Raw genomic sequence first — 144,179 nt, forward strand, 5'->3', positions numbered from 1 at the left:
ACCATACAGTGGTGCACATACAGATTGGTTACAAGATTAGAAGGCACAATGTTAGAGTCAAAAATTAAAGGAGAATGTTCTTCACACTGGGCAGTACACATTGCAATTGGGGGTACGGGTCAGCATATAAGGCAGTTAGCATTGTACAGTAGGGTCACGATTCATGAAAAGGGGGAATAGTACATCCGATAGGATCCCAGCATAGCATAGCACACAATGTACAGCATCAGTAAATAACGACAACCACCACCAGGCAGCAAGTATCCTAGGAAGGCACATGGCATCAGTGACATAGTGGACAGCAACAGCCCAGCATCCCTTCAGATTTCAGACGTCAGTAATCGTCACACATCCATCACGGCTTCATGGCGTAGACAAAGCGCACATTAACAGTGTATGCCATTCAATCACGGCAATGCAGATTAAGCAAAAAGGTCATCCCTCACAGCACGCCCCCCTGACCGTCACTATCCGAGTCCGCGCTTTGCGCAGCTTTGGGCAACCAGTAAACCTGCAGTGCTCCAAAAGTCTTTAGGCCTACACCGCACAGGCATCATGTCAGCATATATATTATATTGATCTTGACAATACATCATATCATCCAGCCAGTCCATAAATTATGGAGCCCTGCCTCTACCCCACCCACAGGCTATCCTTCTTTTCGCTAGTAATAAAGCCACATCTGCAAACCTGCGGTAAGGCACCGGTACTTCCTTCGTGTATCCCAACAGCAGAACCAGGGGATCTAACGTCACAGCCTCCTCAGTCATGATTTGGAGCGCATCGTGAACCTGGACCCAATAGTCATGTATCACACTGCACTCCCATGCCAAATGAAGAAAGCCAGCCCCCTCCGCCCGACAACAAGCACATCTATCATCCTCTGCCAGGCGAAATCTGAGTTTCCTAACTGGAGTTTAGTAAAACCTCTGTACAAATTTATAATGTATTATCTTTAGCCGGCAGCTAGATGATATATTGACAGTAGCACCACAACAATAGGCCCATTGCTCATCAGTGATATCGACGCCCAATTCAAGAGTCCACTGTTCACGCGCATGACTAGTTGGCACCTCTCGCTGCGTCCTAATGGTATTGTACAGCTTCGAGACCAGATGTCGACCATCAGACACCAGTAGAGCGTGTAATGGCAATGCTACCCCAGGTTCATCCGGGAACTGTGGCAGCAGAGCTCGGAGCCCCTGCCGAAGTCGCACGTAATAAAAAACATCTAAGGGGGAGGGGTTTTCCTCACGGAAGAATTGATCCCTCGCACGAAGAGTACCTTCAAGAAATAGGTCACCCCATGTGAATATCTTGTTCCGTTTGCACATGGTTTGAAACCCCACTTCCTGTAGCAGTGACAATTTAGGGTGATAAGCAAGTGGCAACGCCGGTGATTAAAGCAACATTAGTCCCAGAGCCTTCGCAATACGAGTCCATGCATCTATCGTGCACGTCACCGTGGTGGACTGTGTGTCCACATCACCGACTCTCCCCAGTACCATACCATCAAGTGGGAGGGGATGAACAATCCATTCCTCAGCTGCTATCTGCGGCATAAAGGGCGTGGGCCGCATCCAATGATAGGCATAGTGCGCCTGAGCGCTCAGATAATATACCTCGAAATCCGGGACATCAAAACCCCCTTTGTCATAAGGCAATGTTAAAGTGGACCACTTCAAACTCAGCTGCTTGCCCCCCCAGAACAATCGAAGGAGTTCCGACCTAAGGCGTCTAAAAAATTAGGCGCCGGGGTGGTATGGGACATTTTGGAACAGATACAAGAAGCGTGGGAGTACCACCATTTTCACCAATGAAGCTCTGCCCGCCATAGAAAGCGGCAAGGACATCCATCGCATGACATTGTCAGCCAGCTTAGTGATAGCAACTCCGTAATTGAGCCGAATCGTCTCTTCTCTATCAAGTGAGATCACAATACCTAAATAGCGAAGATCGGTGTCGCACCACTCTAGGGGGTAATCCAGCTGAAATCTCTCAATAGCCGCAGTAAGTGGGAAGAATTGTGATTTTTTTCCAGTTCATGTGTATACCAGATATCCCGCCAAAAACGAGAAGCTTCCGCAGTATCGGGTTGAGATTCACCTGCGGGTCCTTCACATATAAGGTGATGTCGTCCGCATAAAGTGACACCCCTATTTGGCGTTTGAAGCAATTAAACACACTGTGTTTATGCAATTGTCTGATTCGACACGCCAGCGGCTCTATGGCGATAGCAAATAAAAGTGGGGAAAGAGGACAGCCCTGTCTAGTACCTCTCGTTATAGGCAAGTGAGGGGAGAGAATTCTATTAACTATCACTCTGGCCACAGGTTGGGTGTACAATAATTTCACCCATGCAATAAATATTTCAGGAAAGCCCATTCTACACAATATATCGATGAGGTAATTCCATTCCACCGAATCGAATGCTTTCGTAGCATCCAGAAAAACTGCGGCGACAGGGAGTTCAGGAGCTATAGTCGGAAGTAAAGAGAAGAGAGTACGAAGATTATGGGTGGTCGCGCGTCCCGGCACGAAGCCGGACTGATCCGGAAGCACTATAGTGGGCAGAAGCAAAGACAGCCGCAACGCTAGTACTTTCGCTAAAATGTTGGCGTTGCAATTAAGCAGCGATAGGGGACGATAGGAATCTGTGTCCAGGGGGTCCTTGCCAGGTTTTAGTAGGGACATAATTGCCACTTCCCTCATCGATCCCGGCAGAATCCCCACCTCCAGGGACTCCTCAAAGACCTCCTTAAGCACCGGGGCCATAATATCAACATAACATATGTAGAACTCGGCAGGGAGTCCATCCAAACCCGTCGCCTTACCATTATTCAGAGACATTATGGCGTCCCTTATTTCCTCCACTTCCAGGGGCCCACCAAGAAATGCCCTATGGCCATCAGATAGCCAACACAATGCAAGATCGTCAAGAAAGCCCCCATATCTGACCTCCCCCGTCTGTTGTGTAGTGTATAGCTGTTCATAGTGGTGCATGAAGGCCTTCTGAATCCCCATCGCATCCTGACACCGGGTGCCGTCTTTCAGTGCTAGTTCTAGGACCCCAGTGCTAAAACATGGGTGTCTCGTGAGGGCAGCAAGTACCTTCCCCGGTCTTTCACCCTCGCAGTATTTCCTAGCAGTCCAATACTTCCCTCTATATTTCACTTCCCTAGCAGCCTCTTCTTCGAAGTCCGACAGTTTGCCCCTAAACATATGACTAAGCTCCCGGTCCGGATCAGTGATCATCCTGTTTTCTAGGTCTTTTAAGTCAGCTTCCAATTTCGTAATGGTCTTAACAATATCTCTGAGTATCCCACAGCTTTTAGAGATCGTAACCCCCCGAATCGTCACTTTAAATGCCTCCCAAATCATTTCCACACTGTCCACTGTCCCCTTATTCCTGGGAAAGAACGCCTCTATCTCCTCCCCAAGTTCTGCCTTGAAAATGGGATCTAACAGTACTGAGGGAAACAATCTCCAGGGGGGTCGCGGTCTATTGAGACCCGGCATCATCACAACAACCCCAACTGGGCAGTGATCTGAGTAAGTTCTGGAGAGATGCTCCACTTTGTGTATTCCCACACCAAGCCCCCGTGACAGAAAACAATAATCCAGTCCCGCCCAAGTGCGTGCATGTGTTGTGAAGTGCGTGCCCTCCCTGCTGTCTGGATGTGTAAACCTCCAACTATCCACCAACCCAGCTTCCTCTAGTATGCCCCGTAAAACATCCCTCGCTTGAGTGTTATATTGATTGCTCCCGTCAGACCTATCCTCCACAGGCCTCAGCGCTATGTTAAAATCACCACCCCATACAATATGTGTGGCGTCTATGGCAATGACGTGGCCCCAGAGGGTAATAAAGAAGTCAGGAGTGTCAACGTTAGGTGCATAGCAGTTCACAAGCACAACAGTATCTAAACCAAGTCTACCCCACAATATCACATATCGCCCATCAGGATCCAACCTTACCCCAAGCTCCTGGAAATTAAGCATTTTTTTAATCAACACAGCAGTCCCTCGAGCATAGGACGAATATGATGAAAATTTCCGAACAGTGGCCCAATGACTAGCAAATTTAGGGTCAAGCCTGGGGAGTAGATGTGTTTCTTGTAAGAAAGCGATCTGCACCTGATGTCTATCCAAGTACGCCAACACATTCCTACACTTTCTGGCATCGTTAAGACCCCGCACATTCCAGGACATAATCGATATTTTATCCAGCGTACCGTCAGCCATTATCCATGTAGCAGATCATTAACACAGACTCACTCATGCGCCAAGGTCGCCTCCCAGGCGAAGAACAGCGTAGCAAAGAAACAGTATGCACTCGCATCCGCACCCAATCTGCACCACAAACACCCCTCATAATCCCAACCAACACACACCAGCTACACACTTCCGCAGAGTACAAGGCCATAAACAATTACGGTGCAAATAATGCTAGGTACTTAGGGCAAGTACCCACAACACACCACCCAGCAGTCACCCAGCAGCATCCTACCACCCTCTGGTAGCAGGGTCGGGTTCGAGTGCAAGGCACAAGACCAGCCCACAGCATGTCATAACAAGAGAGGCCTACCATGGCACAAGTATGTCCGAACCCTCGGTCCAGAGATGCAGTCATTAGCATAGCAGTGTAGCAACCAGTAAAACAACAAAAAACAATCCCAAAGGACCATTGCACTTCAGTACAAGTGCATCCTCCCACCACCCACCTGAGCATCCCCAACCTGCCAGGACCCCATGTCCCTCCCTCCCACAGCAGAACCCACCCAACTCAACATTCGCATCAGAAACACCAAGTTCAATGGAGAATTCCCTTCAGGGTGTAATCTAGAGGCGCACATAACCACCCCCCACACCTCGCTTTGACCCTCACGCCACAAGTAGGCACGGCCCAGGTAGTGGGGGGAGGGTGCCTGGAGTACATTACCACCGTAGTCCAGCGCTCCTCCAGTGTCCTCTGGCAGTTTGCAAGAAAGCCATCTCGCAGTTCTCCGCAGCGGAATCAAACAACAAAAATGAGAGGAAAAAAGCGGGTATTACTGCGTAACCCCAGAAGTTCAATTTACAGACGCCGACCAGTCAGCATTCAGCATCATTCATCTTCATTGGCCGAGTGGAATCCGTCCTGCCCATGATCCCCATTTCGTCGATCCGCTGCACGCTCCCTCTTAAGTCGCTTCACAAAGTCCTCCGCCTGTTGCGGGTTTGTAAAGAAGTGCTGCTTCGCCTGATGCGTCACTCTTAACTTTGCAGGATACAATAGGGCATAGTCCACCTGCAGCTCCCTAAGCTTCTTCTTGACATCTAGGAACTTACGCCTCTATTCCTGTACCACAGGCGTGAAGTCCGGATAGATGGAAAAGTTGACCCCGTCATAAGAAAGTGTACGGGCGGTGCGAGCCGCACGAAGAGCCGTGTCTCGATCCCGATAGTTCAGGAGACGGGCGATAATCGGTTGCGGCGGGGTTCCGGTGGCAGGCCGTGGCCCAAGGGAGCGGTGCGCCCTTTCCAAGATAAATTGCTTAGAGAAGGCCTCCGAGCCAATCGCGCCAATCAGAATCTTTTCCACATAAGTCTCCATCCTACCCACATTGGTCCTCTCCGGCACACCTACCACGCGTATATTGTTGCGACGACTTCTGGCCTCCATCTCCTCATTCTTTGCAGCAATGACCCGGAGCACATTGTCCATACGCGCCAGTTGTGTTGTGTGGGTAGCCGTCGTGTCATCATGGTCAGAAATACGCTGCTCCGCCGCTGTAATGCGCACCTCATGAACGTCCATTTTTTGCACCACAGCATCCATCCGTGAAGACAGTTTATCCACCTTGTCTACTATAGTAGCAAACCCCTGTCTCATTTCCTGCATCATTTGCTGAAAGTCAGGGGCAACATGTTGGGGGACAGTGTCAGATACAGCAGGGGGGGGAGCGGGAGCCCCCCGCATCTTGCGAAATTCGCGACCCTCTCTTGGCCGCCAGTGAATCAAAGGACAGCTTCGGCTGTTTGTTGTCCGGCTTACCCATGTCCAATTGCCGGCAGCTGCCCACGGCAAACAGTGGGATATTGACAATGCACAAATCGGCCAGCAGTCACAGGGCAACACAGGCCAAAAAAGCCCCCCCTTCGTCTGATTAGTACTCACTGTCCGTAGGAGGCTTAAGAGACGTCGCAGCACGCATGTGGCATCGATATCATAGACGGAGCATCCAATCTCCAGCGCAGTCCAGGAGCATCAAAAAGGAGGGGGGTCGCAATCAGCAGCAGCAGTCTCCTCCATGCGCACACCCCCAACTTCAGAAGGAGACCACCAGCACAGTGGTCATACAGACGAACACCGGGCCAGCTAATCCCCCTCCGCAGCCCGCTCTACAGGCGGCAGGAATAGACATCCCAGAGTTATTGACTGTATAACATAAGCAACAGCATTTCATGCCTCAGGTCCAACAGGCGAGAAAGTGCCCGCATCACCCCCAGTCGAGCTGAGAGGAATCAAAAGTATAGCAGAATGCTCTCTCCACTATAAGCCGACAGCGTCCCCCGTTAGCTCCGGCAATTGAGGTCGAGGATGGCACCCCCCATGGTGAGCGTCCCCGGACCCACGCAGCCCACAAGGATAATTGCACCAAATTACAGCAGGCCCGCACCGGGAGTGCACACGAGCTCAGCTCCGCACAGAATGTCTAGGAAAGCAGGGCCGGCAGTCACGGGCCATCCAGCAAGTAGGGGGAGCGGCGAAAATCCACAGTAACAGGGGCACGAGCAGGTAGAATACCCCGACTCACCTGCCTCACGTAAAGGCCGCCGCTTCACACGGCAGCCGTATCCAAGAGCAGCGACGCGGCTCCACAGTCACCAATCACTTCAATGCGGCACAGCGGTTCACTAAGTGCCTAGAGAGAGTCCCAGTAAGCTGTCCCTCCGCTCCGGCGGAAATCGCTCAGGGCAGCACCGAACCGGGAGGCCACGCCGAGGGGTGCGCGTGAAGGGCCTCGTGGTGCGCCGCGGTCTCAATTAGAGCGGCAGTCCGGCCAGCAGCATCAGGCGTCCCCAGGGCACCGCACGGGCAGAATGTCTACCGACTGCAGCTTCGGCCAGGAACGCCGAAACCGGATGAAAGTCGAACCGAAGGTGTATTAGGCCAGCCTCAAGCAGGAGTCATGGACAAAGGAAGAGCAGGTGGTGATAAAGAAGGATTAATGACGGATAAGGTCTCCAGGCTGCAGGAGCCTCACATTAGTGCGGCCATGCTGCTAGTGCGCCCTCTAGCGCCCCCCCTCAGAAGCAATATTAGCAACTGTGGGGAAGGTGTCACCTTAACTCCAGTAAGCTGAAGTTCCTACCTTTTCTTCAGAAACAATGCAGACCTCTATGGTAATTCCTCTCACCCAAACAACAAGCAAAACCTTCCCTAGACCCAAGCAGAACAGCGACCATAACAAGGCAAGTATTCCATCCACTCTGACGCAAACAAAGGCTTTCACAGCTGGCAAGCCAACAAATGCCCCGATGCGGTCACCACGCACCATTTTCCATAGTATTCTGCTGTGGAGGATGTCCCTCTTCTACCCAGATAGGCAGAAATCACTCAACTAGTGAAGCATTAGCTTTGAAGACCTCACAATGTAGTAACAGCACTGCTTGACTTTAACTAATGATCGAGCCTGCCAATCAGACTGATTGGCCCATCAAGGTAGACTCTGTTAGTAAATGGCGACAAAAAGGGTTATGACACAAGACTCAGCTGTGCCTTGTCGGAGGCAACACTCTTTATTCTTGCGGCCTCCGTTGCACTCCCTGAACCAGGTCAGATATTCTGCTGTGCAGCCAATGCAAAGCCTACACGATCAGCTAACTGGAGAGTTTGCAAATTTGCTTCAAAGCTTCCTCTCAAGAAGGCTGAACAAGGAAAGGAAAAGAAGCTGGTGACCCCCATGCAGGAGGTTGATCTCCAGTGGATCCTTGGCTCAGTCCATGCTGTGTGACGTGTTGATCCCATCCTCAGCATGGCACGTGCTCCAGATGCTCTTAGTTCATTTCCAGGTAGTTGACATAGTCCTTCACCCACTGTATCTCGGGGTCACTGCAAATCTGTCGATTCTTCCTTGTGATAAAACTGTTGGGAACGAGAGAGAAAGAAAAAGGAGGTAGAGAATGAGTGTCTGTTGATGAAGGCCATCATCTTGTAGGATTTTATCATCATATGTTGCAATTCTAGATTACGCACACCCTTACTGGGGGTAAACCTCTGAGATACGGGGGAGCACATGCAGCTCTGGGGCAGGAATGCTCTGTGACTCCGAGACCCTCCCTCCCGCTAAGTAATGCAGACACCCTGCTCCTGGTGGAGGGGGACACTGGTCGGATGGATGACTTCAATAGCTCTAAATTGTTCAGACACAAAAAGGCCACAAGGGGGCAGGGTTGGAATACCCTGAACTCCTAGGCCTAGGGTCAAATACTCCCTCCCCCCAAAAAATATTGTTGGGAATTTGTGGCAAATAAATTTAAAAAAAATGAAGTGTGGTATCCCACTCGTTTTTTTAGCCCCCTGGGTGGGCCAGGTTCCGACGTGAACAGATGTTTATATATTTGGGGAGAAGGGGTGTGGGTGCCTCCCCTCCCCAGGCCAATTTTTGTCTCGGGGATCCCATCCATCGGGCCCAGCCCTATTTTTTGTGTGAAGGACAGACGCAGCAAAAATCAGCCCATCTCTGTGGGCCCAGCCGAGTGTGGAAAGGGGATGAGGCACGTAGCCCCACTGCCCAGGCAAATTTGAGGCCCAGGAGCCCTATTCTCCAGGGCCCGGCCACATGTTTTATAGGGAAGGGGATCCCATGGAGCCCACCCCTGGGTCTGGCTCAGCAGCTATGTCCCGTGGTTCCTACCTCAGGACATAGCAGTTTTCCTGCCCGCACTGGCGTGGACAGGGAAACCTGTGGCTGGTCTCATTTGGGGTTGGTTTCACTTTGGAGGAATATTTTCAAATTTTCTGCCAAGTGGGAGCACATACCAAGTCCCCTCTCAGTGGGTAGGAGCTTGACAAAGGCTCCCACCCACACAGCGAACTTGAGATCGGCTTCCCTGCCTGCAGTGAAGTAAGCAGGGAAACAGATCTAAAAACTACTCCTGCCCAGAGGGAGAAACATTATTGGCTGATTTCTCTGGGTGAGAGCAATGACAGCTCCAGCTGGATGTGGGTAGCGGGCTGGGTCATCAGGGGACGTATGGGCTTCCCCACCGGCCTGCAATGTTACTATGCTGGGCCCCGTGGATGAGGTCCCTGTGGTCCAAATGGCTATGGGATGGGGGCTGCATATCTTCCTCCAACTAATTTCAACCCAGGGGTTGGGGTACCCAGGGTTGAAATTGATCGACTGCAGGAGGGAGCTGTGTGCCCCCTCCTGATAATTTCAATACTGGGCACCTGAAGATAGGATCCCTGGTGCCAAAATCAGCTCGGAGAGGGGGGCCGCATGCCCTTGTCCCCCAAATTATAAAGTTGGGACCTGGGAGATGGGTCCCAAGACCAAAATCGGCCGGGGAGGGGGGCTGCGTGCCCCCTCCTCCTAATGATAAAGTCAAACCCGAAGGATGGAGTCCCTGTGGCCACAATTTGCAGGGGAAGGGGGGCCGTGTCCACCCCCCTTATAATCATGCTCAGTCCCGATGGGGGCATGGGGCCCCTGGGGAAGGGGGTTACAAGGCTCATTCCCCAACAATAACACCGCCCCTGGAGGATGGGGTCCCCGGGCCGAAACTGACCCCGGAGGCATGTCACATGCATACCTCCCCCTGAATTTGTCCCTGGGCCCCAGGGGATGGGGTCTCTGAGGCTGAAATCAGCCCATGGAGGGGAGTGCTTGCTCTCCTCCCCTGGGTCACCAGGGTCAAGGCTTGAGGCCAACCCCTCACAGTGCACGGCTGAAGGTTGTGTGCAGTGAGGGGTTGGCTGTCTGGGGGATGAAACTGTGCATATATATACATATATTACCTACTGGAAATAGTTATCATGGGAAAGTTTTTTTTTGACTTGGCTATAACTTTGGCCTTGTTTGACCAATCGTCATGAAATTTCCCCAAAAAGTGTCAAAGTGGGTTCTATTCTTATGGAAAGTGTGGGGATGATCCGTGCAGTGGGGACAGAGAATTTGGGTGCGAGATAAGGTTGCGTTTGTAATGTTAATCGCCATAGAAACCTTTCACCACACCTACAGCCTGAACAACTGAACGGACTTACACAAAATTGGGCAGGGAGGTAGATGTTGGTGCAAGGGAGTACCTTTTGTTTATTTGGTGTAAATCTGTTCTATAGTTGTTGAGAAATGTAAGTTTAAAATTATAGTGATATCTCTGGCCGTGGATATTTATCAGTGGTTTTGCGATGAATTGCAAATGCACATGCCAACAGGAATGCGCTGATTGGCTGGACACAACCTGAACAGAAAGTTGCGGCCACCATTTATCTATTGGGAACAATTCCAGGGACTGGAAAATTCTGAAAAAGCTAACATAAGGGGACAGAATAGAGATACTCTTACTCCATGTCTGAGAAATGGGGTGTTATTGACACAAGTTATGTGTCCAAAATAGATTTTTTTAATCGCGTGTGCTATTCACTGTGATGCCTCAACAGTCAATACGGCCCCCGTGTATCATCACAGGGCCATTGCGACTATCAACGTTATCGCAAATATTGGGGAAAATATAAAAAATATATAAGTGAATCATTAGTATACATTGTTATAGAGATATTGAGATTTCGATAAATGTTTTTATAGAGTTATTTATATAGTGAGTTATCTACTGTGATGGTTAGTATTAATGTGGTGATGGCTATTGAATTCCTGCTTTTGCTTTCTCATCGCAAAAAACGGAAAATAGGTTTTAGAGATGGTGTTTCTAGAAATACACTAGAAAAACATGAGTTTGAAGTGTAGTAATAAATCCCTATTGTGTAAAATACTGTAATATGTGTGCATATATGTGTTTTCACTTTATGGAATATGGTTAACGACGTCATCATGACGTCCCGAATAACCGCGATAACGGAAAATAGGTTTGCAAGATGGTATTTTAAAGAAACTAAGTACAAAAATATGAATTTAAACATGCTTTGAGAGAAGTATGTATATAGTAATATGTGTATGGCAATGTTCAGAATGAATTTATTTATACATTATTTTTAGATGTGTTGAATGTCTGCTTTTTTTTCCAATTCTCGCGAAGTATCAGTAGGGATCGCAATTACCGATGTCATTGCGGTCTCTGGAGTCAATGCGAAAAAGATAAAATAGGTTTTAGGGATGTTTTTATAGAAACTCTCTGCCAAAACAGGACTTTAGTGAATACTGTAAGAAACCCCTAGTGTGTAAAATACTGTAGTATGTGTGGATATATGTGTTTTACACTTTATGGAAAAGGCGCGATCGTGGCGGTTAACGATCGTGGCGGTTAACAAAGCCATTGCAACATCCCGAATAAAAGCAAAAATGGAAAATAGGTCTGATAGATGGATTTTAAAGAAACTTAGTACAACACCATGAGTTTAAACATGTTTTGAAGGTAGTATGTATATCGTAATATGTGTAGGGTAATGCTCAGATGGATTTTTTTTTACATATTGTAAGTAAGTAATTCTTTATTGTTTTAGGTTAATAAAAACCGTTACAAAAAGTGCAATAAAACAATCTCATAGAAAATGTAAAAGACCTTAAAAGCAGAAATTTATGGTTGATCGAATAATAAAGGTAAAAAACAGTAAAACCCCCGGGGGAAAAAAAAAAATTCAAGGCACTTGGTCCTGTCCCGGGTTTCCATTTAGCCAAGTCCCTGGGTTATTTGTTTCCGTTCCGCTAGTTTCAAAAATTTCACTAGCTTCCCGTTTAATGGCGGGAGACCAGGATCAAAACAAGCGAGGACAGCTTGTCTGCGTGAGCGAACTCCTAGTTCGTTAAAAGCTGTTTTCAACAGAGCTACTCTTTCTTCGTTCAGCCTCGGGCAAGTGCACAATAGGTGTTCCAAATCTTCGATTCCTGTTCCGCAGAGCCGGCATTTGGTCCCATAGTTCTGCCTCAACCATGGTGGTAGGTGAGGAATGGCTGGTAGAATCACCAGCCTGTGTTTGAAAAAGGCCTCTTTTGTTTTCCAGCCATACCCCATACCAAAATATGCTTGGAGCCCCGGTGTTCGGTATGTGCGCAAGGTCATCCAGGCATGGCGCCTATAAGAGAGCAAAGCTTTGTCCTCCACATGCGATTGTCTCTTTAGACTCTTGTTCACTATGCGCTTAAATTGCGCGTGTGATACAGGAGTCTCCCATAGGTCTTTCAGTCCTGTGATGGACAAGGACTCCTCTAGGTATTTTTTAGCCGGCATTCCCGTTGTGGTAGGTGGTGGGAATTAAACAAGGACCCCCTGGGTAGTAAGGTACGCAGACTCCTAGGGCAGGGTAAGAACCAATATGAGAAAAAATAACCTAGGCCGTCAGCAGGAGTTAGTGAACAATTGGTCTAAACTATACAGAGAGAGGAAAAATGAAATATGATTATATATTAAAAATATATTTAATTTGCATAGATAAAAATCATATAGTAACTTCAACACGTTGAAACTATATGATACAAAAAAAGAGACATAACACATTATAATCACCATTAATACACAAAATACTTAAATCATAATCATTACAGTTAAAATAGTTCATACACAAAATATAAAAATTGACAACAGAACTCGACGCGCGTTTCGGCTGAAAAAACGCCTTCCTCAGGAGTCACTGGATGAGAACTCTGAAAATACATTTTTGTAAGAAAGACATACATCAGTATTCTAGTGACCAATTAATGTATAAACAAAAAATATATTCTATACGTAAGTGTTACAAATACAATTGTAAAGATATAACAATTTTACATATCCTATTATTAAAATCAAAGTTCTTCTCAACCTGACAGTTCTAGACTTATGAATTTGGACACTAAAGTCATATGATAGACAGTTATTTTCTTGGAAATATTTTCTTAGTGCTCAGTAGGATAACATTCAAGATCTCTTAATGAAAAACAGATAAATGCCTTCTTCTTGATGATGGTATAATATCTACGTATTTAAATAGAGGTTGCAGATCATTCAAAACACAAGATGGCTAATATGAGTAATTCAAAAACAACTTACAGTAAAATAATTTTGTTCTTGCTTAGTATATCAGAAATTGAATTGCATCTTCTCATAATTTTGATTAAAAAACATCCAAATATATAAGGTATTAATTGAAAAGGAATCACTTTGAGCACACATGGTTGTATAGTGTACCAAACACCTTAACTAAGCTGTTAATAGCTGAGGGATAGAAACTCATTTCTCAACCAAAATATAACTGGAGTAGATGTTGAAACAAAGTACATATCTGATGTTGTTTCCCTTAATTTTATTTATATTAATTGGTACCTGATAGATTAGGGCCTATCTGTGGCACTATAGAAAAGATAAAGACAATGTTGCAGTTTCTAGTAAGTGAGCAGTTTAAGAGATGCTAAGTAGATTAGATTCTTGGTCGTTAAGTTCATAAAGGCATACAGCTGTGTGTTGTCTGATCTGTAATTACCAGAATGCAACAAATAACAATATAACTTGATCATACCAAAATATTTGTAGCTGCTTGGGTATAGGGAAGAATGATTGTAATTAGAGAAAACAGAGTGGGTATTTATTTTACCTGATAAATTATGTTGTAGTCCTTGTGGTGATCTTCTATATATATATATATAGGGAAAGGTTTGTCGAATTGCTCGAAACAGGTTATTTCAAGCAGATAAAAGTGTAGATAGACACCCTCTATGTTAACGTCAGATCTCACATCACTAAGGAACAGGTAAGAGTAAAAATGGATAAGAATTAGCTAGAATAGTTACATCTTGCGTTGGCTATGGCACCAGTTTGATGCCAGACATGCTACATATCATAGTAGCGTTATAATAATGTAACGCTATTTAAATACCTTTGATTCCTCGATTGACGTTTCAATCCAAAAGAGGTGGAGGAGAGGGGGCGCTTAAGAAGCTGATAACCCCATAGATCACTGGTTTAGTGTCAAATGCTTGATAGCTTGTTACTGCAGAGGGAAAAATGTATACACAATATGAAGATAAGGGGTTACTAGTGATAACTTGGCTACGGATGCTCTACCTACATAGAAATTAAATGAAGAACCTATACCAATGGATATACCTTTTTAAACGTAGCACAACGTCTTCTAGATCAAAAAACTTCGATTTCAACAAGGTGTTGGAGACGCCTCTTCACATTGGGTATTTGGGGGCTGTTGTAAACTAAAAAGTAAAAAAACCGGAGGGTATGAACTAGTAAAGATGTACCACGATAGCAAGTAGCAAAAAAGTAATTGCCGATCAAGAGAAATACGCTCCTCCGCTATGTCTTACCAAATAAAAGATCACCGCCGAGCGTGCAGCAAGATGGTGCTGTTCCGTGGTCGGGAGGGCTCTGCTTCACCGATAAAAGAAAATAAGTATTCTAACTCGGGATCGTATTTAAAGCCCATAGAAAGGCGCGAAAAATCCCAAACCGAGCATAGTAAGGAGCAGCGATAACGGACTAAGGTCTCTACTGACGATTGAAAGAGAAAACGGGCTATACAGCAGAAGGCAGTCCGTTTTAACTTGTGACCAATATGAGTTTAGTTAGCGATTAATGTTCAATCGGATAGCTATGCTACAAGGATAGAGATATAAACAAAATGATAAAAAGCTTCCTTCGTATTAATTTATGTTTGTTGTAATTCTGTCGGTATTAATAACAAACAAGGGCTAAATGCTACAAATTCTTGGTATGTAACCTAGTCAAAGATGGCGCACAAGTTGGAGCCACAGGGATGGTGAAGTATATATACGATCCAACATATGTTGTGTGCACGGATAAAATATAGATAAAGAAATTAAATTCATTAATTAATTCAGACAAACGGAGTCTAAGCTAATTAAAACTATATAGAAAAAACGGAAAAAGGATGAACTAAATAATAAAGGACACCTCTAAATAATTATTATTTAACTTATTTAAGAAATAATATTTACTTATATCTAAAGGTTAATATTTGATGCTATGTCAAAATAGACATGGGAAAATAGTGAAATGTTGTGGATAATTTCAAGAAAAAATTAAATAATTTCTTATAGTTCTTCATGCCGAATTGAAGACTAGGGTGCATTAATTGCACAGTCATGAGTGTATAATGCAACCCTAATAGAATACTAAAGGATTCATATAATGGCATTTTCCCAGGGGATCTCGGCATTCAAGCCTCTCTGAAAGGTACCCAAGGAAAAGATCCAGAAGACTTCCCTCTTCTTCCTGACTTTGTCGCCACCTTTACTGTTCGGGAGTCTTATCTTTTCCAAGATGCGCCTCTTAAAGTCATCTGGGCCATGTTGTTTTTCTACAAAGTGTTTAACAAGCGGAGCCACACTCTTATTCGTACGAATAGCTGACCTATGTTCTGTAAGTCTGGTCTGTATAGGTCTAGAGGTTTCTCCGACATAGCCCAGCTGACAAGGGCAAAGGATAAAATATATGCAATTGGCCGTTTTGCAGTTCCACATGTCACTCGCATTAATTTTACAACCATTGTGCTCAAAAGATTCACCAGTTAAGATATTATTGCAAGATTTGCAGGATGAGCATTTAACAGTGCCCCTGACTGGGAAGTTGTCATCAATTGATCTTTGAACAAATTCAGAGCGCGCATTATTGGTCGTAAATCGGGAATGGACAATAGGATCTTTGAGGTTTTTATTCCTTCTGTGCGCGAACATAGGCTTATCAAGTTTACAGGTAGTAGGGTTCGAATTTAATATATGCCAGTGGAATTCACAATATGTCGAACTGTATTGTCTAAAGTGGAGTGCTTTGTTATACAGACTAGTTGGTTGTTTTTTATCGGTAGCTTTGATGTAAGTAGCGAATCCCGATCATAAAACCTTGCTCGTTTATAGGAGTCTCTGATTAGCCTGTGGGGATATCCTCTGTCCAGGAATTTTTGTCGCATTATGGTTGCTTGGGTGTCAAAATCAGCTAAATTAGAACAGTTCCTTCTGACTCGAAGGAACTGGGAGAAAGGTATACTCTCTCGTTGGCATCTTGGATGAAAACTCTTAAAATGAAGGAGGGTATTCCTCGCTGTAGGTTTAATAAAAAGGTCAACAGCAAGTTTGCTATCTTGGTGTTTAATGATTATGTCTAGAAACTCTACTTGGGTACTGTTGTATTGGGCTGTAAATTTAAGGTTCGCATCTGCCAGGTTAATCCATTCCAAAAATTCAAGCAATGAATCCCTCCCATTGGTCCAGATAAAAAATAAAAAAAGATGTCATCGATGTATCTGGACCAATGGGAGATAGATTCAAAGAAAGGCGCCACTTCATTGTATATGACTTTTGATTCAAAGGATGCCATGTAGATGTTCGCGATGGAGGGGGCTACAGAGGCCCCCATACTTACACCTTTAGTTTGACGATACAGGGTATTACCGAATTCTATTATGTTCTCAGTTAACACAATCTGGAGAAGATTCAGTAGAAAATCCTTGGGGCATTTGATGTCAAAGGTGTCTATAAACCAACTTGTGGCTGTCATTGCTTCTTGCTGGGGTATATTGCTATACAAAGCTTCGATATCCATGGTTACTAGCAGATGTAAGTTGGGATCGAAGGGTAGATTTTCTATTTTAGCTATCATTGAACCTGTATCTTTAATGTATGAAGTTATTTTAGGAATGTGGGGACGTAAAAATGAATCTATAAATTGGAAAGGGGCTCAGTATTGGTGCCTATTGTGGACACAATGGGTCTGTAGGGGGGGTCCGTGGCGCTCTTATGAATCTTTGGTAGACCGTATATACAGGCTGTTTTGTGTTGGTGGTAATTTAAAAAATCAAATTCCTTTTGACTGATATCACCTGTATTAAGGGCTGAGGCTGTGAGATCACGTATATTCTTAGATATTTGAGCCAATGGATTGGTTCTCACTATTGAATAGGTAGTTGTATCCTCTAGGTATTTTTTAGCCGGCATTCCCGTTGTGGTAAACATGTCTTGCCAGAGCTGTCGGTTCAGGGTGTTTTCTTGAGAATTCTTTAATTTGTGCCAGCACTTGATGTATGAACCTCTTCGAGCAAGCGTTTGGCACGTCAGCCCGAATTCCAATCGAATCTGGGCCTGCGAAGTATAGGGTGGTAGACTAAAAAGAAATCTGTAGGCCTTTGAGATGGTTTTGTCCAGAAGTTTAGCATCAATTCCTCTTAGAGCCTCACTGCCATACGTGATTGATGACTCTATTTTGATTTTGGCTACTCGTACTAGAGGAAGTAGAGTCTCACCGATCAGATTGGTCTTTAGCTGTTTCAATGACACGGATATTAGCATGCCTTTCCTCTTGATGGCCTCTAATTGGTTTTGGTAGCGGCCACCTTTATCGACTTGGATCCCAAGATATTTGTATTCAGAGCACTTTGAGATTGCGTCCGAACCAAGCTTCCAAGTGTGCGACTTTTTGCTTCTAGTTATAGAAAGAACTTTTGTTTTACTAATGTTCACTTCTAGTAGGTTTTCGACGGCATAACCATGAAGCGTGTTGATAAGATTTTGAAGGCCAACTTTCGTGTGACTGACCAGGACCACGTCGACTGCGTAGGAGATGCTGGAGAGCCCTTTGCCTCCTAACCGCGGAGCATGCGAATTGCAGGCATCTAAGGCGGGTGGCAGGTCAGCTGTAAAAAGATTGAAAAGAGTTGGAGCTAACACGCACCCCTGTTTTAGGCCCTTTGTGGCCGAAATGCGCCTAGAGAGGTGCGAGCCGTTCCCAAGCTTTACCTGGACCCATGTGTTTGTGTGCAACTCAATCAAAAGGTTTAGTAGAGGCGAGGGAATCCCCCAGGAGGCCAGTTTTCGGAATAGGATTTCTCGGTTGACGTTGTCAAAGGCTGCTTTAAAGTCCACAAAGCAGAGGTGGAGAGCCTGCTTGGTCGCTCTTGCCTTGTCAATGAGCAACGAGATGGCGATCAAGTTGGTTGTTGTCCCCATGTCTTTTCAGAACCCCGTTTGGCTGGATGGTATTAATCTTTGGTTTGCAGCCCATTCTCGCAGATGGATCAATAGGAGTCCTGCAAAGTATTTGGCCTCAACGTCAAGGAGTGCAATCAGTCGGTAGTTTTTTGGAAGGAGTCTGTCCCCAGCCTTATAGATCGGTGAGATGATGGAGCCCCTCCATGAGGCGGGAAGACACCCAGAGTTGGTGACAGATGAATAGAGGGGGATCAATGTGTCGGCCCAGTAATCAGGTTCAAGTTTGAAGAGGGACGGGGGAATACCGTTTGGTCCAGCTGCCACATCTTTTCTACCTTTGGAGATTAATTTCCTGATTTGAGCCGCAGAGGATACTAGAATAACGTCTTCACTTGGTGAGCGAATTTGCGGTTGTCTGCCACCCAGGAGATTGAGAGGCCCCCTTGTATTCCTGTCCTGGTGATTAAAATGTTCATCAAGAAATAATTCCCAAGATGATTTCGATATGTGTGATGTTATACCACTGATTTTTGGATTTAGCAGTTTGTTTATGATCGACCAGAACTGGGCGCTGTTGTTGCCCATGGATGCATGATGAAGTTTGGCCCAGAAGTCAACGTCATTAGCCCTTTTGATTGCCCATTTCAGTTTTTTGATATCCGCTCGGTGCTTGCGGATCCGTGCTAGCAGCATTACATCCCCCGGGGTTTTCTTTAGCAATCTTAAAGCTTTATTAGCTCACGGAGACCCAGGGAGTAGCTCGCCTGGCCCTTGCTCTGATTGGAGGAGATCTGTGGATGGGGCGGGCCGGGCGAAGAGGATGACCCGATCACGCTCCTCTCCTGGAGCTGCAGACTCCTCTCGTGAGAGTCTGACGTCATCACCTATTGAAAACGCGCGCTGGCATCGCACTCTCTGCCACTGTGCGACGGGTGCCAGAGCAGAGCTGTAGAGTGACTTTCACCGCCAGGTAAGCTTGTTCTTTTCGCGCCTCTCCCACCCCCCCCCCCTGATTGTGCCGTTTTTCGTGCCTCACATCTGGTGCCCCTCTGGGCTCCAGCAGCCAGGCCCCCTCCCACTGACCCCCGCCCGCTGAATACGCTCGGGCTGCTCTCCTGCCTCGCTCCTTCTCTTCCCAGCAGCCAGGCCCCCTCCCTCTGACCCCCGCTCGGGCTGCTCTCCTGCCTCGCTCCCTCTCTTCCCAGCAGCCAGGCCCCCTCCCGCTGACCCCCACTTGGGCTGCTCTCCTGCCTCGCTCCCTCTCTTCCCAGCAGCCAGGCCCCCTCCCGCTGACCCCCTCTCGGGCTGCTTTCCTTCCTCGCTTCCCTCTCTTCCCAGCAGCCAGGCCCCCTCCCTCTGACCCCCGCTCGGGCTGCTCTCCTGCCTCGCTCCCTCTCTTCCCAGCAGCCAGGCACCCTCCCGCTGACCCCCGCTCGGGCTGCTCTCCCCCCTCGCTCCCTCTCTTCCCAGCAGCCAGGCCCCCTCCCGCTGACCCCCTCTCGGGCTGACCTCCTTCCTCGCTTCCCTCTCTTCTCAGCAGCCAAGCCCCCTCCCGCTGACCCCCGCTCGGGCTTCGCTCGGGCTGCTCTCCTGCCTCGCTCCCTCTCTTCCAAGTAGCCAAGCCCCCTCCCGCTGACCCCCGCTCGGGCTGCTCTCCTGGTTCGCTCCCTCTCTTCCCAGTAGCCAAGCCCCCTCCTGCTGACCCACCGCTCGGGCTGCTCTCCTGCCTCGCTCCCTCTCTTCCCAGCAGCCAGGACCCCTCCCGCTGACCCCCGCTCGGGCTGCTCTCCTAGGATTTGTTACAGGTGAGCGAAGAGGAGACAGCTAAGTCTCCTTCACCAATGTAATCAATACCCACCCCACCCCAGAGAGCAGTATTTGTGATGGAAATGGGAAGTGATCTCTATGGGGCTGGGGCAGGGTGCCGTGGTGATAAATAATCAGCCTGCACAGTAGAGTGAAATTTGGTCAAAGCAAAGACACTGGACAATTGCTGGATGGAGACGTTTAAAGTTATGGTTTCGATGTTACTGTTTGCTAGACTTCCGAACTCTACAATGAGACAATATTGCATGCGATCGCTGGAGCCATGTATAATTTTAGAATGATGATACTACTATTATGCTCATCGCTTGTAATCTATATTGCTCTGTATAACATGACCGGAAAAGTCTATTAAAAAGAATGTAGGAGAGAAGTAACCAAAGATATTTTGTACTCTGCACTAGTTAACAAACTAATTGTGAGAGCTGTCAATGAAAGTTTAAAAGAAGGCTTAAGATGCAGTCATCCACAATGGATAAGCAGGACGTCTGTAAGGGCCACTTCTTAGAACACTGTGCTCTCCTAGTATCATACCAGCTACTGATGGTAGAATTGTTACATCAGGACATCACTTTCTGAAGCTTAAAATTAGATTTCCTGTACACTAGTGTTGAGATTTATCTAGCTGCTTTCCTCCTTACACCCATATACCTACATGTGTAAATTGTGGTACTAATGCAGTTATACATGCTTTTAAACATCTTTAAAGCCTTAACATTCCTCCCGCTGACCCCCGCTCGGGCTGCTCTCCTGCCTCGCTCCCTCTCTTCCCAGCAGCCAGGCCCCCTCCCGCTGACCCCCGCTCTGGCTGAAACACAGAAATGAGTGGGATGCAGAGAAAGGAAGGTGGTCATTTTGTAACACAAGTAGACACTCGACTTGCTGGGACAAGCACTTAGTATTTCCTCATCCAGCCCAGTGAGTCTCATGGAAGCTCCCAGAAAAAGGAAGGTGTGACCAGGGGGGTGCTTGTGAGGTGGCACCGGGCGCAGTATGTCTGGCTTTGGGTTTTGTGTTTGTCACTATGTGAGTAAATCGAGTATTTCAACGTCTGCTTGCAGCTGCAGAAGCCTCTGTGCACTTTTTTGAGTACAGGTCTTTAAGCCTAAACAAATGTTCTTGAATCTTGCTTTATGTGTGTACTTGATAGTGTTTGAGTGTGTGTTTGTACCTGTGTTGGGGTGAAGTTGATGGATATAAGGATGTTGTTACAGATCCTGTCATAACACTTTCGCAAGTGCTTTACCAACCTTCCTGCTTCCTCAAATTTGTTTGAAACTCTATTTTTCAAAATTTTCTCGGGGGAGAACCCCCCCCCCCCTCAACTCTTATTGGTTGTTAGGGGTTGCTCACTCGCCTCAGTGCAATACCACGATCACTTACGCCTCATCACTTTCAAATGTCACCAGCCTCCCCTGATTACAGCATTATTAAAACTGTCCATGTGGTATTCTTGCCTTTTGTGGATTGGATGTGGACTTCATCAACATTTTTACTCTTGCTACAGCATCCACAACCAATGATTGGTGAAGAGCCAGGTCCCTCCAAAAGGCCGAAGACTTACAACTTTCATCAAGAGTGGGAGAACGAATTTTTATTTACACAAATCATAGACAACTGTGTGTGTTTAATCTGTGGAGCAAAAGTTGTAGTGGGGAAAACGGGCAATGTTGAGAGGCATTTTACAACAAAGCACATGCATTTTGAGAGGAAGTTCCCTAAGGGAAGCAGCCTGAGGTCACAAAAAGTAAATGAACTGAAATCTGCATTGCAGACACAGCAATCTTTTTTCACAAAGCCAACGAAGAAAGCCACTGCAGCAACTGAAGCATCCTTCGTAGTTACTCATCACTTGATCAAGCACAAAGCAACATTTTCAGATGGAGCGATTATGAAGGAAGCAATGCTTCTAATGGCCCACTCCTTATTCAAAGACTTTAAATTTAGCACTGAAGTTATGTCTGGCATTTCAGATGTGCAGTTGGGGTCAAACACTATGGTACGAAGGGTATCTGCATTATCGGTCAACATGACAGAGCAGTTGGAGCGGGATTTAAAGACATGTAAATATTTTTCTCTACAATGTGATGAATCTGTTGATGCAAGCGATATTGCACAGTTGGCTATCTTTGTTAGAATGGTTTTTGAAGATTTCACGTATAAAGAAGAATTTTTAACTCTGTTGCCTCTGAAAACCACAACCAGAGGATCTGACATCCACAATGAGGTGAAAAATTATTTTGTGAAACAAAATGTCCCATTGAAAAAGTTAGTGGCGATAACAACTGATGGTGCGCCCGCAATGATAGGGCGTCATTCTGGCTTCATTGCCAATTGTAAAGCAGATCCAGATTTCCCTCCGTTATTAAACTACCATTGCATTATACATCAACAGGCAATATGTGCGAAGGTAATGGGGTTTGATCATGTGATGACTCCTGTTGTTAAAATTATTAATTCAATTCGTGCAAAGGCCAAGCAGCACCGAACCTTCAAATTGTTCCTTGAAGAACTTTCAGCTGAGTATGGTGACCTTTTACTGCACACTCAGATCCGATGGCTTAGCAGAGGAAGAATACTGCGAAGATTCCTTTCCCTATTGCCAGAAGTCAAAGCTTTCATGGAGTCTAGAAATGAAGATACCACACTGCTGTCAAACACTGAATGGTTGCTCGATTTAGCTTTTTTGACAGATGTCACAGAGAAATTAAATTTATTGAACTACGAGTTGCAAGGCAAAAACAAGACAATAGCCAACATGATTAGTTCTGTGAAAACATTCAAAACAAAACTTAACCTTTTCATACAGCATGTACAGAAAAGAAAGTTGCAGCACTTTCCCTCTGTGCTCCAAATCCTGTCAGAAAACAACATTGAGGCTGAGATCCTTGACATACAAAAATACAGTAACCTCCTCGTGAGGCTTAATCAAGAGTTCAGTGACCGGTTTAGTGATTTTGAGCAACTGGAGCCCTGTGTGATGTTCACTTCAAACCCCTTCATGGAAGTGGATCTTAGTGACATTTCAGAGAAAATTAGTGTTCTTCTGAACCTTGACTCTGACACCATGGAAATGGAGATGGTCTCACTTCAAAATGACATTGAATTGAAATCAAGGCAATCTGACATTAATCTCTGGAGTCTTGTGGATGCAGAAAAGTTTAAGAACATCCACACAGCTGCATTGAAACTTTTTTCCCTGTTTGGCTCTACCTATCTTTGTGAATCTGCATTTTCCGATATGAACTTCATAAAATCTAAGTTTTGCACACGTCTGACTGATGAACATTTAAATGACTCCATAAGAGTTGCCCTCTCAAGCTACACCCCAGATTACAAGGCATTACTGGACATCATGCAGTGTCAAGTCTCTCACTGAAATTATTTGTATGTAGTCGTAATCAATACTTGTTCAGTCGCACTTCCTGGTGAAATCACAAATCTGTTTAATTATTAAAACCAAGATTAAAGTCGCTGCAGAGAAGAATCTTCAGCCTCCTGCAAAGCTTTTTAGTATTTGAACAAGAACAATGCAATGTGTACTGCAGGCCTGTATTACAAATACAATAAAACTTAGCTGGAGAGAAGAATCTTGAGCACGTTTCCAAATGATTATTTGCAGCATAAGAACGAATCAGTTCCACATTGAAGTTAAGATCGCTTTCCATGTATGTTTGTTAATTGAGCCGCATTACAATGATTATTTCAATGACCACTATTACTGGAAGGTCTTAATTTTGAACCTTAATTTTGGACTTATTAATTGAAATGACTTGAAGCATCACAAATTCAAAGTCATTCCTTTTGGTGTTCTAGGCCTGTCTTGGGTATTTTGTTCAAACCACAGTATGGGCTCTGATGAAATTAGGCTTAAAGTCAATGAAACGAGGCGTGGGGGGTCTCTCGGAAAAATGCACAAGTTGATTAGGGTTCAGTAGCTCACGACGATGTTCACTGGTCAGAAGTAGCTCTGACTACACAAAAGGTTTGAGACCCCTGCTCTAGATGAATAGGCTCTTCCAGCCATGTTTCCTGGAGAACAATTGACATATTGTAGGAAATCAGTATCCGCTGTTTTATTATAGAGCCCGTTGATGTTCCAAGAGCATAGGTCCATGTGCGGTGCCTCCATACGCGGATCTCTCTCTGTTCGATGACATTGTCATTGAGAATTTCCTTGTGATTGAAAATGTCCTTGTGAATTACTTATCCTGATGAGCCGGTGTTCAATTGTGTGATACGTGTTAGTAGGCCTTGAAATATTTTGCGTGGGTATCACCTGTGGTACTATAGTAGAGCGACCCAGTGCACCCCTCAGCACGGACCTGGTTGTTGAAATTGTGTCTGGTCGCTGCTGGGGCCGCTCAAGTAGGGGCAGCGGGTATCCAGTGTTGTAGTGGACCGCTGTGTCGATCCCCCATGCTTTAAGGATACCTTGCTCCTTGAAGATTTTGTTGACTATGTCTGGGGAAGACCATGTAGCTTTTGTCGCCTCCTTCCCATCCAACCTGCCTGACTTTATGAATTCAATAGACAAGAGGTCCACTGAAGACAAATCCTTAAGTGCTGGTATGGTGCTAAATACCCGCAGTAAGTTCCCTCTATTCAGAATATCAAATGGGCCCTTTGATTGATACTCTGGAGTAAAAAGGATGCTGGAAGAAAGATCCTTTAGATAGGGTTGCAGGGGAATTGGCTGGTTGTTCGGAGCTTGCGGATTTGAATTGCTGTGATCAGGGTGCGGCTGGATCCCAATAGGATTTTCACCAAAGGAGATGGTTGATAGAGCAGGCATAGAAAGATCCATGAGGGGGCTGGCTGTGATGGATGAGAATTTAATTTGAGGGCTCTGGAGCCTAGGTACCGCCAGCTCTTGGGGACGGAAACTTACGTTGCTTGAAGTGGTTGGTTCGTTCCGTACAGGATCCAAATTTTGGGTCGGCTCAACTGTTACCGGTTCAGATATCCGAGGTAGAAAAAGAGGAGGACTTACATCAGTCACTTTGCAGAGACTGTATTCTTCAGGCTTATGTTGGAATCCGTTGCTGTTATCGGATAAAACTCTGCAGTCCTCTAACGTGGAAGGGGTAAGACTAACTTTTGGTGGTACTCCATTAGGGGAGAGACCGGGGGCAGTGGAGGGTGGATCCCTTCTGACAGAGCTTACTGCGACAGGACTCCTGACCAGCTGTTCAGATTTTTTCCTTGATTGAAAGAGTGGTAAACTTCTGGCATACCTATTAAGGTTTGTTTGTTGCGGCCTTTCCTTTTTAGCTGGCGCCGACCTTTCGCGTTTAGGGGTGGCTTACAAGCATTTGGAGGCGAAGTGGAACTAGTTGCAGTGTGAGCCGGGGCCGGTGGCTGGCAACCCAACTGCGGCTCCGGTGAAACTCTGTCGGAGATGCCCGGTGCGAATGACCCTCCTATTGGAGCAGCGCGGTAGACTGGCCCGTCCGGATTGGTGCACTGAGGCCGACCATTTGTCCCTTTTGGCAGCCCTTCTAATAGACAAGATACAATTTCCGGAAGTGTTGCGAGTTTATCAATAATGGGACCGCAGCTGCATGACAGCTTTGCCTCCTGCTCTGGCCCTACTAATTAGTGAATTTAATTGGCCGAGTTTGTCGTCTATACGCCCAACAAAAACGGCCAGGCCATTTTGTCTGATTGAAAGTGGAGGGTATCAACGGTTCGTTGCATAGTGTTGAGCAGAATGTCCCACGTTTTTGACACTTCTGTTACTTGTGATCTTGTTGGTTGCCCCATATCAAGGTCCCTTTTGTTGGGGGTTGAAGACAATGAGGCGTTAAGCACGGAGGTTGAGTTTGAGAGAGGACCCACCAGGCTTGGTTCCTGTCTGAAAGCCTGAGTGTTATTTGTTGGTTCCACCTTTGGTGACGCTGGATCCGTGTGCGTAGGTTTATTGGGGGTCGAAGACAATGAGGCGTTAGGCACGGAGGATGAGTTTGAGAGAAGACCCTCCTGACTTGGTCCCTGTCTGAAAGCCTGAATGTTATTTGTTAGATCCACCTTTGGAGACGCTGGATCCGTGTGTGTGAGTGGAATGTATGTGGAAACTAGGTCGGCCCATTCTTGTGAGCCCAAATAAGTTGTATTGGCAAGTCTGTCGCTCCCTGGATTTGGTTTGTTGGCACAGTCCTCTTTGCTGTAATCTAGCTGAACTTTTGCTGCTCCTTCTGAGGGCTGTGAGAGGGATCTTGTACTAGCTGGTTGGGGCGGATGACTGCTATCTTCAATCGGTGAGTTGTTTGGGTGACCTATGTCATCTCTGCTTGGGGCTTCGTGCCATTGGTTGAGCTCCATACCGCTGCTGGAGGGAGAGTTATGCGTGAAACAGTTCTGTATCTGGATTGTTGTACATGAATTTAAGGCCGCTGGGTCCCCTGAAGAGTTTAGGTCCATGGCAAAAGGGGGAAGATGAAAAACAGACGTTGCCCCCCAGCTGCCTGCTAGGGGTGGTGACGGTCTACCAATAGCCTTGTTGGAGAACTTATGTTCGACCAGGGCCCCTGTTCCCCCTGGTGTCACTAGACTCAATTCTGGTTGACTGCCTAACGAGGAAGTGTGAAATGAGGTACAACTGGCTTGCTGCAAAAATTGAACAGGCCGCGAGTCCATCAGGGAAAGAGAAAGAAGTGAATCCTGAAGGTCCACAATTTTCCCGCTAGACGAGAAGATAGTGGAAAAAGGGTCTTTCATAAAATTACATTTTGAAGTAATTTTTGGTTGTCGCAAGTTGGGTCGAGGGATCACAACTGGAGAGTTTTGATCGCTTGACGCTCCAGGTTCTCCTTGATTCGCTGCCCAGCTCCCACTAACTTCTTTGGTTTTTCCTGTCTCGCTGGTACTTGATATGGGCTCCCCGTTTGCCTTTGACTGGAGTTTTGATTTAGCCTTTGGCTTCTTTTCCAGGTAGACCCTTTTCTTACCAGACCTCATGTTCAGTTAGCTAAACCCCCTGCGGTCCCCTACGGACTGTCAAGGGTAACCGCACACCTCTACCAAGAGTGAGGGGTCGGGGGGTCGAGGGTGGTGCTGGTCTCCCCTGTGAAGTGGAGCGTCGGTGAGACGGAGTGACCACAGTTGAGTGTTCCAGATATGCAAAGATGCAGGTACTCCCCCGCAATTACTCCCTGCAGGGGGTACGCGGTTGGTGCTAGAGGGCTCCCGGAGGTGATAAGGTGATATGTAATTGAGGGAACGCCTCAAGCTTTTTCCCCAGGCAGCTCGAGATAGTTCCAACAGGCTCAAGCAGACTCCCGGGGGGTGCTGGCAGTGGTGTTCCCCGGTAGCTGCTGGTGCCTTGATATGAAGGCAGTGCGGATAATGCGGGTCGGCCACGCTGCAGACCCCCTGCAAGGCACCGGTTGAAGTACACCACAGGCTGCAGCTGCGGGCAGTGGACAGAGAGGGTGTGTCAAGCCTTTCTTCTCAGTGCTCGAGCTAAGAGCACTCCGTGCAGTCCCTGTTTCGGCCGCCCCTGCTTTCCTCCACTTCTCAGGCTTTTCAGATTGTCAGGCTCGTCAGGCTGTCTAGGCGGGCCTGACCCCCACTGCTTCCCAGGTTCCTGGGCTCCCAATGGTTGGTTTTGTTCCCCACCGCTGGGTGCTACAGACTACGGCGGTGTTGTTATCATAGCGCTCCGCACTCCCAGCGCTCACACAAGCACGCAACCTGCTCCTCTGCTCCACTAGGACGGCTGCAAAAAACGGACTGGCTGCGAGGAGTAGGGTAACGTTTGCTTTGAGATGTGCTTATTCTATGCACATAGGGAATATTGGAATGGCAATGTCGATGACAATGACGGAGGGTGGTGAACGGGATGGAGAGTGAGGCGAGGCGGATCTGATCTGGGCTGGACTGTGGCGGTGGCCGTAGCAAAACTCTGTGGATACAGGCTCCTGGCCGCTCGCAGCCACTCCGTGCTCCACTGTCCACCACGAACCACCTCTGCACCTCTGCCCCCCCCTTGCCGCTCGGAGTCCTCACCTCTCCTCACCTCGTTGGTTGTTTTAGTCTGTGAGGCGAGGCGAGGCAAGCTGGGGCCGCTGGACGCCGCTGCTGCTCCTCGCTGCTTCCCCTCGTGCAGTTGAAAGTTGCGAGTTACGAGGACGACGGACGCCTCCGGTCAATGCTCACTGCCGGCTCCGCTCCACACCAGCACCAGCACCGGCACCGGCTCCAACTCAAACCGAAACACTGAAATTCCGGCACTGGTGCCTCTCGCAGCTCACAGCTCGCGGCTCTGATTCGGGCTCTGATTCACTCTGCACTGCCCGTGGCTCCTCTCCTCTACTCTCCGACTCCTGCTGCACTTTGCTGCTGCTCAATAGCGCCGCCACCAGTCAACCACCTATTACGCATTGCAGTGATCTTTTTTTACATATTATTTTTTGATGTGTTGGTGGACATTAAATGTCTGCTTTTGTATTCCGTTTTTGCGACGTCACCATGGGTATAGTGATGTCATGAATATAGAAAATGTAAATAAAAAAACAACGCTTATTAATCCACTGAAGAAAATACAGGCTTATAAAAATTCCTTTTATATAGCCGTTTTAGATAGAAAATACAATTTAAAAACCTTAAAAGTTCATTGAAAAAATCATAGGTTACATGGATGTTATAGTTGGGAAATAGAATTTGAAAAACCTTACAACTTTACTGTAAAAGCCAAAGGTTACAGGGGTGTTATAGTGAGCATTTAGCATTTAAAAAACCTTAAACATTCACTGATAAAAACAAAGGTTATAGGGAAAATATAGTAAGGAAATAGAATTTAAAAAAATCTTAGAAATTCAGTGAAAAAACCAAAGGTTACAGGGACGTTATAGTTAGGCTGGCATTTTACTCATACAAAACCAGAGAAATTCAGCAGTTATAGCCAGCTGAGTTAGCTATAACTCGCTCCCCCGGAATGCACTGCTTATGGCTTCACATATTACATCACTTATGACATGGTCAGTGACATCACTGACAACATCTCAAACAACATCACTGATGACATCATCCATAGAATCTCTGATGCATCCACTCACACCCCCATGTAACCTTTCATACACCCACTCCAACCTCCACACTACCATTCTTGAAACCATTGATACACCCATATCAGTACTTACACGCCCAGTTACTGATTCATAGGTCTACACTCGCTCACTAATTCCACCACTGATATATCCACTCATACAGCCACTCAGAAACTGTCAATCAATCATAGAGCTACTGACAGAACTACTCACTCACCTAGAAAGTCACTCACACAGCCATTTACTCACCTTTACAGTTATACACACTTGTGGCCCGATGTAGGTAACATTGATTTACCGATTTTCAATTACCGAATTTTACCGATTCGGTAATTGAAAATCGGTAAATCAATGTGGTTGACATGTAGGTATTTCCAGATGTGGAAATACCGAATCTGTCACATTCGGTATTTACCGATTCTGTAAATACAGAATCGGTATTTCCCATTGATTCCTATGGGCTTCAAAGCCCATAGGAATCAATGGGAAATACCGATTCTGTATTTACAGAATCGGTAAATACCGATTTTTGCAAGGGTGCAGGGGGTGTCACTTTGACACCCTCTGGCACCCCACAAATAGGCATGTGCGCCATGTGGCACACAGACATGCCCTAAGGGCATGTCTGTCTGTCACATGGCTAGGTGTGCATGCACACATGTGCATGCACACCTGAAATCGATATTTTACCACACAATAGGATTGTGTGGTAAAATACCGATTTTGTAGGGCCTTTGGGACTCAGAAGAGTCCCACCTACATCAGAGATTTACCGAATCGGTAAAAATACCGATTCGGTATTTTACAGAATCGGTAGCTTTACCGATTCGGTAAAGTTACCGATTCTGTAAAAATGTACCCCTACATGCCAAATCTTGTTTACCGGTCGGTAACGGCCGAAAATACCGATTTTCGGCCGTTACCGACCGACCTACATCTGGCCCTAAGTCACTTATTCATACAGATACTAACACATACTAACTCACCTATACAGTCAATGATGCAAGTGCACAATTACCCATACAGCCACTATCACAATCCCTCACTCACACATACAGTCACTCTTATACTCCAACACTCACCTATACTACCTTTCACATGTCCAGTTAATCCCCCATATACCACTGACACATTCAATCACTCACTGACACTCACACACTGAGTCACTTATACAGCCCCTCACTTACACACTCACTAACCCATACAGCCACGGACTCACCCACTCGCTCATCCATGCAAGCAGTCACACACCCTCTCACCCAACCACACAGACACTCATGCACCCATACAGGTACTCAGACACCCAGTCAATCGCCGATTAAGCCACTCACATACCCACTCAGCAACCCATACAGCCACTCAGACACCATCTGGCAGACTGATACAGACATTCTCAAAACCTAGTCACTCACCCATACATTCACTGAGACACCTAATCACTCACTTTTACAGTCAGTCATGCAACCACTGAATCATCCATAGAGGCACTCATACAGCCACTGATTCATCAATACACCTTGTTATATATATATTTAACACTCATAAACATTTTAAAAATACTCAGGTCACTGGATGATGTTATCAGTGATGTCATTTGAGATATCATCAGTGATGTCACTGACCATGTCATGAGTGACGTAATATATGACGTCAAAAGCAGTGCCTTGCGGGCGCAATTTATAGTTAGCTCAGCTAACATTAACTGCTAAACTTCTCTGGTTATATACGAGTGAAGTGTCAGCCTAACGATAACATCCCTGCAACCTTTGTATTTTTCACTGAAGGAAAAAAAAGAATATATATATATTATTTCGACGATTCCCCGGCTGGGGCGTCGACGACGGTGGACCAACAAACTGTTGCTCTACCAGTGAATTCCAGTGCACGTGATTTGTTTAAACGACTGGAGAAACTGATGCGCTCCGAGCAAGCGAAATGGTGGGAGCAGAGATCTCTTGCTTGGTATTTGGAAGTGGGCAGGGTTCCAAGGGGTTTGCGGATCACTCTGGATCACTCTGGCGCCCAGTTATGAGAACCCTGATCCCGAAATGTTGGAGGAATGGGCGGGTTGCAATTTGGACTCCTTGGCCAGACTGCTTCGCATCTTGGTAAAATATGCTGAAAGCGATAGGCTCAAATTGCAAGTCAAGATTGACAAATTAAACTTGGAAATTGCCAAAATGGAAGAAACTGACAGCATTATAAAAATGAGGAAAGACATGCTAGTAAAATTACAGAAAGATGAAGAGGTCATAAAAAAACGTAAGGCCTATAAATTTAATCGAGATAAATTGGATTATCAGAATGGAAATGTTTTTACCTTTGCTCGTAAATATGAGGGTATAAGAGCTAAGGCTAGTGTTACGAAACCAATAAACACTAGCACTTTGAGTGACACCACCATTGCTTCCAAATCAGGTTCCGATATCAGTACTGCCACCGAAGTGAAACCGATGGGGAAGGGAACCGGATACATCGAGGCGCAAAAACGGGGGCTTTAAAATTATCCCTGGCACAGGAGGTGGACTGCCTGTGCCAAGACAGGAGAGATACTCTGAGATTAAGGAATCGCCAACCCTCCCAAAAAACAAGCGGGCAAATGCAAAACGCAGCTCAAGGAGGAGGTGCCACAACAGGCGCAGGCACGAACAAGCCGCCAAAGAAAGCAATGAGAGGGAGGTGGAATCGGAAGTAGACCCCTCGATGATGTCCAATACTGTAATTAACCTATCTGATGTAATCCTCAACAAGGCAGAACTACAAATCCTTGCGCTAGGCTTATCTTTCAGTCCTGAAAGCAGTTTTAATTACTCTGAGAACAGGATGAGTCCAACTCCCCTCGAATGCGGCAACTCCCCTCAATCCAACACGCATGTTCCACATCAAGGACTCCACTTCTCTAAGAGTCCCGTGGCCTCCCATACAGGAGTAAAGAAAGGACTCAGTTTCCCAACATGCAACGTGTTGAGTCATATGACCCGCCCATCCAGGACACACGATATTGCTGCAATGGGGTTAATGAGTTACCATCATGCACTCTTTCTGACGGCCGCTGAGGAAGCTAATTGCGAAACGCGTCAGGCCAATCAGATGCTTTTAAAGACACAAATTCACGGAGCTCCCCATACCAGATAAAATGCTTTGGGGAAGGCACACGCACGTTCGAGAGCGGCTCGATCTTTGGACACCCCAAGAGCGTGATCTAATAAGCGGCCGTCCTGCCGCTGGGCCGCACCACCCCAGAAAAGAAAATGGGGGGCCACAGGAATCTGAGAGAAGTGGAGTCCTTGATGTGGAACATGGGTGATGGATCGAGGGGAGTGGCCGCATTCGGGACTAATGTGAGAGCCTTTTACTGAGCAAAAACCTTGGGTGCATCCATACAGGAGTAAAGAAAGGACTCAGTTTCCCAACATGCAACGTGTTGAGTCACATGACTCGCCCATCCAGGACGCACAATATTGCTGCAATGGGGTTAATGAGTTACCATCATGCACTCTTTCTGACGGCCACTGAGGAAGCTAATTGCGAAATGCGTCAGGCCAATCAGATGCTTTTAAAGACACAAATTCACGGAGCTCCCCGTACCAGATAAAATGCTTTGGGGAATGCACACGCACGTTCGAGAGCGGCTCGATCTTTGGACACCCCAAGAGCGTGATGTAATAAGCGGCGTCCTGCCTCTGGGCCGCACCACCCCGGAAAAGAAAATGGGGGGCCACGGGACTCTGAGAGAAGTGGAGTCCTTGATGTGGAACATGCGTGATGGATCGAGGGGAGTTGCCGCATTCGGGGCTCATGTGAGAGCCTTTTACTGAGCAAAAACATTGGGTGCATCTGATGGAGCAGATTTCATCTGCAGTCAGGCATTGTTTAATTTTTGTGCTTCAGACAGACTGCATTTGAATTGTCACGCACCTTTTGGTGCAAGTTAAAAACATGGCACATGAAAAATATGAAAGTGAGGCCTATTTACTCTCAAATGCTTTTGCTGAATTAACATGTATTTTTGCAATGTAGAGAAAAGTGGCCTTTTTAGCTTTGAAGATTAATAGAATATGTTTCTCTCTTCCCAGCTCATCCCTAAATCCACTATTTCTGTCTTAAAAGACTTTGACTTGTTGCATATTTTGATAAATATTTTCAGTTAATAACACCTCTTTTACTTTGTTGCACATTGCATATTTATTTTGCATGTTGTCATAAATAATAGAAAAACTGCTTTACACTAGTAGCTTGGCTAGGTAAACATTTATAAGGAGTATTAGTATGGAGTTGGGAAACATAATGGTCTGATTTACATGAAATTAACATTATCTTTGTGTTTATTTTATTTTTGGGGCCTACCATTAAATGGCTGCCTGTGAAACCATCAAAGCTATGGCTTGCTTTGAAAGAGAAGAGAGCATGTGCAGACTGTACCAGCTTTCCTAAAGGAGTCAAGGACATCTTGAACTGTACATTCTTGTGATTCTGCCAATGTTCCAGTGTTAGTTAAAAGTATCCATCTGACTGCTCTGTGGCAGGAAGGAAGGAACTGTAGAAACATTTTCCCTAGCAATTGTTGCAAACTTATAAAATGTCTTTATTATGTATGCTTCTTTTGTTAAAACTGATATAGTCAGGTTTTAGAATGAGTCAGGGTGATGAGAACTCATGCCATCATGACGGACCAATCACGTACAGGTTTTCCTGAAAGTAGAAACATTTTGTGTAGTCTGCCAAAATTTTGTGTATAAATACTACCTCTCCGGAGGAGGGGCTGGTTTTCTTAGCTCAGCTGGCTTCTTGCTCATTTTGGCTTAGGCTTTGCTTCATTCTATGGGTTAGGTACGAGAAACGTCCCGGGAGATTGCTGAAGGGAGGAGTGGTGTCCGAGGAGTGTCAGGGGGAGGTTTCTTGCTTCCACGTCATATTTTTGCACTGAGGCCACATTCCTTTGAGGTCTGGTGAAGGGCGGGCTGTCTCCCTCCCTGCTTGCTCTTTAGACACAGACAGACAGAGAGTGCAGCTGATTAAATAGAATTAGATGCTAAACTTCAAGTTTATGCTTTGACTAATTAATTAGGTCTGAAAAGATGTATTTGTCTTATGCATTTATTTCTCTTAATGGGAGATTTTTGCAAACTATTTGATTTTTGATTCGCCTTGCAAGACTATATTTTTCTTAGAAACTCTTTAAGAATTTTTTATGACATTTTGCGCCACAATTTATTTCCTATATGTAATGCTTATATGCAGACTGTAATATGTTCTGTAGTAATGCTATTTTTCCTGTTTTCCAAATTCTGTAACCTGATTGATATTTTACTAATGAATAAAGGGTCAGAGAAACATTAACTTTTGACTAGAAAATAAAACCCTTTAAATACTCAACAACTCTCTTTATTGGCTTTAAATAATAATTGCATTTTTGACTGTTCATCTTTATTTGAAGTCTCCTGAAGGTAATACATGGTGTGAAGGGCCCAACACCTTTTGAGCGGTAAATTAGAGGTAGCATGAAGGTTTTGCATTGAGAAATTACCAGAAGAAATTACCGCTCCATCAGTTTTTGGTAATCAGAGGATGGTCATTATTGATTAGTTTGGTGATTAATGATTATTGATTTCACCATCAACTACTCAACTAATGGACCATTGACCTTAAAAGGGAAATAAAATAATTGCCCAAGTTAGATAAATGTCCAAGTCCTGATTCCTGACTCCAATGCTCAGAACCTGAAGACTGGCAAAGCAGTACTGGAAGGTGATGCAAGAAGTGGTGTGAGTATCAATAGGGTTGTGAAATGTTGTTAATATGCTAGCATGTATTTTTGAAGTGTTGAAAATAGTAAGGATTTTTACTGTTGGTGACATTTTGCTCATTTTGAATTGATGGTGTTATTGATTATATTGGTAATTTCATAGGACATAATTTTTGGTTATTGATTACATGTTTTAACTCTTTATGTTAAGTTAGTGTCTTGTTCTATGATTGTCTGAACACGCAGGTATGCACACCTGTGGAATCCCGGGAAGGAATAGCGGGTGGTAAATGGAAGCCACACTGCACTGAGGTTACTCGTCTGTTGGAACAACACTGAGAAGCTGGGTAGGGCTGGCAGTGTTAAATTAGGGACTATTTTCTGTGTGAGTGATTGTAGCAAAGAGTTCGCTGGTGAAACTTTAGTCTGATATCACCTAGAAAGGGTCACACTAAAGGAGTAGCAGGTTCTTCTGAGCTTGATTGATAGCAAAAGGGTTCGCTGGTGAAACTTTGGCCTAAGATATATCCTGAAGGATAAGTTCAAAGGAGTAGCAGGTTCTTCTGAGCTTGAGTGAAAGGTAAGCGGAAGGGATTTACCTGTAGTGTTTGAAGAGGAAACGGAAGGTCGTACTTTGTGAAGGGTAAGCGGAATGTGTTACTCGCAGTGAATATAAATCTATCCTTTATTTAGCACAACAGACAGAGTAGCGAATGTATTTATGTTGTTACTAATAGAGTTATTGATTAAGAGAAATATTGCAGTAAGATTTTGTGGAGGGTCAGTAGTAGGAGTAAAACTGACTAAAATTGAGACTGACAGCTTTGGAAAAAAGAAATTGCATTTAACTATTGCAAAAATGAAATTGTTTGAAGGCTTAAAGAAGCTGTTAGGAGGTAAATTGAAAAATTAGTTTTTTATTGGTGATGCTCCTGAAGGAACACCTGTGCATTTTATGTCTACCAATTTGGGACAAAATACATGTATGTGGGTTCACCAATGGTGCAAGATTACTGAAAACGAGGGTGCTTTGAGCTTTCCAAAAGATGATACTTTTGAATTGCAAATTATTGACAAATTAAGGGACGTCTTATGTGAAATAAAGACACCATCTAAAACTGCACAATTTGAGGCCTTAAGCTTGTGGGAAAAGACAGCAAGAGAGAAAGCAAGTGAGGATAAAAAGGTAAAGCACCAAATGCAGGAGAAGAGAATTAATGATGATAAAGAGCTTCAAATAAATAATGATTCAGGGGATAAAATAATGGATGCATTGTTAACTGAGTGTCCACCATTTTATGTGGTTCCCGTTAAAAATACTGAAAATACTGTACCAGTAAGCACTACAGTGGCTACTGCTTCTGTTGAGCAGAGAAAAACACAGATTGAGAAAACTGTGCAGACATTTCAGATTGACCCATTACCTGTTGATTCAGCACTGACAGTGATACCTCCAGGTGTTACTGCTTCAAATGTGCCTGATTCAGTCCAAGAATTGCTAACTGCAGATGCACAGATAATGCATAGAAAAATTATGACTATCCCAATGAATATGGTCCCTACTGAAAAGGTTCAAAGAGCTGCAGAAGGAGTGATTATGGCAGGGTTTATTTCAGAAACTCAGAATTCACAGATTATTGAACAGAAATTACCCTAAGCACTGAAAGGTGAGGGAAAAAGGGTATTTACAACATCCGCAGCCCAGAATAAAATAATTGTAATTGAAAATTTGATTTTTCAAACCTGCTTAGAGGAAGCAGCAGTGATTAAAAAGATTGAAAACATGGGAGAACATATTAACACAGGCCCTGAAAAAGAGAAACAGCTTAGTGTTTTAAATTCAACACTTGAACATGGAGAAAATAACAGCCCATGCTGTTTAAATAATGAAAATGTGAACTAATGTCAGGAAAAAGAATTAATTTCCCTGAGTAAGGAAACAGTTGCATGCGCATTAACTACACATAATGGCCTGACAGATTTGGCTCAAAATTATGAAATTAATGTTTCAGGAAGTTTTCCATCTCAGAAAGGTTTTAGGGTACATATGGATGATGAAGCAAATGAGAAAACGTGTTCTTCAGGAATGCAATTGCACATTGCAGAAATAAAATATATTTTTAAATGCAATGGGTTTGATAAATTAGGAGACAAATGGGCAAGAAAACATGAGAAGAAAAAGAAACCACCAGACCTAGCAAGGAAACTGGATAAGGAAAAGAAGCCACCAGATTTAGTTGAGAAAAATAATAAGCAGAATGAGGGAGAAGCTTTTGCTTACTCATTGAGAGAAATAGTGGGAGAAGTGCATGTTCCTATGCCACAGAATAAAAGTGAACTTGCAGCATTTCTGAACACATTCCCACAATTGAGAGACATAATTATGCTGTGGTACCTACAAGTTGATGGATTTGATGACATTTTAAAAGAGTTGTGCATTAATTTGGAAATGTTCTTTTACATTGCCATGCAGACTAAATTGTGGTTTGAATCTAAAGTTGTTCAGAGGCCAGGTGAAGAGACAATGAAAAGGGTTTGCGTGAATGCACCATCATTTTCTGTTGGTATGGAGGAAAATATAGCAGTGATTATTTTCCTGAAGGGTGGAGTGCCAGAAAAGGATGTTGATTGGGTACAGATTAAAAGAACACAGGATGGAAGTAAATGTGGTTTGGTTTGTGCAAATTCAGGTATGGATGTTGTACTGCTGGAAAATGTGTCCTTTTGCCATCTTTATAGCAGATTTGAGCATTGGAAGAAGAAATATATATTTAAACGATGCACAAAAACATGGAGAAATGCAGATGCAAAATATACCAGCTAAGCAAATGCAAATGTCAGTTCTGAAACAGGTACCTATGGCAGGAATTTTCCAAGCAAAGATGGTCCCACAAAATATGGAAAAAGCTCAAACTAATTTAAATAAGATGTCCAGAGCAAATGTGAATTATTTCCAGAGACAAAATCAGAACCCAGTCCAACAGGTTGCTGTGTTTGAAAATGAGAGTTTTAACCCTGACAATTCTGAATTTACCAAGTCCATTGTGAAGGCAGTGGAAAGTTCAGATTTAAATGCAGGAGTTTTAAACAAAGAAATTACAAACCCAGTTTTAGAAAAATTTGCACCAAAATTAGGCCCATTTGAGAAAAATGACAATACTGTTGTCTGTGACTCAGGCCAAGCAGGAAAACAATTGTTTTGCAAATTAAGCAGCACAGATTTCTGTACACCAGATAATGTTAATTTTCAGATTCCTGATGAGGATGTACATTTTAAAATGGCCCAACAAGAAACAGCTGTAGCATTATTTTCAGAAAAAACAGTTGAAAAATTACCTTCTGCTTTGGACAAAATAATAAACAAAGAAATAAGAGAGTTCACAGAGAAGGATGCCAGATTAATAAAATGTGCAGAACATGTCTTATTAAAATTAGAACTAAATGACATGTATTCAGGAACACCATCAGTTGCAGAAATTTTACCAATAAAAGGATTTTTGATGGAATTGATTGGAAGTTTGTGTAACTTTCTGATCAAAGGTTCACAGAAAATAAATGAAAAGAACAGAATAGTGCAGGAGATTAAAAGCATATTTTTTCCATGTTGTCCTATGGTACCGAATCCAGCCAATATATTTTTTCACATTCCATGTGCTGAAGAATGGATTGCTTTTATTGATTTTTGAAAGTCCATGTAACAGTGCCATTGCATGAGAATAGTCAGGAGTACTGTCAAAAAGAAGATGAATACCTGGGACACAAAATTGGAAAGGGAGGTAGAAAGGTGTCACCAGAATGAGTGGAAATAATTTCCAGGATAAATCCACCTCAAATAAAGAATGAAGTCAGGACATTTTTGGGAATGGTTAGCTGCTGTAGAGAGGGTTACTTAATCTTACCCTAGTGGCTAAGCCTTTACTGAGGCTGACACATGAGGATGTGGCAGGGATCCAGAGCACACTATATGTATCTAAATGATATTCTCATGTTCAAGTATTCATTCTTTCGGGATAGATCAAACCAAACGTAAATTTTCAAAAGTTTTATTCATCAGCAGTGTTCACCTCTTGGGAATCACTGTACCTGTCACTCAAGCCTACACGTGTTTCATCACAGCATGTGGCTGTGACTCTTCAGGGCTAGAAAAAAATAATAAAATCAAAGCGATATCACAAAATTACGGAATTGCGTGTGAAGAAAGGACACCAGTGATGTGGAAACCAACACAGACAGGACGGGAGTATACATAAATTGTTGACTTTTTGTACTAGATCTGAATTAATATTTATTCTTAATCATTCATATCCTAATGTGAGATAGAGTAATGTGTCGTGACAGGCGGCGCAATTCAGGTCTTTGTAAACTTCCAGTATGTAAGTCATTTATTATTATCCATAAGTACAGGTGTGCTGTGAGGTGAATAATAATGTTTAACGGTCTTTCATCAAGTTAATTGGCTAAAAGTACAATTTTCCCTTTAAATGATACTCGAGTGTAGGCAACTTGGCTAATAAGACATTAACAGTACAAAGTCTGCTGGTTCAATGTAATTGAAAAAAGGTCGAAAAAGAAATTTAAACAAGTATTTGTTATAACCTCAGAATATGGTGGTTCTGCGTAATTGTAAATTAATAATCTAAAGAAATGTTAGGCATATGGCAAACAACAATCCTCTCTTATAATGTCATTTATACTGTAATTACGTGAAGTCCATCACTTAAATATGTAACATTTGGACCCATTGTCTCATGAGGGGTAGAAATTAATCATTCAATTGATAGCCTTTACATGCACAAACTCCTTGTTTAAGTGTTCCAGGATGTAGCCATTAAACCAACACCATAATTTCACCTTGTCTATGGAGCCAAGTCATTGTCAGTGCCAATCCTTAAAATATAACTGTGTTCACAAAAATCTCCCTTTGCTTGTAAGCCATAAAAAAGTACAGTTTCGCAGAAGCATAAAGAAAAATAGAGCAACATGCCGTGTCACTTAGTTAGACCAGTAATGGTTTTGTCTAGAACTCACCAGTCCAGCTTGTTTTACGCTACCATTACTGGTCTAACTAAGTGACACGGCATGTTGCTCTATTTTTCTTTATGCTTCTGAGAAACTGTACTTTTTTATGGCTTACAAGCAAAGGGAGATTTTTGTGAACACGGTTATATTTTAAGGATTGGCACTGACAATGACTTGGCTCCATAGACAAGGTGAAATTATGGTGTTGGTTTAATGGATACATCCTGGAACACTTAAACAAGGAGTTTGTGCATGTAAAGGCTATCAATTGAATGATTAATTTCTACCCCTCATGAGACAATGGGTCTAAATGTTACATATTTAAGTGATGGACTTCACGTAATTACAGTATAAATGACATTATAAGAGAGGATTGTTGTTTGCCATATGCCTAACATTTCTTTAGATTATTATTTACAATTACGCAGAACCACCATATTCTGAGGTTATAACAAATACTTGTTTAAAATTCTTTTTCGACCTTTTTTCAATTACATTGAACCAGCAGACTTTGTACTGTTAATGTCTTATTAGCCAAGTTGCCTACACTCGAGTATCATTTAAAGGGAAAATTGTACTTTTAGCCAATTAACTTGATGAAAGACCGTTAAACATTATTATTCACCTCACAGCACACCTGTACTTATGGATAATAATAAATGACTTACATACTGGAAGTTTACAAAGACCTGAATTGCGCCGCATGTCACGACACATTACTCTATCTCACATTAGGATATGAATGATTAAGAATAAATATTAATTCAGATCTAGTACAAAAAGTCAACAATTTATGTATACTCCCGTCCTGTCTGTGTTGGTTTCCACATCACTGGTGTCCTTTCTTCACACGCAATTCCGTAATTTTGTGATATTGCTTTGATTTTATTATTTTTTTCTAGCCCTGAAGAGTCACAGCCACATGCTGTGATGAAACACGTGTAGGCTTGAGTGACAGGTACAGTGATTCCCAAGAGGTGAACACTGCTGATGAATAAAACTTTTGAAAATTTACGTTTGGTTTGATCTATCCGGAAAGAATGAATACTTGAACATGAGAATATCATTTAGATACATATAGTATGTTCTGGATCCCTGCCCAATCAGAATAAGAGGGAGGTTTTTGTACCTCTTTTCTTTTCAGAGGTTAAGGTTTTCCTCTGGCCAAGAAGCACCTACCTTGATACCACGACAATCTAATACTTTACCGTGAGAAGTTGAGCGCCAAAATTTCTGAACACTTAAAAAACCTACTCATAGACTGTTCAAAAATCTTGACTCAGAAAGGCAGCCACTACGGTCTTCGATCTACCTACTACCAGGTTCAAAATGGATAGGGATAAGATCGCCTCCGAGATGTTTGAGAATCTTTCTAAAGGCACACATTCGTCTACTACCAATATAAGTGGAAATCAACAAAAAGGAACCAGCTTAAAAGAGAAATTTCTCAAATTAGAGAGGCTCAAAAAAACAGAAAACTCACGTTGGTGGGATGGCGCAACACTGAAGCAGTATTTAAGGGTGCAAAGAATACCGAGAGGTCTGCGGTCACAGACTTTTCCAACCTTTGATGATCTGGATGACGACCTCCTGAACAAATGGGAGGAATCAGTAACCATGAATTCCACCAACCTGAAGAGAATTTTATTAGAAAACGCGGACCGGAAAGTGACAAAATTACAGGCAGAAATTGTAGAACTAGAGAAGGAGATAGAAGCCCTCAATCTTAAAGATGCAACAGAAAAAAACTATAAAATCCTGGAAGATATCCTGATCAAACATCAAAACGACATCAAGGATCGCAAAGCAAGGCAAATACGCAGAGATGAAGCAGACTATCGTGAAGGCAGAGTATTCACCTTTGCCAAAAAATATGACCAACAATTCCAAAAACCAGCTAGCAACCAACAAACTGCCAGATCTGGTGCCTCCAATATCTCCTCAAGCAATACATCCCTAAGCAGTGTTCCTGAAACAGAGAGTGAAACAGAAGAAAACACAAACAGCAATCAAGATTCCAGAACCACACCAACGACCTCTGGAGCCAGCAATACTTTTTCTCGGGAAGTCAGGACAATGAAAATAACAAATCGCACAAGAGTAAACCAAACCTACACAAAACCCGCAGAGGTCAGAGAGCAGGACAAAGACGATTACAGAGAGAGATTGAGGTCCGGCAACAAGAAGTGAATGATACACCTGATCAGGATGTACAGGTGATTAACCTCTCATCCGCAAACCTGGACAGACATATGATTTCGTTGCTGAGCAAAGGTCTAAGTTTTAATCCTACGGAACAAGGGGATCCATGTAGGATGAAGATTGACCTGTTCAAATACATTAGAGGACTCAAATTAAAAAAGCACTTCTGGGGTACACCCACAGATAGTACCACTGGCACTGACGATCTAGTAGAGGTTTCTACCAACCCTATCAGCATCCAAGAGGTCCTGGCCTCACACCTGCTACTATCGATCACGGATTTTGATGATCCTCCAAATTCCTTCAATGACTTATTAACTGATTTGGAACTGAAGACAAACAGCACCATAGATAGTGGCCACAAAAGCAAATCAAAATGGACACCCACTTTGCCCAGTGGCAACACTATTGACACCTTTTATAAATTGGTGTTGGAAGATATCAACAAGTATGAGACTAAAGTTTCTAACCACAGACATATGAAAAGAGACAATCTAACCAGAGAAGAAAGAATAGCGTTAAAAACTCTGAGTGACAACCAGGACCTAGTTATCCGTGAAGCGGATGAAGGGGGAAATGTAGTTGTCATGAACAAAAAAGATTACAACGCAGAAATTCTTTCTCAACTTTGTGACAACTCCTGTTATGAAGCAATATCCAGCAATCCCATGGGTCCCTTAACAATACGGATCAATAACCATCTGAGAGACTGGAAGGATGCGGGCCTGATAAATGATGCGGAATATTTGTACTTAAAAGTGACACGTCCATCTTATCCTTGGCTATACACTCTCCCCAAAATCCACAAACCTGCTTCATTTCCACCAGGAAGACCAATTGTGTCCGGGATTGGGGGTCCGACAGAGAGACTCTCACAATACGTGGATAAGTTCCTGAATCCATTGGTAAAGAACATGCCATCCTACATACAGGATTCAAAACATATCTTGAGTATCCTAGCAGACATCACGTGGCAACCTGGATTGATAATGGCGACCCTTGATGTGGTATCCCTATATACCTCCATTGAGCCAGACCTAGGATTAGCAGCCGTAACCAGAGCATTAAATACCAGACCCATCACACTGCTTGAACACACCAAAATGCTGGTAACAATGATGGACATCATATTAAATCAAAATTTCTTTGTATTTGACAAAAGATGGTATAGACAAACCAGGGGAGTAGCCATGGGCTCAAGGTTTTCCCCCTCTTTTGCTAACATTTACATGGGTGCTCTCGAGGCTGATATGATCTGGAGCATCAGAGGCACCAAATGGATTGACTATATACTATACTGGGGCCGCTACATAGACGATTGCCTTCTAATATGGTCAGGAACTGAAACTACACTTATGGAGTTCTGTGCATATCTGAATGACAATGAGATGAACATGCGATTCACCACGCATATCAGTACTTCCAATGTTTCTTTTCTAGACATAGAACTATATGTCAAAAATGGGACTCTTCATAGCAGACTATTCCGCAAAAAAACAGCATGCAATTCAATTCTTCATAGTAACAGTTGTCATCCTATCCATCAGATAAACGGTATCCCTTATGGAGAATTTATGAGAGCCAGAAGGAACTGTAGCGAGGAACAAGAATTTGAAACCTGCATACAAGATCTGCAGTCCAGGTTTTCCAAGAGGGGTTATAAACCTCAGATCATTTCTAAAGCAGACAAAAAGATTAAAAAAATAAGCAGAGAGTCAACCTTAACACCCAAAAATCCTAGAATAGATAAAAATCACCAACCGGTGAGACTTATCACAGACTTCAACGAATTAAGTCCTGTGGTACGGAAGAGTTTTCATAAACACTGGGGGATCCATAGTGCTGACAGAACCCTAACCACTGCAATAGGAAGTCACCCACAAATAACCTTTCGCCGAGGAAGGAATTTAAAGAACAGACTAAGCCCAACTGTGCCCAAAGACACAAGGACTTGTGATTGGTTGACCCAGAAATCAAAAGGTTTTTTCAAATGCGGAATGTGGTCAATGTACAGATGGGCAAATCATGGAACCAAAACATTTTTGGATCACAGATCTAAACTATATACAATCAAAACAAACATCAACTGCGACACGAAATTCACAGTGTACATTATTGAATGTGCCTGTAAAAGCAGATATGTGGGGAGCTCAATCAGGGCACTCAGAGAACGCATAAGAGAGCACGCAAGAGCATATGCCACTAAGGATCCGAGATATCCTATGGCTATACATATGGCCTCTTATCCCTCACAAGGAAATATCAAATCCTTCACCTTCTATGGCATTGACGTTGTACAAGCTACAGTGAGAGGAGGAAACAGGGAACTACGCCTTAGAAGACAAGAGGCGCTATGGATCATGCGTCTGGATACGACCAGAACAGGCCAGAACACTGATGATGAACTGCATTTTTTCTTGGGGTCAGACACCTAGGATGATCCCCTATCAGACAGTCCATCCCAAGTATCTGTACCATATGTAGTAAGTGCACAACTGAATCTTCAAGAAGAATGATATCTTGTTACCGATGCATTTAACTCAATAGTTTCTTTCCAAAAAATATGTGTGATTACTAGGTTAAGTTCTACGTTTAAATCAATGTTAAGGGTATGACTATGCAGATCTATTTTTCCAAGAGGAATCAGAGCCACATTGGATATCATAGATTTTGGGGATCCTATATCCTTTTCCTCCCATTTTTTAGGGAGTTTGTTTTCAATTTCTGCCGATTTTCTGTTATACCAACTTTAACAGTCTCCAAATGTATCAATTTGGACCCATACAATTGTCTTTTTTCTCATTAAAATTTGAACTCACCCAACCACTATACCTATAGGCAGCTGCGAACTAATTAAAATATTCACATGACCTATTTCACTGATTTATACTCAAAACGCCGCCCCGGCAGTAGGTATTTAACTTCTTCTTTTGACAGACATAATTATTTAAAAGTAACTTTCTTTGACTAGCTCTCCGCAATAAGTGGCTGGTGAACCGTTTGGGATTTCTTGGAGGTAACACTTCCTTTTTACTGTCAACTGTTATCTACCTCGAGTATTCTAACGATATTAACATGAACTAATCCCCGTATTCATAATCCAAACGCCCCTTAGGTTGCAGTTATTTAATTTTCTCATTATAATATACGGAATTATTGGAAATCAACTTCCTGTTACTAGCTCACCGCAATAAGTGGCTGGTGAACCGCTTTTGGGCTTCCTTGGAAGTAACTCTTCCTTTTGTTGCCATTCATTATATACCTTGAGCAGTCTAGCGTTTTTTAAGACCATTTCTTTCAAAAGGGGCGGGCACAACAGCTTTCGTTGTTCCCGCACTTGGAGACCGACGCCTAACGAGGTGTAAATACGGGCTGAACACGGGTAAGAATCGGGGCGTATTCGCTGAGGGCACATCCCTTTGAGAATGTAATTATTCCATAGGAACCCCGCCACTAAGACACGTATTTCCCCCTTTTTATTTTTTTTAATTTCAGCCTGTGCTCTACTACAATTGTTCGTGTAAAACCGATACTCCATACAACCAATTTGTTTCCGGCAACCGGACCGACCAACTGGTGCCGCGATCTTGAAAATTAATAACCACCCGATAAGGACCGGGTTGGAATTATCACCGGTTCCCCGGTGAGTCTATGTATTTAAATAATTATGGACTACCCATAAATGTAACTGTATTGAGGCTACCTTGCGTCTCCATTGAATACGCCATTATAAACTTCTCCCTTATTTTTCCTTACTTACAGACCACGCGCCTTGATCATTAAGATCAGGTAATTACTTCCCCCTCTATTCCCCACTATTTAATCGGGTTTCTTTTCGCAGCTGTCATTTCAATTGTGGTTTTGTCTAGAACTCACCAGTCCAGCTTGTTTTACGCTACCATTACTGGTCTAACTAAGTGACACGGCATGTTGCTCTATTTTTCTTTATGCTTCTGAGAAACTGTACTTATTTATGGCTTACAAGCAAAGGGAGATTTTTGTGAACACGGTTATATTTTAAGGATTGGCACTGACAATGACTTGGCTCCATAGACAAGGTGAAATTATGGTGTTGGTTTAATGGCTACATCCTGGAACACTTAAACAAGGAGTTTGTGCATGTAAAGGCTATCAATTGAATGATTAATTTCTACCCCTCATGAGACAATGGGTCTAAATGTTACATATTTAAGTGATGGACTTCACGTAATTACAGTATAAATGACATTATAAGAGAGGATTGTTGTTTGCCATATGCCTAACATTTCTTTAGATTATTAATTTACAATTACGCAGAACCACCATATTCTGAGGTTATAACAAATACTTGTTTAAAATTCTTTTTCGACCTTTTTTCAATTACATTGAACTAGCAGACTTTTTACTGTTAATGTCTTATTAGCCAAGTTGCCTACACTCGAGTATCATTTAAAGGGAAAATTGTACTTTTAGCCAATTAACTTGATGAAAGACCGTTAAACATTATTATTCACCTCACAGCACACCTGTACTTATGGATAATAATAAATGACTTACATACTGGAAGTTTACAAAGACCTGAATTGCCCCGCATGTCACGACACATTACTCTATCTCACATTAGGATATGAATGATTAAGAATAAATATTAATTCAGATCTAGTACAAAAAGTCAACAATTTATGTATACTCCCGTCCTGTCTGTGTTGGTTTCCACATCACTGGTGTCCTTTCTTCACACGCAAATCCGTAATTTTGTGATATCGCTGTGATTTTATTATTTTTTTCTAGCCCTGAAGAGTCACAGCCACATGCTGTGATGAAACACGTGTAGGCTTGAGTGACAGGTACAGTGATTCCCAAGAGGTGAACACTGCTGATGAATAAAACTTTTGAAAATTTACGTTTGGTTTGATCTATCCCGAAAGAATGAATACTTGAACATGAGAATATCATTTAGATACATATAGTGTGCTCTGGATCCCTGCCCAATCAGAATAAGAGGGAGGTTTTTGTACCTCTTTTCTTTACAGAGGTTAAGGTTTTCCTCTGGCCAAGAAGCACCTACCTTGATACCACGACAAACTAATACTTTACCGTGAGAAGTTGAGCGCCAAAATTTCTGAACACTTAAAAAATCTACTCATAGACTGTTCAAAAATACATGAGGATGTGTCTGATCCGCTTCCATTGGACAACAATTGCGCAAAAGCATTCCTAGAGTTGAAAGAGAAAGAATGTTGCGCCCCAGCACTAGGAATGAAAGTTTATTTAAAAGAAAATATACCAATTTGCAGTGAGAGGGAGGGCTGCACTCTCTCATTGCCTATTCAAAAAGGTGAATGTTTTCAAGGGTCTGTGATGTATTGCCCAATGACCTTTGACCCTAACTTCACAGAAATGTCAGCAAATGATTTGGTTTGTGATGAGAATGAATATGAGTGTCTACATATCATGAAAATATGCATAAAGCCAAAATCAGACTTTAATGATGAATGTCTGAGTCAGCCCAACAATATCCATTTTGTAGATGGCCCATGTTTGAAAGGTGACACATTAAAAGCAGCACATGCTCTGCTCCTTATACATGATGTTGTCATAGCTCATGGCTTTCAGTAGTTGCCCCAGCCCAAAATTCGAAATTGATTGCCCTTACCATAACATGCAGTATATCTGCTCAAATGAGAGTCACGGTTGTCATGGGAGAGAGAAATGCTTATTCAGTTGCACACATTTGTGTTCCGTTAGCATGTACATTCTATGGAATATTCACAGGTGAATTAAAAGAGGCTCAAGAAAATGTTTTTGAAGCAGCACAACAGGGTTGTATCAGAACTGTTTTTGAGAAAAGTGACAACTGCATAGTGGCAAAAGTGTTACTGCAAAGACTGATGCCCAGGTATAGATTGTCAGTTTCTCTGAAATCAGATCATAATGTGGTCTCAATGATAATGAGTGCAGAACAACAGGTTGGACAAGGAATGGATTGCAGCTATCTGCCTGAAGTGCCAAGCACAATAAAGCAACACAATGGCAGCACAGAGTTACCTTTTGCAAAAGACGGTGTCTCACCAACACTAAAGTGGCTTGAAAATGCATATGCAAATGCACTTGTGGAAAACAATGATGTGAACACTAGCCATTGCTATGTAGGTCTGGTTGATGTACAGTGTGCAGTTTCTCACCAGACTGCAGCTGCTACACAGGATCTGCATAATGGATGGTGCAACGGCTTTGGTCTGAGAGATGCTGTGGTGAAACATCTGAATCTGATCAAAGTGAAAATAAGAGTGAAAGGCATTGGTTGAAAAAGTGCAAAGGATTGATGGTGCTCTGTCTGAGTTTCTCAGCACCTAAGTAGTCTAATTTGCATTGAAAAAGGTACAGAATGCCAATGAGCCATTTTGATGGCAAGCTGATGACAAAGAGCAAAGAAATGCTGAAACTGTCCTGTTGAATTCCTTTTTTTATTATTTTAGATACTTATTTTAAAAAAGACTAACTGTTCCAAGAAGCTACTTACAGAACTCTGCACTAAAACATTTGAGCGTGGCTATATATGATCTGATTACAGATAGACTTGTGTTTGCCTTAGAAATAGAAGTAAAATTGTTATATGCTCAGCTTTTGCAATTTAAAAAAAAAAAAGTCACTTTTGAAAATGAAATATGTGTGATGAATTATAAATCATCTTATTATGATTTGAATTATCAGAAGGGTGGATTGATGGAGCAGATTTCATCTGCAGTCAGGCATTGTTTAATTTTTGTGCTTCAGACAGACTGCATTTAAATTGCCACGCACCTTTTGGTGCAAGTTAAAAACATGGCACATGAAAAATATTAAAGTGAGGCCTATTTACTCTCAAATGCTTTTGCTGAATTAACATGTGTTCTTGCAATGTAGAGAAAAGTGGCCTTTTTAGCTTTGAAGATTAATAGAATATGTTTCTCTCTTCCCAGCTCATCCCTAAATCCACTATTTCTGTCTTAAGAGACTTTGACTTGTTGCATATTTTGATAAATATTTTCAGTTAATAACACCTCTTTTACTTTGTTGCACATTGCATATTTATTTTGCATGTTGTCATAAATAATAGAAAAGCTGCTTTACACTAGTAGCTTGGCTAGGTAAACATTTATAAGGAGTATTAGTATGGAGTTGGGAAACATAATGGTCTGATTTACATGAAATTAACATTATCTTTGTGTTTATTTTATTTTTGGGGCCTACCATTAAATGGCTGCGTGTGAAACCATCAAAGCTATGGCTTGCTTTGAAAGAGAAGAGAGCATGCGCAGACTGTACCAGCTTTCCTAAAGGAGTCAAGGACATCTTGAACTGTACATTCTTGTGATTCTGCCAATGTACCAGTGTTAGTTAAAAGTATCCATCTGACTGCTCTGTGGCAGGAAGGAAGGAACTATAGAAACATTTTCCCTAGCAATTGTTGCAAACTTATAAAATGTCTTTATTATGTATGCTTCTTTTGTTAAAACTGATATAGTCAGGTTTTTAGAATGAGTCAGGGTGATGAGAACTCATGCCATCATGACGGACCAATCACGTACAGGTTTTCCTGAAAGTAGAAACATTTTGTGTAGTCTGCCAAAATTTTGTGTATAAATACTACCTCTCCGGAGGAGGGGCTGGTTTTCTTAGCTCAGCTGGCTTCTTGCTCATTTTGGCTTAGGCTTTGCTTCATTCTATGGGTTAGGTACGAGAAACGTCCTGGGAGATTGGTGAAGGGAGGAGTGGCGTCCGAGGAGTGTCAGGGGGAGGTTTCTTGCTTCCACGTCATATTTTTGCACTGAGGCCACATTCCTTTGAGGTCTGGTGAAGGGCGGGCTGTCTCCCTCCCTGCTTGCTCTTTAGACACAGACAGACAGAGAGTGCAGCTGAATAAATAGAATTAGATGCTAAACTTCAAGTTTATGCTTTGACTAATTAATTAGGTCTGATGCATTTATTTCTCTTAATGGGAGATTTTTGCAAACTATTTGATTTTTGATTCGCCTTGCAAGACTATATTTGTCTTAGAAACTCTTTAAGAATTTTGAATGACATTTTGCGCCACAATTTATTTCCTATATGTAATGCTTATATGCAGACTGTAATAATTAGAGGTAGCATGAGGGTTTTGAATTGAGAAATTACCAGAAGAAATTACCGCTCCATCACATCCATAAAGAAAGGACTCAGTTTCTATATATCTTCGCCACTCCACTCCCACGAGCAAGATGCAAGCGCTCTCTCCTTTCGAAAAGAAACGTGGAGCACAGACCCAAGTAAGTATAAAATTTGCTGGTTTATTTAGCTGTTGTTCCGTCGGCCATTAAGCGTTTCGGTACTGACGTACCTTGATCACATACAAATATATATATATATATATATATATATATATATATCAGGTAACTCCAACACCTTTTCTCATACCACGAGAAAGAAAGAGCGCGGACCACAATAGCTTCTTTTAGCAATTTACTTTATTGCCGTGCGAGGTGCAGTAGAAGCCATGACGCGTTTCGTCCCTCCTGGGGGACTTGATCATATATTTATATAATGTATTTATTAGGTGTTTGCATTAGTGCAAACCTACTGAAAATGGAGAAGCGTGCTGTATAGGAATGATACTGTCAATAAGTGATTGGGGGGAAGTTGAGATCTGAGAGAGAAAGGAGACTGATGCATCTACATAAAATAGTGTTCTTAAACAGATCTGTCTTCAGCTCTTTTCTGAATTGGAGCAGGGTTGGGGCAAACCTGATAGATACAGGGATAGCGTTCCAGATGCTGGATGCAGAAATGGAGAAGGCATGTTGCCATGTTTGTTCTGTTGTTTTTTACTTCCTTAGCACTAATCCGATAGTGTTCTGGCTGCAGAGTGCTTCGAGCCAGACAGATAGGCGTGGGTACCAGTCGTGAAGGCTTTGTAGATGATGGAGCTGGTTTGGAAGATGGTGAGAGCTGAAAAGGGGAGTCAGTGGAGTTCCATTAGGGAGGGAGTGATGTGTTCATATTTTTTTCAGGCCCCTGATGAGGCCTGCTACGGCATGTAGAATGACGTTGTGCTGTGGCAAATGTGCTGTCTAAAAAGCTGTGAACCAGAGTGTGAGATGCAAGATTATTAGGGCGTAATCTGCACTAATTAAGTCACTTTCTGGGAGGATAGGTTTGACCTTCTTCAGTAGAGTAAGCTGGTAACAGGCTGTCATGGTTTTCTTGCTGATGTGTTCTTTGTGGGTGACATCAGAATCCAGGGTAAATCCAAGTGACTTGACACTGGTTGAAAGTTTGGTAAGAATATGCCCAGGTTCATGTTGTTGAGCCAGGTTTGGACTAGTTGTTGCTTATTGTTTTTGGCAAATGGTAGAAATCTTTTTCTTTGTAGCATAAACCCAAATTATGTGCTGGACGTACAGGTCTGGGTGAGGTGCAGACAGTGCTTGACGCTTTGAATGTTTGGTGCGAATGAGACATGCAATCTAAGTTTTGTGTAATCAGTGTGTTGGTTAATACTGATGCAGTTAACATCTAGTAGAGTCAATATGGACTCCATGTAAAGGTTGAAGACAATGGGATGGGTGTCAGAAATAGGGACATGACAGCTGTGCTTAATTTGAGCCAGTAGTTTCCGATGCTCAGCACTGGCACTTAATTGTCAACACTGGCATTTGTGACAGTCTGCCATAAGGTGGGCTGTCCGGATAATTAAGAAATGACACAACAACAGTTAATTATTGATTAAATATCCATTTAAAATGACTATTGCCTACCACCCAGGCTTTCTTATAGCTTTGGGGGCCTGTAATAACCCAAATTGTCACACCTGTAGGAGTGTGATGGTTAGAAGTTGTGTGGTTACTATAACTAGCAGCATGGCAGGGGCCATGTGCGGCGCAAGCTGCGGTGGCCTCCTGACGAGAGCCCTGGCACTTATTGTTTTTACAAATTAAGCACTGAAGCACAGTGCCGTGCACATGTAAGCTAACTTCCTCTGACGTGTGAAGAAGTCACGCTCAATTACGCTGTTATTGTAGAATAGTTTGAAAGTGGGCGCTGCTCACTATCTCTGAGGTATGCAGACACATGTTAACAAGGCTCTATTGCTGTGGATGAATTATTTGTGATACATTTGCTTCCTATCTGCTTGGCTTGAGTTTGTTTGAAGCACTCTCAATCTCTGGTGCTGGGATGGTTTCTTAGCGATAGATTCCTCTTGCCTCTGAGGCTTGCCGACCCTGAACTAGGTTTTATTTTGGGGTTTGGTTAGTAGTGACTCTCCCTGGCTCTGAGATGTGCTGTCACACTGCATTTGTTTGCATTTGGAGTGGGTGATAGTGGGAGGTGTACAGAAACACTGCAGTTGATTATGCTCTTGGATATGGTTTATCAGTGAAAGAAGCTTCCTCGCTCAGGGGGCACTGATGCTCTGTTGTGGTTTTTATGACTTTTTGTGTTTGAGGATCTTTGAGGGTAGCAGGAACACTACATTACACCCTGACCCTAGAGTGCTTTGTTGGTAGTATTGTGAGAGGTGCTCCTTTGCTCATAGGAGGGCAGACAGGCTGCATAAGGGGCACGATAGGAACTTTCTGACTCTCTGGTGTGGACATTCATCAGTAATGAGGACCATGGGGCACAATGAGGAATGCATGATTCAGATGAATGCAGACACACTGCAAAAGGACCTGGTCCTGGAAGTGATTAATCAAGGGGAGATAATCTCTGCCTCCAGATTGTGCAGAGAAATTGCATAGTTGTTTCTGGAAAGGGGGTTTTCTTTGAGAAAAGCTCCCTGTGTATAATAGAGAGTGACAAGCAATGTAGGGCTGAAGGGCTGAGAATGCAGTATGCACCTGACCTGCAACTTCAACAGCCGTTCTAGTGCTTGGTGATTCCATCACTCAGCAAATGTACCTCTACACTGACCTCAACTTTGGCCTCTGTTATTCCAGTGCTGGACCCACGTGACCTCTACCAGACGCATGCATCTCACCCAGTTCCACCTTGATATATAACCTCATGGTTCATTGTGCTAATGTTTTCACAATGTCTAGTGATCCAGATTCACTGCATGCATGCACTCATACAGCAAACTTTGGGGTAATGCATAGATACTGGTGCCAAGGGTGGTGAAATTGCACCCTTTCATTCCTGCATATTATGTACCCTTTCATTCCTGCATATTATGTACCCTTTCATTCCTGCATATTATGTACCCTTTCATTCCAGATGACATACCAGGGTTGACCACTTGTCCTGCCTTTAATTGCTTAAACGACTCATATTTTCTTCTGAGGGGACAGAAGAAGGTCAAGGGATGGACATGTATGAAAGTAAAGAATGCTTACTATCCTGCTGGTGCCTTCGTAACTCCAAGGCCTTGTGGTAGCACAGGCAGTGTCAATAGTACCAAAGTGCTAGCAAGTAATAGCAGCCTCTGCCCATGACTACCCCTTGCTACCCTTAAATGATGTCCATAGGTACAGGTGTTAACAGCTGTGCCCATGAGACACTCACCCAAACACTTGAGTGTAACGAGATACTTACACGATGGCAGGTTGGGAGCAGCGGCTGCTAGTGTAGAAGTAGTCTCTCACATGGGTCCGAGGAATCTGTTTCTTGCCATAGGAGAAGCAACATTGCGTTGTGTCGGATCCAACTGCAAGAAAAAAGGAGACAGCATCACTACCTGCAGGTGGCAGTGCTGAGCCCATCCCAGGTGCATGTAGGATGAGTCTACAGGGAACTCTCTCTAACCAAGTGATCAGACTTAGACCTGCAGACATCTCCATGCAGTAGAACCCTACTTATGAGATAAACGAGTGTTGCCTCTTTTTATGTCTGGGGCAGTCAAACACCTTATTGCATGCACAATAAACATGTAGAGCCTTTTGGTAAGCAAGGGCAGTCTTTGGTTGCTGTGGGTCAGCTCCCTTCAGCCATTGATTTAAGACAGTGTCATTCTGTTAAAAGGCGAGATGACACTGGACAGGTACGAGAAGATTCATTATTTCATCTCTCGACCACCACATGTTCCAGTCAGCTGAAGTGAGCTGGGGAATGTTAACCCTACAAAGACATGGTACATACCAACTGGGATAGGACAAGAGGGGCGATGGAATGTACCAATACATTAATTCTAACACACCTCCTTCAAATGGGATGATAATTAAGCAGTGAAGAAAAAGAGGAAGGGAAATAATGAAGAACAGAGAGGAAGGGGAGGGAGAAAAGGCAAATAGCAATAAGACTAATAAAATCCCATCACACTGAAAACCTATGCCACACAGGAGGAGAAATACTCTGGCACGAAAAACACTTTACGCTATAATCATTAAGCAACACTGGAGAGGATTTGTTTTTCTGAGATCTCCTCGGACACAAGGCATGGAGTCCACCAATATATTTTCTGGAACAGGGCGCACACTGGGAACACGAGCGGGCCTGTGTGAAAAAATGTTGTCCCTACCCTAGGTTTGACCATTTTAGAGATGAACAACGTTATATCTACCCTGGCTATTCTGCGGACCGATTCCCCTTCATGAAACAAAATGGGTTTCACATGCTTGGTCTAGTCATACCTGTTTTTGTATTTATCCTGGTGTTCAGAAACCCACCTGGAGATTTCACTTCGGTCAACCAAGCACACACTCCGTTTCATCAACCAAGAGGCAGACAATTTGGTCTTAGTAGCACTGCCCTTCAATGATGTGAAAGGAGAGATCCCCGTAACACAATTGGTGGTGGAGCGATATACCCACAAGGTATCTTGTAGGTAGTCACGGCAGCAGTACCCAGCGATCCCGCCCTTTGTAAACGCTCTTTAATCATATGATTCATTCTTTTCACTAAACCATTTGCATGAGGGCAATACAATGCAGTCTTGTGATGTACAATTTGAAGATCAGACAAAAACCCTTTCATAGATTCAGGTGTGAAATGTCCCCCTTTATCGGTCACCAAGATCTCAGGAATATCTTCTTCAAAAAATGCCCCTTCTAGGAACTGGATGAGAGTATTGGTATTGAGTTGATGTACACATTTGAAAACCACCCAACGAGTGTGATAATCCACTAATACCAGAGTGAAATGCTATTTCAACACTTTAAGATTGCGGGGGCCAAATACGAAAAGCTATCCTGTACCTCCACAGGTGTCAATGGAGACTTCCTGGTTTGGTGAGTTTTATCGATCATCCTGCACTCCATACACTCTCTCACCTTGGTCTCAACCATGGTGTCCATATCTGTCCACCAGTAAACTAGGCGTATTTTGCTTTTGGTGAGACTATGCCCTAAATGTCCCACATGTGTCAACTGTACTATATTCTCCTTTAATTTCTCAGGGGGAACTATTTTCTCTCCCCTACACACACTGTACCATCCTGTGTACTTAACTCCAACCACACATCCCAGTATTTAGAAATGAACGCTGGGACATCATTATTTGTATCTGGCCAATAATTTCTTATGTATTCCTTCAATGAAACCATTTCCATGTCAGAGGTTACACATTCATCCCATTATTCCTTATTCAAACTCATCAATTTAAGTCTGACATCTTTATCTTCCTCGATGTGGGTATCCACGCCAACTTTTGTAGGCAAGCGGGCCAAAAGACCTGCCATTCTTTGCTCCAGGTAAGTATTTTACCATGAAATTGTGCCCTTCAAGCCCCAAAATTCATCTCACAATCCAGGGTGTGCTTCTGTCAGAATCTTTTTTGGTGGAGGCATACATTAAGGGCTTGTGGTAAGTTTATACAGTAAATGGTATACCCCACAATACAAATTTTAATTGCCTTACTGCCCAGAAACAAGCAAGAGACTCCTTTTCAACAACATAATATTTCTTCTCAGCCCCTTTTAGTGCCCAAGAGGCAAAAGCAACAATTTGTTTATTACCATCCACCTATTGCCACCTAATCCCTTGTTGCTTGCATCTGTGCTCAAAACCGTGGGCTTAGTAGGGTTAAATCTATCCAGGGAAGGAGCTGCTACTATACTGATCTTCACGGACATAAGGACATAAAGACATCATGACACTCTTTACTCCAAATGAAAGGGACCTTGGATTTAGTAAATTCTGCAATGGTTCAAGAATGTTGGCATCATTCCGTACAAATTTAGAATAGTATTCTGACAGTCCCAAATGGATTTAAGGTCTTCAACACTGGTTGGGGTTGTCATATTTTTAATGGCTTCCACAAAATTCAACTTGGGTTTTATGCCGTCTTGTGATATGGTGTGTTCTAGGAATCTATGACAGAATTTCGACAGACAGAATTTCGACCTACACAAATATCGGCGTAATTATATCGATAGCAAAAATATCGACGCCCTATGTAGAACATGGTAAGTACCAAAATATCGCAAAAATAATATCGATGTCAAAAATATCGTTGTCAAATATATCGATTTTTTTTGGATTTAAAATAACATAAAAAATACTGTAAATAATACTTATTAATTACTTAAACATATTTAAATATATGTAATAATGGTAAAAAAAAAATAATAATACATATTTAATAAAAAAATAATATTTAAAAATCATATATAATATATACTTACTTAACAATAATTACTATTCCCACTCCAGTGGGTGCAACAGTAAGGAAAATTGGCCCTGAACCCTAAAAATACCCCTTTACCCAAAAACCTAAAACTGACCCTGAACCCTAAAAATACCCCTTTACCCAAAAACTGAAAACTGACTCTGAACCCAAAAAATACCCCTTTACCCAAAAACTGAAAACTGACCCTGAACCCTAAAAATACCCCTTTACCCAAAAACTGAAAACTGACCCTGAACCCTAAAAATACCCCTTTACCCAAAAACTGAAAACTGACCCTGAACCCTAAAAATACCCCTTTACCCAAAAACTGAAAACTGACCCTGAACCCTAAAAATACCCCTTTACCCAAAAACTGAAAACTGACCCTGAACCCTAAAAATACCCCTTTACCCAAAAACTGAAAACTGACCCTGAACCCTAAAAATACCCCTTTACCCAAAAACTGAAAACTGACCCTAAATCCTAAAAATACCCCTTTACCCCAAAAACCAAAACTGACCCGGAACCCTAAAAAAAAACCTTTACCCAAAAACCCAAAACTGACCCTGAACCCTAAAAATACTCCTTTACCCAAAATTAATTAATATTACAATTAAATTACTTCCCACCCTATTCCCCTATAAACCCACAACCCGCTCCAGTAGTAAAACATATAATTTAGTTAAAAATTTTCATAAATTATCAATTAATTATTCAATTAATCAATTAAAATAATTCATTGCCAATTAATATTTAATAGCAAAATAAATTAATCATTAAAAATAATGATTTAATTACAAATAAATTACTTCCCACCCTATTCCCCTATAAACCCACAACCCGCTCCAGTAGTAAAACATATAATTTACTTAAAAATATACATAAATTATCAATTAATTAATCAATTAATCAATTAAAATAATCCATTGCCAATTAATATTTAATTGCAAAATAAATTAATCAATAAAAAATAATTATTTAATTACAAATAAATTACTTCCCACCCTATTCCCCTAAAAACCCACAACCCGCTCTGGTAGTAAAACATATTATTTACTTTTATATATTTTTTATTTATAAAAACATATTAAACACATATTATAACAATTAATTTAAATACTTAACTAAAATCTCTAACACATATTAGTAAATCGAAATTACTTACATCGATATATATGCTATCGATATAAGTAATTTCGATATTACTTACCTTAGGGTCGATATTCTGGCCATCGATATTCTGGACATCGATATTCTGTCCCATCGATATTAGCAACTCGATATAAGTGTAAGTCGAAATTAAAAATTCGATATTTTGACTGTGTTCCGTGTTCTAGGTACTCTACAGACCCTAGCCCATTCCGAAACTTTTCCTTCTTCAAAGTGAGCCCTGCTTTCTCTAGATTATTCAACACCCTTCTAATTGTGCTCCTCTACATAAATGAGAATGCCATCCTGAAAACATAGTTTCACAGGAATGACTCGTAACACATGCTGCTTGATCCTCTGAAATATCAAAGAGAGATTGTCTACAAGGGATTTTACTTGAGAGACTTAAACAAAAAGATTTGTTAGCATTAGTCTGGAAAGTTAGTTGTATACAATCTAACAATGATGTATCCACAGGATAAAAGCAAAAACAACAGGTGATGGACAGAATGCAGAACAATGTCATACATTCACCCCAGTACAGAGATCTGGGCCTAAATCCATAGTTTTTTTGCTCACCGTGGCTTTCAGTTTGAACCCAGCTATATGCAAATCAGTCTTGACCCTGTGCCTCATGGGAACAGTCCAGCCCGAACTGCTAAGCCAGGTCCTCCCTGGACTGGAAACTAGCATCCTAGGACCGGTTTCGTGCTTTCAGCCCTCTTCAGCCTGATTTGCATATGGCCATGTCTGAACTGGGGTTCAGACATGTGGAGCATGGGACGTGAGTAGAACAGGTCAGGGGGACACCAGTCTACGGCTAGCAGGAATGTCATAAGCCAGCAGTTCAGAGACCCTTGGAGCATGGCAGTGGAGTAATGCAAAATGATGGGGCACCCCTGCAGAAGGTGATAAGGGCCCCCCAGCCTCTGCAATCTCACAAATATTCAGAATGCACTGAATGGGGGCTGCATGAAGGGTTGGGGGTCCCCCTGCCCCGCAGCCTCTACCTGTGCTTGTGTAACACCCCTGTGAAATGGGGTCCTGTGGAACAGATAAGAGCTGTGGGCAGAGGGATTCTGCAGAACAGGGGACAGCAGAGAGCTGCTTTCTGTTGGGCTGCTCTACAACAAGGGCACGTTTGTGGGGAAAGTGCGCCTGCAGTGCAGGGACCCTCAGAGTTATAAAAAGAGGGAATATGTCGGGCAGGGGGGGTCTGTGCGACAGAGAGCTCTTCTTCCACAGTCTACAGAGGTGTGGGGTGGGCAGTGTTATGGGACAGTGGGGCTGTGGGGCAGAGGGCTGTGAAAGACAAGGAGGCCACAAAACCCCCCATGTTTACTCGATTGTGTGCTTTACTCATGAAGGTGGTTTCCTATAAGGAATTAATGAAGGTCATTGTACTGACGGAGCCACCCGGCCCGTCCACACACGCATACACGCACGCACGCACCCCGAGGGCGGGCCCGCCCAAGGGTATAAATAAAGGGGCGCGAGACCGCTCTTGGTCTTCGGCCCAGATCAGTAGTCTGCCTCTGTGTGAATCTTTATAGTGTGATAAGGCCCCACTTTGCGGCATAGGTATTATCGACAAAGCCAACCTACACCAGGGCATGAAGGCCGTCGCCAATTGGATGGAGGCAAGCAGGCTCAAGCTGAATACGGAAAAGACGGAGATCCTCATCCTCGGGCCCAACCCCTCAGCGTGGGACGACTCCTGGTGGCCAGCATCACTAGGAACCCTCCCCCCCCCCCCCGGCACCAACCAACCACGAATGCAGCCTAGGAGTCATCCTCGACTCCAAGCTCAGCATGACCAACCAAGTTAATGCAGTCCCCTCCTCCTGCTTCCACACCCTCCCCATGCTCTACAGATGGGTCCCGATGGACACACGGAAAACCGTCACCCATGCTCTCGTCAGCAGCCGACTTGACTACGGAAACGCCTTCTACGCCGGAGCCCCGTCCAAGCTCATCAACAGACTCCAAACAATACAGAACGCCTCAGCACGCCTGATCCTTTACGTCCCGCGCAGGGACCACATCTCTCCGCACCTGAAAGACCTGCACTGGCTCCCCGTCGACAAAAGAATCACATTCAAACTCATGATCCACGCACACAAAGCACTCCACAAGACCGGCCCTGCCTATCTCAACAAAAGACTCGCCTTCCACGTACTCAACAGGAAACTCCGTTCCGCCGACCTGTCCCTGGCCGCCGTCCCGCTCCGGGGGCAGATCCTTCTCCCACTGCGCCGCCAAGTCCTAGAATGCCCTCCCCCTCCACCTACGACAGACCACAGACCTCCTGGCCTTCAGAAGACTGCTCAAGACCTGGCTCTTCGACCACTAGCTGCAGCTGCCCCCCTCTGCCCCAGCGCCTTGAGACCCTAGCGGCTAAGTAGTGCGCTTTACAAAATCCCTGATTGATTGATTGCCCCCTTTGTGTACCACATTGGCGACGAGGCGGGTCTACCCACGCCTCGCACCCGCGGACACGCACCGGCGCGCCTGCCCTATTTCCACGGTGCTCACGCCCTGTGCATTTGAGCCAGCACGGCCGCTTGACCGTCGTGGGTGCTCACCCCGCAGTCCAGTTGCTCCAGCCGGTGTCACCAGCCGCTACGGAGGCTGCCCTAGGCCCCCCTACCTCGGCGTTACCACCGCGCTTGACCCGGCGCCCAAGTGAGCCCTCCCACAGGGGAGGCGTCAGCCGCGTTTGCTTCTGGGTTTTCCCCGGCTTAGGCGCTGCTTCACACGCGACCTACAGGGCCCGCCCCTGCTTCCCGGCTGCACGTGTAAGTGCCTGCGCCCACATGCATGCTGCCTCGCTCGGGGGGACTGGATCGGCCCCACAAGACCTCCTTTGACTGTGTGCGGGTGCTTCAGTGGCTGCCTCCCCGCACCGCGCCAGTTGCCCTGCCAGTGCCCAGCGCCAACGCCTGCAGAAACACGATGCTGCTGCCCGAACTGCCACACCCTCACGCCCTCCTTCGACGGACGCACAGGCAACTTGAGACAGCGTCGGAGAGGAGGGGAGAGCACACCATGGCAAGGCCGCGCCCCGCGCTCGCATCCAGGCCTCCTGCAGCTCTGCGGAGTGTAGGACGTCCTTGCCCCGGCTCCACTCCAGGAATCTGCGCGCAATGTGTGCTCATGCCCGCCAGGCCCTGTCCACTGCCCCAGCATCGCGGAGCACCAGCCCAGCCTGCGCAGGCCTGTGGGAGGCAGAAAAGCAGTAACACAGAGGCGTCCAGGCTCCGAAGATCCAGGCAAGGCCACGTGTCCGGCCAACTCGCACGATGAACACGGCTGCCGCCACCGGAGGCGCCGCATCATCAACGGAACCAGCACAACAGCCAGCAGTGCTCCAGAATGCCGAGGCGAAACAGCCTGATGCCAACGCTCCTGGCCACGCCGCTATCAACGCGCCAGCTCCCCCTGGCCCACTCCCCCCATTCAGCGAACTCTCTGACCCTTCCACCGCAGCGGCACGATGGCGCTCATGGATCGGTCGCCTTGATCACTACTTTGTCGGCGTCCGGGAGATAGATGGAAGAGTGAGAAGGTCCCTACTAATGTGCTATGGCGGAGCTGAGCATTACGAGATCTTTGAGACACTACCGGACAGAGGTAATGATGCTGACTACACCGGTGCGGTCAATGCACTGAATCGTCACTTTGACCCGCAAATCAATCCGGACTATGAGTGGTTCAAGTTGCGTCAAGCGCGTAAAGGAGAGGCCGAAACCGTCAACGCCTACTATGCCCGGCTCCGGAAACTTGTGACGGCCTGTGAATTGCCTGATCAGAGAATAGAGATTCGTGCACAGCTCATCCAAGGCTGCAGGTCTGTACAACTCCGGCGCCTCATACTCAGACAACCACGTATATCGCTGGACGAGATCCTTGTCCTTGCCAGGTCTCACAAACTGTCCAATGCCCGCGCGGGCGAAATGGAGGCTGCCCTGAACCGTCCCGGAGCGGTGGCTTGCACACCAGCAATCAAGGAGGAGCGTCTTGACGTGATGCGCCAACGGCCACAGCCACCGAGAGGGGGCATGAAGGCCGCGCAGAACTCCACGTGCGGCAACTGCGGAATGGACCACCCGACCGGAGGAAAGTGTTATGCAAAAGGCAAGACGTGCTCGAACTGCGGCAAACTCAACCACTTCACAAAAGTCTGCAGCAGCAGCGGTGGTAATCGTCCCACCCTATAACCAACTTACACAAAGGAATGAAAGAAGTATCCGAGTGGATGAAACACAGCCGCCTAAAACTCAACTCAGACAAAACGGAGGTGCTCATCCCAGGATCTTCCCCCTCCGCCTGGGACGACTCTTGGTGGCCTTCGGCTCTGGGCACAGCACCCATACCCACAGACCACGCACGTAACCATGGCTTCATCCTAGACTCCTCACTCTGGATGTCCAGACAAGTCAACGCAGTCTCATCCTCCTGCTTCAACGTACTTTGTATTCTTAAAAAAATCTACCGCTGGATCCCCCACGAGACAAGAAAGACTGTCACCCACGCACTGGTCACGAGTCGACTGGACTATGGAAACACACTATACGCCGGAATCACAGCCAAATTACAGAAAAAACTCCAACGCATTCAAAACGCATCAGCGAGACTCATTTTGGACATCCCTCGCCAAGATCATATTACCAGACACCTAAAAGACCTCCACTGGCTTCCCGTCAACAAGACAATTACGTTCCGTCTCCTCACCCACGCACACAAGGCCCTCTACAAACTAGGACCCGAATGCCTCAACACTCGACTGTCCTTCTACACACCCACCCGCCATCTAAGATCCTCCAATCAAGCCCTCGCCGCAGTCCGGCGTATCCGAAAATCCACCATGGGTGGCAGATCCTTCTCCTTCCTGGCGGCCAAGACTTGGAACTCACTCCCCACTGTCCTCCGCCTTACACAGAACCACATCTCCTTCAGAAAAGAACTTAAAACTTGGCTATTCGACAAAAAATGAACCCCCCTCCCCAAGCGCCTTGTGACCCTCTGGGTGAGTAGTGCGCTATATAAATCCCTGAACTTGAACTTGGTGCCAGAGGAACTACACAGGGTGTGCGCCAGCTGACACTCGAACACCCAGGACCCTGCAGTGCCCTGTCGCGTTCGGCATTCAACCTGGAAGATGATGATGATGACGTATTTTTCGTGTCGTTCATCGGCAGGGAAGCCTCCAGGAGGCGACCACCACCCATGTGTGAAATAACCATCGCAGGCTCTCAGGTACAGGCCCTGATCGATACGGGGCTTCGGTCAACGTGATGGACAGGGTCCAGTATGATAAACTCTCTCCGCGCCCGCTTCTCTCGCCGTCCAAGGCCAAGGTCTACACCTACGACAGCGATGGCCCGCTCCCACTACGGGGGGTGATGGAGGTAGTGGTGGCCAGCAACGGCCGGGAGGTGAAGACGAAATTCAAAGTTACAGGTGGAAAACGAGGAACCCTGCTCAGCTGTCACTAGGCGGAGGATCTCCAGCTAGTTTTCTTCGCAAACCAAGTGCACAAGCTGCACACGGAGGAGATGCTGAAAGACGTTCCCGCGCTCTTCCAAGGCCTTGGCCGCCTCAAAGGAAAGACCTTCAAGTTGCACGTGGACCACACGGTCCGGCCGACGGCGCATGATTGCTCCTATGGCCAGACTGATACATGGAGACACACGCATAGGGAGAGATGCAATGGTCCGTGTTTTCAAACAGACATGGTACAATTCGAAGTTCAGGAACATTGCAGAGGCACTTTGCCAGAGGTGCTTAACATGTCAGCAGTTTAATCCTGGGAAGAAAACAGTGGTGTTGCCAAGTACAATTGGAAATGCAGAGGGCCCTTTTATCAGACTACAAGTTGACTTTATACAGTTACCCCATTGTAAAGGAATGAAGTACGTCCTTGTCATAGTCTGCCTATTCTCAAAATGGGTGGAAGCTTACCCAGCTAAGAAAAATGATGCTATTACTGTAGCCAAATTGTTACTAAGGGAACTGATACCTAGGTTCGGTTTTCCAGTCACAATTGAATCAGAGGTGGGCATTTTGCCAATGAAGTAATAACTCAGCTCTGTGAAGCATTCAAAATTACACAAAAACTGCACTGTGCATATCATCCAGAGGCTTCTGGAGTAGTAGAACAGCTGAATGGCACTATAAAGTCAAGACTGGGAAAAATGTGTAACTCTACTGGATTGAATTGGATAGACGCTTTACCCCTTGTCCTGATGGGACTGAGAAGTATTCCAGACTGAAAAACAGGCCTGAGTCCCCATGAGATACTAATGGGAAGAGTGATGCGGCAGGCATGGGTACCAGGACACAAACTTCTAAGTATTTCTGATGATTTGGTACTAGAGTACTGCAAGCAACTGGGTGACCAAGTGCGTTCTATCTCTCACCAGATTGGGGAAGACGCAGTCGCCAGGCCAACAACTCCAGTCCATAATCTGAAACCAGGTGATTGGGTTGTTCTAAAGAAACACACCCGGTCGAGTTGCCTTGCACCGCAGTGGGGGAAACCGAGACAAGTGATTCTTGTCACCACAACCGCGGTGAAGTGTGCAGGTGTGCCAAAGTGGATCCATGCCAGTCACACCAAGAGGGTGACAGAAGAAGAAGCAATTGAGGCTGAATGTTGTACAGCTGAAGGGTCTCCACACTTTGGTCCTGAAATAGCTGATGACGAACAACCGAGCACCAGTCAAGACGAGTGAGTCCCAGAAGACGATCTGACTCTCGATCCAATAAGAACCCGAAGATACACCTACTTAGATAGAGAGTGGGAGAATGAGGACGAGACAGAAATAGAAGGAGATAATCAGATAATCGAAATCCATGTCAAATCTGATGAGGAGGAAGGTCAGATAGGGACAGGGCAGGTTATCGACACACCTCCAAGAACTCCAGAGACTGAAAAGGGACAGTTAGAAATTAGGGCTGAAGTTCATGCGGAGGAAAATCAAGGGTTTGAAGTGCATGAACAGGATCAGATAGAGATAGACGAATGCGTTCAGGAAACAGAATTTGAAGCAAACAAAAGTCAAAATCAGCTTACACCTGAACAAGGCCAGCTTAGTAACCAGGCAGAAGAGACTGAAATAAGACCTGGAACTAGTCAGACAGGAAGGCAAGAAGATGGTGTTGAAACAAATGTGCCACAACTAAATGAAAATAAACGACCATTAGAAGAAAGTAAAACCACAGTGCCAGTTAAAAGACTCAAAAAGAAGAAGAGTGAACCAAGATTCATAAAAAGACTGAGACTAAGATTGAAAACTGTAGAGGAAAAGCTAAAAGACAGCAAAAGGGCCTCCAGTGAAAAAGAGAAAGCTGGAGCCAAGCCTAAAAGAAGAAGTAGCAGAATAAAAAGACAAAACGAAAAGTATCGGAGTCCCGAATGGGCTTACCTAGTGCTAGAGGAATTTGAAGACCTTGAGATAAGTGACGAGAGTGATGAAGAACTGATTACTGACCAAGTTTCCGAAGAAGAAGACCCAACCTGAAATGTTTCCCTGCGTAAGCCACCTGTGTAAAGTTACAAAGAGGGGTTGGAAAACTTCTTTTGAGTCACAATGTCTGATTCTAATGTGCATGGAAGACCTAGACAGAACTGTTGTAAAACATGCTGTAAAATGTTTGTGTAGTGTAGCAATAGTATTGATATTATGGATAGGACTAACAATTACAATACCATTCATGATAAGTAAAGACTCTAACCTGTATCCTACTAAACTAGTGACAAAAGACTCAGAAGTTCTGCCGACAGAAGAGACACCACGAAGTGTAGAAAGACGTGAGAAAACATTTAGTTTTAGACAGACAAAAATGGACGTAGATGCATCAGATGAGGGAAGACTACATGATCACAGAATCAAAAACAGAACACATTTAAATGTATTTGCAAACCTTTTAGTACACTATGTAGAAGCCGTGGAAATAGAAGACTGTTATGTCTGTATGAAGCTACCCACTTCTGTAGCTGAAGGTGTAACCTATCACCATTTACCCCTAACCTACGGAATTTCCTGTATTATTTTAGCAAGCTCATTTTATAGAGGAACTTTACAGTATTACTATTCTAACTCTGACGTAATTTTTTCTGAACTTCCTATTCGTGGAAACCTGAATATTGTACATACTAAGAGTGACGTGACACGTTATATGGGAGAATACTTTCTGACAATAGGTACTATAGATTTAGGTGAAGCACACAGAGATAACTTGACCTGTTCATTACATGAACAAGAGAAAATGTTTCTAAATATGGCAGAGAAAAGGGAAAGTTTCCAAAGAAAGGCCAATGATAAAAGACAGAAAACTCCTAAATGGGTAGAAAACATGGAAAGCACCTCAAATGGTGAAGCAAACCCTGCAATGTTACTGGATTTCGAAAGAAAAGGGAAACTTTGTCTTCATAGAGAAAAGACTAGTTATTATACTAATATATTCATTGGTTCCAGTGAATGCGAACACAATTACAAAGTAATTGGAGGTTGGGGTTTCAAAAATGGGTCAGAACCTGTGTTTCCTGGAATTTATTATATATGTGGAAACAAGGCTTATTTCAAATTGCCGGATCGCTGGTATGGAAGCTGCTATTTTGGAATTGTCTTCCCGAAAATACACCATGTGACTGACGCCGCTGGAAGCAATGAAAATACTAATGGTTTAGTGCGTAGTAGAAGAGAAAGTGTATGAGAAATTTTAGGTGATATATTTAGTGCATTGATACCTGGAGTGGGAGTGGTTCTGAATACACACCGAATTTGCAAATTGTCTACAGTGGTGGATCGGTTATCAACTGACACTGCTGCTGGTTTCCTACTGGTCAATACTGAAATGGTTGCGATCAGATCAATGGTTTTACAAAATAGACTTGCTCTTGATATCTTATTGGCAAAAGAGGGCAGAGTCTGTAGAATGTTGAAGGCGCAACATTGTTGCACTTACATTCCTGATAAGAGTGTTGAAATTAAGAAATATGTGAGAAACATAACCAATTTGGAAAAGGAACTCAAACCACTGGAGGTTGACAGTGCCTGGAAGAGACTAACTGATGGTCTCTCCTCTGTAGGTAGTTGGTTTTCTAACATAGGTAAAAGTCTCGTGAGTAAAATACTGATGCCAATAGCAGGAATAAGTTTAATTGTGCTAATAATAATAATTTGCTGTAAATGTCAAAAATGCAAAAAGAAGTATGCTGTGAATAAGAGAGGAGTGAAACGGAATGTTGATGAGCTTGAATTAGAAGAACTGAATAATCAGATTTACAAAAAATTTAAGAATTCCCATCCTAATAAGGATGCAGAAAAAAGGCTCAATAAGAAGTTTGTAGAAATTGAAATGGGTGAACTGTGAAAGAGAAGGTTGGAATCTGGTTCCATTAATAGTGATGATAGTAAATATCATCAAAGAAGGGATTGATGGAGCAAGGATTCGCACGTTACGCGACTTGCTCGTATTCATGAACCTCGAATAACGTTAACGTCATAACCAACACGTTTTGTGTTATTAATATTGCACTTTTACACTACACGGGGGTGTCCCAGTGATGCTTGCCTATGTGTCTACTAATCCTAACTACGCTTGCACCGAAAATGATCGCTGCTATTCGGGATTCTAGTCTGCGCATGCGTCGGTCATACCCATGTGATGTGACGCACTCGCAGTTCTGGAGGGAACTTGTCGCTCATGCGCAGTATAGCTAAAATGGCCGCTTTGTTTTTCACATGCTCTACGCTTGCACTGCTGCTTTTGCTCAAGCCGTTTCGTTCTGCTTAACTCCTAATGCTATAGTTATTATAAAGTAAAGGATGTAGTATAGCCAATCATGGTATACAGTGTATTCATTTTTTCTGTGTTTCTAAATTGTTTTCGCTTACTTTTCATGTATCGATCTTTGCGGGCCTGGGAGAGGTGTGCCACTCCATCTTTGAAGCCTGTGCGGTACTAATCATGTGATGAGGGTAAAGAGAGTCATGCAGCAGTGGAAATCAGCGAGCTGGCTGCTGAAGCTAAGATGCTCTAGGGAAAGTGACCCATGCCCAGCGAAAAGACATCAACTCGTACCTGCACTCGATACATTTTTGCGTTGATTTCTGTATGCTCTATTGTATACTGAATTTCTATGCCATGGGAACTGGAATGTAAGGTGTGGGTTCGAAAACTGAATATTTAGCATGGGAAAGTTAAAATTATAGGTGGTGTCATGACCTAACCACCTCTCTTGTCCAATCCGAAGTTGGGGATCCTTCCACTTGCAACATTGGTGGGTGGTACACTGACCCGAAAACAGTATAACTAGCCTATGTTTAGCTAGAGAAATTGTCCGACTTGTCCGAATAGCTGACCTGTCACTGACCCTACGAACTCTATAGGTGATTGATACAAGAGAGCTGCGGAGCACTCTGTCCGTAATTTCCACAAACTCAGTCTGGGGTGGAGAAACCTTAAGTGCTGGCGAAACACTTTTGCTGGGAGATTCGAGAACCCAATCGGGGTTATTGGCAGATTCCTTGCAGAGAGGGAGTAGCGCAGGCGTTGCATTCGAAGCTGCAGGTGTTGGTCGTACCCTTTGGTGAGCCCAGTCCTGATCCAAATCCTGGGGTGATCCTGTCCTGACTGTCCATGAGCTGTACCTGCTCACCTACTGGCATCCTAAGTCCTTGAGGGTCCCTTCCCGCCTTTCCCAACTGACCCGTGGCCAGGGTTAGTCTCCATACTGTCCTAGGTAAATATAATCTCTGTGTGGGTGTTTGTCTATCTAAATTTTTTCTCTCTCTCGTCTTAAATAAAGCAAACTTGCCTATGTAAATTTTCTCTGACATTTGACTCTCACGTAAATTATTTTTCTAGCATGTTCCATATCTTCTCCCTACCTTTAGTCAAACACTGAACTGTTTACATATCTAGTATGTTCCACTCTTACCCTCCCTATAGAAAATAAGTACATCTTGGAAAGTATCGTTTTTCTTCTAATTCGATTAGTATATTCAAATTCAGATTTGCCTAGTGTGTTCCCTTTTTCTTTACCCGCCTTTAGTAATGTTGTGAAAGTCTGATAAACTAAATTAGCGTGTTCCTTATTTCCCTTCCTTTTATTCTTCGATTAACAGATGATTCTTACTTTGATTCATAGTTACACTATATTCTTGATTTTAGTTATAGATGTTTTGATCTGTGTGAATTTAATTCTCATGGCATATGAAGAAAATGATGATTAGATAAAGGTTTTGAAAATCTCCTGCGTTTGTGGTTATTACAAAAGTACAAACATTTTACAAATATATATGGTATTTTGTTTAGTGTTATCTTCCTACCCCTGCTAGCTCCTGATCTATCGTGATCATAAGAACCTATGACAAGGATTTGGTAAGTCAGGTACACGGAAATAAATAGAAAGGAACAAGGATTACGGATAGCGGTGTGTAGGTTACCTGACCAATGAAATATAGTAGTAAATAAGTTATGGGCCCAGGTGTGCATATTTGGTAAAATAAGAGTCGGGTGACCTGCGCGCTCTATCACACGAAGGGGGTAGAATGCACCATGGAGATATCACAAGTCAATTAATTTATCTGAAGACCTATTAGGAGAACTACTCCTAGGTTACTTTCCTCTGAATCAATACAAATAGATCACCCACACCCAAAAACTGTAAGAAGGTCAAGCCAGTAGTCACAAATAGACCATTTAGTGCATTGAATAATATCTCTGTCAACCTACATAGATGATACATATCAGTCTGAAGTGTAATATTGCCCTTCAGTGCTATTGACGGAGTCCAGAGGTGTAATAATCTTGAAGAAGATCATAGGCGCAGTCATAAGATCTCCGAAATATAACATTAGCAGCACGATAGACTGTACCAGTGGTGTGCTTTTACAATAAATTTTTTTTGTAACATCGTTTTTATTGCAGCACCAAAATAAATGTACAGACATTAAGTTCACGGTATAATCAAACAGCATTGCAAGAAGACACAGTAGTGATTGTCCTTCCCCATCATGATTGGCATAACCCCAAAAAGAAGACTGTTCTGCCTTTACGCTTAGGTCAGTCCTTGCTGCACAATTTAACATCCGACATCTTATTAGCAAGAAAAAGTGGGTTGCTTTTGTAGTTTTCACCCGTCCCCCACCCCTATCAAACACCCTCCCCCCATCGCCCCAACAGTCCCGAACTACCCCCCCCCCCGTAGCCGCGCTGTGCAAAAATCCTAGTCAGAGTAAAGTCTGGTGTGTTAAGGGAAGGTCTTATACATTCGCTAAGGTGTGTCCCCGGGTGTGTTAGCGGGGTTAGCTGCCATTAATTCCTCCATCTCCTCATCCCCCTCAGCAGCATCATCTCGGAGCGCCTGTACCATCATTTCCCATGCTGTCGCCCTCTCCATAGCCTTCTCATCATCCGTTCTCCAAGCCATCTGGTACCTCAAAGTACTTTCACACGCTGCCCACCGCAAACATTCACCATACCATCGCTTATATGTGGGTCCCGCTTTCGACTTCCAATTCCTCGTGATTTCCCGCTTTGCAAGGATCAGCCCCAAATCTATAAACCGACTGGTATTTTTATTCTTAGATGTGTGCGGAAACCAATGAAGGACCCCCACTGCCTTGGTGTACTGTATGTCCCTATCCGTTGCATTGTTCAGAGCCCTCCCAATCTCCTGCCAGTAATCCCCCAAGGCAGGGCAGTCCCACAGCATGTGACCCAACTCCGCCCCAACTGTGTTACACCTGGGACAGGCTGCTTGCTCCACCCCAAAGTATTGCCGTATTTTCCCAGGTGTGAGGTATGCCCGATGAATAATGTAGAAATGTATTAGCTGGAACCTAGCGTTTCTCGAGCTTTTCCGTGCCCGTCGTAGCAACTGACCCCAAGTCGCATCAGGAATCTCCATTTGGAGGTCCAACTCCCACTTAGCCTTCAAAGCCGCGAGCGGTTACCGCCTTAAAGGTCCCGGCTGCCATCATCGTATATTGGCACGCCATGGAGATCACCAGTTCCTGCAACCCCTCTCCCCAGTGGTCCTGCATAGCGCCTGTTACCGCCGCATGCAAAAAGTAGTCGCCTCGTGGGAGGTCGAACCGCTCCTGCAGTTCCTGAAACGGGAGCAGCACACCATCCTCGTACAAGTCGCCCAGCATTTGGACCCCAGCTTCTTCCCAGCCCAGTAAACGCGACCAGTCCCCTCCATGAGGGAGGGCTGTAACCATCCCCAGCGGAATTTCAGGAGCATACATAAGGCGGACCCCCGCTCGTTTGCGCGCCCGATTCCAGCAGAGCCGAAATGTCTGTTCCTCCACTGTCAGATCCCTAACCAAGAGCTTCTGATGCAGTGTGGTGTACGCCAGCACATGCCGCGGGGTGCCCTCATCTCTAGCATGTTCCGGGCCTCTATATACCCTCGCGACCTCCTGAGTGAAAGCCTGCAACTGAGCCGCCAGATAATAACCTTCAAAATCAGGCACCGCCATGCCTCCCTCATCCTTGGGCCGCAAGAGGGTATCCAGCGCGATTAGTCGCCTACCTGTGCCCCAAAGAAACGCTATGGTCAGTGATCTCAGGCGTCGGAAAACAGAGCCCGGGATCCATACCGGGAGCGTCCTAAAGTAGTACAACAGCCTGGGCAGAGCCACCATCTTGAGTAGGGAGACCCGACCAGCCAGTGACAGTGGAAGAGTGGACCAAAAATCCATGCTCCTCCTCAGGGCGGTAATGCAACGGTTAATATTACCATCCAGCATATCCGTTGGGGTATGGTAGACGTAAACGCCAAGATAGTGCAGACAATGCGGTTCCCACCGGAGTTCCTGCGCCGTGAGAGGGCACGGCTCTCCGTGTCTCAGGGGGAAGAGACAGGATTTGGGCCAATTGACCTTCAGGCCCGACAGTCGCCCAAACAGCTCCAACAGACGCCTCGCCCCCAGTAGCTGTGCTTCCGCATCAGCCAAGAACATCAGTAGGTCATCTGCGTACAACGAAATGAGATGCGGCCTGTCCCTGTACATCAGTCCTGCATAGTGGCGGCCCGATTTGGCCTCCACTGCAAAGGGTTCCATTGCCAAAGCAAACAAGAGGGGAGAGAGGGAGCATCCTTGCCTGGTGCCTCGTCGCACGGGGTACTGCTTCGAGATCAGGGAGCCAACCCTGACTCTAGCCACGGCCTCCGTATACAGGACTTTGGTCCAGTTGATGTACCCGTCCCCCAGCCCGAAACGCCGCATCACCTCGTACAGATAATCCCACTCAAGACTATCAAAGGCCTTCTCGATGTCTATGGAGAGCACAAACGGAGTAGTGGTGTCCGACCAGTGGGCCTCCATCAACCTTGTAAGCCTGCGGATATTGTGGGTAGTGTTACGCGTAGGGATAAAGCCGCACTGATCCTTGTGAACCAGACCGGTCATGTGGGCCAGTAGTCTATTCGCCAGGATTTTACTCAGGATCTTGTAGTCCGTCGTGAGCATGGACAATGGACGGTAGGAGGACAGAGCAGCGCCCTCCCTGCCAGATTTTAACAATGGGATCATGAGGGCCTCACACATGGAGCTTGGGAGCCGACCACGCGATTGCGCTTCATTATAAACCAATTGCAGTTGCGGAGCTAGGTACTCCAAATATTTACTATAAAACTCAATCGGGAGACCGTCAAGCCCCGGAGTCTTATTCCTAGCCATCTGCTTCACTGCACTCCCTATCTCCCCGATCGTAATGGGCCGACCCAACTCCACTGCCTCCGATTCCTCAAATTGCGGTAGCTGTAATCCTTCTAGAAAGGTGCCCAGCTCATCCACCCCGCCCGTCTCTCCGCTCTCGTACAAACATTCGTAATACGCCCTGAACCTATCCAGAATCCCGGCTTGGGTGTGGCACAGCTCCTCCCCCACCGCCTGAATCGCCATGATCGGCGTGCCCCGCCTGATCGGGTTGGCAAGCCACGCCAGCATCGACCACGCCTTATCACCTTCCGCATGCGCCTTTGTCATATACGCTTTATGGTCAAAGCTACGCAGTCGTTCCAATTCCACCGCTAGTGCTTCCCTGGTGCCACTAAGCCCCTCCTGAAGCTCGGGGTGATTCGGGCATTCCCTCTCCTTCTCCCTCAACCGCTTCTCAGCCTTCTCAAGATCATCCAGCAATGTCCTACGAGCCCCTGCAGCGCTCCCAATACAGTGCCCCCTGACCACCACCTTAAACGCGTCCCACTCCACCGCCCTAGTAGAGACGGAGCCACTATTCTCCTCAAAGTAGCGCTCTATTCGCTCCCCTAGGGCCTCCCTGAAAAGCAAGTCATCCAAGACATCAGGTTGCAGTCGCCATGTTGGTACACAGTTAACTTCCACCATCCAGTTCAGGGACAACAACAAAGGATTGTGGTCCGACATCGTTCGAGCCAAATACTCCGCGCCACCCACCGTGGAGAGCATATGTGATGAGCACAGAAACGCATCCAACCTAACATGCAGGTCATGCAAATGCGAGTGAAAGGAATAGTCCCTAGAGGTGGGGTGCAGTGTCCTCCAGGCGTCTCCCAGGGCCCAACTCTCCTGCCACTCCAGCCTGCGTTTAGCCACCCTGTGTGCTGGGGACGCGCGCAGCGGGGGATGGGATCTATCCAAATCAACATCTACCACCGAGTTGAAATCCCCCCCCATGAGCACTGGCCCTGCTAGATAACTCGCCAGTTTGCCCGAGAGAGTTGTTAAAAAAGCGGGCAAATCCACATTGGGGGCGTACACGCTGCAGAGAGATACCACCCGGCCCCTCAATCTCCCCTCCACCGCTACATACCTACCCTCCGGATCTACCAACGTCTTAGTGACTTGGAAAGGGACCCCCGCACGTATCCAAATCAACGTCCCTCTTGCAAAGGCTGAATATGTCGTGTTAAACAGTTGCCCCCTCCACCTCCTTTGTAGCGCAATCCCCTCCTGTTTGTTGAGATGCGTCTCTTGTAAGAACGCTATGTGCACACCCCTACGCTTTAGGTACGCTTGAACCTTGTGCCTTCATGCCATAGTCTGCAGACCCCGCACGTTCCAGGTCACACATTTCAGAGCCCCCGTACTAGCCATGTCTCTTTGCACACACAGATAGAACAATAGAAGTCATCGACCATGCGCGTTTGCCAACCACGTGCTGCCCATCCCTCCCACTCCAAACAAATGAACCCCCCCCCCCAAGACAACCGGAGCAACCCCAACTACTCTCGGTTCCCACCCCCCCAGGACAGGCCCCTGCACAATCGGAAGCAACCCCATCCAAACTGACACACCCAACTACCCCTCAAAGGAAGGCACTAGTGTTCGCAGTCTCCACTGCGATGACCGTAAGGGCCAGTAGGGCGCGGATCGATGTCGAAAGGTTCGTCAAAGCAAATCAATCCCGCACATTCCGCCCCACGATCCCCTCATTACAGATTCATGAAACCACAAATAACAGTGTACTGCGCTCACGGGCACAGCGCCCCAGTGTCAGACCAGTAGGCCGCTCCTCCTGTCCAGCGTGTCACGCCTCAAGGATCTCCCCAGAAGTCTGCGGTGTCACTATAGGGCCTTTGGCGCCACCAAATTCCGAGAGCCCCGTCTCCGACCCCGTGCCCTGCTCATCAGAGTCTGTGCCCTTCCCGGACTGGCTCCTGGTCACGCTGGATAGTTCCACAACTGCCTGCAGAGCCGCCTTCCTCTCTGTCTCTGTTTGTGACACGGATGGTTTACCAGTTCTCCGACGATTTTTCCGAATCCGTTGGGACTTCCTCTAGCCACTCTAGCCTCCTCCGCCCTGGCTTTAGCTCCATCCGTTCCAGCTTTATAAGTGTCCCACCAGGCCCAGGCATCCGCCGAGGTCGTAAAAAAGAGCGATTTGTCATCCACCACCACTCTCAGCTTCGCCGGGAAGAGCAGGGAATATTTTATACCCTCACCACGGAGCTCACGCTTGAGGGACAAGAAGTTGGCCCGGAGTCTCTGAGTCTCAAACGTGTAGTCGGGGAACATGGTGACTCTGTTATTATCCACTTGAAAAGGTCCCGCTTCCCTCGCCCTCTGTAGCAGCCAGTCCCGGTCTCTGTAGTGGAGCAACTTGAACACCACCGGGCGAGGTGGAAGGCCCGGGGCCGGTGGCCGAGCCGGTACCCTGTAGGCCCACTCTAGGGAGAAGAAAGGAGACAATCCCTCCGGCGCCACTTCAGTGCGTAGCCAGTTGTCGAGGTAGCCCACCATATCGTCGCCCTCAATTTTCTCCGGTAGGCCCACGAGGCGAACATTATTGCGCCTACTCCTGTTTTCCGCATCCTCGGCCCTCCTCTCCAGCACCTTCCGGCGGTCTAGGGCATCTGCCATCTGCGCTTTCACCGCTGGGTGGTCCGGAGCCAATTCCTGAACAGTGATCTCCACAGATTTCACTCTATCCTTAAGCTTGTCGTGATCAGCTTTCAGGAGACCCAAGCCCGTCGCCACCTGGGCTATGTCCTGCTGCAGGGCGTCTTTTGTGGTCGTGATGGCCTCCAATATACGGTCTTGCATACGTTGAAGAGCAGACAGATCACGATCCGCTCCATCCGCAGCCTCTGTGTCGGTCGCTCCTTCCCCCTTCCCTTTCGGTTTCACCATCTCGGCTGCAAATGGTGGCGGCCTCTAGGGTCACCTCGTCGCCCCCACTCCACACTGCAGGGCTCCACCACTAGGAAATTCCCCGGACAATAGGATCAGAGAGTTCGGATGTGCTTAGCACAGTGGGCTCCGCTCCAATCACTCCAGATAAAGCCGCACTCTATGGTCCACTGCCGCCGTTGAGCCTTCTGACGCCAGTCTGTGCCCAGATAGTCGGGACCGTCGTCACAGGGCGGCCGCCATTTTATCGCTTCTTTAGCGGACGTAATTGTGGTCACGATGCCCAACAGCTCGCATCAGCTTGAGGAAAGTTCGCCCGTGTCCGCCGAGTCGGTCAAGAGGGGCCTTTCAATCCATCCAACGCCGCCAGTAACAGGCCAGCAGAAGAGTCCGGCCTCGTGCTCCCGTCGTTTCTTTGTCTCGGGCTCAGGGCGCCATCTTAGCTCAATGGCCTCACGCCCGGTGCCAACTTTCAAAGTCAAATTTCAGGGCCAGGAACAGCTTTAGGTCGTCCGCTGCGAGCGCCGCACCCTCCGTGATGACTTCAGATTTTGGGTTTTCCCAGTTTCGCTGGGATCCGTTCAGATAATCCGGATGATATTCGGGATCGGGCGCGGAGCTCCGGGTTCACGCTGCCTACCTCCTCGGCATCCAAGCCACGCCCCGTGCTTTTACAATTAATATCTTTTAATTTAAAAAGCACGAAAATAAAGCATGTTTATTAAAGGCAGCCCTTTAAATACGCTAGTATTCTGTCTGGGCGCCTCCATAGAAGAGCACAGATAAGATATGAGTCAATAGGTGGGGTTTCCGTGGGGGCTTTTGTGTGGGTGGTGTAAAAGCATATTTTGTCTGCAGGAGTGAGAGGTGTGTTAGGTTCGGTTTGAGATGTACAGTGAACAGTGGACGGTTCCAGCATGAATTGGGTATTTATCATGGGTACATTGTTAGTAGAATAATGACGATGAATTGAGTTTCAGAGAATTTTGATTATTCAAATGTATTTTTCTTCTTGACAGAAAAGGTGATAGCACACAGAGGAAATCCTTTTCCATAAATCTTATTAGTTACATTTACTGGGAAGGTAGTCGTCTCCAAAGTTATAGAAACAAATTCACGAGTATACAATATTTTCAAAATGTTGCATCAATTAGCAAGCATGCAGTTTTGTGCACTTAAAAAAAAACAAAATTGCGACATTGAAATGATCACAAACAAACACTGCCAGCTTCATACTAAGGGTTGTGGTACTTGTAAAAAGGTGTTTGCTGGTACTACTGCCCTGGATTTTGCAAAAATCGTGCTTAAACTCATAGGGCCTTATTTACTCAAGTAACTCTGCGTGGTGCTGCAAGCCATTTTGCTGCGGAGCACTGAGTCCCTTTCAAAGCACAGGGATGCCTCATCTAAAACGCTATGACTGATCCCTGTGCTCTTCCCTGCGCTGGTGCACAATTGACTGCCATTCTTTGACGCAGGCACCCTTGCACCATGGTGCAAGGGTGCCTGCTATGAAGGTGAGATTGTTTTTCTGCAGGAAGGGACACCTTCCTGCACAAAAACAATCATGAGCTGTGATTTCCTCTTTCTATGTGTGCTGCAGAATGTAGCATGCATAGAAAAAGAATAAAACGGGGAGAAATGAAAGCATTTCTCCTCCTTAGCATTCTGACGCATTCCCAGGTTTACAAAATGTTGTAAAGCTGGGAATACGGCAGAAGCCATGGGTGTGTTGTGGGAACTCACACAGCAACACCAATGGCAAGCTCCTTTCATGCAAAGTGCTGCCTGAAAAGGGGCCGTATTTACAAGGACACGAAAAGCCACAAAGGGTGGCCTTACGTGTCCTTGGAAATATGGGGCTGCAAAATGTACCACTAGGGCATCGCACAAAGTGCCGTTCCACCGGCGCCAGGCGATTGTAAATAAGCACCATGGTTTTTGCCTATGCAGTTTCCTCCAGTAACATATTTGGAGGAAAGTGCATGGGTAAAACAGTGGGTTAATGGAGACAGTGTAGAACAAGCATTAGCAAAGCCTGTGCAAACTATTAGCTTTGTCAATGATTTTTACCCATGCTGTATAACATCCCGGAATTTGTATTCCAGAATTTGTGTTTCCTTTCTGGCTGACAGCACCCGCATTGACTGGGGTCTTTAAGCAAAGCAGTTACAGCCATTTGTTTTAGCTTGACCAGAAAGTCAATTTGTGGATTAGTTTTCCCAATGATTGACTTTTCCTAGTGCGAAGGGTCTTTTTTTATCAACAAAAGCAAAGTCCTGAGGATAGTCTAACGGACAAAGACAACATTAGACCGAAACGTCGACTTTTACACCTATTCCTTATTTTATTGAACTACAGGCAATTTTGGTATTGTGTAAACTTTTCAGATGGCTTATAATCACTTTGTGAAAAGGTGTTCACAACTGTAACTTTGAAAATTATTTAACCCTATGTATTGTTTTACTTCTGGCTACATTGTGTTCATTTCTTGATTTTGTACCCTTTACAACTAATGATTTTTTATCAATATAAAACTCAGTTTCAGAATACCTACACCTGTGTTGTTCTCAACTCTGTATTTCTATAATAATGTTTGATTAATTGATAAATTAACAAAATTGTTTTCGGAGTAATCCAACTGGAAGCAACTTTAACAGAGCTTACCTGATTGTAATTTCTCAATTGCTATAAATCTATATGTGAACTAATCCCTTGTAGGCACAGCTACCTACTCATTTAATTGCTCAAGCCTCCAAGGGTCTATTAGGTTTCCCATTTTTTTAGATATGGTTTAAAAATACAGCAGCTGTAATGAAAGGGAGATGGACTGCTAGTGGACAAGCCCACTTGGACTTACGTGCTGTGTGCGCTTCTAAACACACGATCCCTGCTCTCCTCTTCACACGCCGGCAGGAAACTGAAAGACGTCACTTTCCTCCACACAGGAAGGTGACCCGGCGACACTAGTCCCCTGCCACAAAATTAGAGCATGAATGTGAAAGTGAAAATGTACTTCAGGTCACCTGTGCCGACCTGGGCCAGAAGACACAGTTTGGCATGTGAGCGACAGATGTCGCATGACGGCAGCAGCCGGCGGGCATTAAACGAGGGGTGATAGGTCCAGGCAGCATGGAGGTGTGGAACGCATGTGTGCGGAGCAGGCCCGGCTCCAGGAAATTTTATTTGGGTGGGCCAATGGTGCATTAGGGTGGGCCCCTGCGGCACTCGCGGCCGGCATGACTCGCGGGGCAAGGGAGACCGGGCAGGGGGTTCACGCGGGGTGGGGGCATGCGGGGTGGTGTTTAATTTAATAATAATTAATATTAAAAAATATAGCTTACCTTTCCATTGGCTGCGACCCACGTCTTCTCGGCTCCTGCTCTCCTGCCTCTGGAAGGAACAAGAGGCAGGCAGCCTGGCTCCCTCCCTAAAGCCAATCACAACGCTGCAAGCAGTGTTGTGATTGGTCGGGACACCGCCCAGCCAGGGCCTTATGTGGAGGCCATGTTCTCTATGCAGGCTGCATTGCAGCCAATGCAGGCTGTATGGAGAAAGACAGAGTGGGCATGACTAGATTGGGCAGCCCCAGAGGGCCGACCAAACAGTCTGTGCACTCATGACCTGACAGCTAATTAAATAAACAAAAACCGAAAGGGCATGACAGGACCGGCTTTAGCACTAATGCGAAAGTCTTGTTTTTGCGCCCCACCAATGACCTCTTCATCCGTAGATACCATTACTACCACCCTTTAACAGTGCCCTTCATCCCTCTGTAGCCCCTCTCTCATATGCATTTCATTTGTTGTATAGCGCTACTCATATCAGTGTAGGGTGTCACAGTACTTCACATCACACACACATTATACAGAGATAATGAATGATGCAAGTAGGTAAATCAGTCTATAGGGAATGTCGCATAAGCCAATGAGGATTAGAAAGTGTAGGACTCGTGTCATCCATACTGGTGGGCAATATATTCTAAGAGGGTATGGTCTGGAGAAGCACACACTCAGGATTTAAAGCATACCCTAATGGTTGGTGGGTTGGCTTTACTAATAAAAATGTATATCTGCCCAAGCTAACTCTTTTTAGCAACATAAGAATAATGAAAGACTGAGGAAGTTCTAACTATATCACAACACAAACAAAATGTGAAGTTCTAACTAAACCATTCAGGTTTGTATGCAGCTTTTTGATGACAGGTCATAGGTCACTGTTCTAGGTTAGGATTATAACTTCTGAGCTGCAAGTAAAACAAGAATCACTGTGACAAAGACAGTAACCCACTGAGCTATCCACATAAAATACAGTTGATCTGCATTTCAAAACTACCAACAAAGGATTGCTCTCCAGCAGGATCAGTAATCATTAGTTATCTGGACATTTTTATTGTTGCCTTGCATCCATGGTCAATATAATGATAACAATCATTTACAATGCAATAGGTCTCTGGATAATTAAATTTGAGCTATTGGCATTGCTAAATATTGCAACACCAATTGCAACAAAAGTCAATAAATTGTAGGCCAAAAAAATGTGTATGTATTTTTGTAGCAATGGTGGCATGCTGCGCTTTAGATGAATATGTTTAAAAGTAAAGTGCGTATACTGCGATTGCTACAATAGTTAATTGTGGATGCGTTAACAAATTATGTGTGCACTAACGGCTGGTGGTGTTTGTGCCTGTAGAAATTGTGCACTGGTGGCTGGTAGTGTGTGTGTGCCTGGTGAAAGCGTGCAGTGACGTCTGGTGGTGTGTGTGCCTGGTGGAAGCGTGCACTGACGGCTGGTGGTGTGTGTACCTGGTGGAAGTGTGTACTGCTGGCTGGTGGAAGTGTGCCTGGTGGAAGCGTGCACTGTCGGCTGGTAGTGTGTGTGCCTGGTGAAAGCGTGCACTGAGGTGTGGTGATGTTTGTGCCCGGTGAAAGCGTGCACTGACGGCTGGTGGCCTTTGTGCCCGGTGAAAGCGTGCACTGACAACTGGTGGTGTGTATGTCTGGTGATAGCGTGCAGTGACGGATAGTGGTGTGTGCCTGGTAAAAGTGTGCACTGACGGCTGAAGGAGTGGGCCTGCTGAAAACGTGCACCTCCTACAGCACCACTCAACCCCCAACGCCTACATCCCCACTCAATCCCCACCGCGTACAGCACCGCTCAACTCCCAACGCCTACAGCACTGCTCAACCCCCACCGCGTACAGCACCACTCAACCTGCAACGCCTACATCACCACTCAACCCGCAATGCCTACAGCGTCACTCAATCCTCACCGCGTACAGCACCACTCAACCCACAACGCCTACATCACCACTCAACCCGCAATGCCTTACCTTATACTAGTAAACAATGTGCTGCATTATACTGCATAATTTGTCTATGGTGCTCCCCTTCCACATAATTCCATTGGCCCTGATCACATAATCATTGTGTGGCAACCTATGTTATACAGTGTTTATTACAATTCTAGAATAATGCCCTACATATTCACATTGCTTTCTGTTACATGCTGGGACCGCAAAACTATATAAATACACGTCACTATTATGCACTGCACCATCCTGGATTCAATTTTGTGACTGTTCTCATACAGACATCTTCGGGTATCACATTAACCAAGTTTCATGATGTGTGTGTCCCATCAATTAGTTTAATGTGCATTTATTTAACACCTCTTTACTCACTTGTAGGCGTGAGCATTATTTTAAGTGCAGTTGCTAAACGTGAAAATACAACAAAATACTATTGTGTTGTTTTTAGCAAAGCTGTTGACTTTAAATGAAGACAGCCTAGAAATGCAAAAAAAAAAAAAAGTTGCTCTTCCAGGCCATCTTCATTCTTCAGTACTTAAAGAGGCATTTACACCCTCCTGGGACTGCCGCCACTGACCCACAGTTTGAAGACCTCCGCCCTAAGGCCAGGGCCGGAGCTCCCACCACATGCTGTGACTGCTGGCTTTGGCCCATTGTCATTCTATATGTGACAATGGGCCGCGATAATCTGTGCTGGGCTGCGCAGAGGCTGCAGCAGCCTCTTGAATCGGATCAGGAGAGCCAGCCTGAACACAGATGGGGGTAAAAAAACGGCTCACATCATGTTTGGGTGGGCCTGGCCCACCCGGCCCACCCTCTAGAACCGGGCCTGGTGCGGAGCGAGGCACGAAGCCCACCCGGCAGACCAGCAAATTAAATTAACACTCTAGACACCAATTATAAACATCTAATCGACCACGTGCATCACTGTAATATTTGTAAACCCTAAAATGGAGCGATAACTCTGTAAACCGATTCCAACTCTGAAACGTCATGCTTTAGTACTCAAAACACAATATTTTAACTCAGTGATATTGAAAGTCCCCGGTCCCACTTCTTTGGACGTAAGAATTAACTAGAAAATCCAAGAAGCATGCCCACACAAGATTAAAACAAGACTTCTGCTCGGTCTGCCGTCCCCTTCCCGATCCCAGGCGAAAGAAATCAAATAAAGGCGCGGATCACCAAACTCTTTTTTTTCAATATTTGAAAAGTATTGTTTGGCGAGCCGCGCCTTTCATTGGAGTCGGGCGACGCAGGACTTGCAGAATGCCCAGCAGAGTTGTCGAGCGACGCCGAGTAAAATAACGGTGCTGCCGGACAAACAATTGTTTCAATATTTTATGCTTTTAGTAAGCAGCTTAGCATGCCGTCTGTGGTGCTGCTTATTAAAAGCTTGTTTATATTTGCATCGCACTTCGTGGCCAATGAAACAAGTGCCACCATTGCAGAAGCTGGTCCTCTATTTTGCGCTCCCCCTCAGTTAAGCCAGCGGGAGGCTGGTTTCAGCAAGGGCAGCCGCTCATTTGTGTTTGTAGCGGGCCATGCGCGCTTTCCTTTAAAAATAGCTTGTTCTTTGTTAAAATACAGCCGCCATTGTCAATACACAAAATAGTGCTCACCCACCAGATAAAGCCCACCGAGACCAGATGGGAGATCCCAAGAGGAGACAGGGCGGTAACAAAAAAGCCTCATGTTCAATCACAAGCCAGCGTTTACCATAAATGATGACACCAGCCAATAAAAAAGATGCGCATGGCTTCAACTCCACTTCTGAAGTCTCCTCTTAGAAAATATGCCTTAAAGAGCGAGCAGCGCATGCACGCTGTAACGCTAGGGGAGACCTAAAAAGTAGTGATTGAAAAGCAAGAAGTGGAAGCATAGAAGTCTGTCAGTCAAAAGAGATGGTAAAGAGGCTATGGGAGGGACAAACACAAGATTTACAAGCTGTGACACGATTAAGAAGTAGGCAAACGAGAATGACAAGAAAGCCAATCAATCTTAAGCGATGGGTGGGCCCCAAGGCCATGTTTGTTCTTGGGAAGTGAACAATAAGTCTTTTGCTACCAGGCAGCTATGCTCTCTGGTAGGCTCAACCTAATTAAAGCCACTAAGACCGTTTCTTCAAGTTATTCTCCACTACACTTTGGAAAACATGTAATCATGACGTAATACCGTGTGTGAATAATATTTACTGGGGAATTTTTTCCACTCAACACAGCACAGGATGAGGCTACGCGGATCTTAAAAAAAACACTGCTAGGGGATTGGGAAATCATATGCAGCCCTGTGGATAAAAGCTATATCATAAATCAAATAAATAAATAAATAACTCTGAAAAAAAACTCCAAATTAATTTAAGAAACCCTAGTTAAGGTTTATGAGAGTACTGTTTTTGGGTTATACAAAGAAAGTCACTGCACTTATGTTGCCCAACGATCCCTGCTGCAAACCTTAAATGAACGTTTACAGAAGGGTTTTGACTGTTTCGTGGAGAATATAATAGGTGTAGCTGACACACCTGAGACGGACCCCGACCCGAGAGGTAGAGGCGCTCCCTTGTCAGAAAATCTTGGAAGGAGCTAACGCTATTGAGGAGTGCCCACCGGCTGCAAATACAACACGACCGAAGTTGGTACGGAAGAGGTCTCGGTGAAGACCCGCCTCAATTTAGTGAATGGACTGTATTCAGCTAGGGTTTGCAGAAGGAATCTTTTCCCATGCATGGCGTACTTACCGAAACCTTTTTGAAAGGCGAGATCTGAAAGCGACAATCACTCCGTTGGTAGCAGAACACATATGCAGCGCTCTGTGCACGAGATATGGAACTACTCCTTGAAAGGCTTGTATGCACCGGCACTTAGTGAAGCAGAATGATGTTGTTGCCAAGATCGACATTGAAATTACGGACTAATAAGGGGCAGTGTTGAAGCATTATGGGCAATGTAGTCCCGGCATTGGCAGTAAGAAACGAGTGAATATATTGACTATGAAACCTGACTGCCCCTTTAATATTTGAAATGGATTGCTGTCCGTCTTCAGTGTCTACAAGTTACGTTACATTTTAAAACTGAACGATCCCATCGCAGTGAACCAACTAATGGCATATGATTAAGAAGAGATGTCGAAACGCGTAATGCCTGTTCCTTTTACTCAATAAAGAGTGTGAAAAGTACTGCTGGTGTAGTCCGTGAAGCTGCCAAGAGTAGCGCGTGTTTCGTGGAGAATATATATATATATATATATATATATATATATATGTGTTCCAACAGAAGCTTCTACTGGAGCGCTGGGATCCAACGAAGAGTGCGTACATGCCGGTGAAGCACGTCGGTATTCAATGTTCAAACAAACGCAAAATAGCATACGCTCTCAGGAAAACAACAGGCAGCCCAAATATTTCGAATTCCGATTTATTCACACAACACGTTTCGGTACCAAGCCTTGATCAAGTGTGAAGGTGCACTGTAATGTGTTCACTTTACAAAGTTCCACGGACACAGTTCATGAACATAAACAAAGGACTGTAAAGTTACATCCATTGGCAAATTTAGTTTTCGGACATCTTGGAACAGTGTGGTATTGAACTGAAAACAACCTTTACACAAAATATAAATCTTCCGATGGATTAGTGAATAACGCATAGTGGGACAGATAATATCGCACTGGAGAACACAGTTGCAGAGAGTCAGATATGAAAATGCACATTGACCGGATTGAATATACCAACTGTCCCAATAACAATCATTTTTACTCTCTTTTTCAAATGAAACTAAGTATAATTCAGAGGTAGGAAAAATAATATCAGACATACTAGAGCAGTAATCATGTCATACTATAGTAAAAATAGTAAAATTAGTAAGTGTACATAGGCACGAAGCATCAAATGACGTGCACAGAGCCGGATGTCAGGTATTGGAATGCATGATAGACGGCTAAAAAATAGAAACCGCTACTTGGTGTCAACAGTGCCCCTGGTATGGGTTCTACGTCAACTCACGGTGATTGGAAAGGCAATCAATAAATCATGCTAAGCAAGCTATCAATAGCGTAGATTTTCTGCACTTGCATGAAATGTGCAATACGGTGCTGAGGGGTGCCCGTCCTGTTGCCTAATCATAGATCAATGGGCAGTGCGCAATTTAAAAAATAATAATATTAATAATAATAAACCCCCAGTGGGCGGCAAATACATGATTCTCACTGATGTCTATTTTCATGTAAACAAAAGTCTCTTCTTGGCCAGTGCCAGTGCAGGAAATCTACGCTATCGATAGCTTGCTTAGCACGATTTATTGATTGCCTTTCCAATCACCGTGTGTTGACGTATAACCCATAGTGTATGCTATTTTGCGTTTGTTTGAACATATATATATGTTGGACCCGGCCCTTTTTGGCAGGTTCACCCCAAGACTTTTTGCTTTTTCCTAGCCTGTTTCTGGAACCTGGTGGTGGTGATTTTAGGCCTCTGCGCACTTTTTCACTGTGGTACAGAGTAAAGTGTGTGAGCTCTCTGTGTATGTGTGGTGAGTGACCTGCCCTCCCATAGGAATGAATGGTGAATATGTATGCCCATGGTAGTTCCTAATGTGTGGGGAGTGCAGGGTCGAGTTTGGTATGTGCGAACTCGTGAGATGGAATGCTGCGTAATGATGTATGCGGCATGATTGTGTCTAGTGTAGAAGTGCCACTTTTAGAAGTTGGCATATTTGTGTAATTTGTGTCTGGCGTGTGATTGGCTGAGGTGGTGAGCCTGGCTCCAAGAGTCTGGGAGGGTCTGCTCCGGTGGTGAATGGAGTGTTTAGCATGCTGATGTGAGGGGAGGAGTGAGCATGGGCCTGCTTGTGGATGAGGCTGGGTTTTCCCCACACAATGCTGGCTCCACCCCCTGGGGTGCGTCTGATGTCCCTAGCCTGGCCAGTGAAAGGAATTCCCTTTAACCAGTTCTAGCTGGTTCTCACACAGAGGGTGCTTGTGTGTAGGTGACAATACTTTGTATATCTCGGTACCAAAGGCTTCAACGGTATGAGTGGGACCCCTCTCTGATTTGGGCAACGCGGCAGGAAGCAGCTGGATCGGTTTTCCGGATTCCAGAGTGACGTTACTCAGGTGGGAGCAAGTCGCAAGAAGCCCCTGAAAGCCGCCGACTGATCGCCTGGGTGGGTGAAGTCAGCACGTCCTGAGCCGGGTATCCGGAGTGGTGTCCTGACATTCTGTCCCAGGAAGGATTCCTGCGGAACTTTCAGTAGGGAGAGTGCGCTGTGCTGGGTAAGCATGGGCGTAAAATCTGTTCCGTTTGCGGAATTTGCGGATTTTCTGCAATTTAGCGGTCCGCGAATCGCGCGGAATTGCAGAAAAATCCGAGTAATCGCGTTCGGAGCGGATTTTCAAAAACTTGAAGTACATGAAGCACTTACAGGGTTACAGCAGGTGGCCAAGTTGAAGCTAATTTCTTAGTAACCATTTACAAAATTAACTTCAACTTGGGCACCTGCTGTAACCCTGTAAGTGCTTCCTGAGAGGTGCCTCCAGAGTTGTTGCCTACTTGCAACTATTCTCTGACCCTGCTCTGATCCTCGAAGCAGGGTCAGAGAATAGTTACAAGTATGGCACAATGCTCCAGGCTGTCACAAAAATTAAACCACAACAGGAAGAACTTACAGATAAGGAAGCAGGTGCCGGACTTGAAGCTCAAATTCAGTAACACATTAACCAGCCCCCGGTTGAGGCTGGGCAGGTGTGCTTTCTCCCCATAATCTACAATGGTGAACCAGAGGGTGCTGTGATGATCAGAAGGTGCAGCTGTGAACCAGAGGGTGCAGTGATGAACCAGAGGGTGGCAGTGGTGTACCAGAGGGTGGCAGTGGTGAACCAGAGGGTGCTGTGATGAACCAGAGGGTGGCAGTGATGAACCAGAGGGTGGCAGTGGTGATCCAGAGGGAGGCAGTGATGTCAAGTCAAGTCAAGTCATAAAATGTATATAGCGCACTACATACCCAGAGGGTTTCAAGGCGCTTAGGAAGGGGAGGATGATTATTTGTCAAAAATCCACGTTTTAAGCTGTTTTCTGAACGCTAGGTGATTCTGGGTGAGGCGAAGGTAAGCGGGGAGTGAGTTCCATGTTCTGGCAGCCAGGTATGAAAAGGATCTGCCTCCCATGGTGGTCTTGTTGATGCGAGGTACAGTGGCGAGGGCTTGGCTGGAAGAGCGAAGTTGGCGGGAGGGGGTGTAGAAGGACAGTCGAAAGTTGAGGCAATCTGGTCCGATGTCGTAGAGTGATTTGTGTGCGTGGGTAAGCAGACGGAAAGTAATCCTCTTATTGACGGGTAGCCAGTGGAGGTCTTTGAGGTGACCAGAGATGTGTTCGTTGCGTGGGATGTCTAATATGAGCCTGGCTGAGGCGTTTTGGATTCGTTGTAGTTTCTTCTGGAGTTTAGCGGTGGTACCTGCGTAGAGGGTGTTTCCGTAGTCCAGTCGGCTCGTGACCAGGGCATGGGTGACTGTTTTCCTTGTTTCGGTGGGGATCCAGCGAAAAGTTTTTCTGAGCATGCGAAGAATGTTAAAGCAGGAAGAGGATACGGCGCTGACTTGTCTGTTCATAGAGAGTGAAGAATCCAGGATGACGCCAAGGTTCCGTGCGTGGTCTGTCGGGATGGGTGCATTTCCGAGGGCTTCCGGCCACCAGGAGTCGTCCCAAGCAGAGGGGGATTTACCTAAGATGAGGACTTCTGTTTTGTCTGAGTTCAGTTTCAGACGGCTTTGTTTCATCCATTCGGCGACTTCTTTCATTCCTTCGTGTAGGTTAGTTTTGGCGGTGCTGGGGTCCTTGGTGAGAGATAGGATCAGTTGAGTGTCATCCGCGTAAGAGATGATGTTGAGGTTGTGTTGGCGGGCGATGGCCGCGAGGGGGCTCATGTATACGTTGAAGAGGGTGGGACTGAGTGAGGATCCTTGTGGTACGCCGCAGATGATTTCAGAGGCTTCGGACTTGAATGGTGGGAGGCGGACTCTCTGGGTTCTTCCGGTGAGGAACGAGGTGATCCATTCCAGTGCCTTTCCTTGGATTCCGATGTTTCTGAGGCGTTGTAAAAGGGTGCTGTGGCAGACTGTGTCGAAGGCTGCAGAGAGGTCGAGGAGGATGAGGGCGACTGTGTCTCCATTGTCCAGTAGAGTTCGAATGTCGTCTGTTGCTGCGATGAGGGCGGTCTCAGTGCTGTGTTTGGCTCGGAAGCCAGATTGTGAGGGGTCGAGTGATTTGTTGGCTTCGAGGAAGGCGGCGAGCTGGTTGTTGACAGCTTTCTCGATGACTTTGGCCGGGAATGGAAGAAGCGAGATGGGTCGGTAGTTTTTGAGTTCGGTGGGGTCTGCTGTTGGTTTTTTCAGAAGGGCGGTGAGTTCAGCGTGTTTCCAGTCTTCTGGGAAGGTAGCGGAGTTGAAGGAACAGTTGATGACGTCTCGGAGGTGCGGAGCTATGACGGAGTCTGCTTTGTTGAAGATGTGGTGAGGGCATGGGTCTGTGGGGGATCCAGAGTGGATGGAATTCATCAGGCGGATTGTGTCCTCAGTGGAGATTGGGTTCCAGGCGTTAAGGGTGTTAACGAGGGGAAGATGGTCGGCTGATGGTAGGGTGGGTTGGCTTCCGGGTTGGTTGTCAAAGCTGTTGTGGATGTCAGCAATCTTGTTGTGGAAAAAAGAGGCTAGGGAATCGCAGAGGGTTTGAGAGGGGGTGATGTCATTGGAGTTGGCCGAGGGGTTGGAAAATTCCTTGACGATGTTGAAAAGTTCCTTGCTGTTGTGGGCGTTGTTGTCAAGTCGATCCTTGAATGCTGTTTTCTTGGCTTTTCGGATCAGTTGGTGGTGAGTACGGATGGCGCTTTTGAAGGCGTCTTTGGTGTTGGTGGATGGGTCTTTTTTCCAGGCCTTTTCAAGGGAGCGGCACAGTTTCTTGGAATTCTTGAGGTCATCGTTGAACCATGAGGCCTTCTTGATGCCAGGTTTGTGTTGACGTTTTTTCAGTGGTGCTAAGGTGTCGGCGGTGTTGGATAGCCAGAGGGTGAGGTTGGAGGCGGCTTCGTTGGCGTTAGAAGAGAGGGCTGGGGAGGTTTGAAGGAGTGATGTGGAGATCTGGTCGGTGGTGATCTTGTTCCAGTTTCTTTGTAGAGTTGGTTGGAGGTGGATGGTGGGTTTCGGCTTGTTGTAGGTGAAGTGAACGCAGCTGTGGTCAGTCCAGAGGAGATTCGTAGTGTGGCTGAAGGAGACATGGTTGCTAGAGGTGAAGATGGGGTCGAGTGTGTGACCTGCGATGTGGGTGGGTGAAGTGACCAGTTGTTTAAGTCCGAGGTTGGCGAGGTTGTCCAAGAGGGTGGCGGTGTTGCGGTCGTTGATCTTTTCAAGGTGAAAGTTGAGGTCTCCCAGAAGGATGTAGTCTTTGGAGGGGAGCGCGTGTGGGGTGATGAAGTCCGTGATGTCTTCACTGAATTTTGCGCGGGGTCCTGGTGGTCTGTAGAGGAGGGTGCCTCGGAGTGTGGTTTTGGGGTCGATGTGGATCTGGAAGTGAAGGTGTTCGGAGTTAGCGAGGTTGTCGTCAGAGCTGGTTGAGATGCGGATTGATTTCTTATGGACGATAGCGATTCCTCCTCCTGTATGGTCGGTGCGGTCCTTGCGTGTGATCTTATAGTCATCAGGGATAGCGATGGCGATGTCAGGGGCGGAGGAAGCGTTCATCCATGTTTCCGTTAGGAAGGCGACGTCAGGAGAGATGGTGTCTAGTAGGTTCCAAAGGTCAATGGCGTGCCTGTGGACCGAGCGGGTGTTGAGAAGGATGCATTCTAGGTGGTTGGGGTCGGTAATCTGTGTTGTGGTCGCAGCGGAGATGTTGTCAGTGCCGCTAAATTTGCAGGAGAGGCAAGAGAACGGTCCATGGATGCGTCCAGGAGCGGCTTGGACGCAGTTGGGGGCGCGACCGGGGTTAAGGGCTGGGAGGGTGGCGGCATCGTAGGTAGCGCGGGGGGGCTGGGCAGCGCGAGGGGCAGGGGGTCTGGCGCTGGGCGCGGTCCAGGCGCGGACGGGCGTAGACGGGCTTACCTTTGGCGCACCTTCGGCGCGGACTGGGCGCGATCGCTGCGCTTGACCGCTGCGCGGAGAGGCATCTGTCATCTATGGGTAGTGGGAGGGGGAGGGGCGAGGGAGGATCCTATGGGAGGCGGTTGCGTGGTGGAGGGGGCGGTCTCAGGGCAACAACAACAACAGAGCAATGAACCAGAGGGTGGCAGTGGTGAACCGGAGGGTGGCAGTGGTTAACCAGAGGGTGCTGTGATGAACCAGAGGGTGACAGGGATGAACCAGAGGGTGACAGTGATGAACCAAAGGGTGGCAGTGGTGAACCAGAGGGTAGCAGTGATGAACCAGAGGGTGGCAGTGATGAAACAGAGGGTTGCAGTGGTGAACCAGAGGGTGACAGTGATGAACCAGAGGGTAGCAGTGATGAACCAGGGGGGGCAGTGGTGAACGAGAGGGTGGCAGTGGTGAACCAGAGGGTGGCATTGGTGAACCAGAGGGTGGCAGTGGTGAACCAGAGGGTGGCAGTGGTGAACCAGAGGGTGGCAGGGATGAACCAGAGGGTCCTACTACCAGTTGGAAAGAAAGGGGGAACACTCAGTGTTGTGTAAAATACCCCTCACACACCAACAGGCCCCTTGGTGTCATGCTTCATCATCGGGGTCTTCGCACCCCGCTAAGGGGATGCGGCACGCTACGACCTGCGACTACGCGGGAGCGTTGACAAATCCGACTATGTGTGGTGTGTGTTGAGTGCAAGTGAAAGGATTTAGATGTGAGTGGGAAGTGTAGTGAGGAAATTAAAAAGTACCTGGCTAGTGGGTGAAAAGAAAAACTTTATTCTGTACCCCTGGCTGGTGCTGTTAAAAAATGTGCTAAAGGGCGAGGTTTTGTGTCTTAATAAGGGACAGAACCTCTGGTGTGCGTCGACATGTTTCGGTACATGTGTACCTTCTTCAGGACGGGGCACAACTCCCAACCCTACTCACGTTTTTCTACAAAATAGGATTTTTGTTCTAATTTTTCTAAAAAGTGATTACACTTATTAAAGACAGCTACAATGTGCCTACAGCGGATTTATGGAACATGTAGTTACATGTCCTGAAAAAAAGAGAAAAAACCATTAGGTTTGGTTACCATATAGGCTGGCTCAGACAGGTGCAGTCACCTGGAGCCCCAAACGGTTGAATTAACCTGTAAAGGAAAAAACAGAAAAAACAGACATACAGAACACACAACACATAAACACACTTATGACAGACTTAGGATTCAGTGTTTTTAGACATACTTATGGTATGAGCTGATTAAAGCTTCATGAGCAAGTCCTGAACATCAGGGTAGGTAGGTGGATCCACAATCTATAGGAATAGAGGAGTGGAATCAGTGTTGTTGTCTCTACTCACTTTTTTGACTCTGTAATACACCCACAGAGGTTGGACTCTGTTTTGCAAATACTCACGAAATCCGCCTTTATCGGCCTCCTTCCACCACCCTGTGCTGCTCCGCCGTAAATGGTGTACGGGTGAGCTTGGTGATATTTAAAGGTGGATAAGGTGAGTTCCCATTGGTTAATTAGCGGAAAGGGCTAATGACCATATAAGGGTGATGACCTAGTTGCCGCCTCCTCCATGCGTGTGGTTTTGTCACATGTAACATGAAAACCACCGTCATTTGTTAATTACCGGGTTTTGTCTGTCCATATATGGACTTTCCGCTTGCTAGCCACTCACGCGCTGATATTTTCGCTCGTGCTGGAGGAGCGCCTATGCGATGCAGCCGCCGCTGTCTCCCGTTCGCGCATGCGCGTTACCGGGTCTCCGGTGTTCTATTGCGCATGCGCATAGGTCGAGTGTAGACCGCGCATGCGCGTTGGTATTGCGCTAGTCATCAGTGGAGCTATTTCGCCCGGTTATGTCCTCATTGTTGTTATAGTAGTTCGTACTCCACAAACTAGATTCGTAACTAGGTGAATCAGTTAGGCCTTGTGGGTCAAGTGGATCTGCTCCTTGTATCACAAACCAGTAGGGGGTGCCATATCATTTATAGTGACATATCATTTATAGTGATATTCTGATGTGGTTGACATTATAATGACATGTCATTTATACAGAAGGTGGTACTGACTGTCGGAGTGGTTCTCATAATAAGCACTTGTTATTCCTTTTGTTATCTGGGGGTGTTTAAGTAACTTGGCTCCACGGTATGTCATCATTGAGTCCGGTGACATGAGTAGTCAGGCGGAACACCCAACGTTGTTCCTTTTGGAACAGACCTGATTCAGAGGGTAATCGCTCTATGACGGTCCAGCGTAGGTCGTTGACGCAGTGTTGGTGTGACAAAAAGTGTGATGCCATCTTGGTTGTTGTTTTCTTGCAGCGTATATTACTTTTGTGTTCCCCTATCCTTATTTTGACGGGGCGGGTGGTCATGCCCACATATTCTAGTCCGCAAGGGCAGTTTATTAGGTAAATCACATTCCTCGTGTTGCAGTTGGTAAAGTGGCGCTGCTCCCATGTTGTACCATTTCTGAAGGTTAGGTTTTTACTTTTCTGAGTTTGATGACAACAACTGCAATTCCCACAAGGGAAATGACCCTGTACACCAGTTACATTGGGTCTCTCCATCTGGTTTGCCCGTGGTCTGGTATGGACCACGATGTCCTTTATGTTTTTGCCCCTCCGGTGTGCATGCATCGGCTTCTCAAAAGTCAAGCCTCCACAGTTCAATATGCCCCAGTGCTTATCAATGACCTTCGACACCTGGTTTGATATGGTGGAGTAAGTCGTTACACAGATCGGCCTCTTATTTGCTTCTTTTACTTGGGGTTTTTCCTCTATGAGTGCCTCCCTGTGATTGTTTTTTGCACGCTTCATCGCTTTCTCGATGGTTCTTGTGGGATATTTCCTTTGCACAAGTTTAGTTTTTAGATCTTTCGCTTGTCGGTTGAATTCACTCAACTCTGTGCAGTTTCTCCGGAGTCTAAGAAATTGCCCATAGGGTAGATTCTCCCTTAGGTGTCTAGGGTGGAAACTGTCGTAACGTAGCAGACAGTTTCTGGAGGTCGGCTTGAAATGTGTAGTGCTTTTTAGCCTTCCGTCCTCACTGTAGATGTTCAAATCTAGAAAAACCATCGATGTACTTGAAACGGTGCTGGTGAATTTTAGATATTCATTCTGGGTATTCAACCAGGTTACAAAATTCATTGCGCTGTTGACATCACCGTTCCAGATGATAAAAATGTCATCGATGTATCGTTTCCAGATGACAATCTGGGGACGGTAGGGGTTATTTTCATGTAGGATCTTGTGTTCCTCTAGATGGTAGACGTATAGCCCCGCTAAGCTTGGAGCAAAAGTACTACCCATGCTCGTTCCATGGGTTTGTAGGTATAGTGCCTCCTTGTACTGGAAAAAATTGTCTTTAAGGGCCATGGTGATGCACTCTAGGACAAGATTTCTCGGTGTTTGGTATTTCCAAGTGTGGCTGAAGAGTACTTCTTCGATGATCTCTAGTGTCTCTTCATGGGGCAGGCTTGTGTATAAGCTTTCCACGTCTAAGCTTATCAGAAGTTGCGTGGTTGGGTCAAAAGTGGTGTCTTCCAGCAGTTGTAGTACTGATTTGGTGTCCTTTAGGTACGTATCTGTTGCCTGTACCATCGGTCTTAGAAAGGCGTCTGAGAATTTCGATAGGGGTTCCAGGATGGATCCAATTCCAGAGACTATTGGTCTTCCAGGTGGGTTGTCAATGTTCTTATGTATCTTAGGGATACAATAAAAGTATGGTATCCTAGGGGTGGGTTGTTGCAGGAATTCAGCTTCCTTCTTGCTGATCCAGTTGTGGGCTAGTCCTTCCTCCACCATACCTCCAATCCGAGTTCTTAGTCGTTCTGTTGGATCACTCTCAAGTATTTTATAGTTCCGTTCGTCGGACAGTAGACGTTGGCATTCTCCATCATACTTCTCAAGGGATTGCAGTACTATTGCTCCCCCCTTGTCAGCTGGTTTGATGACTAGCTCGCTGTTGGCCGTTAATTCCCGGAGTGCTTGTTGTTCTTCTCCACTGGTATTGTGGAAGACATTCCTCCCTTGTATGTTCAGCTTGTTGACCTCTGTTATCACTGCTTTCTCGAAGGTTAGAATCTCCATGGGGACACCAGAATCAGGAGGGGTGAAGGTTGATTTCAGCCTCAGACCCGTGTCTGTCTTCTCTTCTGGCAAAGGTTTGTCCTTGAAAAAAGCCTGTAGTTTCAGTTTCCTGAAAAAGTCTTGTAATTCTACATTGAGCTTGAAAATGTCAGGTTTTTGAGTGGGTACATACCCCAATCCTTTGTTTAGGATATTTTTCTGCATCGCTGTCAAAGTGATGGGTGCGAGGTTTACCACTAGGTCCCCCTCTTGCTGGTTGATGGTTGATTGGGTAGTGATCCCGTCATGCTCCGGGTCGTTCGGGCGTTGGGCTGCTCTTGGTCTTCCCACATCACATTGTTCCCTTTCCGGTTCTTCCCTCGTGCGTTCTGGCGAGCCCCTAAAAAAGGCTGCTGTTGTCCTCCATACGGTTGTTGTTGCCCGTAATAACCATCATTGTATTCCTGGTTCCACATTGGTCCAAACTGGAAGGGATTGAATTGTGGTGGACCCATGAACTGTTGAAAATGGTTCGGTGGTTGATATCCCCGCCATCCTCTTTGTCTGGGGAATTGTTGGCGTCTTTGTCGCCATCCTCCCCTACGTGGTCTGTTCCCTTTGTTTCCACTTGAATTGGAACCTGACGAGCCAGTGTCTGAAGTTTCACTGTCTGTGTCACTGTAGTTGTTTTTTGAGACATAGTCCACTTTTGTGTAAGGATACGCGTTCTCAGGGGTGAACTTAGCCACATCTTTGGTCAGTTTGTTAGTCTTGCTTTGTTTTAGGTTGAACTCGAACTCGGTCATTTGTTGATTTAATTCATCAAGTCTCATTTTCAGGTCTTCGGTTGACATATATGTCTTCAATTGTATCTCAATTTTATTTATTTCGATTTTGAGTTCTTGAGTGATCCTGGCTGCTGTTTTTATTATGAGGACTAGCCAATCTCTCGAGCAGTGCCAGGAGATCAGTGACCACTCTTTCTTGAAAATCATGTCGTGTTGGAAAATTAATGGTTAATTTTTCACAATCAGGCCAGGAGGTGCCATTTTATTACGCAAGTACTGGGTCATAAACAGCCCATGTAATGCTGCTTTAATTTGGTTACGCCTGAGATTCAGCAGTTCATTCCAATCGTTAGTTTGTGGGCCTGTATCCTGATTGCACAAGCCCTCAAATAGATTGCTGTCTGCTAGAATCTTATCAATCTCGTCCTCTGCAAAAGTTAGGCCATGTTCGTCTTCCATTATGGGTGGACCGCTGACTTCTTTTTTTATACCTAAGTGTGTGTCCTTTTATGTGTGTGTTTCTGGTATGTCTGTAGGGAAAAAAGCTCCCGCAGCTGCGCGCTGCCTATAGACTATACTTAACAAGGAAGGGAGGTAGAGTATAAAGTAGGATTCCTACTCCACGGGCACTGATACATAAACAAGGAGAATCCTACTACCAGTTGGAAAGAAACTTTTTAACAGCACCAGCCAGGGGTACAGAATAAAGTTTTTCTTTTCACCCACTAGCCAGGTACTTTTTAATTTCCTCACTACACTTCCCACTCACATCTAAATCCTTTCACTTGCACTCAACACACACCACACATAGTCGGATTTGTCAACGCTCCCGCGTAGTCGCAGGTCGTAGCGTGCCGCATCCCCTTAGCGGGGTGCGAAGACCCCGATGATGAAGCATGACACCAAGGGGCCTGTTGGTGTGTGAGGGGTATTTTACACAACACTGAGTGTTCCCCCTTTCTTCACTTTTCTTTCCAACTGGTAGTAGGATTCTCCTTGTTTATGTATCAGTGCCCGTGGAGTAGGAATCCTACTTTATACTCTACCTCCCTTCCTTGTTAAGTATGAACCAGAGGGTGGCAGGGATGAACCAGAGGGTGGCAGTGATGAACAAGAGGATGGCAGGGGTGAACCAGAGGGTGGAAGTGGTGAACCAGAGGGTGGCAGTGATGAACCAGAGGGTGGCAGTGGTGAACCCGAGGGTGACAGTGGTGAACCCGAGGGTGACAGTGGTGAACCCGAGGGTGACAGTGGTGAATCCGAGGGTGACAGTGGTGAACCAGAGGGTGGCAGTGGTGAACAAGAGGGTGGCAGTGGTGAACCAGAGGGTGCTGGGATGAACCAAAGAGTGGCAGTGGTGAACCAGAGGGTGGCAGTGGTGAACCAGAGGGTGGCAGTGATGAACCAGAGGGTGGCAGGGGTGAACCTGAGGGTGCTGTGATGAACCGGAGGGTGGCAGTGATGAACCAGAGGGTGGCAGTGGTGAACCAACGGGTGGCAGTGGTGAACCAGAGGGTGACAGGGATGATCCAGAGGTTGGCAGTGGTGAACCAGAGGGTGGCAGTGATGAGCTAGAGGGTGGCAGTGATGAACCAGAGGGTGGCAGTGGTGAACCAGAGGGAGCTGTGATGAACCAGAGGGTGGCAGTGATGAACCAGAGGGTGACACTGATGAACCAGAGGGTGGCAGTGGAGAACCAGAGGGTGCTGTGATGAACCAGAGGGTGGCAGTGATGAACCAGAGGGTGGCAGTGATGAACCAGAGGGTGGCAGTGGTGAACCAGAGGGTGACAGTGATGAACCAGAGGGTGGCAGTGGTGAACCAGAGGATGGCAGTGATGAACCAGAGGGTGGCAGTGATGAGCCAGAGGGTGGCAGTGATGAGCCAGAGGGTGGCAGTGTTGAACCAAAGGGTGGCAGTGGTGAACCAGAGGGTGGCAATGATGAACCAGAGGGTGGCAGTGATGAACCAGAGGGTGGCAGTGATGAACCAGAGGGTGCTGTGAGAGGGTGACAGTGATGAAACAGAGGGTGGCAGTGGTGAACCAGAGGGTGGCAGTGGTGAACCAGAGGGTGGCAGTGATGAACCAGAGGGTGACAGTGGTGAACCAGAGGGTGACAGTGGTGAACCAGAGGGTGGCAGTGGTGAACCAGAGGGTGGCAGTGATGAACCAGAGGGTGGCAGTGATGAACCAGAGGGTGGCAGTGATGAACCAGAGGATGGCAGTGATCAACCAGAGGGTGGCGCTGCTAAACTGCCCGGGAGCCCTGTGGGTGTGAGCCCCTGCGCTGCTGAGCTGCCCAGGGGTTGTGAGCCCACGCGCTACTGAACTGCCCCGGGGCCCAGTGGGTGTGAGCCCCCGTGCTGCTGAACTGCTCCGGAGCCCTCTCAGTGTGAAAATCATTTGTGCTCAATTGCCTGGGAGCCCTCTGGGTGTGAGCACACATTGTGCTAAGTGTCCCCCTGGCCCCAGTACACATGTACCCATACCGCACAGCACCATTATGCTCTTGCACCATGAAGTCTGGTGCCTGGATGCTCCTGATCCATGTAGGTGGTACCACCGTCTGGTGCAGTCAAAATGTAAAGTCATAACTTGCTACACAGCACCAATAAACACGTGTCCCCCCTGGCACCGGCACGCTCCCCTGCAGTGATGAACCAGATGGTGGCAGGGGTGAACCAGAGGGTGTCAGTGGTGAACCAGAGGGTGGCAGTGGTGAACCAGAGAATTGCTGTGATGAACCAGAGGGTGGCAGTGGTGAACCAGAGGGTGGCAGTGATGAACCAGAGGGTGGCAGTGATGAACCAGAGGGTGGCAGTGATGAACCAGAGGGTGGCAGTGATGAACCAGAGGGTGCTGTGATGAACCAGAGGGTGGCAGTGATGAACGAGAGGGTGACAGTGATGAATCAGAGGGTGGCAATGGTGAACCAGAGGGTGACAGTGATGAACCAGAGGGTGACAGTGATGAACCAGAGGGGGACAGTGATGAACTAGGGGGTGGCAGTGGTGAACCAGAGGGTGGTAGTGGTAAACCGGAGGGTGGCAGTGGTGAACCAGAGGATGGCATTGATGAACCAGAGGGTGGCAGTGGTGAACCAGAGGGAGCTGTGATGAACCAGAGGGTGGCAGTGATGAACCAGAGGGTGGCAGTGGTGAACCAGAGGGTGGCAGTGATGAACCAGAGGGTGGCAGTGATGAACCAGAGGGTGGCAGTGGTGAACCAGAGGGTGCTGTGATGCACCAGAGGGTGGCAGTGATGAACCAGAGGGTGACAGTGATGAACCAGAGGGTGGCAGTGGTGAACCAGAGGGTGGCGGTGATGAACCAGAGGGTGGCGGTGATGAACCAGAGGGTGCCAGTGGTGAACCAGAGGGTGCTGTGATGAACCAGAGGGTGGCAGTGATGTACCAGAGGGTGACACTGATGAACCAGAGGGTGGCAGTGGTGAACCAGAGGGTGCTGTGATGAACCAGAGGGTGGCAGTGATGAACCAGAGGGTGGCAGTGATGAACCAGAGGGTGGCAGTGATGAACCAAAGGGTGGCAGTGATAAACCAGAGGGCGGCAGTGGTGATCCAGAGGGAGCTGTGATGAACCAGAGGGTGGCAGTGATGAACCAGAGGGTGGCAGTGGTGAACCAGAGGGTGGCAGTGATGAACCAGAGGGTGGCAGTGATGAACCAGAGGGTGGGAGTGATGAACCAGAGGGTGGCAGTGGTGAACCAGAGGGTGCTGTGATGAACCAGAGGGTGGCCGTGATGAACCAGAGGGTGACAGTGATGAACCAGAGGGTGGCAGTGGTGAACCAGAGGGTGCTGTGATGAACAAGAGGGTGGCAGTGATGAACCAGAGGGTGGCAGTGATGAACCAGAGGGTGCTGTGATGAACCAGAGGGTGGCAGTGGTGAACCAGAGGGTGGCAGTGATGAACCAGAGGGTGGCAATGATGAACAAGAGGGTGGCAGTGATGAACCAGAGGGTGGCAGTGATGAACCAGAGGGTGCTGTGATGAACCAGAGGGTGGCAGTGATGAACCAGAGTCTGGCAGTGGTCAACCAGAGGGTGGCAGTAATGAACCAGAGGGTGGCAGTGATGAACCAGAGGGTGGCAGTGATGAACCAGAGGGTGGCAGTGATGAACCAGAGGGCGGCAGTGGTGAACCAGAGGGAGCTGTGATGAACCAGAGGGTGGCAGTGATGAACCAGAGGGTGGCAGTGGTGAAGCAGAGGGTGGCAGTGATGAACCAGAGGGTGGCAGTGAAGAACCAGAGGGTGGCAGTGGTGAACCAGAGGGTGCTGTGATGAACCAGAGGGTGGCAGTGATGAACCAGAGGGTGGCAGTGGTGAACCAGAGGGTGCTGTGATGAACCAGAGGGTGGCCGTGATGAACCAGAGGGTGACAGTGATGAACCAGAGGGTGGCAGTGGTGAACCAGAGGGTGCTGTGATGAACAAGAGGGTGGCAGTGATGAACCAGAGGGTGGCAGTGATGAACCAGAGGGTGCTGTGATGAACCAGAGGGTGGCAGTGGTGAACCAGAGGGTGGCAGTGATGAACCAGAGGGTGGCAATGATGAACAAGAGGGTGGCAGTGATGAACCAGAGGGTGGCAGTGATGAACCAGAGGGTGCTGTGATGAACCAGAGGGTGGCAGTGATGAACCAGAGTCTGGCAGTGGTCAACCAGAGGGTGGCAGTAATGAACCAGAGGGTGGCAGTGATGAACCAGAGGGTGGCAGTGATGAACCAGAGGGCGGAAGTGATAAACCAGAGGGCGGCAGTGGTGAACCAGAGGGAGCTGTGATGAACCAGAGGGTGGCAGTGATGAACCAGAGGGTGGCAGTGGTGAAGCAGAGGGTGGCAGTGATGAACCAGAGGGTGGCAGTGAAGAACCAGAGGGTGGCAGTGGTGAACCAGAGGGTGCTGTGATGAACCAGAGGGTGGCAGTGATGAACGAGAGGGTGGCAGTGGTGAACCAGAGGGTGCTGTGATGAACCCGAGTGTGGCAGTGATGAACCAGAGGGTGACAGTGATGAACCAGAGGGTGACAGTGATGAACCAGGGGGTGGCAGTGGTGAACCAGAGGGTGGCAGTGGTGAACCAGAGGGTGGCAGTGGTGAACCAGAGGGTGGCAGTGGTGAACCTGAGGGTGGCAGTGGTGAACCTGAGGGTGGCAGTAGTAAACCAGAGGGTGGCAGTGATAAACCAGAGGGTGTCAGGGGTGAACCAGAGGGGGCTGTGATGAACCAGAGGGTGGCATTTGTGAACCAGAGGGTGACAGTGAGGAACCAGAGGGTGGCAGGGGTGAACGAGAGGGTGCTGTGATGAACCAGAGGGTGGCAGTGATGAACCAGAGGGTGGCAGTGGTGAACCTGAGGGTGGCAGTGATGATCCAGAGGGTGGCAGTGGTGAACCAGAGGGTGGCAGAGGTGAACCAGAGGGTGGCAGAGGTGAACCAGAGGGTGGCAGTGATGAACCAGAGGGTGGCAGGGGAGAACCTGAGGGTGCTGTGATGAACCAGAGGGTGGCAGGGGTGAACCAGAGGGTGGCAGGGGTGAACCAGAGGGTGGCAGGGGAGAACCTGAGGGTGCTGTGATGAACCAGAGGGTGGCAGGGGTGAACCAGAGGGTGGCAGGGGTGAACCAGAGGGTGGCAGGGGTGAACCAGAGGGTGTCAGTAGTGAACCAGATGGTGGCAGTGGTGAACCAGAGGGTGCTGTGATGAACCAGAGGGTGGCATTTGTGAACCAGAGGGTGGCAGTGAGGAACCAGAGGGTGGCAGGGGTGAACGAGAGGGTGCTGTGATGAACCAGAGGGTGGCAGTGATGAACCAGAGGGTGGCAGTGGTGAACCTGAGGGTGGCAGTGATGATCCAGAGGGTGGCAGTGGTGAACCAGAGGGTGGCAGAGGTGAACCAGAGGGTGGCAGTGATGAACCAGAGGATGGCAGTGGTGTACCACAGGGTGGCAGTGGTGAACCAGAGGGTGGCAGTGGTGAACCAGAGGGAGCTGTGATGAACCAGAGGATGGAAGTGATGAACCAGAGGGTGGCAGTGGTGAACCAGAGGGAGCTATGATGAACCTAAGGATGGCAGTGATGAACCAGAGGGTGGCAGTGATGAACCAGAGGGTGCCAGTGGTGAACCAGAGGGTGCTGTGATGAACCAGAGGGTGGCAGTGATAAACCAGAGTCTGGCAGTGGTCAACCAGAGGGTGGCAGTAATGAACCAGAGGGTGGCAGTGATGAACCAGAGGGTGGCAGTGATGAACCAGAGGGTGGCAGTGATAAACCAGAGGGCGGCAGTGGTGAACCAGAGGGAGCTGTGATGAACCAGAGGGTGGCAGTGATGAACCAGAGGGTGGCAGTGGTGAAGCAGAGGGTGGCAGTGATGAACCAGAGGGTGGCAGTGATGAACCTGAGGGTGGCAGTGGTGAACCAGAGGGTGCTGTGATGAACCAGAGGGTGGCAGTGATGAACGAGAGGGTGGCAGTGGTGAACCAGAGGGTTCTGTGATGAACCCGAGTGTGGCAGTGATGAACCAGAGGGTGACAGTGATGAACCAGAGGGTGACAGTGATGAACCAGGGGGTGGCAGTGGTGAACCAGAGGGTGGCAGTGGTGAACCAGAGGGTGGCAGTGGTGAACCAGAGGGTGGCAGTGGTGAACCTGAGGGTGGCAGTGGTGAACCTGAGGGTGGCAGTGGTAAACCAGAGGGTGGCAGTGGTAAACCAGAGGGTGGCAGTGGTGAACCAGAGGGTGGCAGTGATAAACCAGAGGGTGTCAGGGGTGAACCAGAGGGTGCTGTGATGAACCAGAGGGTGGCATTTGTGAACCAGAGGGTGGCAGTGAGGAACCAGAGGGTGGCAGGGGTGAACAAGAGGGTGCTGTGATGAACCAGAGGGTGGCAGTGATGAACCAGAGGGTGGCAGTGGTGAACCTGAGGGTGGCAGTGATGATCCAGAGGGTGGCAGTGGTGAACCAGAGGGTGGCAGAGGTGAACCAGAGGGTGGCAGAGGTGAACCAGAGGGTGGCAGTGATGAACCAGAGGGTGGCAGTGATGATCCAGAGGGTGGCAGTGGTGAACCAGAGGGTGGCAGAGGTGAACCAGAGGGTGGCAGAGGTGAACCAGAGGGTGGCAGTGATGAACCAGAGGGTGGCAGGGGAGAACCTGAGGGTGCTGTGATGAACCAGAGGGTGGCAGGGGTGAACCAGAGGGTGGCAGGTGTGAACCAGAGGGTGTCAGTAGTGAACCAGATGGTGGCAGTGGTGAACCAGAGGGTGCTGTGATGAACCAGAGGGTGGCATTTGTGAACCAGAGGGTGGCAGTGAGGAACCAGAGGGTGGCAGGGGTGAACGAGAGGGTGCTGTGATGAACCAGAGGGTGGCAGTGATGAACCAGAGGGTGGCAGTGGTGAACCTGAGGGTGGCAGTGATGATCCAGAGGGTGGCAGTGGTGAACCAGAGGGTGGCAGAGGTGAACCAGAGGGTGGCAGTGATGAACCAGAGGATGGCAGTGGTGTACCACAGGGTGGCAGTGGTGAACCAGAGGGTGGCAGTGGTGAACCAGAGGGAGCTGTGATGAACCAGAGGATGGCAGTGATGAACCAGAGGGTGGCAGTGGTGAACCAGAGGGAGCTATAATGAACCTAAGGATGGCAGTGATGAACCAGAGGGTGGCAGTGATGAACCAGAGGGTGCCAGTGGTGAACCAGAGGGTGCTGTGATGAACCAGAGGGTGGCAGTGATGAACCAGAGGGTGGCAGGGGTGAACCAGAGGATGGCAGTGATGAACCAGAGGGTGGCAGTGGTGAACCAGAGGGAGATGTGATGAACCAGAGGATGGCAGTGATGAACCAGAGGGTGGCGGTGATGAACCAGAGGGTGCCAGTGGTGTACCAGAGGGTGCTGTGATGAACCAGAGGGTGGCAGTGATGAACCAGAGGGTGGCAGTGATGAACCAGAGGGTGACAGTGGTGAACCAGAGGGTGGCAGTGGTGAACCAGAGGGTGGCAGTGGTGAACCAGAGGGTGGCAGTGATAAACCAGAGGGTGGCAGGGGTGAACCAGAGGGTGGAAGTGGTGAACCAGAGGGTGGCAGTGATGAACCAGAGGGTGACAGTGATGAACCAGAGGGTGACAGTGGTGAACCAGAGGGTGGCTGTGGTGAACCAGAGGGTGGCAGTGGTGAACCAGAGGATGGCAGTGGTGAACCAGAGGGTGGCAGTGATGAACCAGAGGGTGGCAGTGGTGAACCAGAGGGTGGCAGTGATGAACCAGAGGGTGGTGCTGCTAAACTGCCCGGGAGCCCTGTGGGTGTGAGCCCCTGCGCTGCTGAGCTGCCCAGGGGTTGCGAGCCCACGCGCTACTGAACTCCCCCGGGGCCCAGTGGGTGTGAGCCCCCGTGCTGCTGAACTGCCCCGGAGCCCTCTGAGTGAAAATCATTCGTGCTCAATTGCCTGGGAGCCCTCTGGGTGTGAGCACACATTGTGCTAAGTGTCCCCCTGCCCCCAGTACATATATGCCCGTACCACACAGCACCATTATGCTCTTGCACCATGAAATCTGGTGCTTGGATGCTCCTGATCCGTGTAGGTGGTACCACCGTCTGGTGCAGTCAAAATGTAAAGTCATAACTTGCTACACAGCACCAATAAACACGTGTCCCCCCTGGCACCGGCACGCTCCCCTGCAGTGATGAACCAGATGGTGGCAGGGGTGAACCAGAGGGTGTCAGTGGTGAACCAGCGGGTGCTGTGATGAACCAGAGGGTGGCAGTGGTGAACCAGAGGGTGGCAGTGATGAACCAGAGGGTGGCAATGATGAAGAAGAGGGTGGCAGTGATGAACCAGAGGGTGGCAGTGATGAACCAGAGGGTGCTGTGATGAACCAGATGGTGGCAGTGATGAACCAGAGTCTGGCAGTTGTCAACCAGAGGGTGGCAGTGATGAACCAGAGGGTGGCAGTGATGAACCAGAGGGTGGCAGTGATGAAGCTGAGGATGGCAGTGATAAACCAGAGGGCGACAGTGGTGAACCAGAGGGTTGCAGTGATGAACCAGAGGGTGGCAGTGGTGAACCAGAGGGTGGCAGTGGTGAACCAGAGGGTGGCAGTGATGAACCAGAGGGTGGCAGTGGTGAACCAGAGGGTGCTGTGATGAACCAGAGGGTGCTGTGATGAACCAGAGGGTGGCCGTGATGAATGAGAGGGTGACAGTGATGAACCAGAGGGTGGCAGTGGTGAACCAGAGGGTGGCAGTGATGAACCAGAGGGTGGCAGTGATGAACCAGAGGGTGACAGTGATGAACCAGAGGGTGACAATGATGAACCAGAGGGTGACAGTGATGAACCAGAGGGTGACAGTGATGAACCAGGGGTGGCAGTGGTGAACCAGAGGGTGGCAGTGGTGAACCAGAGGGTAGCAGTGGTGAACCGGAGGGTGGCAGTGGTGAACCTGAGGGTGGCAGTGATGAACCAGAGGGTGGCAGTGATGAACCAGAGGGTGGCAGTGGTGAACCAGAGGGTGCTGTGATGAACCAGAGGGTGGCAGTGATGAACGAGAGGGTGACAGTGATGAACCAGAGGGTGGCAGTGGTGAACCAGAGGGTGCTGTGATTAACCAGAGGGTGGCAGTGAGCCACCAGAGGGTGGCAGTGGTGAAACAGTGGGTGGCAGTGATGAACCAGAGGGTGGCAGTGATGAACCAGAGGGTGGCAGTGGTGAACCAGAGGGTGCTGTGATGAACCAGAGGGTGGCAGTGATGAACGAGAGGGTGACAGTGATGAACCAGAGGGTGGCAGTGGTGAACCTGAGGGTGGCAGTGATGAACCAGAGGGTGGCAGTGATGAACCAGAGGGTGGCAGTGGTGAACCAGAGGGTGCTGTGATGAACCAGAGGGTGGCAGTGATGAACGAGAGGGTGACAGTGATGAACCAGAGGGTGGCAGTGGTGAACCAGAGGGTGCTGTGATTAACCAGAGGGTGGCAGTGAGGAACCAGAGGGTGGCAGTGGTGAAACAGTGGGTGGCAGTGATCAACCAGAGGGTGGCAGTGATGAACCAGAGTGTGGCAGTGATGAACCAGAGGGTGACAGTGATGAACCAGAAGGTGACAGTGGTGAACCAGAGGGTGGCAGTGGTGAACCAGAGAGTGGCAGTGAAGAACCAGAGGGTGGCAGTGGTGATCCAGAGGGTGGCAGTGGTGAACCAGAGGGAGACAGTGGTGAACCAGAGGGTGGCAGTGGTGAACCAGAGGGTGGCAGTGGTGAAACAGAGGGTGGCAGTGATGAACCAGAGGGTGGCGCTGCTAAACTGCCCGGGAGCCCTGTGGGTGTGAGCCCCTGCGCTGCTGAGCTGCCCAGGGGTTGTGAGCCCATGCGCTACTGAACTGCCCGGGGCCAAGTGGGTGTGAGCCCCCGTGCTGCTGAACTGCCCCGGAGCCCTCTCAGTGTGAAAATCATTCATGCTCAATTGCCTGGGAGCCCTCTGGGTGGGAGCACACATTGTGCTAAGTGTCCCCCTGCCCTCAGTACATATATACCCGTACCGCACAGCACCATTATGCTCTTGCAACATGAAGTCTGGTGCCTGGATGCTCCTGATCCATGTAGGTGGTACCACCATCTGGTGAAGTCAAAATGTAAAGTCATAAATTGCTACACAGCACCAATAAACACATGTCCCTCCTGTCACCGGTATGCGCATGTACCAATCGTGTTTTTTTTTGGATGAACAAGGGGAACCCATTAAATGGCCTGGGACCTTGGGTATCAAGTATTTTGAGGAAAACAAGTGGTTCCCAGCATATATAAATAAAATTAAAGATAATATATAGACCACAATGGGCTGCTATATAATGCTAAAACTCCCTTGCCCAGCCGGGCAGGGAATGTTTATTCAAGGAATAGTTTGTCTCAATGCATAGGTAAAACAGGTAACCAAAGACATAGAGGTTACTGTAAGGCACAGTCCTGTGCCGTACGTGAGAAAGGAAGTAAAAAGAACAGTGAGTGTAAACAATATCAGCCAAACAAAAGTGAGCTAACAGGCCACTGAAACACATTCAAATCAACAGTGTGTCCTGGAGTGAATCTTCCATACAATAATAATACAAATTCTAAGTATGGGACACTCTAAATGCAGTCGACGGACGTTTCGATCCCTAGCTCAATCAAAGGGGGATCATCTTCAGGACTTTTGAAATAGAAAACATTTGCCTGAATGTAACCTTTAAGCATAAAACCGCCAGACTTGTGTCTTTTAGTGGTTTTTTTTTTCTTTTTAGATGTCTTCACTAGTTAAGGTAATAGCCCAACAACCATTTTAGATATTGATTTCTGAGCCCAACTTCAGTGTTACGCAGCCGGGATGAGTTTCAAGTTGTGCATTGTTTTATCAATTCTCATCAGACTTAGAATATATTCCTTGGGAAATAAAATAATTGTCCCAATTTCATGCGTTTATGAGAAATATGAGAAATTTCCTGCACCAAAATTGCTTCTATAAAAAAGGTCTGAGTTGAGGACTATTTGGTAATATAAACTGTGCCCATTCGGTCAATGCCGGTTTCCATTTCAATTGTAGGCTCTTAGTTTAGCTGCAGTCGGTGCTGCTCCTACCACGTTTGGGCCGTTACGGCTGATGGCTTCAGAAGCGGCCAAAAATGTAAAGGTCCGCTATGCTCGAGGTCCCTGTGGCTTTGGATGAGCCGGCGGCGCGTTGGGATCAGCAGGATCGCTCATTGCTGATCGCGATCCTGCTGATCCCAACGCGCCGCCGGCTCATCCAAAGCCACCGGGACCTCGAGCATAGCCGACCTTTACATTTTTGGCCGCTTCTGAAGCCATCAGCCGTAACGGCCCAAACGTGGTAGGAGCAGCACCGACTGCAGCTAAACTAAGAGCCTACAATTGAAATGGAAACCGGCATTGACCGAATGGGCACAGTTTATATTACCAAGTAGTCCTCAACTCAGACCTTTTTTATAGAAGCAATTTTGGTGCAGGAAATTTCTCATATTTCTCATAAACGCATGAAATTGGGACAATTATTTTATTTCCCAAGGAATATATTCTAAGTCTGATGAGAATTGATAAAACAATGCACAACTTGAAACTCATCCCGGCTGCGTAACACTGAAGTTGGGCTCAGAAATCAATATCTAAAATGGTTGTCGGGCTATTACCTTAACCAGTGAAGACATCTAAAAAGAAAAAAACCCCACTAAAAGACACAAGTCTGGCGGTTTTATGCTTAAAGGTTACATTCAGGCAAATGTTTTCTATTTCAAAAGTCCTGAAGATGATCCCCCTTTGATTGAGCTAGGGATCGAAACGTCCGTCGACTGCATTTAGAGTGTCCCATACTTAGAATTTGTATTATTATTGTATGGAAGATTCACTCCAGGACACACTGTTGATTTGAATGTGTTTCAGTGGCCTGTTAGCTCACTTTTGTTTGCCTGATATTGTTTACACTCACTGTTCTTTTTACTTCCTTTCTCACGTACGGCACAGGACTGTGCCTTACAGTAACCTCTATGTCTTTGGTTACCTGTTTTACCTATGCATTGAGACAAACTATCCCTTGAATAAACATTCCGTGCCCGGCTGGGCAAGGGAGTTTTAGCATTATATAGCAGCCCATTGTGGTCTATATATTATCTGTACCAATCGTGGAGCAGCCGCATGCCACTGCACCCTACTGGCCAGCGCCAGCATATGCCTGTATGGGGCAGTTTAGTATGAGATGGGACATTGTCCAGCAGCAGTAGCTGCATGCGCCTGAGCCCACTGAGCAGGATTAGAATGGCTTTGTACCAACACGCGCAGCAGAGCTATCTTGGACATCTCAAGGATTCTGGGGTCCTGTGCCAAATGCATTTTTGCATCCATGAGTTTCCCGAGCGCCATCCCCGTGTAGCTCCTGTGACCAGGAGGCTGCTTTCTCCTCATCTGCTGCTCTGCTCGGTCTCTGACCCTTTATAAACAAGATCCATGTGAACTCCCATAGAAGCCCCGCCCGTTTGGCCCCATCCACCACACACTAGTGGTATGAAACGTCTTCCCGCCCATCCCCACTATAATGGCCAGCTCACTCAAGGGACCTCGGCGCCTTTTGGCGTGCTGGCAAAGTTACAGGCACACGTGGTCACATATTTGTTCAAATGGCACAAAATTCTGCGAGTTTGCGGGAAAATTCGCGAACTCGCTGACTTTTTTTGCAATTTCGCACTAATTGGCGGACCGCGAATTCGCAAATTTCGCCCATACTTAGTTCAAACAGAACAGGCCAGACCCAAGATATTCCTAGAGAAAACATCCAGGGATAATAACAACAGACAGTGTAGGAAAACTATGCCTCGAATGGCTACAAAAATTCACACTATCTGAAATTAAGCAACACTTGACCTTACTTAAAGAAGGTGCTGACTTGCGAGATTTCATACTGGGACCTCGCAAACAGCGTCAAAAACGTTTCATATACGCCAGTATATATGCTGCTTACAATGAAGCTTGGAAAGTAACGCAAATTGAAACTGCTGAAAAAATACGAGAAATTGATCGTATTAATTTGGAAAAAACACTGTCTGTAGTGGACAATGGGTTAACGACTCTGTCCTCCAGAATTTATTCACTGGACAGCATTGTATCATCTGCTATTGATATAATAGTACAGGGTATGCTAATGTTAGAACATGGCCAGTTTCAATTACGTTCTATTGTACAGTTAGGCTGGACGTTACAAAATCTCAGTTCAGGCTACGTACCATGGCGTCTAATCAACACAACGTCATTGTTTTCGGTCTTTAACCTTACAGATAAACAAATCTCTTTGGCACAGAGAGGGGCAGACTATACGGTGCTGAGCATTGAAAAACTAAAAAGATTACCATTGACAGTACCCGAAAAACCTGTCATTGAATGGATAATACATGGCATCATTACAATTCCGATAACGACTTTTTCGTTTCAATATTGCCAAAAGCACATACCAGAGGGCCTGTATGAAAGGTTGGGTAAAGGGTACATCAATTCAACCTTGAATTTACCTTACACACAAAGATGTTGGAGTGGGGGGGGAAAAGAGGTATTTCTTAGTGGTAACAACTGTAAAAAGTCTCTAAGCGGTACACTTCTGTGCCAAGGAATTAACTTGCATGGAGCCTGCGAAGGTTCATCAAATAACCTTTCATGCCACCTGCACGGCACCCTTGCTACACAAATAGAGCCTTTTTTCAGACAACTTTCCAACGGCAGTTACGTTATGATAAGTGACCGCAGCTGTTGTGGCATGTTGCCAGGAACGGCCTATCTCGTCAGTGTTACATCCAGGGTCACTTGCTGTATGCAAGTATTGTATCCAAACAGCAAACCAGACAAGGAGGCAACAATATGGCCTTCATTGAATATCTATTCTATTCGAATTGATACTTTAAGCAGAATAAGGTCCATTATTTTACAAACAACTGTGCCTTTAACCTCGTCTAGAGCAACGTATGATCTGCAAGTTGCAAGGACAGCAGCAGAGATACATGTATTATTATCGACAAATTGCCCCGTACATTTCGTAGAAATGTTAAGTCAAATCTTAAACATGTCAGATACCAGTGGCATCGCACATGTATTTAAGACAAACTTTTCGGGACTGTTAGCACCCTTTGAAGCAGTCCTGAGCATCTTCCCGAATTTCGTGCACTCTGTGTTCGGCGGCAGTCACAGACAAAACTCAGGCTACAATGGAAGAAACGATCCTAGCAATGCGATACCGAGATCGGATTACTAAAGTCCTCAGCTTGGCTCGGCAAGGAGATCTGAATACTACCTGGTTTCTTTCATTCAGACCAATCTTGCAAGATTGCATCCTACCTGTTCTACGATGCCTGCTGTGCAGAGAAGAATGCGTGTTAGACGTCTGTCTCACACTCCCATCAGCAGTACCTATGGATATCAATACTTTGCTTGGTTCGGTAACAGCTCATGCAACGTGTTGTCCCCAGTGGCTACCTATTCTGATGACGGCATTCGTTGAGACCTCACCATTACGATTAGGTTGCGATGAGGTACGAGATGAAAGCGGCACACAGGCACAACCTTCTGTGACCATTGCTGATCTAGACACCAATGACGGCAATGCTTCTCACATATGCACTATTTCTACTTTTTCGGACCTGGTCCAACTTTCACCTACTGTTGTAGACGAATTCTTTGCCAGCCTATCGGAGTTAATGTTCTCTCCTAACAACGAGAATAACTTTTGAAAACACAAGCACACAGCTCTGCATTCGGCCTTCAATTTTGATAAACAGAACTTCTAAAAAACACTGGAACTATTTTTTCTTTTCTTCTTGAAAGCGAAATTATATTTATCTCCGTTCCCAAAATATTTACCTTTTTGGCACATGATACTCTGCTTAAAGTAGAACTATTCTTAGAGAACAAGATTTCTATTTTTAGAATCTCTAGAGACAATATTTTGACTTAGCCTCAAGCACATGTACAGTCTTGTATAAATATGTGATGAAATACTCTCGACCTTCTCTTCTGTATTTAGAGCCATTTCATAAATGTAAATTTCGAGATTCATTCAGTCAAGATTATAATGGGTGCATTCTCTGTATTTATTGTACTGTTATTGCCTGTGCCCCTGTTTCGCTTTCTCTTTTGACCTCCATTTTGTTGTTGTGCATTCCCCTGGCCCGCCTCTCCTCCACGCTACCGCCTCCCAGCTGACCCTCCCACGCTCTGCCCCCCCTTCTCTCTCCATTTCAAACAGATGGACATACGCGCAGTGCCCACGCGCAGCGCCCACGCGCAGCGGTCGCGCCGAAGGTGCGCCAAAGGTAAGCCCGTCTATGCCCGTCCGCGCCTGCCACTCCTGCAAGTTCAACTGCATCAAGACCCACACCAAACCAACTAACTCCAAACACAGTTCCGACTCTAACCACTTGAAGTGCATCCTACTGAACACCCGCTCGGTCCACAGACACGCCACCGAACTCTGGGATCTACTCGACACTACATCACCGGACGTCGCCTTCCTAACTGAAACATGGATGAACTCATCATCAACACCGACATCGCCATAGCCATCTCGAACAATTACAAGATTATCCGAAAAGACCGCACCATCCAAACAGGAGGAGGCATCGCCATCGTCCATAAGAACACCATCAAAATCACAACCAGCTCTGACGATAACCTCACAACCGCCGAACACCTCCATTTCCAGATCCACACTGACCCTAGGACCACACTCAGAGGCACCCTCATCTACAGACCACCAGGAACCCGCACACAATTCAACGGAGACATCACCGACTTCATCAGCCCACATGCCCTCACCTCCAAGAACTACATTCTACTAGGAGACCTCAACTTCCACCTGGAAAAGAAAAACGACTGCAACACCACCACCCTTCTGGACAACCTGGCCAATCTTGGTATCAAACAACTTGTTGACACCCCCACCCATATAGCCGGACATACGCTCGACCCAATCTTCACCTCCAGTAAGCACATCTCCTTCGATCACACCACAGCTCTCCACTGGACGGACCACAGTTGCGTTCACTTCAGCTACAAAACCACCTCAACCCACAACCCCCCACAACCTATCCCCAGAAGAAAATGGAACAAAATTACCACCGAACAACTCCTCACATCGCTCAACATTAACCCACCCCCCCATCGGACCCAAACCAAGCTGCCATCAAATTCAAACAATGGATCACTCACAGCGCTGACGAATTAGCACCCTTGAAAAACCCATCACACCACACAAGACAGCAAAAAGGCCCCCTGGTTCAACGATGACCTTAAGAAATCCAAGAAGCTATGCCGCACTCTCGAGAAAACATGGAGAAAAAACCCAACCACCGACAACATGACCACCTTCAAGGCAGCCACCTGCAAACACCACCAGCTGATTCGATCCATCAAGAAATCAGCATTCAAGAATCGACTCGACAACAACGCCCACAACAGCAAGGAACTATTCAACATCGTCAAAGAATTCACCAACCCCACTGCAGGCTCAAACGACATCACTCCCTCCCAAGACCTCTGCGATTCGTTATCCGCTTTCTTCTACAACAAAATTGCCTCCATACATAACAGCTTCGAAAACAGTTCCAACAAACAATCCTCTCCACCCCCCTCAGAACCTAAACCGCCCTCCAACAACCTCAGCGCCTGAAACCCAATCACCACTGAAGACACCATCCGACTAATGAATTCCATCCACTCTGGCTCGCCAACTGACCCATGTCCCCACCACATCTTCAACAAAGCAGACTCCATCATCGCACCCCATCTCCGTGATGTCATCAACTGCTCCTTCAACTCTGCTACCTTCCCAGAAAGCTGGAAACATGCCGAAGTCAGCGCCCTCCTGAAGAAACCCACAGCAGACCCCTCTGAACTTAAAAACTACCGCCCCATCTCCCTCCTCCCATTCCCGGCCAAAGTCATCGAGAAAGCCGTCAATAGCCAACTCGCCGCCTTCCTCGAATTCAACAACTCCCTCGATCCCTCACAGTCAGGCTTTCGAGCCAAACACAGCACCGAAACCGCCCTCATCGCAGCAACAGACGACATCCGAACACTACTGGACAACGGAGAAACAGTGGCCCTCAGACTACTCGACCTCTCCGCCGCCTTCGACACTGTCTGTCACAGCACCCTCATACAACGCCTCAACAACATCGGCATAAAAGGAAAAGCCTTGGACTGGATCATCTCATTCCTTGCTGGGAGAACCCAGAGAGTCCGACTTCCTCCATTCAAATCAGAGGCCACCGAAGTCATCTGCGGAGTACCACAAGGATCATCACTCAGTCCCACCCTCTTCAACGTTTACATGAGTCCACTCGCTTCCATCGCGAGTCAACACAACCTTAACATCATCTCCTACGCTGACGACACCCAGCTGATCCTTTCCCTCACCAAAGACCCCAACACCGCCAAAACCAACCTTCACAAAGGCATGAAAGAAGTAGCCACATGGATGAAAAACAGCCGCCTAAAACTTAACTCCGACAAAACGGAAGTGCTCATTCTAGGATCATCCCCCTCTGCCTGGGACGACTCATGGTGGCCTTCGGATCTGGGTTCTGCACCCATACTCACAGACCACGCACGTAACCTAGGCTTCATCCTAGACTCCTCCCTCTAGATGACAAGACAAGTCAACGCCGTCTCATCCTCCTGCTTCAACGTACTTCGTATGCTCCAAAAAATCTTCCATTGGATCCCCACCGAGACAAGAAAGACCGTCACCCACGCACTGGTTACGAATCGACTAGACTACGGAAACACCCTCTACGCCGGAATCACAACCAAATTACAAAAAAACTCCAACGAATCCAAAACGCATCGGCGAGACTCATTTTGGACGTCCCTCGCCAAGATCACATTACCAGCCACCTGAAAGACCTCCACTGGCTTCCCGTCAACAAGAGAATAACATTCCGACTCCTCACCCACGCGCACAAGGCCCTCTACGAACTAGGGCCCGAATGCCTCAACACTCGACTTTCCTTCTACACACCCTCCCGCCAACTAAGATCCTCCAATCAAGGCCTCGCCGCAGTTCCGCGTATCCATAGATCCACCATGGGAGGTAGATCCTTCTCCTACTTGGCGGCCAAAACCTGGAACTCACTCCCCACTCACCTCCGCCTTACAGAACCACATCTCCTTCAGAAAAGAACTTAAAACCTGGCTATTCGATAAATAATGAACCCCCTCCCCAAGCGCCTTGAGACCCTCTGGGTGAGTAGCGCGCTATATAAATCCTTGAACTTGAACTTAATGTACTAAAAATATATTATCTGAATGATACCACTGCTTGAAAACGTACAGTATAATACTCATTTTTCGTGTATATACCATTTCAAAGGCATTTTATGTATTTTGGGGTGGGCTGGAAAACACATGCATAGAAATGTTTAAAATTGCTTAGTATTCAGTAATGATGGACATTATACGTGGAGTGGGTGTTGTAGACAAATCTCGGACTCTATTTAAATATTCCAGATTTATGCCCTTATGTGGTTATATCAAATCATATCCTTATAAAGGCATAAGAATCATACCCATATTAAGTCATAGCCAATGCAGTCCAAATACGGCAAGGCTACTCCCATAGACTCCTAGAAAGCACAACGCGTTCTTAAACAAACCAAGCCTCCAGCAGCCCGGGAATTCCCCCTGCTTCTGTATTGATTTGTCCTAGAACTCCTGGAGTCCTGAAAGAACTGAGAGTACTTAGTGACGTCTTATGTCCAACCTTACGTCAAACTCGGCACCTTCCAGGTATAAATATACCAGCATCTGCCCTAGCAAAACACACAGTGGTTTGGAGCAGATCGACTATCTACTTGCCCGACGCCCTGCTGTAGCAAGTGCCGAAGGAAGCCGACCCTCCCATTGATGCACTGAGAGAGACGCTGTCTTTTCTCCTGCCGAGAAATCCAGCTCCAGTGTTTCCCTGTCACCCTTGCGGGTTGCTGGGAGATCGAGTCCTGAGAGAGAGATACAAGACCCCCTTCATTCTATTACCAAGGTACGGAGTTGATTAGACCCTTAGAGAATTCTTGATTCAGATTCTTGGCAGAAACTATCTTAAACTCCAACTACAACTCATTTACTTCTTCCCATGTACTAGGCTTAGGTTAGGTACACCAGGGTAGGCGTATCTTAGAAACACCAGTTGAGTACGTTTAGTCATCTTTTATCATTGTATGTATTTTATCCTTTTTAAGTATCTTATGGCTTAGAAACCATATAAATGCTTTTACAGTATTATTTCATAATACTCCTTTTACTGTATGCGCTTTACTTCATGACAAGTATTGCAATTGTGGCAATTCACTTCTCTTGCATGAGAAAGAAGACTGCTCAATAAATAACTACTTTTACTGAAAACGCCCGTCTCTCTGTTTCACTGCACTTCTGGTGAAACTATGCATGCACGATTGACTGAGTAAAATAGCTATCTATTGTTTCCGCGACTCTGGAGATATACTCCTTATTCTTGGGGGAGCAAAGTTGTCATGTTTATGCGGTTGTCAGAAACTAATCCCTTCTTGTGAATTCGAGAAAGTTTCTAGTGACCTCTGAGCTAGCTGGCATTAAGTCTAACATATTCAATAGAGACCTAGTCGACCTAAGTCCTACGTCTAAACTATCGTTTATGTTATTCCAATGCGCAGAGCCTATTAGGAATATAGGAACTACACTACACTTCTGGACCCTGGGAGGAGGTAAAGGACTCTTACGTCATGCCGGGGTTCGGGGCAGGGGGCAAAGAGGGGGATGGGTGGGGATGGACAACCAAAGAGGCCAGGGCTGTAGGGACAAAGGAGGCAGGACACACAACACGGGGTGCCCACGAGGGGGAAGGTACCGGGGCAGCCTCAGGGTGCGGAGAACAGGAGGCAAAGAGGACGGGAGTATCGGGAAGAGGAGGGGCAAAGAATCCAGGAGAGGAGTCGATGTCACTGAGAGGATCAGTGTTGATTGTAAGAGGGTAGTAATAATCCAGAAGAAGAGTTAATGCTCTCGGTGGGGGGGTATACCGGGGAGAAGATAACCCAGAAGAGGGGTCGGTCGGTGTCAGTGAGAGGGTGGTATAGAGGAGAACAGATAATCTGGAAAAGGTATTGATGTTACTGCAAGGGGGAGTGTTGAGGGTAAAAGGAGAGTAGTAACCCAGAAGAGGGGTCGGTGTCAGTAAGGGTGGTGGTGTAGAGAGAAAGAGGGGGAGAAAAGCCAGACAAGAGGTTGGTGTCACCGAGGTAGATGGTGCGGATGGAAAGAGAAGACGGCCTGAGGCTGGGCTGTCAGGGAGGTGAGAAGAGAGAGGGAGGGGCATCAACAACCACAGCAGAGGGCTCAGGGGAGATGAGCCACTCACTCCTCTATCGCCTAGACAGACACACCTACAGTGGTGTCACAAGCAGTGCTTTGACACAGGACTGTCAAACGTGGTAGGCAGAGGTGAGAAAAGGGGACACTTGTCAGGAACTTTTACAAGGTGCGCGTTCGGCAAAAGTGTAAAGAAAAGGGGTGAATAAGGTAATGAAGGATAGGTGGTTATTGAATGATTTTAAAACACGGTTACTCCAGAGTTCTTGGGGAGGAGGTGCTAGGTTGCAGGTCAGCCGCTGGAGGGGGGAGGATCAGATGACCGCTTCTGCACGAGGCAAGCCACCAGCATCACACAATTAAAGTCACGTGGGCTGGAAAAAATCAAAATACTTCTTAAGGAGAAAAAGAAAGAAATGAGCCAGAGACATTTAGTGGCATTAGTGGCGACTAGAGGCGCATTTAAAGCACATAATACTAATATATGATTATATTGTGGCCGAATATTGCCTCTTATAGAGAGTGCGTCCACCAGTGAATAGCCCCCTTTTTGAATAACAAGTGCCCAGAAATAACCAGTGGACCGGACTCCCTTATGATGGGGAAAAGTAAGGCATTCATTGCTTTTCACTACTTTTGACGGTCAGTTTTTAAAAACACACCTGGACACCGTAGTGCACCTTTGTATGACCCTTCTCTTCCAGTTATACAGGTCCCAGCCTCCACTTGCGACTGGCCCCACCTCTGGTTGATACAGTTGTCTGTTGTGATATTAGGGCCAGTGGCGTAACGAAAGTTGAGGGGGCCCCCCTGCAAGGTACATGGAAGGGCCCCTGCTCCGGAGTTAATCCGGAGTTCTTGGGCCGGAGTACTGTCCTGAGAGGTTCCCTACAGTGCTGGGACTGCGGGGGTTGTGTTACGCGCCTGTAGGGGTCGAAACTTCAATGGTCTTTTTCCATTTTTCAAGCATAGACCACAGAGATTTATTATCTGAGCGTATCCTTTTGTAGTAATTTGCCATTGGTACGCTGGATAGGTTTCAGCTATGTTCTGATGCATATATGGCACGTGCCTTTCCTTTCCTACAACCCTCACTAGCACATATTCCTTCCTTAGCACTCTGTTCCCTTCTCTGAGCACCATTTTTCAGATGTAAAGACAAATATGCTGTCTTTTATGTGATGAAAAATTAAATCACATTTTATCATGGTGATTTTTGAATGATTGTATTCTGCATTTTGCGAAATTGATTTCCACTGTGACCATTCTCTACTGTACTGTATGCTACCAGGGTCCTGTGGTATTTCGGGTTACCCCATATTTACATAACTCTGGGGATACCAAGTCGGCGAGGCGGTGCGCAGTGTGGTGACCACAGGTCACAATGCAAGCAGCGGCTTGTGCCGGCATTGGGGGGCGGCGGCGTTAAGACCAGGTTTGCAGTGTGACATGTGGCGGTATCCTCTGCAGTGCCTTCAGGTCACAAAGCCAGCAGTTACCTTTTGACGGTGTCGGGTTACAATTTTTCCTCTGGGGCAGCTGAAACATCCAGTTCCAGAAGCCAGTACCCAGAAGATGTTAAAGTCTTTGATTTACCTGAGACTTCCAACAGGAGTCAAGCTTTACATCAAGCCCTTGGGAATACTTAGGAATGCAGAAAGCACAGTCCAGTCCTTTCCCTGCCCAAAACAGAAGCAGCAACTGCCAGCCAAGCCAGCAAAGCAAGACAGTAAAAGGGTAGTCTCTCCCCACAGCTCTTACAGCTTTTCTTCCTGTCAGGTTCCTTAGTCCAGCGGTGATCTAAAGTTCTGGGGTCAGAGCCCCAATATTTATACCACATTTTCCTTTGAAATTGCTACACACAAAGTTCCTCTGGCACACATAAACCAGTTCAGCCTGGCTCAGGCCAGGTTCACAACAGGAGCTTTGTGGAATGCTGCCACAGTCCATTCAGGGGAAAGTGTCAACTCCTCCTACTACACTAAATGTAGCCTGGTCTATTCAGCCTGGCTAGAAGACACTCAGGAAAGGCAGGAAACACCTCAACCCCTCCCTTGTGTCTGTTTAGTGTGAATTCACATCCCCTGCTCCTGTCATCCTAAACCTAGACAGGGAATACACAAAAGGCAGAGGTACACAGGATGGTTAAGCAAGAAAATGCCTACTTTCTAAAAGTGGTATTTTCAAACACAAAACATAAAAAATCATCTTTACTAAAAGATGTATTTTTAAATTCTGAGGTCAGGCATACTAAACTCCATTTCTCTATCCTATCCCAATGGAGAGTTTTGCTTGTGAAATGTTGCAAAGCAATTCCCATGTTAAGCCTATGGGACAGACAGCCTTTCAATAGTGAAAAACAAAATACACAGTATTTCACTATCACGACGTGTCATACACACCAGTACATGTCCTCCCTTTCACATACACTGCACCCTGCCCATGGGGGTACCTTGGTCCTCCCTTAGGGTTGCCTAATGTGTAAAAGAAGGAAATGTTAGGGCCTCGCAAGTGGGTGCACTAGACAGGTCGACATGGCAGTTAAAGCTGTAAGCAGACACTGCAGTGGCAGGTGTGAGAACCCTTTAAAAGGCTACTTGTGTGGGTGGCACAATTAGTGCTGCAGGCCCACTAGCAGCATTTGATTTACAGGCCCTGGGCACACATGTGCATATTACTAGGGACTTAGTAGTACATCAAATAAGCCAATCATGGAAGCACCAATCCATACACGCAATTTACATGTAGAGCATATGCACATTAGCACTAAATAGCAGTGGTAAAGTGCCCAGAGTCCTAAAACCAACAAAAACAAGTTCAAAAACAGGAGGCCAAAAAGCATAAAGTCTGGGAGTGAACCAGCTGAAAAAGCCAAGTCTAACAGTCAATCACCTGAGGGTCCCTTGTTTCAATATATTTTAGTCCTTGTGATTCCCTTCCCACAAGACTTCCTTTCTGGGATTTCTCTCCCCCATGTTCCCTGTCCACAATAAACTCCACTCCCAGGAGGACTTACTGTCCTTTTCCTCAGGGCTCCCAGTGTGCATGTGACATGCCTATGGGTTTACCTGCCCGTCAGTCTCATCAAGCCTACCTGTGTCCATGTTTTAAATGTCTTTGGTCCTGGATTCGACCAATGATTTACCTGAGCTTTCCTGGAGTACTGTGTGTGGTGGGCATAGCATCTCACAACCGGCACAATGTAGGCATAACTAGACTGCACAGGCTTGTAGATACTGATCATATATTTTTCTCCTACTTAAGTGCATATTGTTAAGAAACAAAATCCCGCGCACTCAGATAAGGTACAAGCAAGTAGAGTGTTGCTTATTATGGTTCACAGTAACAAAAATCCAACGTAGGTTCATTGATGTGTATCTCCTTTATTTGATCGTCACATAGGTGGAAATTCACAGCCAGCCGACACGTGTTTCGTTATAGGTCTATACAAATCTAGACACTATAACTCTTCAGGGCTCAATGGCTGGGTCTTTATCAGTAAGGGCCCTGGTCCGGTGATAATTCCAACCCGGCAGGGTGACCTATTAGTAGGAGAGTGGCGGCGTAGTCGTTCCGAAAAAGAAGTTCCAATCAGTACGTAATGTGGGGACGCCCAACTTCAGTAAGTATGTCGTAAAGAACCAATCCAAGTTACAAATCATTAAAAGAAGGAAAATATTTCCAGTTCAACACACGGGTGCGTGTGAAGTCCAGGTTCTGGGTAGAATCACCCTCGATACTTTTTTTTTTTTTTTCCTGTATACTCAATACCCTTCAGCTGTTGTGTATTAAGTGCATATTGTGTCACATGGTTTATATACAGTACATCATCTGTTGATTTTAATGACTCCTTCTTGCTGGGAGGAATTTAGAATTATGGTAATGGGTTGTCCAAAACATAAGGTTTGCTACGAAAGGGATTTGGTCTCGCAATCCTCAATCTCAATCTCAATCTGTATCTGCCTGGGCTTAGCACTAGTTTAGATGTACTGTCTTAACCTGAAAGTAGTTTGTCTTTCTCTTGTGTATTTTCAACTGCTGTGTGAGAGTTCCTAGGAGGTCATGTGTTCTCGCTGCCATTCTACCTGTATGCTTTCCCATTGACTGCTAACTTCTGAATGCAGGTTATCAGTACAGATGTCTCACTGTGGATCGGAGGTTGGCCTTACTGTCCAATCCTTATTAGTATGCAGAGGTGAGGGAGGCATCTGGTTCCATTGGCATTATCTATGGAATGACGCGTGGGTATCAGCGTCTCCAAAAACATCCATTCACTTTATTATCACTGACTATTTGGTTTTGAGGGATGCATATTGCAGTACTTTTGCAGTGTAGCAACACTGCGTCACCTCCTTTGGTCCTTAAACTGTCTGTATAGCATACATAGGTGTGAACACCAAAATAGATTTTAATGTCCCGCCGGCTCCTCAAGAAAAAGAATTCAAATGTTCACTTCTATTGCCCAAAAAGTAATTAACTAACATTAATAAAAAATTAATGATTATGTTGTCAATGAGACACCAGACTTTGTTTAATCAACATACCCCTTGCTGCTTTACAAAGTCAACATCTCTGCATACTTCTCCATCTGGTGTCTTGTAAGATGATAAGATGTGATATTGTGTTGGAGGGTGTGGTATCATATGTGTGTGTGGTACCAGTGTTGTGATGAGCAGTGCGGTGTTTTGGTATGGTGGTGTGGTTTACAGTTGTGTAGACTAGGTGGTGAGGGACAGGTCTGGAATTGTATGCTGCAGTGTAGTGTAGTGTGATGTAGTGTGTTATGTTGTGCTATAGTGGTATGCTGGATGTGGGAGATATGGTGGGGAAAATTGCTATTCAGTGCGGTGATGTAATGCTATATACTCTGGCAAGAAGTTATAGATGTGCTTTGTTGGATGTGTGAAGTGGTAGGTGAGGTGTACTAAAATGAGTTGAAGCCTGTTAAAGTGTGGTAGGGATTAGGAGGCATATGGGACTATGTGATTCTGGAGTGTGCAGTGATACCATGCCTGAGGCGTTTGATGTGGTGTAATGTGATGTGGAGTGATGCAACCTCTGATGGGTTGGTATTGTGTGCTGTGGCGTAATGTTCTGTGTCATGATGTGGTGTGGATGGTTACATACGTGCAACGGTGTGATGTAGTATTGGGGTGATTTAAAGGCTTATAATCTTAGTCTAAGCAATCCAGGACCCTCGCACTCCAAGGGCCACCTCCTTGATCCCATCTTTTCGAACATCCCGTACCTTAGAGCTCTGCCCGCTTGTTCTTTACCTTGGACAGACCATTTTTTGGTCCTGGTTAGTCTGCAAGTGGATCCAAGAACCGCCCCTTCTCCGAGAGTCTAAACCTTGGAAAGAGCTTGGTCCAGGTTATCAGTTGATAACTGGATCGCCAAACTTGAGAGCTCGTGCCCTCCCTTAGCCTCGGACCCGGTAACGGCTGATGCGGACTTTGAGCTGTGGATGACCAATTCCCTGGATGCCATCCTCCCTAAAAAGAGAGTGGCAAAGAGGGGAAAGAGGACGGGGTCTGTCCCATGGTACGCGCCGGAATTGTGAATCCTTAGGAAAGATTGAAAGAAGCTGGAGAGGGCCTGGAGGAAAGATTGGGGGGTGGCTAGTCGGGACGAATATCGCGTAGCAATCAGAGCATATAAAAAGGCTCTTTGCTGTGCTAAGGCCCAATTTTTTGAGGAAAGAATAAAAAGTTCCTCCAACTCTTCTAGAGAGACCTTTAAAGTGGTAAAGGAACTCCTTAAAATCCCTGAGCCCCCGCTGATTCAGGATAACCCAGCTGAGAAGTGTAGGGAGCTAGCGGAGTACTTCCACTTAAAAATAGAGAACATCATAAGTGCCCTGCCTCAAGTCGCGCAGAGCGCAGACACCGGCAGTCAGATAGGTGGAGATTGTGCCCAATTGGACACCTTCGGTCCAATTCCTGTGGCAGAAGTCATAAAGGAGCTAGGATCTATGAAGAGTGGCTCTCCTGGGGATCCGGCCCCAATGAGGTTTCTGAAACTGGTGACATCTGTTGTTGCGGCCCCTATTACGAACCTGATTAATACATCTCTTGCCCAGGGTGTGGTGCCGCCGAGCTGGAAAAGAGCAGTTGTAAAGGCTCTCCTGAAGAAACCCAATCTGGACTCATCGGATTTGGCAAACATCAGGCCCATTTCTCTGCTGCCGGGTCTTGGTAAGATCGCAGAAAGACTGGTTAATCACCGACTGTCAGACTTTCTGGAATCCAACGGTCTGTTGCGAGAGTCACAAACGGGTTTTCGGCCAGGGCAGGGCACCGACACCGCCCTATTGGCAGTCGTTGAGGAAGCCAGGAGCATTTTGGATTCAGGAGGGTCAGTGGCAGTGATCCTCCTGGACCTCAGTGCTGCCTTTGACACTGTAAACCACCAAGTGTTGATCCAACGGCTGTCCAATGTAGGGGTCACAGGTGTGGCGTTGCAGTGGCTCAGGTCATTTTTGTGTTGCCCTACCTATCAGGTCTGGGAAGGCAGCGAACGGTCTACATCCATCCCCCTCCAGTGTGGTGTGCCACAGGGCTCTTCGTTAAGCCCCACATTGTTTAACGTCTATATGGCCCCCCTGGAGGATGTGGTTACCCCATTTGGGATAGAAATTGTCAGCTATGCTGATGATACTCAGCTGGTGGCTGCATTGTCCCAACTGGTGAAGAATCCGGATTCGTTGCGCCTATGCCTGACCAATGTACACACTTGGATGTGCGAATCATTGCTCAAATTAAACGGTTCTAAGACCGAAATAATGCTGCTAGGGCACAAGACTCCCTCACTCCCCTCGACCATCTGGCCTAGTTGCCTGGGCGAGCTCCCCAGCCCCAAGCAGGAGATCAAGAGCTTGGAGGTCTGGATGGAGCAAGACCTTACTTTCAAGACCCAGGCTAAGAAAACGGCAGGGATCTGTTTCGGGCTCCTCCGCTCAGACCGTAAAGTTTTGCCTCTCCTCCCTTTGACATCGAGGAAGCTACTCATTCAGGGGCTAATTATTTCAAGGCTCGATTACTGTAATGCTATATTCCTTGGCGCTCCTGAAGCTACGTTCAGCAAGCTTCAGCAGGTGCAAAATGCTGCGGCTAGGATGCTGACGAATGTGCCAAGGAGGCAGTCAGCTAAACCAGCCTTGAAAACATTGCACTGGCTCCTAGTGCGGGAGAGGGTTAAGTTTAAAGCTCTCTGCACAGCTCACAAAATCCTCCAGGGGAAAGGACCCCCTACCCTAAGGAAGTTAGTGGTGCCCTATAAAGCGAGCAGAGCCCTACGCTCTGATCAGAAACATCTGCTTCAGGTTCCTAGAGTTCATAAGGCCCGTACTGGTGGCAGAAGATTTTCGGTTCACACAGCCACTCTCTGGAATGCGCTTCCGTTGAGAATGCGTTGAGAGACCTGCACTCTTCGTTTTCGGAAGCTTCTGAAGACACATCTTTTTCCGACTTAATGGGTTAGATCTGGCTCTGTGGTTGTTGCCTGGACAAGCGCTGGGATGCCCGAGGATAACTACGCGCTATATAAAACTCCAAATAAATAGTAGTGGATGGTTTGGTATGATGTAGTCTGGTAGGAGTTCACTGCAGCAAATGTGAAGTTGAAGCCTGCAAGGAAAGATAGGAATTGTATAGTGGTGTTTTCCCAGGTAGGTGAGGCAACAGCATGGACATTTGGACAGTGTGGTATGTCGTGCTCATGTGGTTCCTCTTGGAGAGTGAAATGGCAGTGTTGAGCCTCAACGGAGAACCATATATGTGTGTTTGAGAAGAGCATGTGGTGCAGGGACCAGACCGCAGAGGGGATGCAGTGTGGCCTGGAATGAATCCATATGGGGGTGGGATGCACCAGCATCAGCTGAGGATGAGAACAGCATATGGCAGAGCCAGACCGTGTCCAATTTAAGACATACAGGAAGCAGATACAAGACCAGGCCAGAGAAGTTATGACCAAAGAGGAAAGTGATCTCATACTACGGAGAACCAGCCTATCTGGACTAACTGAAGGAGAAGAACATCGGAGCCCGGGAAGTGTAGAGAATAAAACGGTATAAAGAGTGATCAGAAGGCCACTGTTTTCAAAGTTAGGAGGGTATGCCTGGCTTACCTCCCTTCATTTTGTTCCTTTAGGGGGAAACAGGTCTATCCAGGATAGACATGTTAAGCAATGAGAGAAGAGGAGTGATATCCCTAACCTCAAAATGATACGTGTGTGTGTATATATGTGTGCAGCTGTATATTTTATGTGTGAAAATAAATTTGTTATAGAGAATATATAGTTCTTCTGTCGAAAGAGAAAATGTTTGGCATAAACATTGAACAATTGAAATTCCCATAAATGTCCCTACTTCCCCTAAAAAAATATGCAGGTGCTCCTGTACTTTGCTGTACTGTTAAAGAGTTCACAGTGTGACGTGCTGAAAGGTGGTGCAATGTGCCTTCGGCCTCGTCCCTCTATATGTTATGGACTGGAGCTCCCTGGTGTCTTGCACTAGTCTTCTGCAGGGGGTGATTTATTCCATATTTCGTTTGTGCTTTATACAACACAAAGCCCCAAGAAAAACAATAGATACAGTTACAATGGGCTAGCTCAAAGTTATCCTTTTTAAAAACCTCAAAATAAAAGTGAAAGAGGTGGTTCAGTCATGTGACCTTCATGTTACAGAGATTACGAGTTGACGCATTAAGACGCAGAACTGTTTAACAAATTGTATCAGCTCTGGGTTTTTTTAATTGCCAAATGCAATACTGCAGCGCTCCCTCAAAGACTCTGAAGGGCATACACAATCTGTGCTCCGAGGGGCTCATCCAATCAGGAGGTGGGAAATGCATCCTGGCGTTTGTTTCTCACCTTAGCCTCTAGGCTCGTCAGAAGGTGTTTGCCTCCAGAATTCATAAGACGGAAACCTTCTCCCTAAGAAAACCTTAAAATCCTAGTTTAAGAGCCATGCACTGGAAGAAGGTGTCTCGGCTGTTGTGTGACATAAGACAGACATCCTTCTTGACCAGGGGCGGATTGGCAATGCGGGCATTCGGGCATCGGCCGAAGGGCCGGTGTCTCCGTGCCCTCTGTGGGCCGTTTTTTTTCCTCCCCTTACCCAGCCACACAGTGAAGCTCTCTGTCTTGGTGCTCTCTGTGGACTAGGAAAGGGGAGGAAAAATAACGGCCCACAGAGGGCACGGAGACAGAGACAGGGAAATGGATGCAGCTTCACTGTGCGGCCGCAGCGGTTATCCGCTGTGGCCTCCCCTTCACCCCCTGCTCTGCAAAGCAATCACGCTGAGGGTGGCTGGGGAGGGGGTGATTGTTTGCAAAAATCGGCCTCCCTGGGGGCCAGGTGTTGCTCAGGCCTTTTGAGCCATTTTCACCTGGGGCCCACGCAGCACATAAACAGTGTTAGTTTTAACACCTCGCCCACAGCCCACATTCAGGGCATAGTGGGCGAGGAAGAATGGGTCTCGCTGTGGGGGCCAGGTGATTTTTGCAACTTGCACCATCTTCACCTCAGTCTCACCCAGGCTACCATGGATGACCCAGCAGGTGTGTTTTGTGCTCCCCTGCCAGGACATTGCCCTGAGGCCTGGAGGGCTGGGGAGGGCTGATTAATTTACTTATTGCAGGGGCCTTACTGCTATTCATGTGCTACTGAGCTGAAGGTCTGGGGAGGGCTGAGTAGGTTAGTAAAAGCAGGGGCTTCACTGCTTATTAGGTGCTCCTTCCCTGGAGGGCTCGAATAATTTTGTGACATAAAGGGGCCTTGCTATTTTTTTAGTTGCTCAGCATGTAGGCCATTGTCACCTTGGCCCTGTGTCCTGTGCAAGAACAGTATCCTCTCACTTTCATTCCTTGTCTGAGCCAAACATTTTAAGGATTTTGGGGGCCCTGGGCAAAGCATATTTTTGGGCCCCTGTTCGGAACAGATTTGAATTTATAATCCAATTCCTGCTCTTTGATGCCCTCTTTCAGCTGGTCACTGGACAGTGCACTACCATACTTGTCCAAATTCTTAATGTATTTACATCTAATATTTAAGGACATTGACGTGTGTTTTCAATATTACAACACAGTAACAGCTCACTAAAATTACTGAAAATAATCTCAGGGACATCCTCCCATTTCTCATATGTGATGGCCTGTTTGATCTCAAAGACATTTTTTATGGATGTTGCATGAAACAAACACATTTTTCTGCAAAATCTCTGTGATAGGTTCTTACTCATCGCCCATATTAAAAAGAAATTTGAAAATATGATATTTAAAACAATCTGTTTAAGGAGTATGCATGGTCATTAGGGCACGATTCTTGAGTAATCCTCAGTCTCCCCATGGCCAAGACTTAAAGGCAGCAACAGATATTAATAAAAGTGTTTTTTTATATATGGACATACCTGCTGTCTGTGAAATAAATTCATGACTGGATTGTACAGATACATTTTTCAGCATTCTTTACACCCCAAACTGCCTTTTCCTCGTTTGTGAATTCTTACTTTTGTTATTACATGTTCTATTACCAGAGATTCCAGTCTTACCCTTTCTCCTTGACTTTGTACTAGATTTTTGATTTATGTGATGATTAGAGTCTAGGACATAGCTGGTTGGGAAAGAGTATCTAACGACATTGTGCAGAGTGTTAAGACTGCAAGTAAGTATTTAGTTTTCAAAACTGCAGTGCTCCTAGTCTTTACCAATGTTACTTGCTCTGTAAGCTTTAAAAGGCTTAATTTACTAAATATTTCTCTACAAATTAGACCTCAAAGAGTAACCAAATGGTGTTTCATGATAGGGGAACGCCCCTTGAATGTGGGCCACGCCCCTTAATTGTGAGCCACGCCCCTTAATTGTGAGCCACGCCCCTTGAATGTGGGCCACTTTTTTCGTCAGTGCCCGGGCCAAATTGTGATCCCAATCCGACCCTGTTCTTGACCAGCATTTACCATAGAACGGAAGAGTTTTGGGCACACCAAATGCCGAACATACATGTCGCAAAAAAAACCCCACACAGAAGCATTTCTCTGAGCAGGCTAACAGGAACTTCTCTCCTCGAAGCTCAGTGGACCTGCTCAGGTCCTGGTAGTTAAAAAACAACGTGCATTTTCCATCAAGTTCTCAATGCAGCATTTGATCTGAGATTGGACAGAACAGGACGCATTCCATTACCTGCTCGGGGGTTTCAGATAAGACGGTGTTCTCCGGGCTTTAAGTGGGATGAAAAAACTGGTGGGTCTCTCAAAGGGGCGTGGCAAGTGAATTAGGGGCGTGGCTTTAAAACACTTACGCTAAAAATCTGTGTTTAGCATAGTGTGCCACCCGACTTGTATTTTGCTGTTTCTGTAATTGTTTCTAGATATGTGATACAAAAAGGAACATCATACCTACAACCCGTCAGGACTATTGACTTTGTCAATGGTTATTAGCTGCATAAGGTAAATAAGCTGCATCTATGGTTTGTTACATATAATATTGCCCTGGTGACCCTACCACTATGTTGCTGCTCTAGCGTTTTAGAAAGAGAAGGGAAATCCAGAAAGAAAATGACTCTTCAAAGGATTTCCCTTCCCCCCACAACGCTCACCTGGCATGACGTCATGCCGTAACTTCTCCAGTGAGCAGTGTGGGCAGCGCACATCGACGTGCCTGCTGTCTTGAAACGGGTCTCTATCTGCTGTTTTGCGCCCTGGCACTTTTTTTCCGGACTGCAGAGACCGCAAACTGCTGTCTCTGCAGTCGGGAAAAAAATCAGACCGCCTGTGCCAGGGCTCAAAACAGAGCCCGATAGAGACCCGTTTCGAGCCCCCCTTAAAAAAAACTCCCGCACTCAGACTCCTCGAGACCCGGCCCACTTAAAGCCCTGGGTGTTCTTCACGTATTAATCAAGGCTACCATCGGACAGACTTACCGGAGGGCCGGCCTGCTGCCTCGGAGCAGGCAAGCGCGAGCAGGCAGCAGAAGAGGGCCAGGCTAGCCAGGCAGAGGCTAGTCATATTTAAATTATGCCCGGCGCCGCTCAGTCCTCCTTCCAAGTTCCTACTAGTCTCTGGCTGGCCTGGGTCCAAGGATGCCTCTCCTCACCTCACTGGTCACGCTGCTCACTCACACGCACTTTTAATTACAATGTGCTGTGCGCATGGCATTGCTCCCCAGCCCCACCCTCTATGCCTCCCACTGAAGACTGCAGCAGACAACTGCGCACCGTGCACCCAATATTTAAATAATGAGGAGCCCTGAGGCCCTGCCGGCCGAGGCACGGGCCTGCGCACCAATGATTGAAAGGCCGGGCATGCCACCATTTCATTAATGAAGAAGATTCTGTGGCGTGCGTTAATGTGATGAGGAGGCTGGCCGGCGCAGCATTTAGTTTTGCTGGATCCACTGAGTGAGGGGGGCCCTTGAGCGGGGGCTGCGGGGACCTGTGTTACGCCCCTGCACATACTGTGTTGACAAATCTTCCTGTGGGTATTCACGAACATTCTCCAAGGCAATTACCACTCTAGAAACATTCCTACAGTTGCTACTTTATGGTATTTATTTCTCTTCTCTGTTAATTTATACTAATCCAGTCCTCGATCCAGTCCTTCTGACCATTCCTTAGCCTGGAGCTCCCCCTAATGGCCTTACCCTGAATTTCGCCCCTCATTGTTTTCCCTATTTGACCAATTCCGGAGTTCGGACTGGAGTGACAGTATCCTGCTATGTCAGAGGTATTCAAACTTTTCCAGGTTGAGCCCCCCCAGCTGAATTCCCCCAGATGTTGGGCCCCCCTACCACCCGACCGAAACTTCAGGAATACGGCACACCACATGATCGACTGCAACGCGCACACCACGGGCCATATCTGGCAAACAATGCTCAACACAACAAGAGTGCCTAGCAAACTGCAGGCCTGTGAGTGGGTGTGGCGAAACGACAGAGGCGTACCACACGGCTCAAAACACAATCCTCCAAGGCAAAGGAAGTCATCACAACCCTCCCCATCCATCATGTACACCTTGTCATCCACCAACTCCCCCACCATTCATTCCTTCCCTCAATCTGTGCCCCATCCACATCCAAACCCCTTCAATCACTTGCAAACCCATCCACCATCCATCCCTCCATCCATCATCTCACCCATCCATCCCTCCATCCACCCCCTCACTCATCCATCCATCATCCATCCATCCCTTCACCCAATCCATCCCCTCACCAATCCATCCACTCTTCCACCCATCCATCTACCCACTCATCCATCCAACCACTCACCCCTTCACCCAAGCTATCCTCCCACTCATCCACCCACTCCTTCATTCATTCATCCATCCACTCCTCCATTCATCCATCCACTCTTCCACCCATCCATCCACTCTTCCACCCATCCATCCACTCCTCCACCCATCCATCCACTCACTCATCCATCCAACCACCCACCTTCTCACCCATCCAGCCATCCCCCACCCACTCATCCATCCACCCAGTCACTCATCCGTCCACCCACTCAACCCCCCACTCATCCATCCACCCACCCATCCATCCCTCCCGCTCTCCACCCTCCCCCCACTCATGCATGCACTCTCTGACCTATCCATCTCCATGCTCTTCTCCTCACCCATCTATGCACACACCTGCCCATCCACTCTGCCAATCATTCATCCATTTCCTCACTCATCCATCCATCCATCCTCACCCTCTCTCTCCATTCCCCTCTCACCCAGCCACCCATCCCTCCATTCACCCTTCACCCATCCACCCACTCATCCATCCACTCATCCACTCATGAATCCATCCATTGACCTCTCACCCACCCCTTCACTCCTCCATCCATCCCCCCGTCCATCCACCCTCCTCAATCACCCATCCATCCCCACATCCACCCCTTCACTCATCCATCCATCCATTCATTCACCCCTTCACCCATCAATACATCAATCCATCCATCCATCACCTCTCTCATCCATCCACCCACCGACTCGTCCACCATCCACCCCCCATCGATCCATCCACCATTTCACTGATCCATCCATCCCTCCACCCATCCATCTACCCTTCCAACCATACACACATCCATCCACTCCCATCCATCCCTCCACTCATGCATCCATCCTCTCTCCCACCATCCATCCACCCCTTCGCCCATCCATCCATCCCCTCACTCATCCATCCACCCCCCATACATCCACCATGTCACCCACACATCCACCATTCCACCCATCACTCCACCCATACATCCACCACTCCATCCATACATCTATTCACCCACATGGCAACATAACGGACGTCTGGTGGCCGGCTCCACCCGACATCCCTCGCTCTCCCTCTGTCTCCCTCGCTCGCTCTTCCTCTGTCTCCCTCGCTCTCCCTCTGTCTCCCTCGCTCTCCCTCACTCTGCCTCCCTCGCTCTTCCTCTGTCTGCCTGTCTCCCTCCCTCGCTCTCCCTCTGTCTGCCTGTCTCCCTCCCTCGCTTTTCCTCTGTCTGCCTGTCTCCCTCCCTCGCTCTCCCTCTGTCTGCCTGTCTCCCTCCCTCGCTCTCCCTCTGTCTGCCTGTCTCCCTCCCTCGCTCTCCCTCTGTCTGCATGTCTCCCTCCCCCACTCTCCCTCGCTCTCCCTGTCTGCCTCAGTCTCCCTCGCGCTGCCTCCCTCGCTCTCGCTCGGTCAGCCTCTGTCTCCCTCCCTCGCTCCCCCTCTGTCTGCCTGTCTCCCTCCCTCGCTCTCCCTCTGTCTATCTGTCTCTGTCTCCTTCCTCCCTCCCTCTCCCTCTTCATCTCACCATGCCTGTGTGTGCCCGGGCTGACACAGCTTCTGGGCACACACACACACTCAGATAGCCAGCCGCACCCGAGCACTTCACACCTCTTTAAGAAACCATTCCATGCTAATGAGCTTTGTTCAGCTCTTAGGCCCCTGCAGCCCCACTCTGACGGAAATCGCCCGCCCTCACAGAGAGTCTCTGTATCGCGCTGCCACAGGGACAAAGGAACGGGCACAAAGGGAAGATCGGAGTGGAGCGCGCGCCCCCCCTGGGATGGTGCCGCGCCCCCCCAGGGGGGCGCGGCCCACAGTTTGAAGAACCCTGTGCTATGTTGAGCTAATGATATTTGCCTGTCCTTGCTCCCCCTGATACACACAGCTGCAGCCTCGAAAGACCCTGAACCCCTCATTGCTAAATTTATGTGGTCTGCCCCTTATTTTCTCTTGCCAAATTGACCTATGCCTTACCTTTATTATTACTGTTTACCAGCATCTGCCCCCCAATCAGCCCTGATTTACTGGAGTGTATTGTTTGATGTGTGATTTATGATGTGCCTAATTCTCGATGCCACCATTCGCAAGATGTAGGTGTTTTTAATGTCATAATTGTACTGCTCCACTGCTGTGAGTGTCCCGAGTGTCCAGCTCTTTGTACCTAAGTGCCCCTAATATGGCTGCATTGATTCCAAATGAGTGTGTATGCCCCCTGGCCCCCTTTTCCTCTCTGTGATAAGCCCCCCCTACTTGCCCCTGACGGGGCTTCTCACTGGCAAGGCTGTTGCATCCGAGCTTATGGATTTTTCTCCCCACCTTCCCTTACGCTGGTGCTTACCCGGACTGCCGTGTTTTTATAGCCGTGGAAACTCCGACTGCTGCCTCTCAATCTGCGGAGACTCCCTCACCCTAGCCCCCCCCCTTACCAGCCGGATTCCTTTGTCCTTTCTTACTTATTGCCCTAGCCTCCTCATACACTCCTCTCTCACTCTCGTCCTCCACTCCTCCCTTCCCTTTTCCCCTCCTCTCCTCCTACTACCACCTGTTTCACCCCCCTTTACCTCCCTCTCCTTCCTCAGCCTGCCACACCCCCTTTACCTCCCTCTCTTCCCTCTTAGACCCTCCTCCTCATAACCCTACTATGCCTCCCCTGCATCTATCCAAACACAGCCCAAACTCTTGGTCCATTCTCTACCCCCTTAATCTCTCTAAATACGCAAAAAAAATTCAAACACAACCTTCTCATCCTTAACCCTGAAACACTCATCGTTGACAACTACTACAGCCTCACCGCCCCTATTATTACCAACTACATTTTCTATTCCAAACGCCCATCTAAATGGAAAAGCACTTTCCTACAATCTCTCCCAGTCACGAAGTGCCTCAAAATCCCCCATGGCCACAAACTATCCACAACTCCCTCTCCAACCTTTCCTGGGGAAATCGACATCTCCATTTTTAAAACCGGTAACATCCTCATGAAAGCTGCCGTTCCTCATCTCAACACCTTTGAATTTCACTTCAGATCACTGACAATCCAACTTCACAAGTCCGCCAATAACCTTCCCCCTCTCATCCTTTGCCCTTCTCTTTAACCCCTCTCTCTCATCCTATACTCCCCTCAGCAGATATGCCCACATCCAACAATGCCATTCAATTGCTGACCATGTCCACGTCCAACAATGCCATACAATTGTTGACCCCCACCCCCCTCTCAGCCCTCTGGCCCTTCCCACTCCCACGGTCCCTCCTCTTTCCCAGGACCTCCCTACTCCCCGCAGCTCCCAATCCCCCGCACACGCGTCCTGCCCTCCCTCACACCTCACTCCCCACGCCACGTGTGCTAACCCCCACCACCTTAAGGACTCTCCGTGCCCTTCCCCTCCTCCTCTGACCCCAACCACCCTTTTCCTCCTCTTCTAAACCCATCCCCTCCCCCCCAAAACTCATTGCACCCACCACCCGAACCGTCTCGCACTCTATTCCAGAATAGCCCCTACACCTCCTCCCCTAGACCCATCCTCTCTCCATTTGAAACTCACAACTCCCACCATCCCGACCCGCCCTTCACCCTACTTCCGAACAATCCTGCCCCTCCTTCTTCACCTCCTTCACCCTCTACGGCCATATACCCACCTTCCCCCTCCATGCCTCTCCTCTTGCCCTACTATGAACACCCCGTGCCGCTCCCTCCACCTTCTCCAATTTCCCACCTTAGTCTTATATCTAACTCTCTTGGCAACATTGAAAGCATTCTTGCCACTCTCTCTAGAGATCTCACTCATCTTAGATCTGATTTCTGTTCCCGCAAAAACGGAGCCCTCCCACTCCGGATAAACACCACTCACACCAGACATATTAATCCCACTACCCCCAAACCATTTTGCACAACTCCTCTACACCGCCGCGCACACAGACCTCTCCACAACGCCTGCCCCCTCTCACATATGGAGATCCTAGACGTCTGCAAATCCTACCCTCCCTGCTCACCCACTAACATCCAGCTTCCCCCTGTCTCCAGCATCCTTGTCATATTGGGGACTAGCCGAACTCCCTGCTCACTTAGCTCACCTAGGCCACCTCCCCAACTCACCTCCATCCACTCCCTTCCACTCCCCAAAACTCCCCCTAAACCTCTTTCCTGCATGCTTGTCAATTGTCGGTCCGCTGTTGGACATGCCATTGAAATCTCTGAAACTATTCTTAATGAATCCATCGGCTTCGCGTTCCTAACAGAAACCTGGCTCAATGACCACTCAACAAGCATCCTTGACCTCCTTGCCCCTACGGGCTACTCTATTCTAAGAAAAGACCGGCCCATCCGAAAAGGCGGTGGTGTTGCCATCATCTTCAAAGAGGAATTATAACTTTCCCTTGTCAATAACACTAATTACTCCGCCCTTGAATACCTCGAAGCTGAACTCAAAATTCACGGCTCCCAACCCATTCGCCTTCACAACATATATAACCCTCCCAGCAATACACATCCCTTCGTTGATGAGCTATCCGACCTTCTTACACAATCGTCACTTTCCAACTCCCAAAACATTTTTCTGGGAGACCTCAACCTCCATTGGAATGAGACCAATAACCCCTCTATCACCCTCCTATCCAACCTTCTCGAGATCAATAACCTCGAGCAACTTTGTAAATCTTCGACCATTCCAAAGGAGCAATCCTAGAGGCCATCATTACAAGCAAAGATCTAGCCCTCCAATCCAACATCGTTCCCATCGACTGGTCCGACCATCATCTCATTCTGTTCTCTATAGTGATCTCTGCCATCCCTCCTCCCACGAAAATCATTAAACCCATGAAACTGTCCAGAAATCTTAATAATATCCCCCCTGATTTACTGGAATCCAAATTCCATGCCCAACTTCTCGCCATCCCGCCGTCACTGAACGCGAATGAGCTTACAGAACACTACAACAAAGCAGTCGTGGATACCCTGGACCTCTTGGCCCCGCTTAAAACCCAAAGAACCATTCCTTCCAAATCATGGTTCAATTCTGAGCTTAATAATGAAAGACGCTCACTTAGACGGACGGAAAGAACGTGGAGAAAACACCCTACCCCTTTGCACCTAGCTCGCCTCAGACTTGCAAGATCATCTTATAAAAAACACATCTTTAAACAAAAAGTATCCTTTTTTCGAGTACAACTGGACCGAGCCAAAAATAGACCCAGAGAACTGTTTAACATTGTTCGCAATCAAACCTCATCCACTCCTCCTATACTTCTGGCCTCGACCACTAGATGAGAAGAAATAGCCCTCTTTTTCTCTGAAAAAATTGCTAGAATAGAACAATCCTTCCTCCAGACTCCGCCCCCTACCTCCATTTTGGACATCTCCCCTAACTCACCTGCATCCCTCCCACCACCCCCTGCTCCCTCCATGATCCTACATAACATTGATCTCCCGATCCCCTCCATTCCCTCCTCCCTCCACGATTCCAATCCCCCTAACACTCTCCTTAAAAATAACGCCGCATGGCATAATTTCCAGCCAGTTACTGAAAGAGATGTCTTTGACATCATTGCGAAACTTAAACCCTCCTCCCACACCAAAGACCCCCTCCCCTCTAAACTTGTCCAAAATCTCAAACACATCATTACCCCTTCCTGGACCTCGATCATTAACCTTCCCTAGCCACCGGCTGTGTCCCTTCCTCCCTACAACTGGGCCAAATCACCCCCATTCTCAAAAACCCTACTGCCGACCCTAATGACCTCAACAACCTCCATCCTATTTCCAATCTGCCCCTTCTCTCAAAAGCCCTGGAAAAATGTGTCCTTCTTCAGCTTGACAGACACATTGAACTTTTTAACTCACTTGACCCCCTCCAATCAGGCTTCAGGAAAGGTTGCAGCACTGAAAGCGCCATGCTTAACATTGTAGATGACATTCACCACTCCCTCGACAATGGCAAATCTAGCCTATTGATCCTCCTCGATCTCTCCGCAGCGTTCGATACCGTTAACCATTCTGTTCTACTCAAAGTCCTTAGAGAACGATTCTGCCCTAATGGTATGACTCATAATTGGTTTGTCTCATACCTGCAACACCGTGCTCAACAAAATAAAATCCAAAACTGCTTATCGAACCCCTCCCCCATTTCTCTAGGAGTTCCGCAAGGATCCATACTCTCTCCCTCTCTCTTTAACCTCTACATGGAACCCCTCACCCTCATTCTCAATAAGCCGGGATCAACTACCATCTTTACGCTGACGATACTCAACTCTACCATAAGATAAAAACCCATGCTGACGTCCTCCACCTCAACAACACCCTCATCAAAATTCAAGCCTTGTTCCACTCGAACCACCTCAAACTTAACCCTAAAAAATCTGAAATTATTCGTTTCTCCCCAAAAAACAACCAGCTCCCCATTCAAAATTGGATCACAGACCTTAATGCCCTCAACTGCCCCTTGTCCCTAGCCACCTCAGTCAAATCCTTGGGCATCTCCCTTGACAACCGCCTATCTCTCAACGTATACATCAAAAACTCTGCCAAAGGAGCCCTCCTTACCCTCCGTAACCTTAAGAGAATTAAGCCCTTCATCCCAATTGATGATTTTAAACTAGCAGTTCAATCTCTTGTTCTATCGCGCATTGATTACGGCAATGCCGTCCTCACCGGAATTCCCAAAACACACCTGGCACCTCTAAAATCAGTGCTCAACCTCGCGGCCAGGCTTATCACAGACTGCAAACGATTTGACCACATCTCTCCCGCCCTCAAAACCCTCAAATGGCTCCCCATCGAAGGCAGATCCACTTATAAAACCACCTGCATTACGCACAAAATCCTCCACCAAAACACTCCGACATACCTTGCAATCAAATTGACCAAAGCAGGCTGCATGCAATCCCTGAGAAGCTCTAACACCCTCCTACTTATCTCCCCCCCTTCAGAAAAAGAATTCCACTCAGTCACGCTCCTTTTCAGGCAATGCCCCTCTTATTTGGAATGCCCTCCCACCAGACCTCTGTTGTAACCCGTCCTACCCCAGCTTCAAAATAGAACTCAAACTTCTTCTCCTTAATAAATACTGGGGCTTCTAACTACCTCCCGAGTGGCCTCGCCTTCCTCAGCATCCCCCCACCCAGCTGCTCCGCCTACGACTAGTGAACTCCCTCCTGCCCCCCTCTCCTTCCCTTCCCCTTCAATCTTATCACCTTCCCTCCCCTCCTTGCCTCTCCTTTACCTCCCGTTTTTTTACTACACCTTCTGACCTTCAGTTTTTCTTGCACATTTTATGTCCTTCTTGCTCCTAGGTATATTTTATCGAACCTTCCCACTAAACTGCGACCTCTATATTGTATATCTTATTGTATTTAGCAATTGTTTTTTACTTTTCATCTAGTGTAACCTTTATCCTATGTGGACTGCTTATTTTTGAATCAACTTTCTGTACTTATACACCCTGTACCTGTATTTAAACACCTTTCTGTTACAATTGTAAAGCGCTCTGATACCTCTGGGTCCAGCCAGCGCTATATAAAACCTCTAAAATAAAATTTAAAAAAAGTAAGGGACAAATGTAAGGTGGCAAGGACAGCAAATGTGTATTCACACCAGTTGTGCAGCAGGCCCAACAGGCTCCCCCGCGAGGTAGAGGTAGCCAGAGAATTGGGATCAGCACAACATTGCTCAGGACCTCACAGCTAATTCCACCTGGAAACTCCACATCGAACATCTTCAGGCACAAAGAAGGAAAAAAAACACACTCCTAAAAAAAAAAGGTTCAGAGGTTATCGAAATAGTCATATTTAATGGGGAATGCACTTCTCGACAGGGACATACATTTTTACCATGAAGAAGAAAAAAGATAATTAATTGTGTGAATAAAGATTTGTACTTGACTTATTGAGGTGGGCGAAATCCACACGTCTACATTTTGTTCAACAGGAACACTCTTAGGCATAGATTCATCAAGGTAAAATCCGCTCGCAAAGGGGTAGATTCTCAGAATCTGCCCCTTTGCGACCGGTATTTTTGCATTTGGGATGCATCATCCCAAATGCAAAAATCGCAAAAGTAAGAAATCGCAAAATTGCGATTACTTGCATTTGAGAAATCTCAAATTGAGATTCCTTAAATGCAATGCATTAAAGTTAAAAAAATAGCGATTTCGCTAATAGGGCTCGCAAATTACCATGAAGTTGAACTTCATGGTAATTTGCAAAAACGTTGAAAAATGCACTTAAGTGCATTTTTCGAAGTTTCATGTTGCGCACACACATGCCCTAAGGGCATGATATGTGCACAGATCAAGTTCATGGGTGCAAGAGGGTGTGCTTTGGACACCCCTGCACCCTTGAAATCGCATTCTCAATTTGCGATTCGCTATTTGCGAATCGCAAATTGAGAATGTATTCTCATTCATTCCTATGGGCCTCTAGGCCCATAGGAATGAATGGGGAGGTATTCCTAAATTGCGACTTGCAATTTGCGAGTCGCAATTAAGGAATTTTAAGAAATCACAATTTTTTTAGTGATTTCTTCATGCATTGCATTTTGCTATTCCTTAATAGCGAATCGTTATTTTTCGCTATTAAGGAATAGCAAAATGGGTTCTTGATGCATCTTAGAGGCTCTGCCCCTCTCACCTACTTATTCCAAGTTCTCTGGATCAAGCAGGAGGTCACTCCTGTTCAATGGGGAGTAGGGTATCGCCCCAAGGTATGACCACTTCCTGCAGGCTATTTTGTCCCAGAATGCACCAATTTTTCCAAGTTCATAATGACTGATTTTCCAGTAGGGAAAATCGCAAATTAAGAAATCGCAAAATTGCGATTACTTGCATTTAAGGAATCTCAAATTGAGATTCCTTAAATGCAATGCATTAAAGTTTAAAAAAATAGCGATTTCGCTAATAGGGCTCGCAAATTACCATGAAGTTGAACTTCATGGTAATCTGCAAATATGTTGAAAAATGCACTAAAGTGCATTTTTCGAAGTTTCATGTTGCGCACACACATGCCCTAAGGGCATGTGTGTGCACAACATATGTGCACAGATCAATTTCAGGGGTGCAACAGGGTGTCCTTTGGACACCTCTGCACCCTTGAAATCGTAAATTGAGAATGTCTTCCTATTCATTCCTATGGGCCTCTAGGCCCATAGGAATGAATGGGGAGGTATTCCGTAATTGCGACTTGCAATTTGCGAGTCGCAATTAAGGAATTTTAAGAAATCACAATTTTTTTAGTGATTTCTTCATGCATTGCATTTTGCTATTCCTTAATAGTGAATCGTTATTTTTCGCTATTAAGGAATAGCAAAATGGGTTCTTGATGCATCTGGGGGTCGGTAATCTACGACTGCCATAGATTACCTAGACTACTTTCAATGAATACTCATGAAAATGTTGTGAATCCATAAAAATACATTTAGTCCAAACACAGGAGAAAAGATAAAAGGCTTTGTGAATAATCTCCAAGATATATACTTTTGGTAAGAGAATGGGGACTTTAATGATGATTATTCAAATAAAAATATCGGAAAAGTTCTCCCTATTTTCTAGAGATTGACTGGAACCAAACTTTGGCTGCGCCTGGCATAAAATAGACTATTTTTTCAACTGCACATGGATTATAACTCAGGAGAGTTTCTTGAGATGAAAACTATGTTGGTGCCATAAATTGTGGCTTCTAGTTCTAGATTATTTTCCATCTGACACATAGAGACTTTAAGCAAACTATACCACGTGGCCAATACATGGTATTCACAAAGGCAGCCAAACGTCTCTGCCTTACAGAGTAATCTGTTCATCTGGGCAGTTCTCTTGGCAGTACAAGAGCCGGTTAGGACATTGACAACTCTTGAACAGCCCAAAAAGTTATATGTGGTCTCGGAAAAAAATAGTGTATTGGGAAGTAGCTTTCACTGGACTGGTTTCAGAACTTTGTAGGATGATGTCTTGGACCTGGAGATCATGGGAAACGAAAAAAAGTGTAAAGACGACCTCACGACCAATCGTGCCTAAATGAAACTGTTGCCAGAGTGGCAAACTCTCAAGCAACAAAAAATGTATCGAGTGGGAGTTGAGATGCTGGTTGATCCATGATGATGGGCTTCAAATTAAACTTGAGCCATAAAAAACACAAGGTCGAAGAAGAGAATTGGGGAAATCCCTCAAGAGTCTGGAATACAATATCCTACTGTTTTGGGAGTGTCAGGGAGACCTTCCACCTAGCAAGATACTATGTGCAGGGAAAGCTGATGCTGTTTACATAGTAGCAAGGCCCCACAATTTTGCAGCAAAAGCAATTGCATTTAAGTAACCTATTATCTCTCAAAGCACATTGGCACCATATCAGTATGTCCTTGATAAAGTCTGCAGAACAGGATAATTAATTGTTTTATGGTGACCAGAAAACAGAGAATAGAGGGCAGGGGTCTTAAAACGTATAGGCTGTGAGGTTCTGTACAAAGCTCTGATCCTTGTAGACTTTCCCCAATACCTGATGGGAAGTGCAGCGTTTATTCTTTGGCAGCTATTAAGAGTGCCAATATTGGGTGAATACTAGGAGCCTCTGGTCTTACTATCATTCTTTGCACTCAGCATGCCAATGGGCATATTAAAATAGGCGCGTCTGGACAATGGCAATGCTTCAAGCAGATAACGTGGCATAGGCAGTGACCATGGAATAGACAAGAAGACACATACAAGCAGGATTGGTGGGAGCATCCAGGGTAGCAGTGGAATATGCAGGAAGTGATGGCAGAGCTAAGGCTGGTGTTAATGGGATGTATCTAGTGCAATAGGTCTAACCACAAAATGCAAAAAGCAGTCACCATAGAGTACCTTTCAGGATGCAGCATCTGCTGAGACTCACACCACTGTGTGAGGCAGGAGGATAGCTTCATGTGAGGCCGATGCCTGGCTTGCTCCATCCCACCTGGGCCTTGAGACCCTCACTGCAGAGCAGAAAAGGTGATAAGAAAGCAACAGTATTTAACAAGAAACAGGGAGGAAGGCTGATCATTTGATCAACGGACACCAATTACCACTCAGGGTGGTGGAAGGTCCAGTGCAGCTTGTGTCCGTATCTGGTACAAGGAATGCAAGAGGGGGAATGCTGTACTGTTCCTATGTGGAATCGAGGGAGGTTTAGCTGGCATGACCAAAGGTGTACACGTGGCACCTTGGGGCATCCATTGTGTTGGATGTATTTGCCTCACACACCCCGAGGGATGTCATGCTTCATCATCGGCGTTTGCTCCTCGTCGGGGAGGCGGTGCAATCCCCGACGGGCTCACCTCAAGAAGGGCTCTTTGGCGGAGATCTTTTTTCCAACAGCCTTATGGTGAAGTGGGGGTGTGTGGGCAAGAAGATGTAAAGTGATAAGCTGAGAGCTAAAATGTAACTGGGGGTACCGGAATTTACTTTATTCTGGGGGTCCCCTAGCTACAATTAAAACGTGGAACTAGCTTACTAGGTGTCAACACAATTAGGTTGAGTGACGCTGGTAAAGACTAGAGGTCATAAGTGGTCGACATGTTTCTCGCAATGGGACAAGTTACCCGCGATTCTTCAGGACCATATAACAAGTGAAAGGAGTGTCGAAAAGAGGGAACATGCTCATGTCATGTATGTAATGTGTGTTACCTCTGTGGAGTATCCTATGCCATTAGGTTGGGGACTACAAGCCACATGAGGGTCGGCGGGAAAAGATATCAGGGAGGGCCTTTAGATGAGGCTCATCCTGCCTGTATCCAGGTAACTTGACCTACCCGTCCCCGCCGCTGTTGGAAAAAAGATCTCCGCCAAAGAGCCCCTCTTGAGGTGAGCCCGTCGGGGATTGCACCGCCTCCCCGACGAGGAGCAAACGCCGATGATGAAGCATGACATCCCTCGGGGTGTGTGAGGCAAATACATCCAACACAATGGATGCCCCAAGGTGCCACGTGTACACCTTTGGTCATGCCAGCTAAACCTCCCTCGATTCCACATAGGAACAGTACAGCATTCCCCCTCTTGCATTCCGTGTACAAGAAAGCAACAGTGACACCCATGCAGTGCATTCACCAAGAGCCCACAGGAGTGAGGTTTGATACCTAATGCAGCACAGAGTGTATGTACAGTGGTACACACAAGCTATAAATCTGTGCTTCCTTCTTTTGTGAAAGAAGATAACGCATAACTACAGAAAATTTCTCAGCCATCCCTCATGGATCTATACTGTCCACAATCATCTTCCACCTCTACATAGAATGCTTGGTGTTCTATTCACCTATAACAGCATCAAGATTCATCAGTGTGCCAATGATACACAGTTCTTCTTGAAGATCGTCTCCTCGGCTTCAGATATTCCAGGTGCCTCCAACAAGGCCCGTATATCATCTAGACTGGGATTTCCAGCACCTACTCAAAACTCATTCCCACCATGACAGAATTCCTGATATTTGACAAGAATAACAAACAAGAAGAAGCTAAAACCTGGCTCAATGATGTGAAACGTGATGGCTTCGAACCCCAACTTTTACCGAATGCCAAGTAACTTTGAGTCACCCTGGACACCAGCCTCACCCTGAAGGAACGCATTGGCAAGAACCAAACCCGGCCTGGTACCAGCTCTCTCTACCAAAGAAAGTGAAACCTTTTCTTCCAGAAAGAGACTCCGGAGCTGCTGTGCTGAGCATGTGGATGGTGGTAAGGCATTCCTCCATGACCTCCCAGAGTTCACACAGTAAACCCTTATGGACATTCTACATGCCTCAGTACGTCTCATCCATCCTGATGTAACCTTGTAGCCTCCCATTACTGCATCATCTTCAAAACCAGCTGCATTATTTACAAATCCAGCATAACTAGCACCCCCGCTTTGCTTGCTGACAAGCTCATCATCTCTTATATTTCTGGACACACCTGCAGCCAGGATTTCATAAGACCTCAGACTAAGAAGAGTAAAAAAGAAAAAACAGGCAGCAGGACTTTTTCCATCTATGCATCTTATCCGACCTCCGAAGCGTTCCAGTGGGACGAACCAAGGATCCAGGCTGACATGTGGTTGAAGGCAGGCGGCTTGGCTTTTGTAGTTGCTCCCGGTCACTTTTTCTTCGTTTTGACTTAGAAACTTTTACAGAGCTTTTTCTCTCAGGGTCCCTCAATGCTCGTCACCAGGTCGGATTCGGTGAGGGTTTGCCAGCCACAAATTTCACCTACTCCCGGTCAAACTCTGGAAGTAGGACCTACAGAGCTTTTCAGCGGGGGGACAAACCTGGATGGCAGGCCAGCTCATGGTTGACGGCAGGCTGCTTGGCTGGCCAGGCGGATTTGGTCACCTTACGGAGTTTTTTTTATCAAAGCTGCTCCAAAGTTCTCCAAACTTCTGGATCTTCTTCCTGAAGTTCCCCAAAGAGTCCCAAAGTGTCTCAAACTCACTCCAAGGTTCAGGAAGCTCCAAGATGTTTCTTGAAAGTTGAGCACTTCACTTCACACAATCCACTTGGACAAAACCCTTACAAATCCACTGGTCGTGCTCCAGGTTAAGGATTCTTGGTCGTGATGTTCCAGGTGAGCTCCGTTAACCTGTAGTGTGCAGGGAGTCCACTCTTTAGTCCTTTTTTTAGCAAGGTAGTCCACAGGGCTATAGTTCCAGATGGTGCGGAAGGTGCAATCTTCAGAGTGCAGGCCTCAGGAAATGCACATCAAACTTCTCAGCATGGCTCTTCTTGCTTTCTTAGGTTTCAAGCAGCAGATCGTAGGGGCTCTGTGTTGTAATTATAAAGGAAGTCCATAAGCCAAGTATAAATCTCACGTAGGTTTAATTAGGCTTAGGTACAAGTTCAGGTTTAAGCAGATAAGTTAAGGTGAATAGAAATAAACCCCACCAGGAGTGGCCTCCCTGCCACTCAGCCTGCCTGCCATCAACTGCCACTCCACACAAGCCAGGCACACAGGATTCTACTATGACATCAGGCATTCCAAGAGCCACACCAGCTGAGTAGCAGGGAAAGCACCAAAGCTAAGTATAACATATCCCGCTTCCTTAGGGAAAAGAAAATTCACAAGTGAAGGAAGAAATGTGAACAAAAATCGAAAACATAGAAAGAAGATATACAATGCATTCTGAAAAGTAGGCATTAGCGATGCAAATACAATGCATTGTAAAATAAAGCATTTACGTTGCAAATACAATGCATTGTAAAAGAAATCATTACATTGCACATTAAAAGATAAACATCAACTCCAAAGATGAGCAATGCATTTCCAAACTTAACATTTACATTGCCCATCCCCCTCCCTCAGGAAAAATAAAAATTAAAACATGCATAAATAACGCTAGTAATATAACAATTAATTCATGAAAGCACGGGGCACTCACCACCACAAAACTGACTACTATAGGGCACTAACCACCCTAGACAAACAACATAGGGCATCCACCACCCTAAAACTGACCACGATAGGGCACTCACAACCCTAGACAAACAACATAGGGCACTCACGACCCTATACAAACAACATACGAGTCACCACCTTAAACAACATATAGGGCACTCACCACCCTAGACGAACAACATAGGACACCCACCACCTTAAACAACATATAGGGCACTCACCACCCAAATACAACTGCACGGGGCACTCACCACCCCAAAAATGACCACTATAGGGCACTCACCACCCTAGACAAACAACATAGGGCATTCACCACCCCATAGGGCACTCACCACCCTATAAGGCCCTCACCACCCTAGACAAACAACATATGAGTCACACCACCTTAAACAACATATAGGGCACTCACTACCCTAATACAACTGCACGGGGCACTCACCACCCCAAAACTGACCACTATAGGCCACTCACCACCCTAGACAAACAACATAGGGCACTCACCACCCTATAGAGCACTCACCACCCTAGACAAACAACATACAAGTCACAGCACCTTAAACAACATATAGGGCACTCACCACCCTAATACAAATGCACAGGCCACTCACCACCCCACAACTGACCACTATAGGGCACTTACCACCCTAGAAAAACAACATAGGGCACTCACCACCCTATAGGGCACTGACCACCCCAAAACCATGACCTTAAACAAATAGCGCAAGGCACAGACAGCCGCTAACCACCCCAAAACACATGAGCCAAAAACACACAAGGCACACTCCATGCTAAATTAAGCAGTTGAAACACTACAGATTCACCATCAACCCCACACGAACCACGAGACAAACACCACAATGACCAGCATAGTAATGTCAAAGAAAGTCTTGTGCTCCGGTGAGCGATCTCTCACCCGAGGCTATCTTCTATTTTGAATGTAGAAGTACCTTTACATGCACCCCCTACCGCATCCATTCTTTGCGATATGGCCCCCGGCCCCAATACAGCTTCTATGTCGCTAAAGGGGCACCATCTGCCACTTTTCACCACAGCGACTCGTCCCAGCTTCTATTTTGCTAAAGAGGCACCATCTGCCACTTTTCACTGCAGCGACTCCTCAAAAAGTCTTGTTCATCCCACAAAGTCACGTCTCTATTGTGATTCTCCGTCCATGGCTCCT

General features: G+C 46.6%; 1 long non-coding RNA gene across 1 annotated transcript; it reads right to left on the reverse strand.

Moving 5' to 3' along the window:
- Nucleotides 1-7,756: 7,756 nt before the first annotated feature.
- LOC147665147 (uncharacterized) lies at nt 7,757-83,597 on the reverse strand. Its single transcript, XR_015305027.1, has 3 exons — nt 83,311-83,597; nt 53,466-53,577; nt 7,757-8,131 (listed from the first exon to the last, which is right to left on the reverse strand). It is a non-coding gene; the product is annotated as an uncharacterized LOC147665147 (long non-coding RNA).
- Between the last annotated feature and the right edge of the window lie 60,582 nt (nt 83,598-144,179).

The sequence above is a fragment of the Lissotriton vulgaris genome, unplaced genomic scaffold, assembly GCF_964263255.1.
Source record: "Lissotriton vulgaris unplaced genomic scaffold, aLisVul1.2 SCAFFOLD_2496, whole genome shotgun sequence".
Classification (NCBI taxonomy): domain Eukaryota; kingdom Metazoa; phylum Chordata; class Amphibia; order Caudata; family Salamandridae; genus Lissotriton; species Lissotriton vulgaris.